A 144,179-nucleotide genomic window follows, 5' to 3' on the forward strand; every position below is an offset into this window, starting at 1 on the left:
TTGAGGGAAACACATTTTAATTTTCACAGGAGAGGATAACATTCGTTGTGTACAATGTTTACATTGCAGATTGCAAATGTTGCTCCACCTGGCAACCATCTACATCAATAACAGTCAGACACTGCACTAGAGACACATTTCACAATTGTTCACAGCACTTTTTGATTGCAGACCATGGAATGTTCAGCTGTCATGACACAGCTCAGGCACTGCTTGAAAATCACACATTGTGTCCAGCAGTCCAGCATTCTCACCCATGGTAACTATAACTTCTTCAACTATTTGTGGCACAATTGGCTACAAGCCTCTCCTAAGAGCAGTTCCTTAATCAGTAGTTAATTAGAACTTCTTGATCATTTTCTTCAGCCCCAGTGCAGAAAGAGAACCTCTTCATATTCCTTTAATGTGTCAGTACTTACAAAGAGCAGCAGCCCTATTGCTGTTGTTTTGATAAAACAGCTTAATGAGTAAAGTCCAGCTCATCATATCCAGACCCATGGCAACTGTCTGCAACTGCAGTTCACATTACTGCTTGTGCTTCAACTCTATGTCACCGTACCAATACCGGCACCTAATGGCAAGTCATGACAATAACACTACTAACAATGCAATCCTGCAGCACACAGTCTGAACAACTTTCCTATAAGTTATGTACCCATATAGTAGATAGTTTCCCATCTACATTGGCTCAAGTAGTGAAAGTTTAATTATAGCAACCCTGTGCTTATTGTGGCACATAACAAGGTTTAATGGGCATGCCAAGTGCAACGTAGTGTGAAGGAATGTTGATTGTCATGATGATCCAACTGGGGTCCACAGTGATAAGAGCATTGTAGAATAATGTACTTCAAGAGGTGTGATATTGGTGTAGAGAATTTCACAATCTTTTAATGTATTTGAGGCATGTAAAAATTATGCATCAATTTATGTAAATTAAAGGGGTAGAGGGGAGAAATGAAAGGAAGGGAAGCAATTAATGATATCAGCTGTATCAGGACTTGGTGGAGAGTTAGCAGCAATGGGTGAAAATGTGTGCCAGACCAGGACTTGAACCTGGGATCTTCTGATTGCTAGGCAGTTGCATTAACCACTGCACCACCTGGACACAGTGTTTATTGTAAATGTACAGACTGCCTCAGCAGACTTCCTAGATGATCCACATTCCCATCTAGTGCTACCTATCTGCAGTTTCTGTCCAGTTTTCATGCCATGTGTGTTTGGCATTTATTGATTGTGAGGCATCTCCAGGGGTCTGGAATATGTACATATTTTTATTTATACTATTTAGTTTACATTTTGAGACAATGTATATATAGGTTATAAATACTTCTGGTGGTTAGCTTTTCTATGAAATAGTAATAATTAAAAATTCTACTTACAGGTTCTGTGAATGTAGTTCTACATTTATTTAAGGCATGTAAAGATTATGCATCAATTTATGTAAATTAAAGGGGTAGAGGGGAGAAATGAAAGGGAAGGGAAGCAATTAATGATATCAGCTGTATCAGGACTTGGTGGAGAGTTAGCAGCAATGGGTGAAAATGTGTGCCAGACCAGGACTTGAACCTGGGATCTTCTGATTGCTAGGCAATTGCATTAACCACTGCACCACCTGGACACAGTGTTTATTGTAAATGTACAGACTGCCTCAGCAGACTTCCTAGCTGATCCACATTCCCATCTAGTGCCACCTATCTGCAGTTTCTGTCCAGTTTTCATGCCATGTGTGTTTTGCATTTATTGATTGTGAGGCTTCTCCAGGGGTCTGGAATATGTACATATTTTTATTTATACTATTTAGTTTACATTTTGAGACAATGTATATATAGGTTATAAATACTTCTGGTGGTTAGCTTTTCTATGAAATAGTAATAATTAAAAATTCTACTTACAGGTTCTGTGAATGTAGTTCTACATTTATTTAAGGCATGTAAAGATTATGCATCAATTTATGTAAATTAAAGGGGTAGAGGGGAGAAATGAAAGGGAAGGGAAGCAATTAATGATATCAGCTGTATCAGGACTTGGTGGAGAGTTAGCAGCAATGGGTGAAAATGTGTGCCAGACCAGGACTTGAACCTGGGATCTTCTGATTGCTAGGCAGTTGCATTAACCACTGCACCACCTGGACACAGTGTTTATTGTAAATGTACAGACTGCCTCAGCAGACTTCCTAGCTGATCCACATTCCCATCTAGTGCCACCTATCTGCAGTTTCTGTCCAGTTTTCATGCCATGTGTGTTTTGCATTTATTGATTGTGAGGCTTCTCCAGGGGTCTGGAATATGTACATATTTTTATTTATACTATTTAGTTTACATTTTGAGACAATGTATATATAGGTTATAAATACTTCTGGTGGTTAGCTTTTCTATGAAATAGTAATAATTAAAAATTCTACTTACAGGTTCTGTGAATGTAGTTCTACATTTATTTAAGGCATGTAAAGATTATGCATCAATTTATGTAAATTAAAGGGGTAGAGGGGAGAAATGAAAGGGAAGGGAAGCAATTAATGATATCAGCTGTATCAGGACTTGGTGGAGAGTTAGCAGCAATGGGTGAAAATGTGTGCCAGACCAGGACTTGAACCTGGGATCTTCTGATTGCTAGGCAGTTGCATTAACCACTGCACCACCTGGACACAGTGTTTATTGTAAATGTACAGACTGCCTCAGCAGACTTCCTAGCTGATCCACATTCCCATCTAGTGCCACCTATCTGCAGTTTCTGTCCAGTTTTCATGCCATGTGTGTTTTGCATTTATTGATTGTGAGGCATCTCCAGGGGTCTGGAATATGTACATATTTTTATTTATACTATTTAGTTTACATTTTGAGACAATGTATATATAGGTTATAAATACTTCTGGTGGTTGGATTTGCTATGAAATAGTAATAATTAAAAATTCTACTTACAGGTTCTGTGAATGTAGTTCTACATTATCAACATGCCATAATATTACACACAACTTAGGATGATAGGTTTACGAAAGTTGAATATGTGATTTGCTGAGGATTTTGTTATTGCTCAGTTGGGATATTGTTCAAGAATATATCACCTTCTCAAATATTTTGGAAAATGACATCAGTAGTGAAAGAGGTTGGTAGTTACTGACATCTCTCCTATCACCTTTCTTAAAGAGAAGTTTGACGGTGGCACATTTCAGTCTCTATGAATCCCTTGAGTTAGTGATGCATAACATATTTAAGATAAGACAGGGCTTATTGTATGGGAACAAACCTTTAATACTCTATTGCAAACACCATTAAAACCAGATGAGCTTATATTTTTGAGAGAATACATATTTTTCTTAATTTCAGAAGAAGTTGGTAATACAATCATGTGATTCAATTTCATGATAGTTGCTTTTCCAACATACTAATATGATTCTTCTCTTGAACTATTTGTTCATCTACTTGCTGCTATACTTAATAAATGGCTATTAAATATATTTCCTACTTGTGCCTCATCATTTACAGCCCTTTCATTTAGTTCAGTAGTGATGTTAATTCTGCAGTTGGTTGTCCTTTCGCTTGTTTCATTATGTTCTGTATAGCCTTAAGTCAGCTTTTAGAATTACATATTTCTGATGTTATGTGTATCTTCCTTGATTTTTAATAACTTTTCTTAGTATTTTCGAATAGCTTTTGTCAGTACCTCTAGTGGTCCATGGTTTTTTACATAGCTGTTTATTGTTCATTCTAATTAGCTTTTACAAAAAGTTATTTTCAAATAATGATATGAATGTATCACAGAATATATTAAATTTTATGTTAGGATTTGGTTTATAATAAATTTCATCCCACATCATCTCTTGTAAGCTATTCTTAAAAATATTTGTCCTGGAGTGATTGATTATTCTAACTGCTTTCCACTGAGTAGTATCTGTACTGGAATTGTTTCCCATTGAGTAGTATCCATAATGTAAGACACTATCTTCTTTATCCTAAATATCTGTGCATCATGATCAGGGAGAGCATTTGTTACTGGGACAAGAGCTATATATATACTTTTAGCTTCACTAAAGAAAACTCCATTAGTTACGATCCTACAGTCTTTATCCACCCATGCTGAAAAGTTAATTACTGAAATCAAATTGTAAGATTTCCAGCTCATTTTTCCTATCAGAATCCTTTAGAGAATCAACATTAAAGTCACCACAGACTGTTAACTGCTTGCTGCTGTCTGACAGGTAGCATAGTAGTCCTAAGGAATCCAGATCCCTCATAAACAGTTCAAAATTTCCCAGTGGCGATCTACATATAGTTACAATTAAAAGTGAACTATTTGTCAGTCTTAATTCACAAGCACACACTTCTATGTGCTGATCACTGCAAAATCTATTTGTCTCAATATTTTGAACTTGTATTTTGTCATAATATATGCAACAACTCCTTCCCCATATTAGTTCTGCATGGATAAGAAGCTAGACTGTAATATTTCATGTGTTAGTTACCTAACCCTGTGTTATGTGATGCTCATATATGTGAGGGAGAAGTTTGGGTTGGTTACACCAAACAACACCCATTTTAGCAGTAGTTCATTTATCCACCTAAACACATGCAAGGCTCACAAAGAACTGAACACGGCAGAACAGCCCAAAGACAATGCTCAGAGTCCAAAGACGATGCTCAGAGGCCAAAGACGAATGCATATCGATGCTGGTGTTGAACTCATGGGCACCACATATGTACAGGAGGCCCCGATAAGGAAGATTGCAGTTTGTGATCTGTGATTAACTATTTTTGGGAGACTGATCAGCCTTTCGGTGATGATGGATGAGAAAAGATGTACATAGTAGAAGAGTGTGTTTTATTTTATTTATTTATTTATTTGGTTTGTGTCATTACGTTACTCTGTTTGTGATGAAATGTGGTACACATACCAGAATGGGAATTAATAAAAAATGTTGTGGCAGCCCTGAAAATTATGCAGCCATTACTTGTCAATAACGTTCTTCTGGACGTTAAGGTGAGTGTCATCACTGGATCAACAACCATGCAATATCTTCTGTGAAAGAGACACAGCTATAGAAGATGCTAGGTGAATGGACACAACATTTGCAACATGTACCTGAAGAGTTCATGACCAATTGCAACACCCACACGAAGTGTCTAGCTGTGATAATCAGTCCATATCATTACATTTTCAGCTGTGATGTCAGGTTTATATGTAGCAAGAAGCACATATTTGTCACAATATAATTGAATCAAAAAAATACCTCATGCACAACAATTAACAAATTCATATTAGTGAGAAAAGGTGAAGATATAAAATACAACTAAAAGAAACTCTGCTGATTACTGAAACAAAAATATAAATAAAATAGTTCACAAACTACTACTTAACTCAGGAAAGACGCTAATGAGTGAATACTTAGCTCAAATAACAAACATTGTCAGGTATTGGTGCATGTTCTATGGTCAGATATCATATGTCTCTAAATGGGAGAGACGTTTACAGATACCTGTTTAGAGAATTAATGCAACAGTGGACATAGCCTACTCCATCATGCACGAAAGAATTCTTAGACTGAGAGATTGTAATTGGTGTAAATGCAGTATTTTGATGCTCTGACTTTTGAAGTGACTTGCCCAGCCATTTATAAAGGAACCTACAATTTAAAGTGGATTTTTCACCACAGATCAACTCGAAATTTTGACATTAGTGACACTGCAAGAGGTGAAATCTCAAACTATTGGATCCATTGTCTGACTCTTTACCACTGAGCTACTGAGCCACAAAGTTTGCACACTTTTTATCAGAAGCGATCTGAAAATGGTAGTCCATTGAACACACAAAATATTTTTTCATGGTGAAAGTGGATCAGTAATATTTTGTATGACAATGAAATTAACAATAAAACTATGTGTTACATTTTCAACTAAATAGGTTCTTTAAAAATATTTGCTAAAAACTTAAAATGAAACTATGGTAGAATTTGCATAGCAAGAGTGAACAGAATTTGCAAAAGTTACATACAGTTGAACAAGATGACTTTACAGCAGCTATGTAACAGTCTTCATGATTATTTTTCAAAAGATCTTCAGTGTTGTAGTCCATGTATCTGAAGCGGCGAGGAGGCGGGTCAGCTGGCGGGTTTGTAATGGCCGCAGCTAGGGGTTTGTGGTCCGTTAAAACATAGAAAGGACGTCCCTCAACGTCAGTTTTATAATGCTTGATCGCTTCGTAGACCGCGAGCAACTCCATGTCAAACGCGGAATATTTCCGTTGTGCATTGGTGAGCTTGCGCGAGAAGAACTGCAGAGGTGAAGTTTGGCCATCGATTGTCTGGCGCCGGCCGCTGGTGGCCGAGCGTTTCTGGCGCTACAGTCTGGAACCGCGCGACCGCTACGGTCGCAGATTCGAATCCTGCCTCGGGCATGGATGTGTGTGTTGTCCTAGGTTAGTTAGGTTTAAGTAGTTCTAAGTTCTAGGGGACTTATGACCTCAGCAGTTGAGTCCCATAGTACTCAGAGCCATTTGAACCATTTGATTGTCTCGCTAAGGACAGCGCCGATGGCAGTATCACTCGCATCTGTGGTGATGAAAAGCTGCGAATTGGGATGAGGATGTGCGATGGAGCAGGCCTTGGAAAGAAGATTTTTGAGGGCAGTGAAAGAGTCAGTCATAGCAGGGGTCCATGGAATGGGTCGAGATCCAGAAGTGTTGGTGCCTGCCTAGGCATCCGTCAGTGGAGCCTGAACCTCTGCAGCCTGAGGTAGATGTTGACGATAATAATTAACCGTCCCCAGAAAGTGATGGAGCTCTTTGAATGACGAAGGTCTGGGTAGGTTTAGTATTGTTTGTACTTTCTCAGGGGGCGGTGAAATGCCGTCGGCAGAGACACGAAAACCAAGAAAAGTGACAGCGGGTTGATGTAGCTGCAATTTGTCCTGGTTGGTCTTGATGCCTGCTGCCGTGAGAGTGTTCATAACAGTTTTCACATGTCGGATGTTGTCCTCGATGGAGGAGCTGAACCCAAGAATGTCATCAAGATATGCAAAGCAGAATTTTAGGTCGAATAACACTTTGTTGACGAAGCGTTGCCAGGTCTGGGTTGCGTTTTTCAGACTGAAGGGCATGAATCGAAACTGAAATAACCCGATTGGGGTGGTGATTGCTGCCTTCTCGATGTCTTCAGGTGCCATGGGGATCTGGTGGTAGACCCGTTTGCAGTCAATGACAGAGATCATGGTCGCACCTGCGAGGGAACTGGTAAAGTCGGCAATGTTGGGTATGGGGTAGGTGTCCATAATTGTTCGTGCGTTTAGTCGACGGTAGTCTCCGCACATGCGCCAGGACCTGTCTTTTTTGGGTGTCATATTTATGGGCGTAGACCAGCTACTGGCAGAGGGTTCAATGACGCTGGAGCTTAGTAGTTCATAAATCTGATTTTTAAGGTCGGAGAGGTGCTCGGGACAAGTTGACGTGGTTTACTGAAGATTGGGGGACCTGGCGTGAGGCGAAACTTGTGAACCGTGCTGTTGGTGACGACGGAAATGTTGCCGGCGGCACAGGAGGCGGTTTGTTTACAATGTGTGGCGGGCGGGGTAGGCGAGGCGTGGTCGTGGTGTTTGGAGCCACTCGGCGGGTCCGACGGAAGCCGAGGCGGCAAAGTGTCACAGGAGTCAACGCGACAATATGGCCGCCGGCCTGAAGCAGTGGCACCGTGGTTAGGTGATCTCGGGTAAGTTCGTTAGTGAGTCCATTGTCCGAGGGCGCGGCCTGTGGCAGCACGGTCGCGGGCGAAACGCTTGGTTCGAGTGCGCTGTTTGTGTTGTTAGTGGCGGTCACACGGCGGCACGCGGGAGCCGAAGTTGCATAGTTTGAGGTGCTGTCCACGAGGGGCGGGGTAGGAGCCGTCAGTTCGGGAACACGTGACGCTCGTTGCGCATGCGCACTTCTGTCTGGCCGAGTGTCAAACGCTGCGGTGTTAGGAAGGTGTGGCCCTGTGGAACTGTAATTACATGTTATGGCACTCTTGATAGCACAGTTGCGAGGGGTAGCAGGAAGTAAACACACGGAGACTTGATTGCTGGGATTGCAAGCAGATTCGGCGCACTTACTGACCTTGCTGTAGTGTCTATAATTCCTTTGCTGCATCGGAGAGCTGGAGCTGTGTTTTGTGGAGCCGGAGGGAGAGCTTGAAGTTGTCCTTGCATAGGCAAGTGACATGTTCAAGCTCGACAAGGCACTTGTGCGTGGTTTCTTGTAATGTCGTCGACAGAGACGAGCATGTACGGTTGAGATGAGACCTGACCGATGTGTCATGGGCGGGGGGGGGGGGGGGGGGGGGGGGTTGCTCGACGGAGCACAGGGGAAGTGAGTCCTGGATGGATGATGAAACATGGTGTTTCGCATTAGGTCCAGTGAAAGATTGTGGTGTCGCAAGAAGTCAATGCCTAGTATAGGTTTGTCAATTTCGCACACTAAAAACGTCCACTCGAGTTTGCAGTTTGCAGAGTGTGAGACGACGTGGGAAGTTGAACCCGAGCATTGTAGTTTAGTTGAATTCGCGGCTTGCAGTGAAGTATGTTGATGGCGGATATTCGACGACGCTAAGGACGTGGGCAGCAGTGAAACATCGGCGCCTGTGTCCACTAGGAAAAGGTATCCCGATGAAATGTCTTTAATGTAAAGTCGTCTGCAATTATCCAGTCGTTAATGGGCAGAATGGAGCACTGGGGGGTGCCTGTGATGTTGTGCGCAGGAGGCGACACCCGAACCTACCTGCGATTGGCATTTGGGAAGTAGCAGGGTGGTCTGCAGTTCTGTGCTGCCTCACCAAACCGTGTGTGGAAATAACAGTACGGGTAGTGCGGTTGCATTTCCTGCGGAAAGTTCGTTGCCAGTGGCGGTGGCTGAGGTGCGGTGGCTGCAGCAGGTTCGGTTGCAGGAGGGGGCGTGACCGTGGGCGTAGCTAGTGGCATACCAGTTGCTTGTTTACTGCTTCCCGGAGTGAGCGGAACGGTCGGCACAGTACGGCCCCGGCCGCGTCCAGCCGCAGGGCGATGAGCCTGAACCTGAGACTTGTCAAGTACGCAGTGGCTGGCGAAATAGAGCAGTGATGCATCGTGTAGCTTGTCAGCAATTGTTATTCTTTGCTCGACAGGTTCAGGAGACCTTTGAGGCAGAGCAAAGCGGATGTGAGGAGATAGTTTATCTGACCAGATGGCGAGGAGAGCTGTGTCAGAGAACAGATCGGCGCTGACCAGGGCACGTAGCCGTCTCCAGAGCTGGGAAGGTTTGTCATTGCCTAGTTGCTCGACGTGGAGCACTTGCCGCATTGCTGCCTCAGTTGACCATGCAAGCTGATGTAGAACTGTCTCTTTGGCTAGAGTGTACCGGGTAGATGAGTCTGGGTCATCGACCAGGTCATCAATCAAGTCCTCCTGGTCGTGCAGGTGGGTGATGAGGCACAGAAATCTGGTTGACTCGTCGAATTTGTAATGGTCAAACACTTCGTCCGCAATTTTGAACCAGGTTGTAGCCCTGTCGGGATTAAACGGTGGCAGCATCGGTAAGCATTGTAGAATGTTCAGAAGAACAGGTTGAGTTGAGTTTGTCGGGGCACTGCCTGAATCGAGCTGTTGTTGCTGTAATATTCCAGGAGAGTGTGCCTCCAGGGGATGTGGCAACAACGGCTGTTTGGGTGCCAGCGTGAAGGTGACACGTTGTGGTTGAGCACGATCTGTTGCGATGCAGAAGGCCGACATGGGTGAGACACCACAATGTGTTGATTGCAGCTGCGGAAGCTCAACACGTTGTGGGTATCTTCGGATTGATGTGTTGCAGACGACTGACACGGATGAGGCACCGAGATGTGCCGAGAATAGTAGCAGAAACTCGACTGGAGCCGGTGTGGGGGCGACAGGTGAGAAAAGGTTCAGAGTTTGAGAATGCGTGTTAGTCTGCAGAAAGTTCAACGTATCATCAGAGCCGGGGCCACCTGTGTTGCAGGGAGGCTGCAGAGGTGTGGGCTGTCCAGAAGCACAGTGTGGGAAATGATGTCGAACGTGGGACGGAATGTGTGAAAGTTCACTGTTCATAGTCACTCTACTCAAAATGGTGTGCAGATAAGGTGAATGTCATGGCACAAAACACTGAAGCGTAGCAGTGGGACGGAGGTGGAGAGGTCAGGCACAGATAACAAGTTATTGTTCCTGTTGCAGGCCGAGGTATCGAAGTAGGAAGGCAAGTGCTGATGCTGAACCGAGGCAGGCGCAGGTGTGGTCGGATGCTGATGAGGTAGATGTGTGAACAAAGCAGTTCCGGCCATGTGGCAGGTATCGGCGTAGTACTGCACTGATTGTGGCATGGTAAATCATTGTCATGGCGGTAGTAGGTTGTCCGACGAAGCATTTTCAGAAATCGGCATTGGTCCCGCACTGCACGGAGATCCGTAAGAGGTAACTGTAAAGTCAATGAGGGAGGGCACATGTGGCGGGAACAAATGCATTTGATAGCCGGAGTCATGTGCACTCCTAACCTCACTTATTGTTGCAGGCTCAAAAACATTCGGCAAATTCGGCGGAATCATCGAGTGAGACTCATCATGTTGCAGTCCTGGCGGGTGTAAATCACCCACAACACGATGCATGTCGGTCACAAAAAAAAGAAAAACAATATTGTATGTGAAGTAACACTCACACACTTGAAAGCCACCTGCAATAGCAGTGTTTTGTCATCCATGTGTGTGCCGCGAAAGAGCAATACTGTGAACTTCCGATAGAGCCCACCGTGGGTGAGGGCCTGTTTAAATCGTGCCACACCATGCTGGTGTTCAGTTATCATGTTGTTACTGATTGCATACATTTGCCTTATCTTTTTGTGTTAAGGTTTTGTTATGGTGATTGGCATACATGCCACAGTCAAATAGAGTTGTACCAATATTCTTGAGTGTGTTGTGTGTCCAAGTTACAATGGATTGTTCTCAGCATGGTTTCCAGTTCTGGTTGGTCCTCTGTTGCGTCTGCGATGTCTGATGATGCTACTGATGAGCCTTTATGCTGGCTGGTCGATCAACAATGGGTGCTTATTGCAGCATCTCAGTCAACAGCAGGAGGCGTTCACCACAGCACAACACAATAAAACCCAGGTATTCCAAATGATTGCCTCTGATTTGGCAGTTTGGGTCCGTATCAGTTTATGTTTCCTGCCACATACCCCTTTGCATCTCCTGTTTTGCCTGTTTTTACCCCGGTCATTTATCCCCCACCATTTGCGAATCTGTTGGAGAAAGGGAAGCCTATGAAAAATAGTTGCAGCAGCATTTTCATGCATTTGGATTGACTGATGTTACCTTATGCTGTGCTTTCTTTTTGTCTTGGTTATTGTCTCGCATGTATCAATTCCTTTGCCACCCCCCCTCCCTCCCCCCCTCCACCCGCCATACCCTGCAGGATCTACCTTCACTCTCTTTTGATAACATGTGCAACCTTCTTTCAAAATACTACTGTAAACAGATGCACTTCAATGCTGCTCGAGTGAGTTCTATCAGGCTCGCAAGAAACCGGAACATGCCTATAAGACTTGGACAGCTGAGCTTCACAGTATAGGCTGTCATTGTCACTTTGTCACCGATGTACATACGGAGTCGTATGTTGACGAAATGGTTCATGATGCTACATTCAGTTGACCCCTAATTGTGAGATTCATGAGTGAGTCCTTCAGTATGAAAACCTCTCCCTCTCTGATGTTGTGACTATTACACAATCATTTGAGGTTTCAAAGACTGCAGATACTCAAATTGTGGTGTGAGGATGCAGAAGTTCAACTCACTTCTCCACCAGTAATCAGACGGTTCACAGGGGAACGATATGGTGGCAGCAGTCCATGCTACAGCAAAACGTCATTTTGGCCAGCCCAACTCACTGTGGCAGCCATGGCCACAGCAGCAGCACAGCAAGCCCAGTAATGAATAACAAGTGCTACACGCTTCTGTCTTATCCTCCATGTTTTGTCACTCATGATCAGCCAGGCTGTGCTAAGCGGTAGGCTGTTTGCCACCAGTACAACAAAGTTGGCCACATTGCTTCTGTTTGTAATGCAAAATTCCAACAGCCTATTCCAGACACTGACATGGATGTCAATTGTGTATCAGCAATCTCCTTTGCACCAAATAAGCTTTTTACTGATGTCAAGGTTTATCAGAAGGTTGTGGTCATGCAAGTGAACACTGGAGCTGTCATGTCATTACTCAACTTGCAAACGTAAATGGATTTGGGTTCTCCCTCTTTAGCACCTGTGTCATGTGCATTAGTCACCTACAATAAACAAAGCAACTGTGCTCATTCACTGACTTTGCTGGTGGTGAACAATGCATGCACCAAAAAATTGTTTAGTTTGGACACATTTAATCTTTTTGGGTTTACTATTTCCAATGAAGTTAATCTCTTCTTTGATCACATGCCTTATACACAACTTGACTCTATATGCTCTGATTTTTCTGCCCCGTTTTCTGTATACTTAGGTTGCGCCAATAATTTCAAAGCCAACCTCACCATGAAACCTTTAACCAGACTCCACTTCTTTCTGGCTCGCCCAGTGCTGATGGTGCTTCATGGCCAAGTCAAGGTGTGGCTCAACCGCCTAATGGCCTCCAGGGTTTCCCAACCAATTGTATCAAGCAAAGGGACTACCCCCTTAGTCATTGTCAAGAGGCCATTGAGATGGTTATGCCTTTCCAGTAATTTCAAGGTTTCTGTCAATGCTCAGTCTATCATTGACACACGTGCCATGCCGCACCCTGACAAACATTTTGCTAAGCTCGCTGGTGGTCAGTATTTTTCCAACATCAACCTCTCTGAGGTGTATTTGCAGCTTTACATTGATGCTGCATCTCAACAGCTCTTGGTCATTACCACGCCTTTCGGCTTGTATCATTACTTGTAGTTACTACTTGACATGGAAAGCAACCTGAAGATTTTTCAACAGTTTCTCGAACAACTCACGAGGTTTTTGTCTGGATGTGTCAAATATCTTGGTGATATTGTGCTCTCCAGCTCCTCCACTGCTGAACATCTAAACAACTCACATACACTCTTTTCATTGTTACAGACTGCTGGGTTAAAATGAAATTTGGAAAAATGCCACTTCTTTCAGCCTTCTTTTGTTTATCTTGGGTCCGAGGTCTCTAGTGCTGGTATCAAACCCCTTTGGTAGAATTTCTCTGCTATTGTGGCTCTTCTGAGTCCTATGTCAGGCAAGGAACTCCAGGTGTTTTACGTAATACTGCATATTACCATCAATTTTCGCTGGGGGCAGTATCAGTTGCTCAACCGTTACATGCCTTGCTGCATAAGGGGATGTCTTTCCACTGGTCGCAGGCATGTGTAATGGCATTTTCCAAACTGAAGTCTATGTTATAATCTGCACTTTAACTCTTAACCTACCAATCAGGTCAACATTTAGTGTTAGCAACAGATGCAGTCCAGCATCGGCTGGGGTTGGTGTTAGCGCATAAATATTCTGATGGCTCCAAGCAGCCTATTGCTGCTTAATTTGGCTCAGATTAGATATTCACAAATCGAGAAACAAGCCCTCCTCATTGTTAATGCCTTAAAGAAGTTTCATGTTTTCCTGTATGGTGTAAAATTCCATCTGATCACAGATCACAAGCCATTAGTTTTGCTGTTTGACCCCTCAGCATCATTGCCAGAGAAAGCACTGCACCGCCTTCAACATTGGGCACTGTTCCTCTCTCAGTACAACTATGAGACTCATTTCCACTCCACAGCTAGACACGCAAATGCTGATGTGCTCTCCCATCTTCTGACCATTCTAGAAAAATTAATCTGTTTCCACATTGATGAATGGCACTCCATCATGGGCATCTGACTCTCTCTGTATCTACTATGTGTTTTGGCATCATTTTTCTGTCATTGATGGTGTTCTACTCCTTGATACAGACTATTCAGTTCCTCTACATTTGAGATCCTACAATTGCTGCATGCTGATCAGTGCGGGGTGTCATACACCAAGATGTTAGCCCACCATCATGTAATTTGGTCTGCTTTGGATGGCAACATCACTCATTTGGTTAGGGCATGTTCTCAATGTGCATCACAGCAAGCTGCCTTGTGGGCAATGTTGTCTCCTTGGTGGAAAGTTTTGCAGGCCTGGGACCATCTCCACATTGATTTTTCCAGCCCTCGCCTTAATGCATACTGACTAATAGTAATTGATGCATTGGCTCAGTTCCCATATGTTGTTTGTTGCCCATCAACTTCAACCTCTGCCACTGTGGCAGCCCTGTCAAAATTTTTTTCCATTGAAGGATTTCTGACAATGTTGGTCTCTGATAATGGCTCTCAGTTTGTATCACAGTAGTTTGCTTCCTTCTGCAATGCCCATGGGATTCACTACATTTCCGACTTGCCCTTCCACCTGCAGTCCAATGGTGAGGCTGAAAGGTTAGTTAGAACATTCAAAGCACAAATGGAAAAGTACATGACTTGGTCCCCACCCAACATTGCCTTGGATCAATTTCTGTCTTCGTATCAATTTACGCCATTTGGTGACAACAGCCCTGCCCAACTGCTCCACAGTTGTCAATCCTGGATGCTCCTCCATCTCCTGTGGCCCATCCAGGGATGCCAACCTGTGCAGCCCTCATCCAGTTTCTGGCCTGGGTTGGTTGTCTGGGTATGTGGGTTTGGTCATCATCCAAAATGGATACCCACCATTATTCCTCAATGCTGTGACTGCCATCTCTGCAATGTCTGTCTGGAGAGGGCCTCTGAGCACTACATTACAACCAGTTGTGCCTGCATGTGGACAACTGGACAACCCCAGCCAGTACACCAGTGTTGCCATACCAATCTGCATTGCTTGACAGATCACCCGATATGGCTGGGTCCCTGCCATGACATACGACGGGTCCTCCATCACCAGTGGACAAATCTGGAGCAGCTTCTCCAATACCGTTACCAGTATTTCTACAGCTGCTGTCTACTCCGGAGCCATCTCCTCCACCTCAGCTGCCAGGTGTGGGGTCACCACCACCACCAGGCCCTGGACCTGATGTGGGTATGGAGCTTATGCCAACATCACCCATCCACCATATCAATTGACACGACAAGGTGGACTGCGATGCTGCCCACGTTTAAAGTGCTTCTGACAATATGCACTACTATCAGCACATCATCTCAGTCAGAGCCTCATGGAGGAAGATGCCATGGACATCTCATGAATCTAAGCTGCTCCTCAAGGGTAGAGGAATGAAGAAATGCTTGCACACTTGAAATCTGCCCACATTAGCAGTCTGTCATCATCCATGAGAGTGCTCAGTGAAAGAATTATACTGTGAACTTCTGATAGGGCCCACCACTGGTGACTTCCTATTTAGCCATGCCCAGTTATGTTATTATTACTTACATACATCTGCCTTTTCTTATTGTGTTCAGTGAAGGTTACGGTATTGGCCTATATGCAACAGTTTAATAAAGGTGTTCTAACATACTTGGTTGTTTGTGTGTCCAGGGAACAACAATATGTAAACACTGTGTTTATATATTACATTAGATATTTGATGTCTTCATGTTTACATGATGTCCATTTCTTTCATTCTGTCTTGCTACTGAACCACTGTAGCTCAAAAATTACAACTGAAAAGATGAATAAACGAATATTAATGATTACAGTCTTTATGTGCTACAAGTAGATTGTCATATTTACTCAATATTTTTGTAAGTGATTAAGAATGTGGCTTTGGAGGAACTCTTTGAGGCTATAGAAACAATGCATTAATATATATATTCTTTTAATACTGCTTTAAATTTTTTGTCAGATCATTTATTACTTTAATTTTTTTGCTGATGTTATTGTAAATAATTTTATGATGTGTTATGTTCCTTTTTGGCTCAAACAGGTCTTTATTTTGAGCATGTGAAATTCAGTTTTCTATTTTGTGTTTTGGTGGTGCAGATCTTCATTTTTGAGGAAGATGATAGAATTTGTTATTGCATTTTACTTAATAAACATTGCACTTTCAAAGATGTAAATACGTGGAAGAGGAAGAATTAAATAGTGATCTGCAGGGCTTGTTCCTTTTTATTCCAGCCATTTATTCATTTATTTATCGTGAATTACATTGATCCCAATAGCAAGGAGTATTATCACAATATGTGCAATACACTAGAGCAAAATATGATTGCTTCATGATAATAGTCATAGCAACTAATGTTACATCGTAATACATCAACAGAAATAATAATTTTTATGCATACACTGTCAGCTATTTATATTATGAATAGTCTACATTTATGCTTGCATTAAAAGGCTCACTCATCTATACAATAGAAGCTGTTTAAATATTTGCACATTTGCACTAAAAATTAGCAATTAAACAGAATGAATTTTGTATCAGGCACTCCTTCAGTTTGCTCTTGAATTTTGGTGTTTCAAATGGAATGAGCCATGATTCTCTGAAGAGTTCTGGGCAGATTGGTGAGTTACCCTAGAAAGTGATCCCATACTTTAGAATGCAATGTATATTAGCATAATAAACAGTCATTAGACAGTCTTTATGACAACAGTTTTCAAGCACTCTCATTAAAAATAGCACATGGTACTTAGTCTGTTAAAAATGGTATCAATGTGAGTATCCCATCTAAGGTTATCTTGAAACCAGATCCCCAGAAATTTTGTATTAGTTACACTTGCAATATCTGTGTCTGGTATCTGAATTTTTGTATCCTCTTCACAGTTTGTCTTGTCATTATGAAAATTTAACACTACTGTTTTACTTTGTTTTCATTATTAGTTAATTTTGGCTGAACCAGTTTACGACACTAGTGTCTCAGATAGTGTTGCCTGTAACATTTCTGCTGTCTTCCCACTGACAAAAATGCTTGTCATCTGTAAACTGGATAGTGCTATGACATTGTTTCATTAATGCTGGATCAGTTACATATATCAAAAATAGGATATGACCCAGTACTGAGCCCTATGGTACATCATACTTTACTTCTCTGTAATCAGAATAGTGTCTGATTGATTTATTATCTTCTTGAAATAGTGTTTCCACTACTTATTTGCAGCCAGTAAGATACAATCTAAGCCAGTTGTTAGGTGTACCTCTGATACCAATGCTATAAAGTTTCTGCAACAATAGGGTAAATGTATGATGTCTAAGGCCTCAGATAGATCAAGGCATATTCCAATTACCTTTTCTACACTATCAGGTTTTTGCAGCACTTCACTCAGAATTTCTAATATTGCTATTTCTGTTGATTGGCCTTTTGGGAAAACATGTTGGGCTGTGGATAATATGTTGCACTTTTCTAGAAAATCTTACAACCTGTTATGAAAACTTTTTCTAGTATTTTCCAAAATACAGATAGCAAAGCAACACATCTTCTTTCTTACCCATTTTGTACAGTGGCGTGAGTTTCATTATCTTTAAGTGGGAAGGAAAGATTCCAGTTGTGGATGAACTGTTCAAAAGTTGGACTGATGGTACTTCAATGAGGTGACCTGCATTTTTAATGTGTAATCTGGAATCTCATCTATACATGCTGAAAATTCAGTTCTTAACAAATTAATGGCTAGTATAATTCCTTCAGTATTGGTTGGGAGAAGAAATCGGGAGTTGGTATATATGTCGTATTGAAGAACTCTCTTATAATTCTTGAAATACACCAGATATTCTTCAGAAACATTTAGTGTTTTTGAAATATCATAGTCTCCTCCTTTCATCACAAGATATTTCAATGCCTGTTGTGAGGTATTATAAGTTTTGCTTGATAAAATTTCTGCCTTATCTTATTATTTCTGGTTCAGTGTTTCTACTGGTGTCAATTGAAAATTCAATAAATTGTTCATAATGATCACAGGAACTTGTATACATAGTTCCTGTTTTGTATCTGTATTTATTAGTACCTGAACATTTCTACTGCTGGATGATTTCATGTCTCTGGTAGAGGATTCAATGGTTGTGTGTATGTTGCAAGTGTTTAATAATGACTCAGGATTTAATCCACCCACTGAGTTCTTGTTGAAGTCACCACACATGATAATTGTTTTACTAAATGCTTTTATACTGTTAGGTGCCTTCTCAAGATTTTTAACAAAAGTAGTTATGTTTCCATCCAAGCTTCAATACTCAATGTTAACAAATTTCTCTTCTTTAGAAACGCTTTCTCTCCAATAACATGATGAAAGGGTAAAGCCCTCTATCCGTGTAAGTGATAACATATTTTCTCTTAACCATTGTTGATTGACCATTGTTGTTGACACTTCTTTTAATTCATCTGATAACAATATTTCCATCTCACCAACTTTATTTGACAGGCACTGCACATTTTGGCAAAGGAGCATAAATTTTGATGATGGCTTCCTTACTTGCTTCACTGTTGCAGTTTTCTTTCCAGAGCAAGAGTTTACAAGATGAACTTACAATTTCTCTGGAATCACTAGCCGTAAAAAAGTTGTGGTTCTTTCCTGTTGTGTGCAGGGGAAGCTGATGTGTAGTGACATGGTGTTTCAGCTGTGATTTTTGAAGTTGTAACTTGAGGCATTGCAACTAAACTTGGTGGAATCCTCTTCTTGCTGCCTTAGCTTTGTCTGTAATTACTAGACTATTTGGTTCTTCAATTGAAACTGATGATTCCATTGGTTTTTAACAGGAGAAAAAATATTGAAATAATGTCAAATTTTTCACATGTGCCTGCACAGTTTTATGTATCATTCCACGTTTCTTTTTCCAGTAAGGGCCTGTGGTGTCCTAAGTTTTGCTTGATAAAATTTGTACCTTTTCTTGTTATTTCTGGTTCAGTATTGCCAGTGGTCTCTATTGGGAAATAATGATCACTGAAACCTGTATTCATATATTCAGTTTTGTATAAATATTTACCTGTGTTTGTTAGTGCCTGATCTTTTGTACTGCTGGATGATTTGGGATCCATATTTAATCTCTCTTCTGAGTTCCTGTTGAAGGCCCCACACATGATAGTTGTTTTACTAAATACTTTTGTACTGTTAAGTGCCTTCTCAAGATTTGCAACGAAATTAGTTATGTTTCCATCTGAGCTTCTATATATATAAATAACAATTATATTTAAATTAGTCACTTTTGTAGCAGAAATTTCGCTGTGATGCTGTTTCCTTTGCTGATCAATGAATTTTAAGCTACAGGGATGTCATTTCCAACATATATGAATGTTCCTCGATGAGTAAGCGTTTCTCTCCAAAAACATGATGAAAGGGTCTATATATAACAAATAACAATTATATTTAAATTAATCAGTTGTGTAGCAGAAATTTCACTGTCATGCTCTTTCCTTTGCTGATCAATGAATTTTAAGCAACAGTGATGTCGTTTCCAACATATATGCATGTTCCTCGATGAGTAAGGGTTTCTCTCCAAAAACATGATTAAAAGTCTATATCTACAAATAACAATTATATTTAAATTATTCAGTTGTGTAGCAGAAATTTCGCTGTCATGTTCTTTCCTTTGCTGATCAATGAATTTTAAGCAACAGTGATGTCATTTCCAACATATATGCATGTTCCTCGATGAGTAAAGGTTGTTGTTGTTGTGGTCTTCAGTCCTGAGACTGGTTTGATGCAGCTCTCCATTCTACTCTATCGCATGCAAGCTTCTTCATCTCCCAGTACCTATTGCAGCCTACATCCGTCTGAATCTGCTTAGTGTATTCATCTCTTGGTCTCCCTCTACGATTTTTACCCTCCACACTGCCCTCCAGTACTAAATTAGTGATCCCTTGATGCCTCAGAACATGTCCTACCAACCGATCCCTTCTTCTTGTCAAGTTGTGCCACAAACTCCTCTTCTCCCCAATCCTATTCAATACCTCCACATTAGTTATGTGATCTACCCATCTAATCTTCAGCATTCTTCTGTAGCACCACATTTCAAAAGCTTCTATTCTCTTCTTGTCTAAACTATTTATCGTCCATGTTTCACTTCCATACATGGCTACACTCCATACAAATAATTTCAGAAACGACTTCCTGACACTTAAATCAATACTCAATGTTAACAAATTTCTCTTCTTCAGAAACGCTTTCTCTCCAATAACATGATGAAAAAGTAAAGCCCTCTATCCGTGTAAGTGATAACATATTTTCTCTTAACCATTGTTGATTGACCACTGTTGTTGACACTTCTTTTAATTCATCTGATAACAATATTTCCATCTCATTAACTTTATTTGATAGGCACTGCACATTATGACAATGGAGCATAAATTTTGATGATGGCTTCCTTACATGCTTCAATGTTACAGTTTTCTTTCCAGAACAACAGTTTACAAGATGATCTTACAATTTCTAGGCATTGCAACTAAACCTGGTGGAATCCTCTTCTTGCTGCCTTAGCTTTGTCTGTAATTACTAGACTATTTGGTTCTTCAATTGAAACTGATGATTCCATTGGTTTTTAACAGGAGAAAAAATATTGAAATAATGTCAAATTTTTTACATGTGCCCGCACAGTTTTATGTATCATTCCACGTTTCTTTTTCCAGTAAGGGCCTGTGGTGTCCTAAGTTTTGCTTGATAAAATTTCTACATTTTCTTGTTATTTCTGGTTCAGTATTGCCAGTGGTCTCTATTGGGGAATCAATAAATTGTGCATAATGATCACTGAAACCTGTATTCATATTTCCAGTTTTGTATAATTATTTACCTTTGTTTATTAGTACCTGATCTTTTGTACTGCTGGATGATTTGGGCTCAGCATTTAATCTCTCTTCTGAGTTCCTGTTGAAGGCCTCACACATGATAATTGTTTTACTAAATACTTTTATACTGTTGGGTGCCTTCTCAAAATTTTCAATGAAAGTAGTTATGTTTCCATCTGAGCTTCTATATATACAGATAACAATTATATTAAAACTAGTCAGTTGTGTAGCAGAAATTTCACTGTGATGCTGTTTCCTTTGCTGATCAATGAACTTGGAGGTTGCACAAAGCCTGACATTTCATAAGCAGATAATCATTTTAAGTTTCATGTGTTTCTAAAACCACTAGATGGATATGAAAAACTGTAATCTGACTGGTGTTAGCATTATTATTCTTCTAATGGAGCCTGAGTCAAATTATTTGCTTTATCAATACAAGCTTTCGCAGCAATATCAATCAGTGTTTCCAAGGCAAAAATCTGTGGTAACAATGCTAGTGTATTTCCACCAGTCATCCAGAAACCACCTTGTAAGGTTTCTGTTGATCACTGTAGCCACTTTGTGAAGACTACTTGCTCCGCCAAATATAATGTGTATTGTATTGGTTCTAGTGCTGACGTAGCTGACCAGGAATATACATTTGTTTGAAATTTTTGTTTCATCAATGCACCATTGCAGGAATTCTTTTAAATCTTCAGGCAACTGCCTCTCTGCCAATGTGTGAGGAATGAGACCCCACAGCCACTCAAGTTCTTTAAAAAGAAAGTACATTTACTATGGATAATCCTTAAATGGTTAAACATCACAAAATACACTTGCTGTAACACTTAGCATTATAAAAGCAGAAAATAGAAAAGCCATGACTATCAGAAAGAATCAAAGGCTCTGATACAAATGAAGATACATTCAATTGCTGAATCACAATATATAATAACCATGAATAGCTTCTTTGAGAACTATCAAGTTTGTGTCTAAAATGTTCAAACAAGTGCAGCCAAGTGATGTTTTCAGCAACTGCTGATATTGTGACAGGTGAACACCCATCATTTTTACTGTACAAATGCGACAAGTGCGTGTTGTATAAGAAATTTATAATTCCTTGCACAGTATTCCCTTGCCTTGTGCTTCAAAGTACACTGTCAACTTCAAGGCACCAATGGAAGAAAGCACTCTGTACAAGGAAATTAAATTCCTTATATAAAACTATCTTGTTTCTGTAGTGCCTTGAAAATAATGAGGTGTTCACCTGCCATAATGTTCATTGTTGATGAAAACGTCACCTGCATCCACTTCCTTAAGTTTTTTGAACAAGTGTAAGTGATATTCTACTAGGATTAGAAGGGACTCGCCATCAGAAACAGTCTACAGAGATTACTTATAGAAGAAAGATGAGATGAGGGAGACAAACAGTGTAGTCTGGTTAACTACTTGAAATTTAAGCAGTGAATAAAGAATTAAAGTAAAAGTACAGTTAATTTCAATAGTCACACGTGTATTACAATGCAAATAAAAAGAAAAACAGAGTTTAATAAAAACAGATAGATATAGCGTTAATTCCAAAGTAGACAACTGCACCAACAGGGAAAAAGAGACAGCAAGCTAAATTTTACATTCCCATTGTAACTTTTGTCATTAGAAATGGATTACTTGCATAACTGGATAAAGTTTTGCAGTCAGAATTAGTTGTATGACTAATTAAGGAACAATTGCATTACTTTCATAAGTGGTTTAGGGAAACATGAATTGAAACAGCTTTTTTTGTTTGTTTGTACCATTCAACAACTTCAATAATATGTGTGGAATGCAAATTTATACTATGTGTATTTTGCCCAGGGTTTTTTGCTATTTTAATCTTCCATTACTGATTTTGAACATGGCTCATTTTCAAGTGGTACCACATACAGGTAGATATAAAATATAAATACACATACACTGACAAGCCAAAACATTATGACCATCTACTTAGTAGCATTTTGGTTCACCTTTTGAATGCAATACAACAGAAATTTTGCATGACATGTATTCTACAAGTTTTTGGTAGATTTTCATAGGTATACAACACCAGAGATCTAGGCAGAGGCCACATAATTCCAGTAAATTATGGCACCTGATAGTGTCCCAAATGTGTTCCCTCAGGTTCAGATCAGGAAATTTGGTGGCCAAGACATAAACATCAGTTCATTGTCATGCTCTTCAAACCACTGTCCCATAATTCTGGCCTTGGGTTATGGACAGTCATCATAGTGAAAGCTGCCATTGCCATCAGGAAAGACATTGAGCATGAGGAGATGCAGATTGTCCATGATAATTTTTACATAGTCCACAGCCATGACAGTACCTTTAATTAGTATCCCACGTTCCATGGACATCCAGGTGAATGTTCCACATAACATAACACTGCCCTAACCAGCCCGATTCTGTCACTCAGTGCACATTTGAGGCAGCACTTCATCTGCACAACAATGTAGTCAGACATTACTATTGACCTCGAAAAATATGATTCATCTGACCAGGCAAAACATTTGCATTAATCAAGAGTCCAATATTGATGATCTCATGCCCATGACAATGTCATCGGGTCAGTACAGAAACTGGTAGGTATCATCTGCCATGGAGCCCCACGTTCAATGACATCATGACAAATTGTGTGCTCCAAAATGCTTGTACCTGCTCAGGCATTGTACTCTGTGATCAAAACTGCCACAGACTGTCACCTATCCAGCTTTACAGAGTGAGAGAGCCTTCCACCTCCAAGTTCTGCAACAAGGTACTGATGTCTGACACCTCATCAGCTACTCCCTGTTTCACTATCCTTCAAACAGTTCATATCAATCATAACAACAGTAGTTCACAAGCAGCCAACCAGCTTCACTATTTGTGTGGTTATCATTTCCAGGCACTTAGCCGTGACAGTCTGCCATTTCTCAGAGCTGCTTATGTCCGTGGATTTCCCCATTTGCAGTCCGTATCATCACTGGAACAATTCCCTGATTGTCTTGCTGCACTTATACACCTTCCTTACCATGTCACATGCCTGATATCTCATGGTGGGCAGTGGGAATAATGTTTCAGCTCATCAGTGCATATATAAACAGTGTCAAAGAAAAGCAACTGAGAAAACTAATAAATTACGGAAAGGACTTGTGGGCCAGTGCTCACCTTCAGGAGGTAAAATGTGTAGTACTGCCAACAGACACACATAAAAATGAAAGTGATTACATTTACTGGCTTTCAGAGCTATTAATTCCTTCTTCAGGGAGGGGAGTGGGATAGAAAGCAGGTGACGCAGACTCCAGTATGAGAGTCATCCATCTACAGTGAGGATAAGGGGTTTGGTGCCTCTGAACCAGGGCTCTGAGTGACCTGCTTTCTATCCCTGTTTCGTGCCTGATGAATGAACTAGTTCTGAAATCTAGGAAAATATTGTCACTTATGTTTGTCTGTCAACAACACTACACATTTTTCATTCTGATGGTAAGAACTGGTCTACAATACTGTTTCACCATATATATAAATATAAAATTATCAGTTCAGTGGACGCTGTTCATTTTCACAAATGAAATATTTAATGTTATTTATGGACTATGAAATTATTTTTCTGTGACATGTTTATGATGTAACTGTGCAACTGCCACACTATTTATCTATTTTTGTGTCAGAGATAAAGCCTGTGATTAAATTTTATTATCTTTTATGAAAGTCAATTTTTATGTAAGACTTTGTTCTAAATTACCTGTGTACTGAAAAGAATTTCGTCAATGTTATACATATATTTTTTTATTCTGAAGTTCGGTTTGTTAATTTAAAATTTACCTGGATTTTCTGTCTAATATGTGCAAATCTCTCTCCCAAACATAATGTCCACATAGGTCCCCTTTTCTCACTCTATGAAGAACTGAAAGATTATTCCTCAAGTCTATTGTTGACTATAATTTTCTCTAAGATTATTATATTAAATTGCAGAGTGGTTGTTTGTATGTTGCTTGTATCTTGTGCTAAATATTTGTCCTACAGCCACTGCATTTAATTGTGTACATTCCTAACTAGTCATAGTTTTTGAGTTTTGTCTATTCTGTGTATTAGGTTTATTGTTTATTTGTAGTTTATTTTCTGTACAAAAATAGTAGTCTGTTAACAAATGTGTAACTTAGTTTTTGAGAAATATTCCCTAGGTATGGGTATATCACTGTTTCTATGAGACTGATCAGTTCATATATTTCTAGTTACCTGACTGTGCCAAATTTTTGTTAGTTTTTTTTTCCTTATGATGTTTCTGGTTTGTGTAATGTAAGCCTAGTCAGAGACTATATCTCTGACATAAAATATATTGACAGTATGACAATTTCACACTTTTGTCATAAATATGACAAAGCTAAACAATATCACCATTCATAAATAACATTAAAGACCCATAACTGCAAATAGGCAATGCCCACACAACATATATCTCTTGACTTTATACAGGTACTACTGGAAAAGAGCCATGCTTGCAGATTAGTAGCAAACACTGAAATAACATAAAAAGAATATATTGCAACTCTCCTGGAAAATACACATAAAACATGCATTTCATAAAATGGAATAGCTAGACAGAGATTTAATTTTTGCTGCTACAGTCACTTAATAATATTTGTTAGCACAGTGCATTTCAGCAGCATGCAGCCATCACCAGCTGCATTACAGTTACATGTGCAGTTGACAAAACAAAACTGTGTTCATGTTCTGGTAAGCTTGATACCTTTGTTTGTATACAGCTCACATCAGAGGTAATGCAGTACGCACTGGATGTGGCAACAGCATCACATGAAACACACTTTTAGAAGTGTATTTTTTCCCTTTTTATTGTAATGATTTTACTTATAGAACATTTTGATTTTCTGTGGTTGTGTGTAATTAGTGTGTGTGTGTGTGTGTGTGTGTGTGTGTTTGTGTGTGTGTGTGTGTGTTCACACACATTATAACACTTTCTTTTATTTATTCAAAATCATCAGATGCTTCTGTCTTGGATAAACAAATAAGAAAAAAATCTGTGTAGTTACATGGTGATTGCAACACATTGTTTGAGACTCTGAAATTTCAATGAAGTAATTATGCTTTGCATACACTCATTAGCATATTTTTTATCTTCTATTGTTTGTTGATGTGTTATAAGTGTAATAGGAATATAGTTGGGATATGTAAAACATGATAACACACTGCATCACAGATGGGTATATGACAGTCATTTACTACCAGGATGCCTCAGCATATGCAGGCCAGGAGAGGTAGCATCCAAAAGCTGTTTTCCAACTTAACATTCTTCAGGAACCCAGGGATAGCATTCTGTGCACTGTGCCCATTTCCCTACATTAGTCTTCAGAAAAATGACCATTGCAGAATATGGATTCAAGGTTTTCTTCTTCAGACAGCACATCTGAATCACTCTACTGAACTAAATCTGTATCACACTGCAAGTGATTTGAAGACTACATTTCCTGTGTTTCTCTATGTTTCATTTTCAAGCAGAAAACTTTCGCTCCTGTATGTTTCGATTCTGCTGCAGCTTTCTTCTCCTTCAATTGTTTCAAATGTTGTCAGTGTAGAGGTAATGTTAGCTTCCTAACAGACTCAGAAGGTGCTGATTTTAGTAGAGGTGGTGGCTCTTGATATGGCTTGCTGATTTTGAGAGTGCACCAGATACCATTTGAACTCACATTTACTCTGTTGTTTACATTTTGTATGTCAGACTCCTGTTATATAACATGTCTGTTACATGGGAAGAGTCCTGTTTTCAAGAGGCTGTTTATTGCATTTTCTGTTGTTACTGGTCTCAAGTAGGTCTCTCCAAATAACCTCCCAATCAAAAATGAGGTTACTACTTGACCTGGGCTATTTGCCCACCAGGATTCTATTTCTTGGAGATAATGTGTTTCAAATGATCCCATGAACTCCACACAAGAGGCTGCATTTTCTGCATGGAATGAAGTGATAAGAAAATTATATGGACATGTATTTCTCTTGCTTTGTCTGTCACAAAAATGTGATATGATGCCCATAAAGAGTTAGCAGAATAGAATCATTGCCAAATGGCTTCACAAAGTTCACAAAAATGTCGAATCACTTAATAAAAATTTGAGTCTGAATCCAGCAATTCGGTGTCAAGCTGGAGCTATCATGATATGGTATAGTGTGTCCTAAAATGCAATAATGCATCATATTAGGATACCCATAGATCACATGTTAAAAATAAGCCATCTTGCACTATAAACCTACGGTTATGCTGCTCAGTTTAAAATGAATGGAAGAGTACTTTGTGAAGAAGTATTCTGTATAGTTACTTGGAGGTTGCAACACAGTGTTTGAGACTCTGAAATTTCAATGAAGTAATAGTAATACTATTGCAACACATACTCAAATTCAGGTATTAAAGCCCTACAAACACATACACACAAAAAAATTGAAGGTCAACACTTTTAAAATCAAGCATTCTTGACCACATCCAACCCTATAGTGGTCTTATTGTAATTGCTCTACACTCTGATGTCGTGAGAAATGATACTTCTCAACAGAGCTGTGCACTTACTTTGGGCAGACTCTAGCTGTCTCACTTTAGTGAATTCTCCCATATTAGGCACCTTACCTTTATTTTCAGAATCATTCTTAGTAATGATGATATCATTTCAGTAAATTAAAAAAAAATGTGAAATCGAAACATAAATAGCCCTTTTCTTAAAATAAATTCTAATTGCAGTAAGACAAAGCATAGTGCATTCCCTCATCTATCATATATAGTTTCATACCCACAGACCATCGAAAATATTGAATTCTGCATTCCTTAAATATCAGGGGGAAATAATCATAACCATAATTTATGTTGGAAAACCATATTCTGTATTTGTCCTATCAGTTGGAAGGTTGTGCAATTTTGTGTCTGCTTATGTCTTTCAGGTCATTATGCACGTCAAACCTGATTTTAATAAATACTCTTTAATAGAATTTAAAGTTCTTATTCAGACTCATATGCTTAATAGTCAAGCCTACTTTTCTCAGCATGTTTGTAATCTTACTTTGATTCCAAAAGTTATGTGATCATTGTTAAACATTTATTCACTCTTAATTAATTACTTAATTTTTATTTGCTCCTGTGACGTCTTGAGTAGGAATAGTGCAAGTCAAAATATTATATAGATATAAAAATTACAAAATTTTCACATAAGGACAATATGGTAATTAACCATGATTTATCATTCAATCTAAGTAATATTTACTACATGTATGATTAATATCGCATAAGTGATTCATGCAGACAATACATATATATGAACACACTTATACATAAAGAAAATGGATATTCACCATATTTCCCTTAGTAAGAAATAGTTCCTTAACCACTACAACCACCTTGTTATGCACTGACAAAGTACTAAATCGGAGGAAATAAAATATGAAGAAAGAACTATGAGGAGAGAGAATAATATGGCAAGGAACAGGAAAAGAGAAAATGTAGAGTAAAAGAGGAATTACTTGGTTACATTTAGTTGGCATAAGATGAATAATATGAAGAAGTATAGTCATGTTTTATTGTTAGTACAGTGGTGTTCATCATAGACAAGGGTAATGTCACGACTGCCCCAAGGAAGTGTGGGAGAACTGCTTTTGTTCTCTCTTTACATAAATGATCTGAATGATAGGGTGAGCGGCAGTCTGCTGCTGTTTGCTGATGATGCTGTAGTGCACAGAAAAGTGTCGTCATTGAGTGACTGTAGGAGAATAGAGGTTGACTTAGAATTTCAGTTTGGTTTAATGAATGGCAGCTTTCTCTAAGTGTGGAAAAATGTAAGTTAATGCAGGTGAGAAGGAAAATCAACCCAGTAATGTTTGAATTCAATGTTAGTGGTGTGCTACTTAATATAGTCACGTTGATTAAATATCTAAGATCAATGTTGCAAAGTTACATGAAATGGAATGAGCACGTAAGATTGGTATTAGAGAAGACACATGTTAGACTTCACTTTATTGGGAGTGTTCCAGGAAAGTGCAGCTCACTTATAAAGGAGACTGTGTATAGAACACTAGTGTGACACAATCTTACAAATTGTTTGAGTGTTTGGGATCCCCACCAGGTCAGATTAAAGAAAAACATCAAAGCAATTCAGAGGCATGCTGCTGAATTTGTTACTGGTATGTGTAATCAACATGTGAGTATTATGGAGACACTTCGTGAACTTAAATAGGATTCCAAAGGGAGATAATGACATTCTTTTTGTGAAACACTTCTGAGAAAAGTTGCAGCTGACATTCGAATGATTTTACTGCCACCAGTGTATATTTTGTGTAAGGACCCTGGAGACAAGATAAGATAACTAAGGGCTCATACAGAGGGGTATAGACAGCAGGTCTTCCCTTACTCCATATGCAAGTGCAACAGGAAATGGAATGACTAGTAGTGGTACAAAGAATCCTTTGCCATGCACTGTGTGGTGTCCAACTGAGTGTGTGTCTAGATGTAGATGTATATTTATTAAGGTTTTATGATTTCCTTGTTTTCATTAATGTATAGCCTGAACAACATTTCTCAAGGTTCTCCTTCCTGACGAGATCTACAGAACAGGATATATAGTGCACAGATATATATATATACACTCCTGGAAATGGAAAAAAGAACACATTGACACCGGTGTGTCAGACCCACCATACTTGCTCCGGACACTGCGAGAGGGCTGTATAAGCAGTGATCACACGCACGGCACAGCGGACACACCAGGAACCACGGTGTTGGCCGTCGAATGGCGCTAGCTGCGCAGCATTTGTGCACCGCCGCCGTCAGTGTCAGCCAGTTTGCCGTGGCATACGGAGCTCCATCGCAGTCTTTAACACTGGTAGCATGCCGCGACAGCGTGGACGTGAACCGTATGTGCAGTTGACGGACTTTGAGCGAGGGCGTATAGTGCGCATGCGGGAGGCCGGGTGGACGTACCGCCGAATTGCTCAACTCGTGGGGCGTGAGGTCTCCACAGTACATCGATGTTGTCGCCAATGGTCGGCGGAAGGTGCACGTGCCCGTCGACTGGGGACCGGACCGCAGCGACGCACGGATGCACGCCAAGACCGTAGGATCCTACGCAGTGCCGTAGGGGACCGCACCACCACTTCCCAGCAAATTAGGGACACTGTTGCTCCTGGGGTATCGGCGAGGACCATTCGCCACCGTCTCCATGAAGCTGGGCTACGGTCCCGCACACCGTTAGGCCGTCTTCCGCTCACGCCCCAACATCGTGCAGCCCGCCTCCAGTGGTGTCGCGACAGGCGTGAATGGAGGGACGAATGGAGACGTGTCGTCTTCAGCGATGAGAGTCGCTTCTGCCTTGGTGCCAATGATGGTCGTATGCGTGTTTGGCACCGTGCAGGTGAGCGCCACAATCAGGACTGCATACGACCGAGGCACACAGGGCCAACACCCGGCATCATGGTGTGGGGAGCGATCTCCTACACTGGCCGTACACCACTGGTGATCGTCGAGGGGACACTGAATAGTGCACGGTACATCCAAACCGTCATCGAACCCATCGTTCTACCATTCCTAGACCGGCAAGGGAACTTGCTGTTCCAACAGGACAATGCACGTCCGCATGTATCCCGTGCCACCCAACGTGCTCTAGAAGGTGTAAGTCAACTACCCTGGCCAGCAAGATCTCCGGATCTGTCCCCCATTGAGCATGTTTGGGACTGGATGAAGCGTCGTCTCACGCGGTCTGCACGTCCAGCACGAACGCTGGTCCAACTGAGGCGCCAGGTGGAAATGGCATGGCAAGCCGTTCCACAGGACTACATCTAGCATCTCTATGATCGTCTCCATGGGAGAATAGCAGCCTGCATTGCTGCGAAAGGTGGATATACACTGTACTAGTGCCGACATTGTGCATGCTCTGTTGCCTGTGTCTATGTGCCTGTGGTTGTGTCAGTGTGATCATGTGATGTATCTGACCCCAGGAATGTGTCAATAAAGTTTCCCCTTCCTGGGACAATGAATTCACGGTGTTCTTATTTCAATTTCCAGGAGTGTGTGTGTATATATATATATATATATATATATATATATATATATATATATATATATGTATATATATATATATATATATATATATATATTGAGTGACTGTAGGAGAATAGAGGTTGACTTAGAATTTCAGTTTGGTTTAATGAATGGCAGCTTTCTCTAAGTGTGGAAAAATGTAAGTTAATGCAGGTGAGAAGGAAAATCAACCCAGTAATCAGAATGAGATTTTCACTCTGCAGCGGAGTGTGCGCTGATATGAAACTTCCTGGCAGATTAAAACTGTGTGCCCGACCGAGACTCGAACTCGGGACCTTTGTCTTTCGCGGGCAAGTGCTCTACCAACTGTGCTACCAAAGCACGACTCACGCCCGGGTAGGAGACGAGGTACTGGCAGAAGTAAAGCTGTGAGTACCGGGCGTGAGTCGTGCTTCGGTAGCTCAGTTGGTAGAGCACTTGCCCGCGAAATGCAAAGGTCCCGAGTTCGAGTCTCGGTCGGGCACACAGTTTTAATCTGCCAGGAAGTTTCAACCCAGTAATGTTTGAATTCAATGTTAGTGGTGTGCTACTTAATATAGTCATGTTGATTAAATATCTAAGATCAATGTTGCAAAGTTACATGAAATGGAATGAGCACATAACATATATATATATATATATATATATATATATATATATATATATATATATATATATATATATATTTTGTCTGCTTGTGTCTGTGTACGTGCATGTCTTTCCCTCTCCTTCCCTCTTTCCTGATGAAGCAACCGTTGGTTGCAAAACTTGAATTGTGTGTGTGTGTGTGTGTGTGTGTGTGTGTGTGTGTGTGTGTGGATACAGTAGATACTTGGAGAATGGTATTTACGTGAGTGTATTGAGGTAGCAGTGACATTTCACAAATTTGAAGTAATCCTTTTGGTTGCACTCAGACCATGAGTTCTGCTAAATAGCAAAATGAAGACAGATATTTATGATACTGTGGTAGCGATTTGGAAACATGTTTTCTGTATTGGCATAATAATGTTCCTGTACACAAGGCAAAGACCATTGCATAAAGTGTATTTTGTGGAGTATGGACACAATTTTTCCTTTACAGTATTACTTTCAAACAAAAAGGACACCCTGAAAATGAAATGCTTTAATAGCAGCCAAAGTGTGTTCTAAATATGGCGGCCGCCATCATGGGGATGAAGAACAATGGTTGTCCATAGGGTTGTGCTCAATTACTGTATGTGGATAATTTGGTAAAGGTGTTCACAGACAAAGATTTGAGTGTAACATCCTCTTGCTGGAAATGAATCAAAGAACTTTTGTGTTCTTAGTCAGTAATATAATTTATGTAAATGTATCATCCTACACAGTTAGTCTAGAATTAAATTGAGGAAAATTCCATGCAGAAGTATTATTATGTTTGCTTACCCTTGACAATTTCAGAATTGTTGTATGTCGATCAGGTTCTATCCATTTTTCCAAACTTCAGCTAGAGTAGAGTTGTAGCTTATACTGTTGAGTGGCAATACAAATTCACCAAGTGCTGAATATAGCAATGCAAAAAGCAGGCAGCGATTTATGTATTTATTTTGCCAGCATGTCCTTCAAAGTAATGTATATCAACATGCCTTCTTTAGATAAACTTTAATTTCTTCTAATATATGGTATCTATCTCAGCATCTATATTAACTAGCTTCCTATGCCTGAAAAAAAAAAAAAAAAAAAAAAAAAAAAAAAAAAAAAAAAAAAAAAAAAAAACAGAAAAAAAAGATTTGTAAAATATCTATCATTAAAATAACATTTGTTAATTAGAACAATCATTTTCTCTGAGCATTATTAAATATTTCTTCATGGTTTACATAATCTCTTCACCAATAATGTAAACTCATTTTCTTTGGTAGTTAGGATACTGGAAAATGAAATATCTGATATCTCATTCTGTCTAACTTCATTATTTAATATAATTCCAATAGTTTTGTGGGGAAGAAACACTGTAATGAACCTATATGCCCAACTGAAATGAAGAATGTAACAATATGCTTCTTGTAATACTAATGCTGATGAAAAGTGAAAGAATTTGGTATTCAACTGAAGGCAAATAATGTAGCCCTAAACTTGTCTTAATCTGCATTTTCACTTCATAATTTTGTTTAGAGTGCTGTCTCTTGAACGAAAAGTAGCTATAACTGTTTTACTTCTGCTTCATACATTTTATTTGATTAAAATTGGTTTCAGAAGCTTTGGCAGCAAAATATACCTTGTAGCTATCAATATAAGTTTTAATTAAGTAAACAGTTTGGCTTCTCAGTTAGTAAACATACATATACTTCTTTTAAATTAAACAATTACATTTAACTGTGAAGTCAACCTGTGAATGGCACACTGATATCTAATAGCAAAATCACTACAAAATGACAAATCTGTGTAAGGAAACACATATGTTGAATAGTTTGTGATTCATAGTGAGTTACAGTATAGTTGGCATGCCATGAAAGGTAACTTTCCTCCCTGCGGGGGGAGGGGGGGGGGGAGAAGAAAAAATAATTGCACTTAGCCGTCACTCTCATAACCCAGAAGATTTGAAGTACATGCGATTCAGGTACATGAACATAAACTCTGACACTGGCATTTAAAGAAGAGCCCCTCTCTGCTTGTATACCACTCCTTACCCAGGAAGCACCACACTCATTGTGTTCTTGGCTTATTCACTGATTTAGCTTGTAGAACTCTTTGCTCATTCACGGAGTCAGTTTGCAGTTCAACTTAATTTCTTCTTGACACTATTCTTCATCTGAGTTTGGCTTGTTATGGATATTTTTCAGTACAATAAGAATGGTATGTGTTATTAAATTAATATATTAGTGCATCTGTAGATTACAGAAGACACTACATGTATATTTGTTCTCATTTTAATTTTTTACTATTTCAAACTGCATCTTAATAGTCAGTATTTGAGTTTTTCTATACAACATAGATTTCAGTGCTGCAGGATGTGAGCCAGTCACATTGTCTTCATTTAGGAGCACTTTGAGTTATATATGGTATCATTTTACTGAACTGGATAAATAAAGAAAAATGCCATTACTCCCAGCTTCTGGCTCCTCGTTAAACATGAAGAGACATTTAAAGTCCAAGCATCAAACAGTAATTCTGAAAGAGTATTGGTCAGGAAACTGGTCAAAATCACAGTCAATTGATGATAATTTACAGATATCCAAGAAATTGTTTCTCACCAACCATTCTCACAGATGTCTGCCTCCCCCTCACGTGAAGTTCTCCTTCCGAGAACTCAAAGTGAGTATTAATCTGTATCTGTGCCATTGTCATTTGGTTCACAACTAGATGTCAATTTATTTTCTTTTGTAACACCCTCATCTCCAATCAATTTTTGTTTCCAACAACTCACAAGCAAATTTGTCAATGTTATAAAGCCAACCATGTTAAATTAAATTATGGCATTTGATATAGCATAAAAATTTGAAAAATGTTATCAAATTCTCTTATTCCCAGTTATTTGATAAAATAGAAAATAATTCGACAGCCGTAGAGGTGGACAACTATAAATAATACTAGTTTTTATGCACTCCCAACACATTTTGTAGATGAGAAGGTTCAAAGTTGTACTTTCTTGAATGCTTCCAGTGTGGAGAAAGACACATTGCAGAAAATATTTCAAATTGGTTAAAGGCTGTTGTCACCTAATATAATATCAAATCTATCTTAATAGTGTACAATGTTTCAAACATGAAATTAGTTGTCATAGTTTTGAACCTTCCACATATCCCACACTTTGTGTAACACCCAGTACAAAAGCCAATACAGAAAACGATTGTGAGGTCAGAAAAGCAGTTATATTTTTCAATAAGAGTCTATTTGCATTAAGCAAATTGCTGAAATACAAGAAAATTAAAAAAAGAACAATCACCAACCAATTACTACTGTAACAGTTGGGAATTTTTCTGTTTGGACGGAATTTACTGGTACAACCGGTCATCTACCAGTAAGGACCTGCAGCAATTGTTGAACTACATATTCATCCGAAGTGTATTTTCCTACAAGTAGTGATCTCTTAGACTTGTGGGAATCCAGATACCTCCTGTACCCAATAACTCATCAATTGGTTTGAGTAAGGTTCTGTATACCAAATACTTTGGTGCCATGTGAGCACATATTTTCGAAAGGAGGAGAGATATCCACTGACATAATAAAATAACTCACTTTGAGGAAAAACTGGTCAAATTTAAAATCATAACAATGGACAGATTGTTCATCTCAGATACATATATTGCAAAGATGATTGTAAACAACAGCTGTAGATGTGGCATCTCAGGTTTTCTTGGTGTAATTCAGTAATGACGTTCTTCCAATGTTATGATGAGTTGTTGATTCAATTTTATGCAGAAAATAGAAACAACCACTCTGCAGGACACTCAGAAACACATGCTTAAACAACTGTATATAATTTCAGGAGGTAGAAAATTAATTTTTATTATATTGTAGTTTCATATTATATTTTGTTTTCAATTAAATTGTGAAAAAGTAACAAGAAGGAGATTTATTTTTATAAATTCCTCCTTGATAAAAATATTCAGAATATTGTTGTGATACTGTAGGTAAAATGTGGGACATTTTGTTAATTTTAAAACTAGAAGGAAAATGATGGAAAATTATTAATCCCCTTTCCATGTTTTTTCAAAACAGGATAAAATAGAAAAAATTCTGGTATGGTGACCATGAACAGAAAAAGCAAGAAGCCTTCCTTTTATTTTAATAAGTGAAAGTTGGGTGGTGAGTCATGAAGATAAGCTACTTCATTCCAATGAGTGAGAGGCTCTGATCTGGCCCCTGAAAAGAATGGTTTTATCCATATCTCTCTCTCTCTCTGTCCATTTGACTATTCCACAACACTGTGAAAATTTTTTTCTCACTAACCTAGAGCACATTACAAGATCGTAAGAGATGGAAAAGAGCCACCGTGGTACAACAACCATGTTAGAAAACTGCTGTGGAAGCAAAGGGAACTTCACAGCAAACATAAACATAGCCAATGCCTTGCAGACAAACTAAAATTATGTAAAGCGAAATGTAATGTGAGGAGGGCCATGCGAGATGCATTCAATGAATTTGAAAGTAAAGTTCTATGTACTGACTTGGCAGAAAAATCCTAAGAAATTTTGGTCTTATGTCAAAGTGGTAGGTGGATCAAAACAAAATGTCCAGACACTCTGTGACCAAAATGTTACTGAAACAGAGGATGACAGACTAAAGGCCAAAATACTAAATGTCTTCTTCCAAAGCTGTTTCACAGAGGAAGACTGCAGTGTAGTTCCTTCTCTAGATTGTCGCACAGATGAAAAAATGGTAGATATCGAAATAGACAACAGAGGGATAGAGAAACAATTAAAATCGCTTAAAAGGGGAAAGTCAGATGGACCTGATGGGATACCAGTTCGATTTTACACAGAGTACGCGAAGGAACTTGCCCCCCTTCTTGCAGCGGTGTACTGTAGGTCTCTAAAAGAGCGCAGCATTCCAAAGGATTGGAAAAGGGCACAGATCATCCCCATTTTCAAGAAGGGACGTCAAACAGATGTGCAGAACTATAGACCTATATCTCTAATGTCGATCAATTGTAGAATTTTGGGACACGTATTATGTTCAAGTATAATGACTTTTCTGGAAACTAGAAATCTACTCTGTAGGAATCAGCATGGGTTTAGAAAATGATGATCGTGTGAAACCGAGCTCGTGCTATTCATCCACGAGACTCAGAGGGTCATAGACATGGGTTCCCAGGTGTTTCTTGACTTCCGCAAGGCATTCGATACAGTTCCCACAGTCATTTAATGAACAAAGTAAGAGCATATGGACTATCAGACCAATTGTGTGATTGGATTGAAAAGTTCCTAGATAACAGAACGCAGCATGTCATTCTCAATGGAGAGAAGTCTTCCAAAGTAAGAGTGATTTCAGGTGTGCCACAGGAGAGTGTCATAGGACCGTTGCTATTCACCTTCACAATGACCTTGTGGACGACATCGGAAGTTCACTGAGGCTTTTTGCAGATGATGCTGTGGTATATCAAGAGGTTGTAACAATGGAAAATTGTACTGAAATGCAGGAGGATCTGCAGCGAATTGACGCACGGTGCAGGGAATGGCAATTGAATCTCAATGTAGACAAGTGTAATGTGCTGCGAATACATAGAAAGAAAGATCATTTATCATTTAGCTACAATGTAGCTGGTCAGCAACTGGAAGCAGTTAATACCATAAATTATCTGGGAGTGCGCATTAGAAGTGATTTAAATTGGAATGATCATATAAAGTTGATCGTCGGTAAAGCAGGTTCCAGACTGAGATTCATTGGAAGAATCCTAAGGAAATGCAATCCAAAAACAAAGGAAGTAGGTTACAGTACGCTTGTTCGCCCACTGCTTGAATACTGCTCAGCAGTGTGGGATCCATTCCAGATAGTGTTGATAGAAGAGATAGAGAAGATCCAACGGAGAGCAGTGCGCTTTGTTACAGGATCATTTAGTAATCGCGAAAGCGTTACGGAGATGATAGATAAACTCCAGTGGAAGACTCTGCAAGAGAGACGCTCAGTAGCTTGGTACGGGCTTTTGTTGAAATTTCGAGAACATACCTTCACCGAGGAGTCAAGCAGTATATTGCTCCCTCCTATGTATATCTCACGAAGAGACCATGAGGATAAAATCAGAAAGATTAGAGCCCACACAGAGGCATACTGACAATCCTTCTTTCCACAAACAATACGAGACTGGATTAGAAGGGAGAACCAATAGAGGTACTCAAGGTACTCTCCATCACACACGGTCAGGTGGCTTGCGGTGTATGGATGTAGATGTAGATAGTACACTAGTACATATGGGCATTAGTAAAAAAATAAAGCAAACAGGACATGGAAATTTCTATAGGACACAATTACATACAAATTAACGTGGGAAATTAACACACTAAAATTATGTAATGATAAAAATGGACACAGTGGGAGGAATTCCCATAGCACATGGTAGCCTCACAAAACTGAAGGTTTAGTGAGTGGCAAGAAATGAATCATAAATGTCAAAAATTATACACAGTTGTACTATACCTAACAAAAACAAAAAAACAAAACTTATGAATAAGCTCGTGATAGACTACTGCAATGAGGCAACATGTGGCACAGGTGTCCATGAACATTATTCAGGTGAACTGTGCAGTACAGATTCACTGATATTGTCTTCTCTGTAGCCGTACATGTCCAGGATACCATAACTGCACCTCATGGCAAGTCCTGTCTTCCCAACAACAGAATATAAAAGATACCCACTATATAACACTAACTTGCACGAGTGATCGTCAGACATTCAGCATCAGCATGGGAAGTGGTCGTCAGGGAGCTCTTTTTGTCACATGGTACTCTCCAGCAAAATCCCAAGGCTGCTGCAAGGCAGTGCATGATGGAGAGAGACTCCACTACCTCAGTCCACTTTCTTGTGATTGATCCACATGGTCTGCTATTTTCATGGCGGGTGGCAAGCACACATGCACTGTAGCATGTCAGCACAACACTATTACTGATATCTAATTTAAAAATTGTTGTATTGAACACACAGTGTTCCTTCATTTGTTCAGTACAGCCAACAAAATGAGATTCTACAGGCATAAGATTAGATTAGATTAGATTAATACTTGTTCCATAGATCATGAATACGACACTTCATAATGATGTGGAACATGTCAGGTTAATAAAAGATGTCTGTACAAGATATTACATTACACAAAATATTGCATGACACTAATGTTAATAAAATGTGGAACGCTTCACGATTTTGCGTGTCATCCTTGCGCAGGGGCCATGCTAATCTTCTCCATATCGTTCCAATTTTAGTATATGTACTGCCGAAGCGAGTACAGTTTGTGTTGGCATTACTAGGCCACCTATAATTTGCAGTCTAGAGCAATGAGCAGAAGCTCTGAAGAAAAAAAAAGAAACTAAATTGAAAGTATTTTGGTTTGAAGTACCATTAATATTGATGAAATGTAAGTAAAAATTTGTCACAAGATATAAATATTTGTGAATTAGGAGTTTTATATGTTTGTACATTGTGTAAAAATTTAGTCACAGTACCGCACTTGAACCAAATCAGACTATGAATAGAATGTATTTGGAGGTTAACAATGTAAGAATGACCTTGATTTTACAGATATATGGTTCTTATTTGGAATGAAACTCTAGTGTCATGTTCTTGAGTAAAGGAGGCAGGAGAGTTGCAAAATACATGCATGGAAAATGCATATTAAGTAAAAGTAAATACTCATAACATTTGTTAGTATTATCAATGTTGAATTTAATTGTTGAGTGCTGTCAAAAGCACCCAGTATAACATCTGGACTTAAGTGATTGGTAAAAGGTAGACATGTGTAAATAAATGTATTTAAATTTGGGGAACTAACTAGTTGGTAACATTTTATGTGATGTTCTCATTTCAGGAGAGATAAAGTGCAATATGGTTGCAGAAAAATAGCTGTCATCAGTGTTGTACTTAAATATAAAGACAAGTGTCATATATTTACTTTTTACAGAGAAAGTGAACTCTGGCATTTAACTTTTTAGGCACACTATTCATTTGCCAGAAGCAATAGGTGCATCTGAGACCTTATTAGCATCTATATTTAATGTTTATTAATGATGGTATGATTAGAAGTGAAACACAAACTTGAACTATACAATAATGGAATTGGAAAACAGCTGTAACCTTTTCAAAATATTACTCACAAGATTCAGTTAGGTTGTACACTCCAACACAGAGTCAGTTCAGCATTTTTTTGTTAGACATAAAGTATCATTGTAAGATTTATCTTTTCCTGTGTATATTGGATGAAGTGCATATCATCAAAAAAGTCAGCACTTTCGTTATTATGTAACTATTTTAATCAATGTGATTCGATAGGGCAAAGAGAATTTAAAACACTAGGATTGATACATCTTCCTAACAATAACTTTGAAAATTACCACAAAAGACTGCACACCAGTGGCAGAAGAGGGGTTCTCACCACTTGACCCATCATTAGCTGCATGCCTGAGCTGCAAGTTGGGCTTGTAAATTGCAGACTGCACTCACATGCATTTGGAAGCGATGATTTAACAGTATGAGAGTTTCTCACAAGTGTGACACTCACATGTTGCAGAGGACAGAGAAGAAAACTTTAATGGAAGTTCATGACACCTCACCATATTAATGAGTTTCACAAACCTTGATTATGGAGCAGTTCTGAATTATTGTCACCCCCATGACCCTCTCCACAGAATCTGAATTCAAAGATGTCAGCACCCAACTGTAAACCGTCACTTAGAGTGACCAATAATTTAACCCTTAACTGCTCTAGTGGGGTCCTGGAGGACCCCAGGCAATGTGAACAGAACAACAGATGGTGCCTGTGTTCTTGGTAGGCCTCAGTGAAGTGATGCCATTTAACGTGGAATGTTGGATGTGGTGTTTCTGGTAATATTTTGTGAGATAAAGAGAAAGAGGTTTCAGAATACCCCACCAGAGTCTTAATGTAAGTATTTTTTCATTATCTAAATTAGTGTTTTACATGACTGAAGTCTTAGAGTAATCCAAAATGAGGAAAATTTCAATGATAACATCAATTTTAAGGTTATGTGTGTGTGCATTATTTTTCAGAATGGCATCATCAAAGTCATTAATAGATGTCGAGTTGGAAAGAATAGTGACTGAAACAGCATTTTTGCAATCTGAAGAGGAGGGCACAGCAGATGAGGATGAATTTATACTAAGTGATCATGATTCCACCTCTGAATTCACGCCAGAAAGTAGTTGTGAAGAATCAGATGAAAAGTGTGTGTTAGGCCTTCTGCTGACAAATATTTTTTTGGAAGAAAGCAGTGCAACCAGTGGTCAAAAGAAGCTCCTCCTACATCTCGTACCCATTCTCACAATATAGTTAGTTGCCTTCCAGGCACTAGACTTGAAGCAAAAATGCTTGATTCCACTGACATATTATCTGCTTCGGAATTGTTCATTACTGAAGATCGAGTGTCACCGTAACTGCCATCTGCTTCATGTCTGCCGTGCAGCAAGCTTCGTTAATTTAAGTATTAACTGTATTTTTCTTACTTGTCACTTCTTCTTCTGTGTGTTTTTGCTTTTAGGAAGCTTTAATTGTCAAGTGCTAGTAATAGTGTTCCATAGATTTCGTGTTTGTTTTGAATACAGTCAGAGAGAGTCCCTTTAGTCAGCCATAGTCCCAGTAGTGCTAGTGTTTGTTTTCAATACAGTCCAGAGACAGGTAGTGCTATTTTCATTGTTTTCTACAAGAAGTGTCTAGCAACCACAGTTTAGTCAACAATCAGCCGCCTTTAGAGAATTAGCAGTCTAGTTAAAAGTTGATTAACTCTCTACAGTAAATTGACTTTTTAGGATGGATAGGATGTGTGACTGCTGTGTACGGATGCAGGAAGAGCTGGCCACTGTTCGCGAACAGCTGAACATGTTGATGGCCGCGGTCAGCCGTCTTCAGGCTGCTGCCTCAGAGTGTGGCGGCAGTGGGGAGTCTGGTGCATCGCATGGTACACCCCAGGTGTTACATGCTTCACCCACTGTCCCTGCTGTCGAGACATTTTCGTGGGTACCAGGTGCGGTTGGGCCACCCTCTCCCCAAGGGGAGTGGTGGGTACAGCGACGGTCGCGGCGCACGAGGCGGAGGGTCAATGTGGAGGCTGGCCATGTGGCATCGCCCGCTCTGCCTGTGAGTGGACATGTGGCCGCTCCTTCAGCAAGGTCCGAGCAGGCACACGGAGGGAGGGGTTTATTAGTTATTGGGAGCTCCAACGTTAGGCGGGTGATGGAGCCCCTTAGGGAAATAGCGGAAAGGTCGGGAAGAAGGCCAGTGTTCACTCTGTCTGCTTGCTGGGGGGCCTCATCCGAAATGTGGGGGAGGCCCTGCCGGTGGCGATAGAGAGCACTGGGTGCACCCGACTGCAAATTGTTGCTCATGTCAGCACCAATGACTCCTGCTGTCTGGGTTCAGAGGTCATCCTCAGTTCGTACAGGCGGTTGGCAGAATTGGTGAAGGCGGAAAGCCTCGCTCGTGGGGTGGAATCTGAGCTAACTATTTGTAGTATCGTTCCCAGAACCGATCGTGGTCCTCTGGTTTGGAGCTGAGTAGAAGGCTTAAACCAGAGGCTCAGACGATTCTGCGGAGATCTGGGGTGCAAATTTCTCGACCTCTGCTATCAGGTGGAGAAATGTAGGGTCCCCCTGAATAGTTCAGGCGTGCACTACGCGCCGGAAGCGGCTACAAGGGTAGCGGAGTACGTGTGGAGTGCACACATGAGTTTCTTAGGTTAGAGAATTCCCTCCGTAGGCCCGACAAGACACCTCCTGAGCCGCAGCAAGGTAGGAGTAGCCAAAATGCAACAGGGAATAACAATATTAATGTGCTAATAGTAAACTGCAGTAGCGTCTATAGAAAGGTCCCAGAACTGCTCTCATTAATAAACGGTCACAATGCCCATATAGTACTAGGGACAGAAAGTTGGCTGAAACCAGATGTAAACAGTAATGAAATCCTAAACTCAGATTGGAATGTATACCACAGAGACAGGCTGGACAGTGAAGGGGGAGGCGTGTTTATAGCGATGAGAAGTGCTATAGTATCGAAGGAAATTGACGGAGATCTGAAATGTGAAATAATTTGGGTGATGGTCACGGTTAAAGCAGGCTCAGACATGGTAATTGGATGTCTCTATAGGCCCCCTGGCTCAGCAGCTGTTGTGGCTGAGCACCTGAAGGATAATTTGGAAAAAAATTTCGAGTAGATTTCCCCACCATGTTATAGTTCTGGGTGGAGATTTTAATTTGCTGGATATAGACTGGGAGACTCAAACATTCATAACGGGTGGCAGGGACAAAGAATGCAGTGAAATTTTTTAACGTGCTTTGTCTGAAAACTACTTTGAGCAGTTAAACAGAGAACCGACTCATGGTGATAACATATTAGACCTTCTGGTGACAAACAGACCCGAACTATTTGAAACAGTTAATGCAGAACAGGGAATCAGCGATCATAAAGCGGTTACTGCATAAATGATTTCAGCCATAAATAGAAATATTAAAAAAGGTAGGAAGATTTTTCTGTTTAGCAAAAGTGACAAAAAGCAGATTACAGAGTACCTGACGGCTCAACACAAAAGTTTTATCTCAAGTGCAGATAGTGTTGAGGATCAGTGGACACAGTTCAAAACCATTGTACAATATGCATTAGATGAGTATGTGCCAAGCAAGATAGTAAGAGATGGAAAAGAGCCACCGTGGTACAACAACCAAGTTAGAAAATTGCTGCGGAAGCAAAGGGAACTTCACAGCAAACATAAACATAGCCAAAGCCTTGCAGACAAACAAAAATTATGCGAAGCGAAATGTGTGAGGAGGGCTATGCGAGAGGCATTCAATGAATTCGAAAGTAAAGTTCTATGCACTGACTTTGCAGAAAATCCTAAGAAATTTTGATCTTATGTCAAAGCGGTAAGTGGATCAAAACAAAATGTCCAGACACTCTGTGACCAAAATGTTACTGAAACAGAGGATGACAGACTAAAGGCCAAAATACTAAATGTCTTTTCCAAAGCTGTTTCACAGAGGAAGGAAGACTGCATTGCAGTTCCTTCTCTAGATTGCCGCACAGATGGCAAAATGGTAGATATCGAAATAGACGACAAAGGGATAGAGAACCAATTAAAATCGCTCAAAAGAGGAAAGGTCGCTGGACCTGATGGGATACCAGTTCGATTTTACACAGAGTATGCGAAGGAACTTGCCCCGCTTCTTGCAGTGGTGTACCGTAGGTCTCTAGAAAAGCGTTGCATTCCAAAGGATTGGAAGAGAGCACAGATCATCCCCATTTTCATGAAGGGACGTCGAACAGATGTGCAAAACTTTAGACCTATATCTCTAACGTCGATCAATTGTAGAATTTTGGAACACATATTATGTTCGAGTATAATGACTTTTCTGGAGACTAGAAATCTACTCTGTAGGAATCATCATGGTTTTCGAAAAATACGGTCGTGTGAAACCCAGCTCGTGCTATTCGTGCACGAGACTCAGAGGGCATTAGACACGAGTTCCCAGGTAGATGCCGTGTTTCTTGTCTTCCGCAAGACATTTGTTACAGTTCCCCACAGTCATTTAATGAACAAAGTAAGAGCATATGGACTATCAGATCAATTGTGTGATTGGATTGAAGAGTTCCTAGATAACAGAATGCAGCATGTCATTCTCAATGGAGAGAAGTCCGCTGAAGTAAGAGTGATTTCAGGTGCGCCGCAGGGGAGTGTCATGGGACCGTTGCTATTCACAATATACATAAATGGTCTTGTGGATGACATCGGAAGTTCACTGAGGCTTTTTGCAGATGATGCTGTGGTGTATCAAGAGGTTGTAACAATGGAAAATTGTACTGAAATGCAGGAGGATCTCCAGCGAATTGATGCATGGTGTAGGGAATGGCAATTGAATCTCAATGTAGACAAGTGTAATGTGCTGCGAATACATAGAAAGAAAGATCCTTTATCATTTAGCTACAATATAGCAGGTCAGCATCTGGAAGCAGTTAATTCCATAAATTATCTGGGAGTAGGCATTAGGAGTGATTTAAAATGGAATGATCATATAAAGTTGATCGTCGGTAAAGCAGATGCCAGACTGAGATTCATTGGAAGAATTCTAAGAAAAATGCAATCTGAAAACAAAGGAAGTAGGTTACAGTACACTTGTTCACCCACTGCTTGAATACTGCTCAGCAGTGTGGGATCTGTACCAGATAGGGTTGATAGAAGAGATAGAGAAGCTCCAACAGAGAGCAGTGCACTTTGTTACAGGATCATTTAGTAATCGCGGATGCGTTACGGAGATGATAGATAAACTCCAGTGGAAGACTCTGCAGGAGAGACGCTCAGTAGCTTGGTACAGGCTTTTGTTAAAGTTTCAAGAACATACCTTCACCGAAGAGTCAAGCAGTATATTCCTCCCTCCGAAGTATATCTCGCGAAGAGACCATGAGGATAAAATCAGAGAGATTAGAGCCCACACAGAAGCATACCGACAATCCTTCTTTCCATGTACAATACGAAACTGGAATAGAAGGGAGAACCGATAGAGGTACTCAAGGTAACCTCCGCCACACACCGTCAGGTGGCTTGCAGAGTATGGATGTAGATGTAGATGGAGATGTAGATTTATTATGGTACAACTTATACTAACCAATATATAACATAAGAAGTGGATATACAATTAATATGCCACAACTGTTACAAATATCTTGGTCCTGTCTACTTCAACAAATTAACTGAAAATGCCTACACAGTTCCAGTAAATAAATTTAAAACTAGTGTTTCAAGGTTGACGAAAAGTGAAGTAATTTACTCTGCTCAAGATTTCCTTGAGTACGTGACAGATGACTCACTTTCCTTATGAGAATGAATAATAAGTTAAATGCAAACTATACATATGCCACATTGTGCAACTATTTCATTACTGTTCCATGTACTTATTGTTAATTATCTGTTTGATTATTTATTTGTCATTCACTGAACTATGTAATTCATTTATCTTGTAACTGATATGTTAGGAAACTTTTTGTTGTTATTGACATTTGCATAAACATGTGTTGTATCCATCTTGGATTGTTACATTGTAGTTAATGACATTTGTCCAAGTTTATAGTATTACTATTGTTATTATTGTGTTAACACTGATGAAACCAATAGCATATAAATATGCCCAAAGGTGGAATAAAACATTTGTAATTATTTGTATTTACCCTCACTTGTTTTGGTAGAGGTTTTAATCAATTTCATATTAATTACTTTTTTCTGCTTTCCCAATCTGCCTGCTAGTTCTGTTGACATTATTATGCATACAGACAAAACTTTCCCTGCAGCATTTTAATTTGGACCTAACTGTTTTTGAAATTGAGAGTGATTGTGCACTTAAATTTGAGTGCGTAATTTGAAAAGAAATATATCTTTACGAGTATCTTTCATGCCAAAGAACTGAATAATTATTGAATCAGTTACTCTCTCTTACATTTGAAATGCAATTTTCGTAAAACAAAAAATTTTGCTAAAAGTTTGATTGATTTAAAATCACTTACTACTCAGAGTAATAAAATTCTTTTACTCCTATAAATAGCTTGGATGAATTTTGCTTGAAATTTTGTGAGTTTTGTGATACACTTCTTGTTAGCTAATACTACAATAGTTTTCTTAAGGACTAGAAATAATATTCTCCAATGTTATAGTCCTCAAAATAAAGAGAAGCTGCCACAGAAAGGCAATTGGCACCTATCACAAAAGGGACATAAAAATATTGACCAGATGGAAGAAGAACTGAACTCTTTTTCAGCAAGTGATGGCCAGGCATTTTGACTATGAACTACATGCAAAGTGATGCTAACACCTTAAGACTGAATATAACACTTCTGGCCAAATCACCACATATTCTGCACTCACTGTTAAATTCTAAATTCTATTATTTAATTTCCAGTGCTATCTATAACACATATCACTGGTATGATGATACATTGCCACTATAACCTAACATGGGCATTAACAGGGAGAAAGTGCAGCCACAATTTGTGAGGAGGCTGTACATGCTGAGAATGCCTCATGTGGGACTTAGCAATTTTCCATGCAAACAGTTTTCTTTTTGTTGACTGTACAGTAATCTGAAGTGTGGTGAGGATTATTTGCTGGGTGTGCCACTGAGGATGTGTACCCAAATTTAACCCTGAACAGAATGATGTTTTTTAGTGTATAACTTAAATGAGTGGTGCAATTCAGCCATTTCATGCATGTATTTACTTACATTTCTGCAGGCAATTTATATGGGTGGTACACGGAGCCCTGTAATAAACACACAATCATCACTTAGAAATTTCTCATTCAGATGTTTACAATCAAAGACTCATAAATGGTAACACAGACATTATTTAAACTGCTAAGGTACTACAACAATGATAATACAATATTTTTACATAAAAATATTTGTCTCATGGCACATACTGAATAATATGACTGTCTGATGCTTCACGGTCATCCAATAATATTAAGAGACTAAATTTTTTCACTTACTGGTAATTCTTTATATTAATAAAACAAACATTCAGAATGAGAAATGTCAAAGAAATTTTGTTATTACTTTCCAGATTATCATTTAGCAGCCTGTTACTATGTACTATGCCATAAATGAAACTTTCTAGTAGTGAATGCAAGTCCATTTTATATCCCTTGTCCATTTTAGGTAATACATGAAGATCATTCAAAAGATTGTGAAATGACTGCTCAGTGTCCTTAATGTGGGTAATTATTGCTAATTGTTTCTGTGCCAGCACTTTTGTGTTCATCGATTTTTTAGTGTTAACCAATTTGGCCTACATGGAGGCTTTGCACATATTACCCACTGTTTGTAAATGCCTACTTGTATGTATTTATCTGTCTATGAGGTTTTGTCTTACATGTGTGTTGCAGTTTGTCATATGTTGCGAAAGTAATGCCAGTTTTTTTTTTTTTTTTTTTTTTGAAAATATTTGCTATTATGTAGGAAAGTTTGCTTGTAAATGGCATGCAAGCAATGTTTCTTTTTCATTTTCTTTATAGCTGTTGGTTTATTAGTTGTTTTTTTCTGTGTGAGATTGCCAGTAACTATGTCATCACAACCATTTACTGAAGCTGTTTGCTTGATCGTACTGAGTGCATTGTGATATGCATATTTATACAGTAGTATATTACTGGTTGTGTTAACTAGATTGCTGTGTATGACGGTGTGTGTTGTTGCTGTTTTTCTGTGGGCTCTTGTGTTCTTTGTTGATTTACAGGTGTCTGTTTTTTATTCAACAGTAGATTTTACAGTTCTGTTCTGTCTACTAAGTGTATTGAGTATATTGTTAGTAACTTAAATCATCTACCAAGAGTAATGTATCATCATAACATAATAGGGGGAAAAAAGGACAGGTATACACTCGTACACACACACACACACACACACACACACACACACACACATATATCCCAATGTTAGTGATGTGCTACTTGATATAGTCGTGTTGATTAAGTATCTAAGCTGAATGTTGCAAAGCTACATGCAAAGGAATGAGCACGTAAGATTGGTATTAGAGAAGGCACATGTTAGACTTCACTTTATTGGGAGAGTTCTAGGAAAGTTCAGCTCACTTATAAAGGAAATTGTGTATAGAACTCTAGTGTGACACAATCTTATGAGTTGTTTGAGTGTTTGGGATCCCCACAAGATCAGATTATAGAAAGACATCAAAGCAATTCAGAGGCATGCTGCCAAATTTGTTACTGGTATGTGTAATCAACATGTGAGTATTATGGAGACACCTTGTGAACTCAAATAGGAATCCCAGGGGAGATAATGACATTCTTTTTGTGAAACATTTCTGAGAAAAGTTAGAGAACCACCCTTTGCAGCTGACATCTGAATGATTCTACTACCATTGATGTACATTTTATGAAAGAACCATAAGGACTCACAAAGCGGTGTATAGACAGCAGGTTTTCCTTCACTCCATATTCAAGTGTAACAGGAAATGGAATGACTAGTAGTTGTACAAAATACCCTTTTCCATGCACTGTGTGGTGTCCTCCTGAGTGTATGTGTCTAGATGTAGATGTATATTTATTATTTATGATTTCCATGTTTTCATTGATGTATAACCTGACCCATTCCACATTTCTCAAGGTTCTTCTTCCTGATGAGATCTACGGAACAGGGTGAATGAATGAATGGGTGGATATGGGGAGCAGGGATGGCAGAAAGTTTAGTGAAAGATTATGTAAAGTCTGTTGATAGAATCTATTATGTGCAGTGACGTAAATAACAGAACAATACATGATGTATATATGTGGTATCACCAAATATCTTCATACACTGGTGTGTGTGTGTGTGTGTGTGTGTGTGTGTGTGTGTGTGTGTGTGTGTGTGTGTGTGTGTGTGTGTGTGTGAGTGAGTGAGTGCGTGCGCGCCTGTGTGTATGTGTGTATGTGTGTGTGTGTGTGTGTGTGTGTGTGTGTGTGTGTGTGTGTGTAGAGAATGGTATTTACCTGAGTGTTTTAAGGTGGCAGTGATATTTTGTTGCACTCAGACTATGAATTCTGCTGCATAGCAAAATGAAGACAGATATTTATGATGCTGTGGTATCAATTTAGGAATATGTTTTCTATATTTGTATAATAATGTTCCTGCATCAAGTGTATTTTGTGGACTATGGACACAAATTTTCCTTTACAGTATTACTTCCAAAGAAAAAGTACACCGTGAAAATTAAATGCTTTAATATTGGCCAAAGGATGTTCCATTCAAAATTACTTATATACTTGATCATCATGGGGATGAAGAAAAATGGATGTCCATAGGGCTTTACTCAATTACTGTATGTAAATAATTTGGTGAAGGTATTTATAAACAAAGATTTGAGTATAGTGTCCTGTTAGTGTAGATGAGTCAAAGAAGTTTTGTGTTCTTTTTCGGTATTATAATTTATGTAATTGTATCATGCTGTACAGTTAAATATTATGGACAATTCCACCCAGAAGAAGTAATAATGTTTTCTTACCCTCGATAGTCTCAGGATTGTTGTATGTCACAATCAATTTCACTCCAGTTTTCCAAACTTCAGCTAGAGTTGAATTGTAGCTTACGCCGTTGATTGGCGATATAATGTGGCCAAATACTGAATATACCATTGAAAGAAGCAGGCAGCGATTGCCAGCCGGCCCTTCAAAGTCATGTATATCAAGGACAATTATCTCAGAATGTGCCTTCTTCAGATAAGCTTTAATTTCTTCTAATATATCTCTCACAGCATCAACATTAACTATTTGCCTATATCTGAAAAACAAATATAGGTGTTTTACTGAAGACAAGATTTGTAAAATATCTACCTTTACAGAAAAATTTGTTGGCTAGTACAACTATTCTCGAAGTACAGTATTTCTTCATGGTTTTTGTGACCTCCCCACCAAATAATGTAAACTTATTTTCAGTGGTAGTTTGAACATAGGGAAATGAAATATCTGCTATCTCATTCTGTCTAACTTCATTATTTAATAGAGTTCCAGTATGTTTGTGGGGAAGAAACACTGCAATGAGCCTATACTCCCAACTGAAATGAAGAGTGTGACAATCTGCTTGTTGTAATACTAATGTTGATGAAAAGTGAAAGAATTTATTGGTATTTGACTGGAGGCAAATAATGTAGCCCTAAACTTGTTTTACTCTGCACTTCCACTTTATAACTTTGCTTAGAGTGATGTCTATTGAATGAAAAGTAGTTATAATTGTTTTACTTCTGCTTCATATATTTGTATTTGCTTATAATTGGTTTCAGAAATTTGGGCAGCAAAATATACCTTGCAGTCATCAATATAAGATTTAATTAAATAAGCAGTTTGGCTCCTCAGTTAGTAAACATACATATATTTCTTTTAAATCAAACAATTATATTTAACTGTGAAGTGAACCTGTGAATGATACACTGATAGCTAATAGCAAAATCACTACAAAGCAACAAATGCAGAATAATAAATCAATGTAAGAAAACACAGACGTTGAACAGTTTGCCATTCACTGTGAGTTACAGTATCGTTGGCATGCCATGAAAGGTCCCTTTCCTCCATGCTGTAAAAAAAATGTACTTAGCCATCAATCACATGATCCAGATGATTTGAAATACAAATGATTCAGGTACATGACATAACTCTGGCACTAGCATTTAAAGAAAAATTGGCCATGATAAAACTATTGCACACCAGCACTCATGAAATAGGTTTTAGTTGTCACCAGTCTAGTTTAGACCCATGAGAAAATGTTAAACAACTTGCTGATGATAATACGATTGGTCTCAGATTATCTCCTGGATTGGAAGGAATACAGAGTTTACAGTTACTACTTTATGTTGGAACTGTTCCCTGAAATAGACTCAAAAGCACAGGAAAACCTTTGATCATGAATTCAAAAGTGTGAGAGTAAAATAGACATGCAAAATCAAACACTTCAGTTTCCTGTGTCATAGTGTGATTTATTTGAACAAACATTGCCAAGTGTGTTTCTTCAAACAGCATCAGACTATCAGCTTCACTATCTAGTGCAAGTCTGCAACTGAAAAGCCATAGTTTTATACATTAGATTAAAATAATTATGTATCAAAATCTGAAAAGCTAATAAAGCTCTGTGCTTGTAAAAGAAGACATAATTGCATTTTCATAGTAATATTCTGCAGATAATAAATAATTCTGCTGATCACTATGGATAACAATACTTGTTGAACTCTACCACTGGTAAACACCAAAAATATCACCACCATTCTGTATTTCTGAGGTTGTTAGAAAATCCTGCCTGTTTCAGAAGAGGGTCTACAACTGGCCCAATATCACCCTGTGAAAATGTTCAGCATTTAGACAATAAGAAGTGTGACTATGAACTGATATTTCCTTAGCCTCAGTCAAGTGGAATTTCCACTCATTCCAGCCCTCTACCACTAATAGAACTTTTCTAAAATTGCAGCACTTTTGCAAGATATTTTGTGTTATGTTTCTGATCTAATCTTCAAAGAAAATGGAAAACATTCTGTCATTTATCCCAGTCAGTTTCAGGAACATAATGCAGTGTGCTTTGTGAAGGTTAGGGTAGGTAAAATCTAGAAGGCTGAGCCTCCCACCATTCACAGGCACTGATCACACCCAGTACAAAAGTTCACATTTTGCATATCCTTATGCCAATGACATCTAAGAACATGTCTCAAGGTGCAATGATCTCTCACACAAAACTTAATGTACATTAGACAACATCTGAAATTAAATTTCAGTTAGGGCAATTTACTGCTGTCAAAACCTGAAACAGTAGGATCACAGACCAATAGCAGCAAATTTAAAACTTGTCAGGGAAAATATTGGTGTTGTTTGCCCACTCATTCATAAAGACTGCTGCAATATGGTTATTCAGTTTCAGGGACTAGAGATGAGAGATTTGCTTATGAACTGATAGAAAGAGTTAGATTCTTCTATGGAGTGAGTGATCAGTGAATCAAAAAAAGCGGCAGTAGCTCTTCAGACCCCAAATGTCTCTCCAACAACATAAGTGAGCTGAACAAAGATTGCAGGGCAGGCCACTGCAACTGTTTCTCAGGCAATATGCTGAATTAATCACCGTGGTGTAGACATAGATCATTATAGTAAGAAAGTCTCTCAAACTGCAGAAAAATACACTTTACATGATGTGTATTTTTTTCGTTTGCATACCTTATTGTTGTGAACAGCTTTCACCAACCACAAAAACAATAGAAAGTGAAGAACCCTCAGTTCTTCAGAATGTTATGTTAACACAGCAAAAACATTGTTATTTCTTTTTATTTATATTCCTTTTATTTCTGCTCTTGATCAGATAAACATCTTACAAGAAGCACTGTGCAGCTCACCTGGGTGTGAGAAAGCAACAAGCAACTGACTCACAAGAACTAATGATCTCCATTCGCCATGCCTCAGCTGCTCTTGACTCCGCACCAATGGGGTGAGGGAGTGAGCTAGCCCCCTGTCAGCCCCTCTCTGCTTGTCTGTCACTCCTGACTCCACACAGAGCAGATTCCAAGGTGACTCGGGAAGCATCCCACTCATTGTGCTCTTAGCTCTTTCACTGATTCAGTTTGCAGTCCAACCTAATTTCTTCTTTGCACTATTCTTCACCTGAGGTTGGCTTGTTATGGATATTTTTTATTACAGTAAGAATGATATGTATTATTAAATTAATATATTAGTGCATCTATAGATTACTGAATACACTACATGTATATTTGTTCTCATTTTAATTTTTCACTGTTTCAAACTGCATCTTAATAGCCACTATTTTAGTTTTTCGATACGACATAAATTTCAATGCTGCAGGATGTAAGCCAATCACAATGAACTATTACAAATCAGTTACTTCAAGCTGCTGTGTGGTATGGGATCCTTACCAGATATGATTGATGGAGGACATCCAAAATGTCCATGGGAGGGCATCTCATTTTGTATTATCATGAAATAGTGGGGAAAGTGTCATGATGTGATACCCAAGTCGGGGTGGAAATTGCAAAAACAAAGGCGTTTTTTGTTGTGGCCAGAAATTTTCATACAATTTCTGTCACTAACTTTCTTCTATGAATGCAAAAGTATTTTGATATCACCATACACAGAAAAAATTATCACCATAATAAAACAACAGAAATCAGAGCTCATATGGAATGATTTAAATGTTCATATTTCTCATTTGCTGCTCGAAAGTCAAATGGTAAAGAAATAATCTGAAAGTGGTTAAATAAACCCTCTGCCAGATGCTTAAGTGTGAATTGCAGAGTATCTATGTAAATGTAGATGAAATAGCCAAAACATACAGTTTTGAAGTCACAAAAAGTAAAACCAAATTTACAGCCAGGAACTATCACTAAAATGATACTTGGAATGTTTTCAAAAGTTTATCCTAGTAGGCATTCATTTGTTGCTAGATTTCCTCAGTGCTGGTAAATTAAAGAAATTTGTAATATACTCCTGCATTGACTGACCAAGTGCAACAAGTGTGGAACTCCATCCCACAAACTGGCATCCTGCACTTGTACAAAACAATGCATGCACATTTGCATGCTTACATTTAGCATTATGGCAGTTACACTGATTATTAGCATACCAGCATTTCACTTCTGCAATGGCTTTCCTCACACTTACATCAACCTGTAATTTTGCAATGTTAATCACTTAAATCACTTATATATGTTTCCTAGATAAATGTACTCCTGAAATTCTATTACTCTACATTAATTATTTATTGGTGTTGTGATTTCCCCCCCATCAACATACAAGGGTGAGAAAAGCCATTGAAAATATTAAATGCTGATACATTGATAACTGACATAACCACCAGAATGTGCACGCATTTTAGTGCACAGGTGTCGAAAGTCAGATTGTGCAATGGAGTTATATGTCTGTGGCACTTAGTTGGCCAACATGGGATAGTTAGTGTTAGTTATGGATGGTACTGAAGTTTTCATCCGATGGTTTCCTATACGTGCTCAATTGGAGACAGGTCATGTGATTGAACCAGCCAAGACAACATGTTGATACACTGTAGAGCATGTTGCCCTACAATAGTGTTATGTGAGTGAGCATTATGGTATTGGAAAATTGGACTGTAAAGAGTAAGTTAAGATATCAAGATAATATTTGCTACTGTGTATTAACTTCCCACAACTATAAGTAACACATTTAGCATATAAAATCGTGCCACATATATATTATGGAGTGACTCACAGTCACAGAAGGTTGGTCTACTGTGACAGATGGGTATAGGACTTAAAATGTGCTGGACAGTTTTTATAAAGAATGAGAAAGGGAAAAAAATCAGTCTTCAAGAAAAGAAATAATCAATTGCAGACTACTACAGAGGCATGAGCTTGTTGAATGCTAGGTACAAAATTCTTTCAAAGATCACAATTACAATTACTTAGAAAATACTATATACGTATATTTATGGCATCTGTTGTGTTGGACATGTGCGACATAACAGACACCACATTATTGGTTGATACAGTGGTTGTAAATATCAAATTTTGAAGGAAAGACCAACATCAGCTGCAATCAGGAATCACAATAATTCGATGATGAAAGTGGAAAATTTGTACCAGACTGGGAGTTAAACCAAAATGTCCCATTTCTTGCTACAAGCAAATAGGTGACTGGATGTTAGATGCTACTAGCATGTGACAATATGAGAATTTGAGTTGGACAGAAAGCATGTCCCGATGGCTGAAATGGTTAAGGCAACTGTTTGCATTAAGTGGGAGATCTAAGTTCAAGTCCCAGTCCAGTACAAATTTTCAACTTTCACCACTGAATTATTTCAATGTTGATTGCGGCTGGTGTCAGTCTTTCTTATGAAATGTAGGCAGGAACACTATATCTTTGAAAAGGAGAAAATGATTTATGTAAAAGTTTGATGTATGAATGCGTTCATTACAGCACAAAATCTGAAAAAGAAAACATAAATTAAATCTTAATTAAATAAGTTGTGGACAAATAACAGTTTTATAGATTACCTCATGCAAAATTAAGATTGAAGGAAACAAATAACAGAGTTATTGAATGAATTTGTTAAAAATGTAACAAAGTATGAGGTCAATGAAGCAAGCAATCAGAACAAAGTAAATGACTTCACCCTTGATTAGAGTTCTGAGCATGTTATGAAATTTCCAGAAGTTCAAAGAAGGATGAGAAAATGCAGTTTTACCATTAAAAGCAAAATCTCTGTAGATAGGCATGTAAAACTCACTAATGTTATTAAAGTAGCATACGACATAGCTGCATGCCTACTAGCTCATTTACATAAACAATATTCTGAAGAGAGCTGTTGACCAGAGGTATTGAAATATGGCAAAGTTAAACCACCTTTCAACAAGGGGTCAAGAAAGGTAATGTGAAATTATCATTCTGTGCAAGTTCTCCCATTAATATGAAAACAGACTGTTTCCCAGCCACAAAAATAACCTCAGAATGGGGGAACATAATACCTGGAGCCCCACAGATCAGTACTCAGTCAACTGTCATTTATACTCTACATAAATAGTCTTCGCATGAGTTTAAAGGACAGTTTTAGAACTGTAAAGTTTGCTGGTTGCAAACTTCTGCAGGCACAGATCAGGTGGTAGTTGAGAAGTGCTACTAGTGGTTCACCGCTAACAGCTTAATCTTACAAAGACTCATATTATCCAATTTCATATAAGCAATAAAGAGCTTTCATCACCAGAAGTAATAATGGTCATACACTGAATGAAGCACAGTGTATCAAATTCCTTGGGGTTCAGCTGGATAACAAATTAAAACAGCATCAACACATGGAAAAACTAATCAACAAGCTCAGTTCAGTGTGTTATGTCCATAGAAATATTTTCCATTGTGCTGACCTAGAGTCAAGAGTGTTGGCTTATTTGGCATATTTTCAATCCCTGTCTCATGGAATTATGTTCTATGGCAGTACATTTAGTATAAATGAAGTGTTTGTTCGGCAGAAGTAAACTGCAAGAATATTGTGTACAGTAGATAATCATACATCTTGTAGAAGCCTTTTTAAGGATCTTGGAATTCTTACACTTAGTTCCCAATACATTTTCTCCTTAATGGTTTTTGTTGCTGATAATGGAAAACCATTTTCAACTGAACTGTGACGTACACAGCCACAATACAAGACGCAAAAACTATTTACATGTAGACTTACCTACTTCTACAGGTTTCATAATGGAATTATGTACTCTGGTGGTAAGATGTTCAACAACTCCTGCTTAACATTAAGAAAGAAACAGGAAATCCCTACCACATCAAAAGACTCTTTAAAGAAATACCTCTGACACTCTTCTTACAAATTATCTGAATGTTCAGACTGAAAATTTCTGTTAACTATGTGGGATGTAGCTGTGTTTGTTATTAAGATGTATGACAAGTAATAGTGCAATACGCAGAAGTGCCGTAGAACCTGATATAGACAAGCATATTCAAATACACAGATATGCAAACAGGCAGAACATGGCACTACGGCCGGCAACACCTATATAAGACAAAAATGTCTGAGGCGATTGTTAGATCAGTTACTGCTTCTATGATGGCAGGTTATAAAGATTTAAGTGAGTTTGAACATGGTTTTATAGTTGGAGCATGAGAGACGGGGCACAGCATCTCCGAAGTAGCAATGAAGTGGGAATTTTCCTGTACAACAATTTCACAAGTGTACTGTAACTATCAGGAATCTGATAAAACATCAAATCTCTGACACTGCTGTGGTTGGAAAAATATCCTGCAAGAATGGGACCAACGACAACCGAAGAGAATCATTCAATGTGACAGAAGTGCAACCCTTCCACAAATTGCTGCAGATTTCAATGCTGCACCATCAATAAGTGTCAGTGTGGGAACCATTCAACAAAACATCATTGATATAGGCTTTTGGAGCTGAAGGCCCACTCGTGTACTCTTGATGACTGTATGACACAAGGCTTTACATCTAGCCTGGGTCTGTCAACACTGACTTTGGACTGTTGATGACTAGAAACGTGTTGCCTGGTTGGATGAGTCTTGTTTCAAATTGTATTGAGCAGATGGATGTGTACAAGTATGGAGACAACCTCATGAATTCATGGACCCTGCATGTTAGTGGGGGCATGGTCAAGCTGTTGGAAGTTCTGTAATGGTGTGGGGTGCGTGCAGTTGGAGTGATATGGGACCCCTGATACGTCTAGATATGACTCTGACAGGTGACACATACATAAGCATCCTGTCTGATCACCTGCACCCATTCATGTCCATTGTGCATTCCAATTGACTTGGGCAATTCCAGCAGGACAATGAGACACCCCAAACATCCGGAATTGATAGATAGTAGCTTGAGGAACACTCTTCTTAGCTCAAACATTTCCACTGGCCACCAAACTCTACAGACATGAACATTATTGAGCATATCTGGGATGCCTTGCAGCGTGCTGTTCAGAAGAGATCTCCAACCCCTCGTACTCTTATGGATTTATGGACAGCCCTGTAGGTTTCATGGTGTTAGTTTCATCCAGCACTACTTCAGTCATTACTCAGGTCCATGCCGTATCGTGTTGCGGTGTCTCCGCATGCTCGCAGGGGGCCTACACGATATTAGGCAGGTATACCAGTTTCCTTGGCTCTTCAGTGTATAAATGACTCAGTATTTATTGACATAAAAATCTGTTCCCTGATAAAAACCTTTGTCATCATGTGAATATTAGGATACTAATAGTGCATAAACAGCACCTATATAATAAAACTGAGGAGGGAACAGCTGTTTTCAGAGTAGCAGCTTTTTTACTAATTTACTTGATTATATTTAGATGACAGAGGCATGAATTGCATTAAGCAATGTAACAAGAGCTTATTGTTAATACAGTGTGAAGACTAAGTATCTACAATGTGTTTGTCTCTTATGTGTTTGTCTCAAATTTGTGCATCTTGACTCATTCTGCATCACTATAGGATCTCTTTCTTCATGGGATCTACAGAATATGATGAATGAATAGATGAATGAGGAAGCAGCTCTTGCTGAGATCATAAATTATATTGTAAAATATGTTTTTATCCTAAGCAATCAGTTTGTTTTTGAACAGGACAAAAGCATCACAGATGCAGTATGTAGTTTTGCTGAGAAAATAAACAGATTATTAGAGAACACAATGAGGTTGAAGGACTCTTCTGTGACCTCACAAACACTTCTGATCCTTTCAACTGCGTCTTTTTTGTTTATGGACTTGGCAAACATGGCATAAGGATTTAAACCCTACTTATCGAACAGAAAATGAAGGGTAATTATTTTCAATGGGATAAGCTCAAGATTTACTGGTAACTGTTATTTCCCGGTCAGCTTTGTTTGTGAACATTACTTCTGTGTTAGTTGAAAATCTGGATGCAGAAAAAATTCCTATCCAGTGATCGGTATTCTCAGTAGATTTGAAACTTGATTTGGCTAAATGGGTTGAATCTGAACATATCTAAATCCCCAGTGATGTATGTCAGAACCGAACAGTCAAAGTTCGACCAGAGTAAGATATTTACAGCAACCAATGTAGAGAATTTATTGACTCAGTCATATTCTTAGGATTCAATTTACTCAAACATTTAAGTTTACATACTACTCTGATTACCTAGAAAACAAACTAAGCAGCTTTGTATTTGCAGTGTGAATATTTTCAACTGTAACTGACATGAACACAAGGAAATCTCTTTTGAATCTGTAATTAGATACTGTAATGCTTTTTGAGGAAGATAGGACACTACTGAAGTTGCAGAAAAAAATTGAGTACAGCAGAGTCCCGGTAATCTGAACCCCAGTAATCTGAACTTTCGGTTAATCCGAACATGAAAAATGTTAGTCTAAGTATGGAAAACTGTATGGTAAACTGCTGTACATACACACTACTTTAATTTACACAGTATAGTAAACTTTTATTAGAAAAATTGGCAAGAAAACATTAGTTTAAACAATGCATAACTAATAAAGAAAAGCTGTCAAACTTACTAAAATACAGTGGACATTTTATCCCTACTTTTTAGATGACAAAAACTCAGTCATTGTTTTATGGCATAATGAATATGTTATATGAGGCATGGTTGTGCAATCGTCTCATAAACATCAAATCAGCAGGTGTAGCAGTGGGCTGTTGGTCCAAATAACATAGCGTGAGGTCAAGGGCTTCTGCTGCCTCACTGTGTGGCACCAGCTAACCTTTGTCACTTTCAGGCTCATTGTCACTTCCGTCACAGCAGTCCACTTCTTCCTGGTCTTGAGTCACAGCAGCATCTAAATCAGTGACAGTAAGGTTCTCCACACATACCCCATCTGCTGCCATCCACTCATCTACGTCTCCTTCACTAGCTTCTTCACATCCAGGGATTGCCTGTATCATTTGTAGTAGATTTTCCTCTTCATTTTCAACTAGGTTATTTGCAATTCAAGAGATGTCCACAGTTTTCTCCACGATTTTCTGAAACATTCTGCCATGCCTCAGTGGCACAATAAACAACATACTTCACATTGGTCTTTTTTATTTTGTCCACAAAAGGACTGCTATCACCTTGGATCAGCATTCTAAAAATTGTTTTCTGTAAATAAGTTTTAACGTTTGCAGTGGTCCATTGGCTGTAGAAGTGGTGTAACATTCGCCACAATTTCTCCATCACATATTTCCTTGGTCTTATGTCAAAGCGCTAGGTGGATCAAAACAAAATGTCCAGACACTCTGTGACCAAAATGGTACTGAAACAGAGGATGACAGACTAAAGGCCGAAATACTAAATGTCTTTTTCCAAAGCTGTTTCACAGAGGAAGACTGCACTGTAGTTCCATCTGTAGATTGTCACAAAGATGACAAAATGGTAGATATCGCAATAGATGACAGAGGGATAGAGAACCAATTAAAATCGCTCAAAAGAGGAAAGGCAGCTGGACCTGATTGAATACCAGTTCGATTTTACACAGAGTACGCAAAGGAACTTGCCCCCCTTCTTACAGCAGTGTACTGTAGGTCTCTAGAAGAGCGTAGCGTTCCAAAGGATTGGAAAAGGGCACAGGTCATCCTTGTTTTCAAGAAGGGATGTCAAACAGATGTGCAGAACGATAGACCTATATCTTTAACGTCGATTAATTGTAGAATTTTGGAACACGTATTATGTTCAAGTATAATGACTTTTCTGGAGACTAGAAATATACTCTGTAGGAATCAGCATGGGTTTCAAAAAAGACGGTCGTGTGAAACCCAGCTCGCGCTATTCGTCCACGAGACTCAGAGGGCCATAGACACAGGTTCCCAGGTAGATGCCATGTTTCTTGACTTCTGCAAGGCATTCGATACAGTTCCCCACAGTCATTTAATGAAAAAAGTAAGAGCATATGGACTATCAGACCAATTGTGTGATTGGATTGAAGAGTTCCTAGATAACAGAACGCAGCATGTCATTCTTAATGGAGAGAAGTCTTCCGAAGTAAGAGTCATTTCAGGTGTGCCGCAGCGGAGTGTCGTAGGACCGTTGCTATTCAAAATATACATAAATGACCTTGTGGATAACATCGGAAGTTCACTGAGGCTCTTTGCCGATGATACTGTGGTATATCGAGAGTTTGTAACAATGGAAAATTGTACTGAAATGCAGGAGGATCTGCAACGAATTGACACATGGTGCAGGGAATGGCAACTGAATCTCAATGTAGACAAGTGTAATGTGCTGCAAATACGTAGAAAGAAAGATCCTTTATTATTTAGATACAATGTAGCTGGTCAGCAACTGGAAGCAGTTAATTCCATAAATTATCTGGGAGTAGGCATTAGGAGTGATTTAAAATGGAATGATCATATAAAGTTGATTGTCGGTAAAGCAGATGCCAGACAGATTCATTGGAAGAATTCTAAGGAAATGCAATCCGAAAACAAAGGAAGTAGGTTACAGTACACTTGTCGCCCACTGCTTGAATATTGCTCACCAGTGTGGGATCCGTACCAGATAGGGTTGATAGAAGATCCATTGGAGAGCAGCACGCTTCGTTACAGGATCATTTAGTAATTGCGAAAGCATTACGGAGATGATAGATAAACTTCAGTGGAAGACTTTGCAGGAGAGACGCTCAGTTCCACAGTGTATGAGAAGGATGATTAATAATTAATTAGAAGAGAATGTTTTAATGCACATGAAGTTACGCCCACTGAAAATAAAGTTACACGAGGCACCGATGCAGGAATTTTAATACTCAGTGAATGAACTCACATAAGATGAACTGACAATTTAAACTAGATAAATCTTGTTAATTATCTAAGGATATATAGGTCTACATGATTATTCACAGAAATCTCATTTTTGTGTCATATTATTATTTATTATTACAAATATAACATAAATTTGTGATATTGTTCATTTACATGAACCAAATGGTTTTCAAGTGTACATCATGAAATGAATAAATCCTAATCCACAAAAGAATGTAAAATTTATTACTCAAACAAGTCTTATTTCATGACATATGCTTTTTCAAAGTCCTTTACTACAGGCATCTGAAATGCATTTAATTAATCAAGCTAATTAATTAGTTTGTTTATATTACTGTACATACCCATCATCATCTTGTGTTGCAGGAGCATAGGTAGTTGTCTTGTTGCCAGGGTGGTCACGAACATCAATGTCTATGTATCGAATTCCATGCACCAACTGTCCCCAAACATCAGTATCTTGTGTGAGAACATAGCAGCCATGTCTTTCACTTGTATTTTCCATAACTGATCCATTGTAAGTGTCTGAACCGTTTGTCGCAGGGATGAACAAATCAGCAACGGTCAAGTTTTCCAACTCTTCTCTGTTTAAAACAAAATATACAGAATCTAGAATTTCAGTATTTATTCAGGTAAGAGGATATAAATTATGAAGAAGATAGTATGCTTTTTTTATTTGGTGAAACTGTCAATTTTTTACATTTATATAACAACACTTGCACATTAAATGTGGCTATAACTAGTGGCAACACCATCCTTCCACAGAATTTGAAGTTTGTTGAAATACATTGTACTGATAAGACAGCCTTGTGACACTGATAAGACAGCTCACTGACAGATCATTTAAGACCTGCAGAACATAGCACATTATGTAAAACAATATACAATATATTCCCTTTTGGGTAGAGTGGTTTTGTTGGTGCAAAGCAGTTCAGTTACCTGTGGAAATACAATACCATTCACTGCATCCATGATTAAATGGTATGTGTGAAAATGTCAACTGGGAATAGGTAGCATTAGTTTGAAGTAAGCATGTAAGAAATGAATCATATGTAAAGAATAGCTATGCTGCAGATAAATGCACAGAAAAGCAATTAGGTGCTACAAGGATAGAAACCCAATCAAAATACTTTTGTATCATTTCTTGTAGGTAAAACAGGAAAAAGAATGAAAATGAGACAGAGACGCCGAAGTGGCGTCACCATAAAAGACTTGCACCAAGCGATCGGGTCTACCTGCCAGCACGTCCTTGCCACACGACATTTTATTGTCATCGTCGCTGATGATCACTTTGTTGCGACGGCGGTGTTAGTTTATTTTTGTCTCTTGGAGGCTTTCGGATTACTAACTGCCAGCAATATTCTAAGCTATCCTGGCGTTCTAATTTGAAGTCCCGCGTGACAAAGTGCATAAATCATATGTCACATAGTGTAGCAGAGCTATGGCAGCTTAGACTTTAGCTTCTGACGCGAGTAACTTTTTCATTTATATCGGTAGTGTCGTCTCGAGAGGAAGGACTTACGGTCGCTTGATCTCCGAGAATCTTGATAAAAGCAATTTGTAACTTGGTAACGACGAAGTTGGAGGACACTGCGCCTCAACAATATACTAATATTTTACCAGCTTTGTCTGCTATTCATTTACGGGAGTACTAATCTCTCCCAAAATGTTGTTACCTTAGAAGCATACAGTATCAGAGTCCAAATGGGGGGGGGGGGGGGGGGGGGGCGTAGCGTACTGGCAGCTCTGCTGCAGGTAAGATCAGTTAAGGTTAAGAAGTCGAGGATGTGCGGCTGGACATCGAACACGCGGAACCAGCAGGTAGGTCTACAGTTCAATAGTCACGCATCATTGGTAGGGTAACAGTTCGTTTGTGGTACATTGCTGATTAGGTTTTGGAAATCAGTTTTTTTTTCTCTCCTTGTCAACCGATGTGTTTTCTTTGAATCGACCGTGAAAAGTCCCAATGGACATTAACGTAAAGTAAGAGAGGAAATAGCGGGGAATGCTACAAAATTCTATTGCAGAGCTGAGTGAAGAAGAAACTCTTGAAATGTTCCCAAGTTACAACACTCTCCACTAATAAGAACAAAGTATTTAAATCAGTGAATAGTTCATTTTTGCATCATACTGATAACATCAAAAAATAACCTTTCAAAATCTTACCGGTACATTAAAAAATATGAGGGACACATGTATCGCATAATTCATTCAAGAAGTTAATAGAAACAAACACCTGAAACTTCATCATTTACTCAATATAAAATCGAAATATGCATATACTACTATTAGTACTTCACGAAGCACTAAGATTGTAAACACTGGTCTGCAAGCCATGGCTACATGAATAGTAGTAAAGTGTCTTCCGTTTTGTCTGCCTGTCGACCCTTACTCAGCTTCCTGTGGTTTGCTGAGTCTAACTGTGAAGTGACGAACTGCCAGATTTATTGCAAAAATGGTTCAAATGGCTCTGAGCACTATGCGACTTAACTTCTGAGGTCATCAGTCGCCTAGAACTTAGAACTAATTAAACCTAACTAACCTAAGGACATGACACACATCCACGCCCGAGGCAGGATTCGAACCTGCGACCGTAGCGTTCGCTCGGCTCCAGACTGCAGCGCCTAGAACCGCACGGCCACTCCATTTATTGCAAACATTGGGTACGTCAACTGGTGCTAATCAGCTTTACCTGGCTGGAAAGTTACCGATGAGGCCGCAAACCTATCCGCGTGAGCAGGCCTTCAAACCGAAAGAATCCTGGGTAGAATGTAAATTCTAGAATTCCTTGCCATTCTCGAGACTCTTAATTTTAATGCTACTTTGTTCTCCTGAAGTTAGTTATGAAATTTCTAATATGCACCGTATGCAAAAATACACAGTCCAGTCACATTAATGTGACCACTACCTATGTTCGACATCAGCTTTCAATAACCACTCACAGACGGCAGGTGACACAAGCAGTAGTGGAGTTCACAGAAAGTATGTCGCGAGGACACGGAAAACGGTGCAGTCGTAATTTGGGTACAGAGTGCTTTATTTGACGTCCAAAGGGGCATGATCATTGGCTTGCGGAACAATGGTGGAAGCAATTTCGAAACGGCTAAGTTTTTAAACCGGTCGCATGCCGCCGTGGCTGAAGTATTCCGTGCATGGCAAAACGGCGCCATCCAAAACTGGCGCCGATGTGTATGAGCGAATAGACGTGCAACTGTTAAGCAACAGACCGTCCAGATGAACTAATGGGATACCAACAGCGTCTCCTCAACGACAGTTAAGCGAACGTTGCTGCATATCGGCCTCTGCAGCAGGTGTCTGATTCATGCATCCACGGTGAGTGCTGTTCATCATCGATGGAGGCTGGAGTAAAGCCGCCTATAGCGAAACTGGAGGTCCACTGAGTGACGACAGGCGGTCTTTCCAGATGAGTCAGGTTTTATGCTCCATCAGCCAGATGGTTGTTAGCATATACGGTGTGTAACATCCGAAAGCAAACATCCTGCAACAATCGCCGCATCCAGGCTGGAGGGCATTCCCTAGGTGCTCTCGTCATTCTGCAAGACACAATGGATGAACACAAGTGCGTACACATCCCTGGGGGCCATGCCCACCGCTACAATCTGTTTGTTTTCCCTCAGCAACATGGCATCTACCAGCAGGACAGTTCAACTTGTTACGCAGCTCGCATTGTATGTGCGTGGTTCAGAGAGAACCATCCTGAGTTTAGTATTTTATCCGACTTTTTAAGTAATAGAACCCAGTACGTTGTCCTAGATGGTGAGTGTTCATCGGAGGTGAGGGTATCATCTGGAGTGCCCCAGGGAAGTGTGGTAGGTCCGCTGTTGTTTTCTATCTACATAAATGATCTTTTGGATAGGGTGGATAGCATTGTGCGGCTGTTTGCTGATGATGCTGTGGTGTACGGGAAGGTGTCGTCGTTGAGTGACTGTAGGAGGATACAAGATGACTTGGACAGGATTTGTGATTGGTGTAAAGAATGGCAGCTAACTCTAAATATAGATAAATGTAAATTAATGCAGATGAATAGGAAAAAGAAGCCCATAATGTTTGAATACTCCATTAGTAGTGTAGCGCTTGACACAGTCACGTCAATTAAATATTTGGGCGTAACATTGCAGAGCGACATGAAGTGGGACAAGCATGTAATGGCAGTTGTGGGGAAGGCGGATAGTCGTCTTCGGTTCATTGGTAGAATTTTGGGAAGATGTGGTTCATCTGTAAAGGAGACCGCTTATAAAACACTAAAACGACCTATTCTTGAGTACTGCTCGAGCGTTTGGGATCCCTATCAGGTCGGATTGAGGGAGGAGATAGAAGCAATTCAGAGGCGGGCTGCTAGATTTGTTGCTGGTAGGTTTGATCATCACGCGAGTGTTACGGAAATGCTTCAGGAACTCGGGCGGGCGTCTCTAGAGGAAAGGAGGCGTTCTTTTCGTGAATCGCTACTGAGGAAATTTAGAGAACCAGCATTTGAGGCTAACTGCAGTACAATTTTACTGCCGCAACTTACATTTCGCGGAAAGATCACAAAGATAAGATAAGAGAGATTAGGGCTCGTACAGAGGCATATAGGCAGTCATTTTTCCCTCGTTCTGTTTGGGAGTGGAACAGGGAGAGAAGATGCTAGTTGTCGTACGAGGTAGCCTCCGCCACGCACCGTATGGTGGATTGCGGAGTATGTATGTAGATGTAGATGTAGATGTCCTCAGCAAATGTAGTCTTATATAACGAAATAATGTAAGCATCTAAGAGTTCTTAAAGTATTAATGGATTCAGTATTATATTACTCACTGCTCCTGTATATTTTTTAGGACCATGGCATTTTGCTGTATGCATCTTATTGTTGACACTCCCAAAGAATGTGGTAGGTATAACCTTCTGAAGAAGGGCACTATGTGCCCGAAACCAGTAAAGAAATTAAACTTCTTTTATGCAACTGGTTGTTTATTATTTCGTTTTATTCCAGGATTACTTTACTGTGCTCTGCTAGACACCATACTCTCCCGATTTAAACCTAATGGAGAATCTGTGGGACCACCTCGATCGCGCTATTCGCGCCACGGATCCTCAAGCGAGAAACGTAGCGCAGCTGGCCACGGCGGAATGGCGCCACATCCCTGTCAGTGTCTTCCAGAACCTCAGTGACTCTTCCTGCATGTCGGTCTGTGCTGCAAAAGGTGGTTATTCAGGCTTTTGACGAGTGGTCACATTAATGTAACTGGACAATGTACAAACGCTTCTAGTAAGTTTTTTTGTGTGGGAGGGGGTCAATAACTCCATAATCGACCACATCATGGATCCGCACGTGACTCCACTGCTCCTGAACTGTGCAAGAATAGACTGATTTGAGGAGAACCCCATGGGGAAACCATGAAAAATATAAATCATGATAGCTTCAAGGGTATCTGAATCCTTAACTCCAGAGTGTGGGTCCACTGTCTTGACCAGTGCACCATTCTCATGGTGCTGGTTTGGAAGATATGATCGTGCTGTGATGCAATTGTGCTTAAACCACTGATGAACTCTTCTCGGGTTATCAGCCGAGTGGTGGCGTCGTCTTGTTGCAACGTTTCAATGAGTTTCGTACCCATCATCTTCTGGCGAAGTGAATACGCCGAGAAAGACTGCAGTCGCATATGTGCTTAAACCAATTATGTGATTTTTCAAATTCATTATAGGTTACAGTATCGAATTCAATAATTTCTGACTCTTTTCACTTCAGTGTGTAGAGATGTAAGATGCAGTGAAATGGATAGGGAACAGATGGAAAAAAGTTAGCGAACTATTTATTATTTAAAAAATAATCGCCGTAACTATTAACACATTTATCCCACTGTTAGACAAGATGTCCCGTGCCTTCATGGAAAAATGTTTACGGTTGCCTACGGAACCAGGCATGTACCTCTCTCTCCGAAGCAAACTGATAGCCACGAATATCTTTTTTTAGGGCTCCAAAGCGAAACTTGTGTAGTAGAAACACCCTTGGCAACATGTGGGTGGCATTATGCTGCAACAGAATGATGCCGTCCGTCAAAATTCCTGGACGTTTGGACTTGGTGACGCACTTCAATTTTTGCAAAGTGTGTTTGTTGTCCTCCCACATGTTACCAAAGATGTTTCGACTACGCTCTAGAAGTTCCGCTGGGAAGCCCTTACACATCCCCCACACGGTCCCGATCTCTTCCCATTTAACTTCCACATTTTTGGAGCCCTGAAGAAACACATTCGTGGCCTTCCATTTGCTTCGGACGAAGAGGTGCACTCCTGGATACAATTGTGGTTTCGTAGGCCACCGAAAATTTTTTTCCATGAAGGCTTTGGCCGTCCTGTTTCACAGTGGGATAAATGTATTAACAGCTATGGCGATTACTTTTGAAATGAGAAACAGGTTACTTACTATTGCCATCTGTCTCATTTTGATTTGACTACCCCTTATACAATGGCAGCGTACCTTGTTTCAGTTCTTAGGTTCATCTTTACTTATAGATACCCATTACCGTTCCATTGTTTGAACGTCGCCAACAATCACAAATGAATCATTCTGAAATACGAGGTATCTTCACAAAATTCCAGAATATTCACAATAATTTCGCGCCAGTGGTGTGTTGGAGAGAGATGCGGTTGGCATCTCTGCACACGGCTGTGTTTAGTGTGTATTTGCCGAAAGTTTCATTGTTATATATCTGTTAGTTATTGATCAGTCTTGTACTGAGTAGAACGTTGTGTCACACAGTTTGCGAATTTCGAGATGGCATAGTTAGAGGAGCAACGCGTCTGCATTAAATTTTGCGTGAAACTCAAGAATATCTTTACAGAGCCACGCCAAATGATGCGGGAAGCCTAAGGTGATGAGTGCTTAAGCTGTACTCGGTGTTACGAATGGTTCACACGGTTTAAAAGTGGCCGGACGGAAGTTGAAGATAACCCTCGTTCAGAACGCCCTTCGACGTCTACCGACGACGCTCATGTCAGGAGCCAGTGGAAGACTGACTCTTCGAGAGATTGCAGAAGATTGTAACATTTCCGTTGGATCACGTCATGAAATCCTGACACAGCATCTTGGAACGCATCGTGCTTCCGAGAAGTTCGTCCTACGGCTCATGAGTCAAGAGCAGAAAGACTTTCGCCTAGCAGTCTGTGCAGAGTATTTGGATCGCACAAATGAGAAAGACATGTTGCGCCCTCGCCACACTTGGCCCCTGCGGACTTTTTTTAAATTCCAAAGTTGAAAACCCCATCGAAAGGACGAAGATTTACAACGATAGACGAGATAAAAGAAAATTCACAGAAATTGCATCCAGAGACAGGCGTATCAAGACTGCTTCCGGAAGCGGAAACTTGGTTGGGAGCGGTGTATCCATTGTGGAGGAGAGTATTTTGAAGGGTACCATGAACAATAAGACAAAAGTAAGCGTCGAAAAAAAATTTGTGGACAAAGTTCTGGAATTCGATAATCTTTCACGCAGCGAATAGTCCGTGTGACGGAAAGAGCATAGGTCACACTCCAGAATGAGGTTTTCACTCTGCAGCGGAGTGTGGGCTGATACGAAACTTCCTGGCAGATTAAAACTGTGTGCCGGACCGAAACTCGAACTCGGGACTTTTGCCTTTCGAGGGCAAGTGCTCTACCAACTGAGCTACCCAAGCGCGACTCACGTCCCTTCCTCACAGCTTTACTTCTGCCAGTACCTCGTCTCCTACCTTCCAAAGTTTACAGAAGCTGTCCTGCGAAAGCTGTGAGGACGGGGCGTGAGTCGTGCTTGGGTAGCTCAGTTGAAGGCACTTGCCCGCGAAAGGCAAAAGTCCCGAGTTCGAGTCCCGGTCCGGCACACAGTTTTAATCTGCCAGAAGTTTCGTATCAGCGCACACTCCGCTGCAGAGTGGAAATCTCGTTCTGGAAACATCCCCGAGGCTGTGGCTAAGCTAGTTCTGCAGGGTTCGCAGGAGAGCTTCTGTAGTTTGGACGGTAGGAGACGAGTTACTGGCAGAAGTAAAGCTGTGAGGACGGGGCGTGAGTCGTGCTTGGGTAGCTTAGTTGGTAGAGCACTTGCCCGCGAAAGGCGAAAGTCCCGAGTTCGAATCTCGGTCCGGCACACAGTTTTAATCTGCCAGGAAGTTTCATAGGTCACACTTGTTTATAAGAATGAAAGGACGCATGCACTTAATTGCAGACTAATATTCGTGAGGCCGATCTGTAGGATTCTTAAGGATATTCCAAGTTCTAAATACTGAAATTACTTAAGGAAAAAAAATTCTCTTAAACGACTATCACTGTAGTAAACATGATTCATTTGGAACCTAGCCTGCTTTTTTCAAACAAAATGCCTTGGAAATGTTCAACGCAAGTGAACTGCTAGTGTTTGTCTCCCTACAGTTCGGAAAATCGATGGAAACTGTTTCACATTGTCAATTAATAACGAAGATACTACTTATATGGCGTATCTCCTCAGATAATTCAGTTTTATGTTCTGTAGATAACAGTGCTCTAAACAAACTTGTAACTTGTAGTCTTCACACAGCGTAAAAAGAAATGCAATAGAATGTGTCCGTTACATATGGCTTGGCGAGCGTTTCATTTCGGAGTGCACTGTGGATCTAGTTTTGAATTTTTTGCTAGCTGACTGCTGGTGTTAGCTGGCGACATGGCTCGTGCTCACATGCTGTGTGAAACAGCGGGCAGACTTACACCACCACATATATTTGGTTTCAGACAACTAGGATCTATGTTAAAGCGTCTCAAAACTTACACTAAGGCTGTGGACCCTGTCCTCTTCAAAATTCGGAATACCTTAACAGCTACACAAATACATGGAAATTCCCTCTATAAAATACTGGAGGAGCACATGAAATACCTGACTTGTGTTGATGCATTTTTCACTAGCAGATCTCAGTACATCATACTGGACAGCGAACGTTCAACACAGATATAAGTAACATTGTGTGTGCCGCGTGCCGCTCGTATTTTCAATGTCGATAAACGATTCATAGTATTAACAACATTCTCAGAGTATTTGCTGACGAAGCTGTCACATGCAAAAAGGCATTTTCGTTGGTCTCTCGCGAGATGACGCTGAACTACTACGGCCGTCGCTTCGGGTAATGTGGAAGTGGCGCAGTATTTCAACGAGACAGTTGCTCGGAATCTTCACGTGCTTACTGACGTGTTGCTGCAGTGGCTTGCCGGTAAATATAAGGAGGAACGTTGTTATCAAACATTTAGAGACCTACTTGACCGATTTACTTCAAAATTCTTGGCCGATTGACCTCAAACCTCTGCATTCACGTGAAACAATGAAGAAAATTATTGAAAACTTGAATGCCTGACAAACGAAATACACCGTGGTAAACTAATTTCTATCGCGATAATAAATTACAGAGGCTGTACCCGTCTTGAAAATAGTACTATCAGACGTCACTACATCCTGGGACGAGTGAAAGCTCGAGAATTTGTCAGAAACATGATCCCAAATCTTCTTTATTTATTAGTTGCCGTTGTTACATGTGTAACGGAACAAGGCTCGCCGTGCAGTGTTGGCGCCCAGTTTAAGTATGCGGACTCCGATTCGTTCGTCTGCAGGCGACGATGCTTAGTACCGCCAATGCTGGTTCCCATGCCTTGGTGAGATGAAATTCCGTGTCTCTATTAATCACGTTGTTACTTATACGTATTTCGACTGCTTGTTTAATGATGAAGTCACAGTACGTGGAAGCGGACGAAAGAATCTTTGTCTCTCCGTAGTTCATGCTATGTGCCGTGTCAAGACAGTGATCAGTAACAGGAGGCTCTTCTGGTTAACCCAATCTGGTGTGAAGTGTATGTTCAGAGCACTTATCAGTGGGACTCGTCTGGTCAGTGTATGATTTCCCACACTGGCACGGTATTTTATATATCTCTGGTCTCCTTAGACCTAGGTTTTCATTAACAGAACGCAGCATCGTTAGCACTCGCACTGGAGGGCGGAAGACACGTTATATTTTATGTGTCTTGAAGAGCCTGCCTATCTTAAAGGACACGTCAGCAACATAGGGTACAAAAACCGTCCTCGTGGAGTTCTCCGTTTCTCCTTGCTAGTCTTGCGGGTCAGTGCGTCCAGGTTGAAATGCATTACGAATCTGTTTATCAGCGTACCCGTTTTGTACAAACCAGAGCGAAGATGGCTAAGCTCTGCTGATAAGCTCCGTACATCTGAGATAACTCTAGCCCTCTGAACGAGAGTCCATAATACGCCACTGCGTTGAGATGGGTGATGGCAGCTCGTAGCTCGTAGATATAGCTCAGTGTGAGTTGGTTTACGAAACACATTGTGACCCAAGGAACCGTCTTCTTTTCTGCGGACCAAGACATCTAAGAACTGGAGGTCTGCATTTTTCTCCACTTCCATGGTGAGGCAAACGCTCGGATGGAGGGACTCAAAGTGTTCCAGGAAGGCAGGAAGCGTTCCTACTCCATGTGACCATACTACAAAGGTGTCGTCCATATATCTCCAGAAACATTTAGGTTTCAACACCGCCGACTGAAGTGTTCTTTCCTCGAATTCTTCCATAAAAAGTCTACTATGGGAGACAAAGGGCTACCCATAGCAACACCGTCAGTTTGCTCAAAATTTGTTCGCTAAGTAAAAAGTAAGTTGAGATAAGCGCGTGTCTGAATAGATATAAAATATCCTCCTCCAACTTAGCTTCTATAAGCTGTAATGAATCCACCAGAGGTACTTGTGTGAACAAAAAGGTCACATCAAATCTCACTAATACATCAGCTGGTTCGAGACGCAAAGTCTTCAGTCGTTGTATAATATCTTATGAGTTTCTAATGTGATGTTCACATTTTCCTACCAAAGAACTCAGAAGAGAAGCCAGATGTTTTGCTAGGTAACATGTTGGGGCTCCCATATTGCTCACAATGGGGCGAAGTGGAACCCCTTCCTTATGGATCTTAGGCAGCCCATAATGTCGTGGTGAAATTGGCGTTTGTACTCTTAAGCACTTTTTAAGCTATTCAGGAAACTGGCTGTGTTTAAGAAGGGCGGGTGACTTCCGTTATACGTTGTACAACGTCAGTTAGACAGTACTTGCACTTGGTGTAGTGTAAAACAGCACCCTTACTATACTGGCAGAGAAAGGAAAATACTGAGAGTACTCTACTAAAACACTTAACTTCTGGGTCATATTCCAAATTATTCTATGCAACGATATTTAATGAACCGAAGTCATGAAATAGCTAAGGCGAATTCAAACCAGATTTTTTGGCAGAGTTCTGCTTAAGTACGGTATACCTGTAGGCGAATTCAAACCAGATTTTTTGGCAGAGTTCTGCTTAAGTACGGTATACATGTAAAAGACACTCTTGTATAAGGCGCAAGTGCAGTCTGTTAGAGAAGACAGACCCAGTACTTTGCGTGATCCTATGGAGTTGTCAGAAGTTTTCGCACGAATCTACAGACGAGCTACTAGGACTGTAAAGGACCGGTATATCTCAAACGAAAGTGTAAGGGATATGGTGAGAAAACTTCATGAAAACCACGCTGGAAAAATGTAGAGAACTAGTTCTACAGGTAGACTGTGAAATAGTTTTCTGCTTTCACCCTACATCTGGAGCAGGGCTCATGAGTATTAGATACGAGAATGGGACAGGACAGGGAATAGCTAGAAAGTCGTATCCCGTACAGTGGCATGATGAATGGTATCGCAACGCTCCCATGCAATGCGAAATTGACCATTAGATGCCACAAGATGAGGACACGCCAGTATAAAGGAGGAAAGAAGTATTGTGTTGTCAGTTGTTGTTTGTCGTTGTGGTCTTCAGTCCAGAGACTGGTTTGATGCAGCTGTCCATGATACTCTATCCTGTGCAAGCGTCTTCATCTCCCAGTACCTATTGCAACCTACATCCTTCTGAATCTGTTTAGTGTATTCATCTCTTGGTGTCCCTCTACGACTTTTACCCTCCACGCTGTCCTCCAATACTAAATTGGTGATCCCTTGATGCCTCAGAATATGTCATACCAACCGATCCCTTCTTCTAGTCAAGTTGTGCCACAAATTTCTCTTCTCCCCAGTTCTAAACAATACATCCTCGTTAGTTATGTGATCTACCCATCTAATCTTCAGTATTCTTCTGTAGCACCACATTTCGAAAGCTTCCATTCTCTTCTTGTCTAAACTATTTATCGTCCACGTTTCACTTCCATACATGGCTACACTCCATACAAATACTTTCAGAAACGACTTTCTGATTCTTAAATCTATACTTGATGTTAACAAATTTCTCTTCTTCAGAAACGCTTTCCTTTCCATTGCCGTCCGCAGCTCGTGGTCGTGCGGTAGCGTTCTCGCTTCCCGCGCCCGGGTTCCCGCGTTCGATTCCCGGCGGGGTCAGGGATTTTCTCTGCCTCGTGATGACTGGGTGTTGTGTGATGTCCTTAGGTTAGTTAGGTTTAAGTAGTTCTAAATTCTAGGGGAACTGATGACCATAGATGTTAAGTCCAATAGTGCTCAGAGCCATTTGAACCTTTCCATTGCCAGACTACATTTTATATCCTCTCTACTTCGAACATCATCAGTTATTTTGCTCCCCAAATAGCAAAACTCATTTACTACTTTAAGCGTCCCATTTCCTAATCTAATTCCCTCAGCATCACCCGATTTAGTTCGACTACATTCCATTATCTTCGTTTTGCTTTTTTTGATGTTAATGTTATATCCTTATTTCAAGACACTGTCCATTTCGATCAGCTGCTCTTCCAGGTCCTTTACTGTCTCTGACAAAGTTACAATGTCGTCGGCGAACCGCAAAGTTTTTATTTCTTCTCCATGGATTTTAATTCCTACTCCGAATTTTTCTTTTGTTTTCTTTACTGCTTGCTCAATATACAGATTGAATAACATCGGGGATAGGCTACAACCCTGTCTCACTCCCTTCCCAACCACTGCTTCCCTTTCATGCCCCTCGATTCTTATAACTGCCATCTGGTTTCTGTACAAATTGTAAATAGCCTTTCGCTCCCTGTATTTGACCCCTGCCACCTTCAGTATTCGAAAGAGAGTATTCCAGTCAACATTGTCAACATTGTCAAAAGCTTTCTCTAAGTCTACAAATGCTAGAAACGTTGGTTTGCCTATCTTATAAGATAAGTCGTAGGGTGAGTATTGCCTCACGTGTTCCAACATTTCTACGGAATCCAAACTGATCTTCCCCGAGGTCTGCTTCTACCAATTTTTAAATTTGTCTGTAAACAATTCGTGTTAGTATTTTGCAGCCATGATTTATTAAACTGATAGTTCGGTAATTTTCACATTTGTCAGCATCTGCTTTCTTTGGGATTGCAATTATTATATTCTTCTTGAAGTCTGAGGGTATTTCGCCTGTCTCATAGATATTGCTCGCCACATGGTAGAGTTTTTGTCAGGGCTGAACTACTGAGATCCATCTCCCAAGGCTATCAGTAGTTCTAATGGAATGTTGTCTACTCCCTGGGCCTTGTTTCGACTTAGGTCTTTCAGTGCTCTGTCAAACTCTTTACGCAGTGTCATATCTCCCATTTCATCTTCATCTACATCCTCTTCCATTTCCATAATATTGTCCTCAAGAACATCGCCCTTGTTTAGACTCTCTATATACTCATTCCACCTTTCTGCTTTCCGTTCTTTATTTGAACTTGGTTTCTATCTGAGCTCTTGATATTCATGCAAATGGTTCTCTTTTCTCCAATGGTCTCTTTAATTTGCCTGTAGGCAGTATCTATCTTTCCCCTAGTAATATACGCCTCTACATCCTTACATTTGTCCTCTAGCCATCCCTGCTTGGCCATTTTGCACTTCCTGTCGATCTCATTTTTGAGACGTTTGTATTACTTTTTGCCTGCTTCATTTACTGCATTTTTGTATTTTCTCCTTTTATCAATTAAATTCAATATATATTCTGTTACCCAAGGATTTCTATTAGCCCTCGTCTGTTTACCTACTTGATCCTCTGTTGCCTTCACTATTTCATCTCTCAAAGCTACCCATTCTTCTCCTACTGTATTTCTTTCCCCCATTCTTGTCAATCGTTCCCTAATGCTGTCCCTGAAACTCTCTACAACCTCTGGTTCTTTCAGTTTATCCAGGTCCCATCTCCTTAAATTCCCACCTTTTTGCAGTTTCTTCAGTTTTAATCTACAGTTCTAACCACTAGATTGTGGTCAAAGCCCACATCTGCTCCTGGAAATGTCTTACAATTTTAAACCAGGTTCCTAAATCTCCGCCGGCCGGTGTGGCCGTGCGGTTCTAGGCGCTTCAGTCTGGAACCACGTGACCACTACGGTCGCAGGTTCGAATCCTGCCTCGGGCACGGATGTGTGTGATGTCCTTAGGTTAGTTAGGTTTAATTAGTTCTAAGTTCTAGGGGAACTGATGACCACAGATGTTAAGTCCCATAGTGCGCAGAGCCATTTGAACCATTTTTTTCCCTAAATCTCTGTCTTACCATTATATAATCAATCTGGATCCTTCCAGTATCTCTAGGCTTCCTCCATGCATACAACCTTCTTTCATGATTCTTGAACCAAGTTCTTCGTATAAAACAATGCATTTCATCCACGGCTTCATTGTCCTGCAGTCACTCAACCATACGTAATGTCTTCTGTGGCACGCCGTCATATACAGATACCCAGACCAACATCCCTGTACCAGCAGGTACTTTGTCATGCGTAATTATCATTAATGTATGTGTACACAGTTCAGTTGCTGACACCTTAGCAATGAGTGAGAAGTGCATTGCGTCATACGTAAGGAGGCAGAACGCAGAGTTTCAATGTGTTTTTGCGAGGAATTCCTGGGGAGTTTTCCGTGAAGAATGCGAATGGAAAATCCAGAGGATTCGACTACAGCATTTGCAAGAAATAGATATTGCTACACGAGTATACAATGATAAGCGAATTTATGCTTCTAAAAAGAATTTTTATCGTTGGGGGAAGAAAGGGCATTTGAAAAAAAAATGGCTCTGAGCACTATGGGACTTAACATCTGAGGTCATCAGTCCCCTAGAACTTAGAACTACTTAAACCTAACTAACCTAAGGACATCACACACATCCATGCCCGAGGCAGGATTAGAACCTGCGACCGTAGAGGTCGCGCGGTGCCAGACTGAAGCGCCTAGAACCGCTCAGCCACAACGGCCAGCAAAGGGCATTTGAAAGCGCTATGGTACAGATATGGATGTTTTGATCACAAGGCAAACGAGTGTGGGACTAGGAAGCAGGGTAACGGAAACAAGCAATGGAAAACGTTAGACATAAACGGGGGTGTTTCGTTAATCGGAAAACATTCCCTCAGAGTACTGCAGACACTAATGTAGAGAGGGACTGTTGTTTGATGGGCTTTGTAAATGTTGTTGTTGTTGTTGTGGTCTTCAGTCCTGAGACTGGTTTGATGCAGCTCTCCGTGCTACTCTATCCTGTGCAAGCTTCTTCATCTCCCAGTACCTACTGCAACCTACATCCTTCTGAATCTACTTAGTGTATTCATCTCTTGGACTCCCTCTACGATTTTTACCCTCCACGCTGCCCTCCAATACTAAATTGGTGATCCATCGATGTCTCAGAACATGTCCTACCAACCGATCCCTTCTTCTAGTCAAGTTGTGCCACAAGCTCCTCTTCTCCCCAATTCTATTCAATACCTCATTAGTTACCTGATCTACCCATCTAATCTTCAGCATTCTTCTGTAGCACCATATTTCAAAAGCTTCTATTCTCTTCATGTTTAAACTATTTATCGTCCAAGTTTCACTTCCATGTAAAAGTTAAGGAATGTAAATTTTTAGTCAATACCCGTGCACATGTATATGTGATTAGTCTAGACCTCGTGCGTAGGAGAAGACGAGGGAATCCAAGGGATAGATTACGTGGAGTGGGAAGTAATGATTTGGTATCTTGGGGACAACACAGTTCGTTTTTAGGATTGGAGCTACAGAATTGTACGAAAATTTAATAGTCATGGGAGACTGGAAATCGATAGTAGTAAAAGGAAGAGAAGGAAAATTTGCAGGTGAATATGGAAAGTGGGGAAGTAATGAAAGAGGAAGCCGCCTGGTAGAATTTTGCGCAGAGCGTAACTTAATGATAACTAACACTTGGTTTAAGAATCATGAAACAAGGTTGTCTTCGTGAAAGAGGCCTGGAGACACTGGAAGGTTTCAGATAGATTATATAATGGTAAGACAGAGATTTAGGAACGAGGTTTTAAATTGAAAGGCATTTCCAGGAGCAGATGTTAACTCTGACCACAATTTATTGGTTATGAACTGTAGATCAAAACTGAAGAACCTGAAAAAGGTTGGAATTTAAAGAGATTGGATCTGGATAAACTGAAAGAACCAGAGGTTGTAGAGAGTTTCAGAGAGAGCATTAGGGAACGATTGACAAGAATGGGGGAAAGAAATACAGTAGAAGAAGGATGGGTAGCTTTGAGAGATGAAATAGTGAAGGCAGCAGAATATCAAGTAGGTAAAAAGGCGAGCGCTAGTAGAAACCCTTGTGTAACAGATGAGATACTAAGTTTAATTGATGGAAGGAGAAAATATAAAAATGCGGTAAACGAAGCAGGCGAAAAGGAATACAAACGTCTCAAAAATGAGATCGAAAGGAAGTGCAAAGTGTCTAAGTAGGGCAGGCTAGAGGACAAATGTAAGGATGTAGAGGCATATATAACTAGGGGTAAGATAGATAACGCCTACAGGAAAATTAAAGAGACCTTTGGGGTAAAGAAACCACTTATATGAATATCAAGAGCTCAGATGGAAAACCTGTTCTAAGCAAAGAAGGGAAAACGGAATTGTGGAAGGCGTATATAGAGGGTCTATACAAGGGCGATGTACTTGAGGGCAGTATTATGGAAATGGAAGAAGGTGTAGATGAAAATGAAATGGAATATACGATACTGCGTGAAGAATTTGACAGAGCACTGAAAGATCTAAGTCGAAACAGGGCCCCAGGAGTAGATAACATTTCATTAGAACTACTGATAGCCTTGGGAGAGCCTGCCATGACAAAAATTTACCATCTGATTAGTAAGATGTATGAGACAGGCGGAATACCCTCAGACGTCAAGAAGAATATAGTAATTGCAATTCCAAAGAAAGCAGGTGCTGACACGTGAGAAAATTACCGAACTATCAGTTTAATAAGTCACGGCTGCAAAATACTAACACGAATTCTTTATTGACAAATGGAAAAACTGTTAGAAACCGACCTCGGGGAAGATCAGTTTGGATTCCTTAGAAATGTTGGAACATGTGAGGCGATACTGACCCTACGACTTATCTTAGAAGAAAGATTAAGGAAAGGCAAACGCAAGGTCGTAGACCTAGCGAAATTATAGTTACTGACCCTACGACTTATCTTAGAAGATAGGCAAACCAACGTTTCTAGCACGTGTAGACTTAGAGAAAGCTTTCGACACTGTTGACTGGAATACTCTCTTCCAAATTCTGAAGGTGCAGGGGTAAAATACGGAGAGCGAAAGGCTATTTACAATTTGTATAGAAACAAGATGGCAGTTATAAGAGTCGAGGGGTATGAAAGGGAAACTGTGGTTGGAAAGGAAGTGAGACAGGGCTGTAGTCTGTCCCCGATATTATTCAATCTGTATTTTGAGCAAGGAGTAAAGGAAACAACAGAAAAATTTGGAATTGGAATTAATATCCGTGGAGAAGAAATAAAATCGTTGAGGTTTGCCGATGACATTGTAATTCTGTCAGAAACGGCAATGGACTTGGGAGATTAGCTGAACGGAATGGACAGTGTCTTGAAAGGAAGATATAAGATGAACACGAACAAAAGCACAACAGGGATAAAGGAACGTAGTCGAATTAAATCGGGTGATGCTCAGGGAAATGAGCCACTTAAAGTAGTACCTGAATTTTGCTATTTGGTGAGCAAAGTAACTGATGATGGTCGAAGTAGAGAGGATATAAAATGTAGACTGGCAATGGAAAAGAATGCGTTTCTGAAGAAGAGAAATTTGTTAACATCGAATATAGAGTTAAGTGTCAGGAAGTCTTTTCTGAAAGTATTTGTATGGAGTGTAGCCATGTATAGCAGTGAAACATGGACGATAAATAGTTTGGGCAAGAAGAGAATAGAAGCTTTCGAAATGTGGTGCTACAGAAGAATGCTGAAAATTAGATGGGTAGATCAGGTAACTAATGAGGAGGTTCTTAATAGAATTGGGGAGAAGAGGAATTTTTGGCACAACTTGAGCAAAAGAAGGGATCGGTTGGTAGGACATGTTCTGAGGCATCAAGGGATCATCAGTTTAGTATTGGAGGGAAGCGCGGAGGGTAAAGATCGTAGAGGGAGACCAAGGCATGAGTGCATTAAGGAGATTCAGAAGGTAGGTTGCAGTAGGTACTGGGAGATGAAGAATCTTGCGCAGGATAGGGTAGCATGGAGAGCTGGATCAAACCAGTCTCTGGACTGAAGACCACAACAACAACAACATATTCAAGAATCTACCAGTTTAGGTTTCTGAGCGTTTTCGTGACTCTATCGCGTGGGTGAGGATCTAAACTTATTTTCATATGACAACAATCACAAAATCATTTCAAAATGCAGTAACCGGCTGCGACCAGGTAGTCATCATCAGACTGTCTAAACTCTTAAAGCGCACGCTGCAAGCGGTGTCGTAACGTCGCCCGTTGCATTATCAGCATAGATATATATAATACGTGACAGCGAATAGTATGTCAGACTGCACGGGAACTTTAGAGCCACCGCAAGGAAGATCGCCATATTGCGTACCGTACAATCCCTTCACATCTGCATCTGCAATCAGGTAACAAGTAATGAACTCCCTGCATGGGACACATCCCGCACCATTGGTCGGAGACTAGCGGCAGCTGGACTAGGAATTACTGTTCCACGTGTAGGCTTGAATTAACCCACAACATAAACGGAATCGTGTCATGACTTGGAAGAGTGGATTACGGATCAATGGTCGGCATTACGTTCACCAGTGAATCACAGTTCTGCACTATTCCGTATGACCGTCGTCGACGAGTATGGTGGCTACCTGGGGATAGGATTCATTCTTCTAGTGTTTTCCAGAGGCTCAGAGTTGCTACTCATGGCTTCATGGTTGGGGGAGCCACCGGATATGACTTCAGGTCACGACCGGTAGTGACTGAAGGAAATTTTAAGACATAACGTTACTCCGTTAACATTCTAGATCCTCATGTGTTACCTCCCATGCGACAGTATCGTGATTCCATTTTTCAACGGACAATGCTCTTCACACATGACACATGTCTCTATGAACTTTCTGCGTGATGCTGAGGTACTCTTGTGGCCAGCAAGATACCCAAATCTTTCCCTGACAGCACATTTGTTGGACCACCTCGGACGTCAGCTCCGTCCCAGAGTCACTCTCCAGGATATTAAGGACTAGTTGCGACAATTGTGGGTCAGTTTTCGGGGTGCTATGTCTTACTTATAAATGGGCTCATACTGCCGGGTTCTTTGTAAATCTGGCTCGATTTTGTAATCGCTGCAGTAATGTCACATTTTCTCTCAATCCGCATGGTTTCGGTTCGTTTTCTCCTCCTCTTTTGAGAGCTACAATTTTTTTTTGTCGCACATTGCGGTGGGAGTGTTACGTCGCTGAATGCAGCATGTGCCTTTATACAGCCCGATGATGACCACTGGCTCGTCAAAACTAGTCACTCTATTTTGAAATACTTTTGTGGTTGTCGTCGTAAGAAAATACAAGAAGATAATCAGTCACTCACATAATCCCCATTGAAAATATACCTAATTTTTTTCCAAACCTGTTACCATCAGGGCTGCCTTCTTTGTTTATGTTCAGTATCTCTGTTAGTACTCTCACACATTGGTCTCAAAAACGTGAGCAATATTCTAGAATGTGTGCACGGTTTTCTTATAAGTAATTACCTTTGAAAACTGATTGTATTGTCCCAGTATCCTATCAGTGAAACCATGTCTATCACCTGCTTCACCTGCGTGTGGACCAACTTGAGAATTGTTTTTCTGACTGCTGTTACGGCACAGATTAGCAAAGAGTCGGAACTGGAAAAATTTTAATAAAACTGATTCACACTGTCATAGACGAATTGAACTCAGAGGCGGAAGCAGCTAGCAAACCAGTGTGTAACAAATTGGTCAGGTCGATAACACATTACAACACCGTCTGCTGAGTGAGAATACGAACCGTGCCTTGCGTCATAGCCTCACGCTAGCTCCATTTAAATACTCCAGTTCTCCAGCTCCCGTCATGAGTTGGTCACTGGGATCGATGTCATTCAGAGCATGAAGTGAATCTACGTCCTAGATGCTGCAGCACTGTCTATGAACTAGTCGAAGATGTACTCAAGATGATGGCCTTCCCCTGATGAACTTCATGCTGTTCGCCAACTTCCATCTACTGCTAGAGAAACTGACTGTATTCCGACAACACCACATTGCAGAATGCTGACAGTACTAGCTGACACTACTGCACTTCAACATGGCAGCCAGCAACAGGGCCTCTTGTGGTCCACGTTCCTGTTCAACACTCAGGAGCCTTTGGGTCTGAAACGTGCCAGGGGTAGTGGGGAGATTAATCGACCACACATATGCTGACGCTAGGTACCTCCCGAATGGGTCATCAAGGGTTATTGCAGAATTAGGAATGGGATCAAGTACACTCCAGTAGCCAGTGGATGTTTTTACAGTTGCTGACAGTAGTCCAAGGAGCACGCATGCCCGTAATAATCGTTACGAGACCAGTTAAAAAATTGAAGCAGGCCTGAAGATGACGTATCATTGAAACTGGCAGCCTAAAATAAAACCTAAATAACGGCGACTAGTATTGTTTTATTGGTCTTCTCCTGGACGTGCAAATTCCGAGCTGACTCGACGGACGTCAGCTAGAATCCAACATGCAGTCGAATGAGTGACAGCCGAGGCTGGTGCGAAAGACCGACAACTTGCAGACAATGTGAATAAATAACTGAAGTCTAATAACGTTTTACTGGCGTTGGGAACGCTTTACAGGTTCCCAACAGACGTCCTAACTTCAGCAGAGGTGTTCCCGCTCAGTCCTCTTAAAACTGGTGCCAGAAGCGTGCGCTCCGTCGCCATCATTAGGGGATTTGGCATCGGAGGAGTTCGACTCCAATGCCTGGGATTCGGGGGGAATGGTCTGCACCTACGACCTTCACACATCGCAGCAGTAAATGCAATGCGGTAGGCACAAAAGACATTTTTCTCTTTATTTAGTTGCGATATGACAGAGTTAAGGCGTATTGATGGGCTTGCTATGTCCAAAGTATATTTTGTGAAACTTAGAGATCTGATGATCAGACAGAATTCAGAGGAAATTGCAAAGGGACGTATTTGGTACCGGTGAGATGTACTGTTTGTAATTTAGCGGGTTATAGAGAACCATGTACTAAGTTTGTATCAGTAACTTGTTTTAGTTGTAGACGGTATGGTCATGCAGCACAAGAGTGGTGGAAAATCGTAGCAGTGATGTAGAACGATATATAAGAAGCTGCGTCCAGAGTATACAAGAGCAGACTGGAGTCGTCATAAAATTCAGTTACAAACACTACCAGAAGCTGACAAATCACCTTATATGCTAGTATGGGATGTGTCAGGACCTTTTAATAGAACATAAGCTGGTAGTAAATATGTCCTTACGATGTTAGATCATTTTTCGCGATATTTATTTATGGTTGCCATTCCAAATCAGAAGGCGAGTACGGTAGCACAAGCCATGGTAAACAACTGATTACTGAAATTTGGCATACCAGGAGCCATTATTACAGGCCAGCCTACTGAATTTCTATCCGAGCTAATGAAAGAGTTATGTCGCTTAATGAAAATTAAGAAGTTACGTACCAGTGAGTTCACGGTACTTTATCTAAGTTGTTAAGCCATTATGTAAATTCGCAGCATTCATACTGGGACGTATATTTTAAGTTTTGCCAACAGCGTATATTACTCATAAATTCGTACTGGAACTGGCCTCTCGCCATGCTAGGTGGTATATGGGTTTGATGTAGTTTAACCTAAGCTGGGCCCCCAGGGCGAACCAGTGAAAAATTTTGTGAAGAAATTGAGAGTAATTTGGCAAAGAGTGAAGTGTGCCAACACAAAAGCTTTCGAGAAACAAGAGCGTCTTGAGCAATGGAGGAGTAAACTGTCACAGTACAGGATTGGACTGTAGGTATTACTAGCTAAACCCTATACCTCAAAGGGCAAAACCAAAATATCATGGGCCTTAACAAGTTATTGAAATGACTTCGCTAGTCAACGTAAAATTACACTTGCCAACTACAGCTTCTATAGGACATATAAGTAAAGTCAGACAGTTTAGAGGTGAGATTGATCCATTGCCACAGATTCCTTCAACTGTCGTGGAAAAAAAGTACCAAGGAAAAAGGAACATCAGAGAAACGTACCTTGTGCACTTAGGTCTAGGAAATATCGTAAATTTCATGTAGACGCAACTATAGTATTTGTTAATTGCTTAGGTTAGTCTTAATTTTCTTTACTTATCATGTTCTGTGTTTATATACTTGTATAAAGGAGGGAGATGCATTATCATAGGCATTTGGTACGCAAGCATAGGTTCTGAGGATAGCAGTAACCAAGAAATCTGTGAAGAAAACAGACTGTGTGAAAATTAAGTTGGTTACCCAATCGCACAGACTGTTAAGAACATAGGCAGGCTGCACATGGTCAAACAACCGAATGTTACTGGATTTGTCCGCAGTACAACATGACAACACGGGCTGGGAGCGGGTAACACTACACCTCATAGGACAACGCAATATCACCACGCACATGGGTCGCACAGTCCGTTACTTACTTTAAGTGCTCGCCGATGCCTATGAATAACAAGCGAATTCTGATATACCTATTCTTTGTTAGAGGAAGGTTAGAGAGACTGTACTTCCAAAACGTCGCTAACACTCCACGGTTAGTGTACAGCGAAGGTTTTACTGTATCAAATGAGAAGCATGTTACACTTCGATAATTTTCAACTTCCGTGCACCTTGCAGTTTAGCTATCGCAATTGAACGACTAATTGTTCAACATTAAACAAAATAATTTCTGACTAACAGTAAACATACTTCATCCAACTGTATCCTGCGATCAATTACTTAATTATAACTATTTGTCGTTGACACAAGGATAGAATTTACTTAAATCCTCCGTACAGTGTCACCCAAAGTAAATGTGGCATGGAAACATTGCTACTGGGAAAGACAGTTACTCATGCATACTCGGAGAAATTATGTACATTACCTGTGATCAGCCATCCAGGTAGGACGAATTTTAATGCAGTCAGAGTGTAGTAATTCATCATTTTTGTCGTAGATGGCAAGCCAGAAGGACATGCAAGCGTCTCCCTCAACAGGCTCCTCTTCGGACCCCTTGTTCCAACCATTAGGATACTCCTGGCGAGGGAGACCAATCTTTGTGCGGAAGCATCCACCTGGATGTTCCGAAGCGGACCAGCGGACAAGCGGTGCTGCGTCTGAAATTGCATCGTTAACAAAAGTGGAAGTTAGTCACTGTCTGTTTCATATTTCTCGTGTTATGAGACTTGAAACAAAAATTCATTGTGTATGTTTGTTTTCTTCTGGACTCCCTCCACTCCTATGCCGATATCGAAAATATAACATTTGTAAACAGCTTACTTGTAATGCGAATATGAAACAGATTATTCCACGATACCTGTTAGAATTGTTAATAAGAAGAGTAAAAACATGATACTGCGCTTAATTTGTGGTTTTTGCTGACACTGACAGTCAATCAGGGAAAATGGTGAGAGTTCTCAACACGTAAATAGCAGTAATATTCGCACAATTAAAATCTGAAACAAAATGAACGCACCCGTTTCTGCGACGCTATGTTTTTACTTCTTCACCTTAATATTTATCCACTGTGTAACAGCCACAGAACAAAATAAAATACTCAACCTTCTGGGGTTTATCTATTCGTTGCTTTCTGAAAGCAAGCCATCTTATGTGTCTAAAGTAAGTCGTAGCTACAATACATTCAATATTTTAAGTGTGCTATATGCGATTTATTCTTTTTATTTTTTCTTAATTCTTAATCCAACCTGGGGTTACTTCCGTAGTGCCATCGAACTTAAATTTCTATTTACGTAAATTTAAGGGTTCGTTATGGATGTTCGCTTAAATATAATAGAGTTATTATTGCATAAAATACTTTCAGGCACCAGAATACGGGTTTCAAATGTCGTTATTTAGATAGGTGGGTGTGGTATATAGTTGCCTGTCCAAATATGCCATGTGCGATGGGCAAACTTCTTCACTCAATTCGTCTACGATTAAGAATTTAACGAATGAACTGGTACTCAAAAGTGTACGTCTGAACTTCGAAGGAAAAGTAAATGGCGTAACAACTACAAACGGCATTTGAATCGTTAAATGTTTCGATTGCTAGACCAATAAGCAATTTACCGCTTCCCTTATTTGTCATTTATCTGACACAGTTGTTGTAGTGATGGAAGGTTTTCGCTTGTTTGCTAGCTCCGTGTAGTGTGTTCCGCAGGCTCACTGCAAGGTCTCATCTGCGGAACTGATTTTCATTGTGAGTACTTAGCATTACTTATACATACAAATTAATTTCCAGCCTATCCTAACGAAATTTAAAATATTTTTACTGTATAACTTTGACTGTCGAGACGAAACACTATTATTTTAATTCTACAATATTTTTTATCAACACCTGTCAGTTGAAAGACGTCTTCTGTGACTACACTGCATTGTACTAGCAGCTATGATGCGATCGATAACATGTGGACTACTTCTTTAACTTAGAAATCGTAAAACATACGTTCGACTGTGATTCCTTACACTGACATGAATACAGATGTATATTTGAAAATTCTTCGTTTTAGATTTATTAATGAAAGAAAACTACACAAGCATGAATGCATGGTTTCGCGGCCATATGAATTAATAAAATTCTCAAACCAGAAATTCACAACAATATGTAATATCCTCCAATTACCCACTCAGTATTTATGGTCAGATGAAAATCTTCATGGGACGGTTTAGGCTAAACATCAGCAGCAATTTTAAGATTAATGTGTGCACTGGAATTGCAGGTGATTGCCTGACAGACCTCCCAGCCAGTCTTGTAAGTACAATCTACAAGGAATTTTTTCAAAATATTCTTCAAGTGCACTCCTGCAAATATGAGGAAGCATATCGTTTATGCATGTTGGGGCTCCAGCAAATTTCAGTCGCATTGTTCCAAATTGTCTGGACGATATCTACCTCGACGGACAGATAATGACAGTTTCATGACCTGCACGTTCGTCCAACTTCAGTCCTTTGCGTTATTATCTATCAAGCCACATAAAACTGGTCTATGCAGCAGATGTACCTAATGTTCAAATGTTTCACCAGTTTATCGTAGGAGCCTGCGAAACCATTCAGTACCGTCTGCGGTCGTTTGAAAGGATGAGACAGTCCATGACGCGAGGAGTGCTTGAGTGCACAGCAGCAAATTGATATTTTGAGCATGTGTTGTGAGTTTCCCATCTGAGAATTTTGGAAAATATCCTTTCGCTAACAACTCAGAAAGAAAGTCGTTCCAGACATATGTTTATATTGACTTTCTTCTAGTTTGATGTAAATATCCGCACCCATTGTTTATTAGCATATTTCTGTTACATTGCGCTTGCTTCACTCTGTAGTGCAGTGTGCGATGTAACGGACCTTCATGACTGATGAAAACTGCGTGGTGGAGCTGACGAGGATACGAATTTTCGTCAATTGCTGTCTACGGTCTACCTTTATAGGCATCCAAATACTCCCCATGGATCTACGCCGATCTTCAGAATGTCAGTACATCCTTCCTTCCATTCTCCCAGATGCGCTAATGTTCTCTCTGCGGACATTCGAAATAGTTCAACAGATTCTGATTTTCCTAAATTTGCATTAGTGCGGAAAATTTAGTTTCTCACCATTTCCGAGATTAAATGGTTTACGCGTTAACATTGTCATCACCGCCATGTTTCTAGAGACGTTAGAGATTCATCCAGGAAACTTTTGTTTTTTACATACGCCTCCGTTCAAACAAAGACTAGTCGCAATGGAGATAACCGAGTGTAGACGTTGCACACGGAAGTTTCATTAAAAAATGAAGCGGATAAATATAGTAGAAAGACTTTTCTTATTTTTTGAGAAACAACTTCTGGTAACACTGGCATGTTACTTATCGCTTTAAATTATCCCTTATTCTTTTGAACTCCGAACTGTTTGAACAATAATGGGCACATTAAGTTTACAGTAGTCGTCAAAAAGCCAGTTTGCGTAGTTACACATAGGTACAGTGGCACTTTCAACGCAAGACTCATTGCAGGGGATCTGGAGAAAGGTTATGTCTATGAAATAATAATTTTTAAAATACAGAACAGTACCACGTTGAGAGACAGTCGTCAACCAGGACTCAGACATATCTTTTCCCGTCAATCACACAGTTTCGTTGTGGTACTGTAATGTTAAGAGAATGAATTTAGGCGATTTGTGATACAAAAGCAAATCATTTTCTCATTCCATTCTTCTACGAGAGAATGAATAATGTTAACGAGCTGGTACTCCGTAGCATTCATTACGCTACGACAATGAGAAGAGAAACTCGAGGTCGCTCCTGACACGTGTAGTTGCTGACACTGTACCACGTATCTGCTACGTTTACACGCGACACATCCTCCAAAAGACGAAAACCGAATTTCGCAGACAGTTTTTCGCTGTCGTGTTTACATATTAAGGCCTGAAGCGGATTTGCTAGCCCAGTTAAGTATGAGGCTTGGAAAACAGCTATTTTAGTTTCTGATTTAGTCACCACGATCGCAGTATCTCTTAACTTAAAAATTAGGATACACAGCTTTATGCACAGACTAATATTTCTGCTTCTCCCTTATTGCACAATAAGTCACTCCGTCCACGTTAGACGAATATTTTGAAAATAGGACGTAACCTGACAGCGCAAGCCCGTTTCAGAAACGGTTGTGCGATTATACGGGAATAAAATCGATTGTGGAAGGGCAAAACAGGCAGCTAGAAACGGATTTCTAGAATCGATTTTGGAGTGTTTACATGACCACCCAGAAGCGGTACTGGGAAATTGCTTTAAGAAATCCGGTTTCGAGAGCCCTATGTAAACGGTGCGTGCGTGCGTGCGTGCGTGTGTGTGTGTGTCAGCTAGTAGTAGTAGTAGTAGTAGTAGTAGTAGTAGTGTGGTACCTTGGGCCTTCTGTGGGGGAGAGACGTTGAAGAGTCCCAACCACTCAGCGTCCGGCACTGACTGCCAAGCCATCTCCATCTGGCGCTGAATGACGTCCGGGCCCTCCCCATCCAGCGCTCTCTTCAGTGATGATACGGGCATCGTCACATTAGGGAAAGCGTAGCCAGCTGAAAAGATGATGAACATTTAAACTTTCTTTCGAATTATCAAGTCAGTATAAAATGCTGCGAGAGAGAAGAACGAGGGTGTTAAAATTTGTTCAAGGATTCCAAGAAAGTGTACTATATAAAATTATGAAGGGGGTTTATAGCTTAACGGCTAAAGATCACTAGCTTAGGAGCACAATATTATTTGGGCAAGGATGTAGCACAAACTTGGCAACTACTACGTTTCCTGTACTAAAAATAGTGGCCAAAGAAGAGGTTGTTTGATAGGGCTCATTTTGATACAGCGAGGAATAGCCAATTAGCTGATGGAGAGAAGTTTGGGGGGAGGGGGTTAAAATTGGAGAGGGAAACTGGACAAGAATACTGGAAACTGGACAAGAATACTGGAAACTGGTTCAAATAGATATAGGTTTCAGTAGTTATGCAGAGATGAAGACTCTTGCACAGAACACTCTAGCGTGGAGATCCGCATCAAAGCAGTCTTTGGACTGAAGGCCACTACAGCAACGAAAATAATTGGGTATTAATGGCGAAATAAAGACGTTTCCTTAATGACTGCAGATATTTAGGTCAATATCCTCAGCTCATAATCTCCTCGAAGGGGAAGGAGGGCCTTGGAGCGATAGTGATAGGGATGTTTTCACACTGAAAGGTCTCGGCCAGAACCAAAATCTAGTTGTCTATGTAGCTAGCAGAGTTACTTTATTCATAAATCGTCGGATGATAAGAAGATACAGTCTTCAACTGAAGTATGCCAACTTGGATGTTCAAACCAACCTTTCAGCAAATGCTGCTGTATTTAAATTTGAAAATATGGGTGAATATCAGAGATCGTTCGTGTTTGGTAAGGGTAAGATGAAGATCGTTACTTGGAATCAGAACAGTAATGGTTTTTGGGGTTGCAAGGACGGTAACAATATTTTGCGTAACATAGTACCGAGACTTGTGATTAACATGCTTACAAGGGAACCTCCCCATCGCACCCCCCTCAGATTTAGTTATAAGTTGGCACAGTGGATAGGCCTTGAAAAACTGAACACAGATCAATCGAAAAAACAGGAAGAAGTTGTGTGGAACTATGAAAAAAAAAAGCAAAATATACAAACTGAGCAGTCCATGCGCAAGATAGGCAACATCAAGGAGAGTGTGAGCTCAGGAGCGCCGTGGTCCCGTGGTTAGCGTGAGCAGCTGCGCAACGAGAGGGCGTTGGTTCAAGTCTTCCTTCCAGTGAATAGTTTACTCTCTTTATTTTCGCAAAGTTATGATCTATCCGTTCGTTCGTTCACGTCTCTGTTCACTGTAATAAGTTTAGTGTCTGTGTTTTGCGACTGCACCGCAAAACCGTGTGATTAGTAGACGAAACTCGCGAGCTATATTTGCTGGATTCATATTGCCCACGGAATACATCTCACGTATTTAATGCACTCTCGTCCAAAGTAGCGAACAGTCAACTGCCAGACAGGGATCCTCGTTAGCAGGAATACTCTCTCTTCCGTGCGCTGTAGTTGACTGACGTCGTGTGTTTCGATGTTTGTTTAAGTGTAGCGTCCCCATACTATTTTTTAAAATCTCATTTTGTTCGCTTTTGTTCGTTGTATCTGCTCGGGACGGACGTCGTAAGACAACCGTCTAAGTTCGTTATTGATCGATTAACTCAGTTTTTTTTTTTTTATTGCAGAGGGCACGTAACCCTCTGACCGAACACGCTGAGCTACCGTGCCGGCAGCATACTACGGCGCGTTACCTCGCATCGGACGGACGGAAGGACAGATAATAATTGTCTGAAAATAAAGAATTAAACTATTCACTCGAAGGAAGACTTGAACCAAGGCCCTCTCGTTCCGCAGCTGCTCACGCTAACCACGGGACCACGGCGCTCCTGAGCTCACACACTCCTTGATGTTGCCTATCTTGCGCATGGACTACTCAGTTTGTAAATTTTGCTTTTTTTTCATAGTTCCACACACCTTCTTCCTGTTTTCTCGATTGATCTGTGTTCAGTTTTTCAAGGCCTATCCACTGTGCCAACTTATAACTAAATCTGAGGGGGGTGCGATGGGGAGGTTCCCTTGTTAGTACAGGATCCCAAGAGTCTGTTTAGCAGCTAATTAGACGAGAGTGCAGATCAACAAATACAGGTTGTCTCCAAATCTTTGAATCAGATGTCAACGAGTGACAGATCACGTTACGAGAAATGTTTGCTGAGGCTTTCCGGCGACATTAGACGTGTTTTTATTGAATTCACCGGGCCTAGGACTACAAGATCGCACCGAACTAGCAGTGTCTACATACCATTTGTCTGCATCTGCATAATTCCTGCTCCTGTAATTTGATAGAATGAGTTTGAACGCGGAAGCCTTAACAGTGAGCGTCTTTAAGCAGAGAAAGGTATTTTAGAAGCGAATCAGTAACTATAATTTCGCTCGGTCTACGACCTTGCGTTTGCCTTTCCTTAATCTTTCTTCTAAGATAAGTCGTAGGGTCAGTATCGCCTCACATGTTCCAACATTTCTACGGAATCCAAACTGATCTTCCCCGAGGTCGGCTTCTACCAGTTTTTCCATTCGTCTGTAAGGAATTCGCGTTAGTATTTTGCAGCTGTGACTTATTAAACTGATAGTTCGATAATTTTCTCATCTGTCAACACCTGCTTTCTTTGGGATTGGAATTATTATATTCTTCTTGAAGTCTGAGGGTATTTCGCCTGTCTCATATATCTTTCTCACCAGATGGTAGAGTTTTGTCAGGACTGGCTCTCCCAAGCCCGTCAGTAGTTCTAATGGAGTGTTGTCTACTCCTGGGGCCTTGTTTCGAATCAGGTCTTTCAGTGCTCTGTCAAAATCTTCACGCAGTATCATATCTCCCATTTCATCTTCATCTCCATCCTCTTCCATTTCCATAATATTGTCCTCAAGTACATCGCCCTTGTATAGACCCTCTATATACTCCTTCCACCTTTCTGCTTTCCCTTCTTTGCTTAGAACTGGGTTTCCGTCTGAGCTCTTGATATTCATACAAGTGGTTCTCTTTTCTGCAAAGGTCTCTTTAATTTTCCTGTAGGCAGTATCTATCTTACCCCTAGTGAGATAAGCCTCTACATTCTTACATTTGTCATCTAGCCATCCCTGCTTAGCCATTTTGCACTTCTTGTCGATATCATTTTTGAGACGTTTGTATTCCTTTTTGCCTGCTTCATTTACTGCATTTTTATATTTTCTCCTTTCATAAATAAAATTCAATATTTCTTCTGTTACCCAAGGATTTCTACTAGCCCTCGTCTGTTTACCTACTTGATCCTCTGCTGCCTTAACTACTTCATCCCTCAGAGCTCCCCATTCTTCTTCTTCTTTATTTCTTTCCCCCGTTCCTGTCAGTTGTTCCCTAATGCTCTCTCTGAAACTCTCTACAACCTCTGGTTCTTTCAGTTTATCCAGATCCCATCTCTTTGTTCCAAGATTTTCAGTTTATTCAGTTTTGACCTACAGTTCATAACCAATAAATTGTGTTCAGAGTCCACATCGGTTCCTGAAAATGTCTTACAATTTAAAACCTCGTTCCCAAATCTCTGTCTTACCACACCTTCCAGTGTCGCCAGGACTCTTCCACGAATACAACCTTCTTTCATGATTCTTAAACCAAGTGTTAGTTATGATTAAGTTATGCTCTGGCAAAATTCTACCAGGCGGCTTCATCTTTCATTCCTTTCCCCCATTCCATATTCACCTACAAATTTTCCTTCTCTTCCTTCTACTACTATCGAATTCCAGTCTCCCATGATTATTAAATTTTCTTTCTCCTTTACTACCTGAATAATTTCTTTTATCTCATTATACATTTCATCAATTTCTTCATCATCTGTAGAGCTAGTTTCCATATAAACTTGTACTACTGTAGTAGGCGTGGGCTTCGTGTCTATCTTGGCCACAATAATGCGTTCACTATGCTGTTTGTAGTAGCTTACTTACCCGCACTCCTATTTTTTTTATTCATTATTAAACCTACTCCTGCATTGATTTTGTATTTATAACGCTGTCTTTTATTCACCTTCCACACAAAATATTTTACATGTTCCCAGAATGAGATTTTCACTCTGCAGCGGAGTGTGCGCTGATATGAAACTTCCTGGCAGATTAAAACTGTGTGCCCGACCTAGACTCGAACTCGGGACCTTTGCCTTTCGCGGGCAAGTGCTCTACCAACTGAGCTACCGAAGCACGACTCACGCCCGGTACTCACAGCTTTACTTCTGCCAGTATCTAGTCTCCTACCTTCCAAACTTTACAGAAGCTCCCCTGCGAACCTTGCAGAACTAGCACTCCTGAAAGAAAGGATATAGCGGAGACATGGCTTAGCCACAGCCTGGGGGATGTTTCCAGAATGAGATTTTCACTCTGCAGCGGAGTGTGCGCTGATATGAAACTTCCTGGCAGATTAAAACTGTGTGCCCGACCGAGACTCGAACTCGGGACCTTTGCCTTTCGCGGGCAAGTGCTCTACCAACTGAGCTACCGAAGCACGACTCACGCCCGGTACTCACAGCTTTACTTCTGCCAGTATCTAGTCTCCTACCTTCCAAACTTTACAGAAGCTCACCTGAGAACCTTGCAGAACTAGCACTCCTGAAAGAAAGGATATAGCGGAGACATGGCTTAGCCACAGCCTGGGGGCTGTTTCCAGAATGAGATTTTCACTCTGCAGCGGAGTGTGCGCTGATATGAAACTTCCTGGCAGATTAAAACTGTGTGCCCGACCGAGACTCGAACTCGGGACCTTTGCCTTTCGCCGGCAAGTGCTCTACCAACTGAGCTACCGAAGCACGACTCACGCCCGGTACTCACAGCTTTACTTCTGCCAGTATCTAGTCTCCTACCTTCCAAACTTTACAGAAGCTCTCCTGCAGGAGAGCTTCTGTAAAGTTTGGAAGGTAGGAGACTAGATACTGGCAGAAGTAAAGCTGTGAGTACCGGGCGTGAGTCGTGCTTCGGTAGCTCAGTTGGTAGAGCACTTGCCCGCGAAAGGCAAAGGTCCCGAGTTCGAGTCTCGGTCGGGCACACAGTTTTAATCTGCCAGGAAGTTTCATTTTACATGTTCGTCCCATTTCACTTCGTTTCATAGTATTAACCCTACCTATTTAAGCGCTGTGACGTACCCATGATGTTTACCATTAATCTAGCAATCGGATACTATCGGGTTATTTACGTTTATTATGGGTGTACTCTTACATTTATCCATCAGACCCGATAGTGCTGACCCGGGATCGAATTCGCCGGCTGGATCAACGACGATGGTCGGTTTGCCGACCAGCTCGGATGTAGCTTTTAGTCGGTTTTCCACAACCCACTAGGTGAATATCGGGGTGGTACTCAAGTCAAGCATCAGTTACACCATTCACTAACATTTAAGAAGTTTTCATTGACTATCCCACGAATAACACTGCTCGCAGGCAGTTGGGATACTATTCCGTCCGGGGGTTAACGTGGAGGCGACAGGTAGGTCATCCGGCCACGCCTTACACTAAACCTAGCCAAATCCGCTAATAACCATGCCGTTCCTTCGGCGATGTGAGACAAAGGCACAAAAGAAGAAGAAGCAGAGGTAGAATCTCTTTCCAAGTCTGCCCACGACACCGAAAGAGATGGCGCAGTGGTTAGGCCGTTGGACTCGCGTTGAGGGGGACGACGGTTCAAGTCCGTTTCCGGTCATCCAGACTTAGGTTTCCCTTGATTTACCTAAATTGCTCCAGGTAAATGCCAGTATGGTTTCTTGTAAAAGGCACGTTTATATACACTGAGACCATTAGCGGCCAATTATGCTTACTGGGACACGTGCGATGTTTCTTTCGTTTCTGTTGAACATACGCAGCCCAGTGTAACGTACTGGTCTGTATTAGTCGAAACTTCATCGAGCGAAACACATACATGTGAAGAGACTCTATATGATCTAATCTTACTTCTTACTTGACAGTGTGGTACAGTGTGGAACGTCTTTAGAAAACCTAGGGAAAAAAAGGAATATACTGTTGCAAATGTCTCTACTGTTTGCAAGACGTCGTGCGTGACTGAATCAACATAGGTGTTTTCTCTAGGGGGGTTACAGTTCATACCACTCTAAATAAGGAGAAGAGAAATGAATATCTGCGAAGGTGTCATTGGAAACAGAGTACAAACTCCAGTTGGCCGATAATATGGCAGGGAATTCCTACTTTTACGAGACTTCAGTAAAAGATACTGCTAATAGATTCCATATTTCCCAAATCCTTGTAAATATTTAAAGTCAAGTCGTAGAGAGGAATTTTGAAGAGCATTAATAACTATTTAAGGAGAAACGCTTCTGTGTATACGTGATTGACAACATCATCGCTGGTTGACTGTGTTAGACAAAGACGTGTTAAGGCAGGCTGTCGCTTCACTTTACGTCTAAAAGGCGGTGCTAGCGTGTGATTAATGGTTGGTTGGTTGGTTGTTTGGGGGAAGAGACCAAACAGCGAGGTTATCGGTCTCATAGGGTTAGGGAAGGATGGGGAAGGAAGTCGGCCGTGCCCTTTCAAAGGAACCATCCCGGCATTTGCCTGGAGCGATTTAGGGAAATCACGGAAAACCTAAATCAGGATGGCCGGACGCGGGATTGAGCCGTCGTCCTTCCGAATGCGAGTCCAGTGTGCTAACCACTGCGCCACCTCGCTCGGTTGTGATTAATGGTCGAAATGGCACGATACTCCTAAATGAAAGTTAATTTATGTGTTGACGGCACCAGAGATAATAACAGGGAGACTATAATCGATTAAAAACAACTTGTATTGTTTATCAAAAAAATTCACAATTGGAATCCACGAGTTTTATCAATCACTTTAAGTGCAGGACTTTTCCTTGTTGCTTTTGGTTCGTTAAAAGTAACTGCAGCCCACTAATTTGAGGAAGATATGATTATAAAGTGGAGGAGCATTGCTTGTTTGCACTGAAAGCGCGGATTTCGGTGTCATACGACCACTTGTGGCTGGGAACAACGTGGCATTAACATTAACAAGTTAAGGAATCATTACACGTCCTTATCCATCAGGCAAATTTGTCACAAGCAGGAACGAACAGGAGACTGTATTTGGAAGGGTGAACACGTTCTTGTTTCGACCGTTACTAGAGGACAGCACAGAGGTAGTAAGGGAGAAATTCTGGAGTGCGTGGATGACGTGGGGGAACCTGGGTGGCGAGTGGTATCTCGCATCCCCAGTCAGATTACTTTTTACAGGCGAAGTTTTATAGCAGTTACATAAGGGGGAGGGGATGGAGGGGCGGCTGCTAGTCCCGACCGCAAGTACATCTGGGGAGACAGTCGTCTCTCCGCCAGCCGACTGCAGTTCCGAGCCTCCGATTGCAGTGTAGCCGATGGTGAATACACTACTGCCCATTAAAATTGCTACACCACGAAGATGACGTGCTACAGATGCTAAATTTAACCGACAGGAAGAAGATGCTGTGATATGCAAATGATTACCTTTTCAGAGCATTCACACAAGGTTGGCGCCGGTGGCGACACCTACAACGTGCTGACATGAGGAAAGTTTCCATCCGATTTCTGTTACACAAACAGCAGTTGACCGGCGTTGCCTGGTGAAACGTCGTTGTGATGCCTCGTGTAAGGAGGAGAAATGCGTACCATCACGTTTCCAACTTTGATAAAGGTCGGATTGTAGCCTATCGCGATTGCGGTTTATAGTATCGCGACATTGCTGCTCGCGTTGGTCAAGATCCAATGACTGTTGGCAGAACATGGAATCGATGGGCTCAGGAGGGTAATACGGAACGCCGTGCTGGATCGCAACGGCCTCATATCACTAGCAGTCCAGATGACAGGCACCTTATCCGCATGGCTGTAACGGATCGTGCAGCCACGTCTCGATCCCTGAGTCAACAGATGGGGAATTTTGCAAGACAACAACCATCTGCACGAACAGTTCGACGGCGTTTGCAGCAGCATGGACTATCAGCTCGGAGACCATGGCTGTGGTTAACCTTGAGGCTGCATTACAGACAGGAGCGCCTGCGATGGTGTACTCGACGACGAACCTGGGTGCACGAATGGCAAAACGTAATTTTTTCGGATGAATCCAGGTTCTGTTTACAGCATCATGATGGTCGCATCCTTGTTTGGCGACATCGCGGTGAACGCACATTGGAAGCGTGTATTCGTCATCACCTGGCGTGATGGTATGGGGTGCCATTGGTTACACGTCTCGGTCACCTCTTGTTCACATTGACGGCACTTTGAACAGTGGACGTTACATTTCAGATGTATTACGACCCGTGGCTCTACCCTTCATTCGATCCCTGCGAAACCCTACATTTCAGCAGGATAATGCACGACCGCATGTTGCAGGTCCTATATGGGCCTTTCTGGATACAGAAAATGTTCAACTGTTGCCCTGGCCAGCACATTCTCCAAATCTCTCACCAATTGAAAACGTCTGGTCAATGGTGGCCGAGCATCTGGCTCGTCACAATACACCAGTCACTACTCTTGATGAACTGTGGTATCGTGTTGAAGCTGCATGGGCAGCTGTAACTGTACACGCCATCCAAGCTCTGTTTGACTCAATGCCCAGGCGTATCAAGGCCGTTATTACGGCCAGAGGTGGTTGTTCTGGGTACTGATTTCTCAGGATCTATGCACCCAAATTGCGTGAAAATGTAATCACATGTCAGTTCTAGTACAATATATGTGTCCAATGAATACCCGTTCATCATCTGCATTTCTTCTTCGTGTAGCAATTTTAACGACCAGCAGTGTAGATGTGCAGGGGCTAGGGGCGAGCCACCGTCGCGGTCTGCGTCTGCGAGTCTGCAAGAAATAAAGTGACTTACCGATGAGTCATTTTCAAAACGGCGGCAGTGGTCTGATACATGGAAGTGCGAGTTTGTCGTGGAAACATCGACGAGTTAATAGTGTGTTGTTTTGAATGTAGTATTGCTGTATCTATTTAGCAGATAATTAACTGTCTTAAGAATAGGTAGGATAGTCATTTAAAATGAGATATAATTCAGACGTTTAAAGAACTGAGAGAGCAATTAGCAGCAGATCTCAAGGAACAATTAGATAAGACAAGTGGAGTGTTAAGGAAAGATTATAGAGATGTAAAGAGTTTGGTAATAGCTAAAAAGGAAGGTAACTAATATTAAAAATGAAAATCAGGAAATTACGGAGCTGATAACTCTTATGGGGGAGCAACTCGAGACTCGTATCCGAGAACGAAGAGCGGAAAAAGAAGGCATCCATCAGGATATTTAAACTCCGACGGATGATGCAACTAACTTTAAAAATACATTGTTTACTTATCTAGACAGTAAGACTATGAATATTCAGACCAAGGTACGTGAAAATTCTGATACTGCTAAAAAAGAATTCACAGAGTCAATCAAGTAGGTGAAATTAGAACCGAAATATAAACAGGAGGAAAGCTTAACAAGCCTAAAAAGGGAAGTACGGGATGAACATAAGGAAATCGAAAAATGATGGTAGCAAGTCGAACAAGACAAACAACAGATCGCGGAACTACAGCATAACGTTGTCTGTGATGAATTGCGAGGCACTTCCAGTTCAAGTGCATTAGCACAGGCTGTCCCATAAAGAAGGGACAATAGCGACTATCAACTGATCGAGGTAGGAGGCACTGGGGAAAATTCTAATGGTCCGGTAGCACCTCAAATACATACCGAGGTATCCTTTCAGTGCCCTACTTTGCTTCTAAATGGTAAGGTTAATAGTAGTGACAAGACGTTAAATAACAGATCGAATACCAGGGAAAAGGCTGAAGGGAATTATTGTGTAGATAACACAGAGGAACAATCTACAAGAGATTGGTGGGAAGAATTCCGTATAGAAAATGGACGACATCTCGCAAATAGATTTCCGGTATTTAAGCCGGAGTGAGACATGCACCTTATAATTTCCTAGAGAGATTTTGAAAATGCATTGTACACCTCATGGGATTATAACAAGATAATCAAATTTGCAGTTGGTCACTTAGAGAAAGAGGCATCAGAGTGGGGTATACTCCATGCTAATCAGTTTTATAGTTGGGAAGATTTTTGTAGACAATTGAAAGACAAGTACTGGTCGGAAGGACAACAACAAAAGTTAACTTTAGAATTATTAGACCCTGGCCCTGATAACCGCAGTTGGGGCGGATTTCACAAATATTTTCAGTGGCATCTTAACAGAGAGAAATTCTTGGATAAGTCTATAAGTGAAAGTTACGCAGCCAAGCTTTTAACTAGCCGCAAGCCGTCATACGTAAGAGAGAAGATAATCGGTAGAGAGTGGGGTACGGTAAATGCGATTTTAAGTTTCCTAGGACAGTTGGGTATTTTGAACAAGACACGCGAAGAAGAACTTTCTAGATCTAACAGGGATGATTTCAGAAAGAATATGGGAGGTTCTTGTACGGAAGGGGAAGTACGTAGTAACCAGTATTTCCAGGTAAAGCGCTCTGTTAATAACATTTATCAAAAGGAACGACGAAACTATGGGGAACTACGTAGGGTACAAGGGGGAAGGAAATCTGAAGAAAGAGGTTTTCATATAGGAACGGTAACTATTGAACAGGAGGAAAATGGAGAAGGTCTCCCTGGAAGGGCCTTACCAGGGACCAGTAATCAATAATGAAAGGTACAAAGTCATAGATGCTATTGATACAGAGGGAGAACGAACGCTACGAGAATAATTACTAAGTACGATATGGCACTTGGTAAGACATATTATTCGAGGAATGGTGAAAGGAGAGAAGGTTAACATCGTTATAAACTCTAGGAGTGAAATCTCAGTAACAACTCAGTCGTATTTTGATATTGTTCAGGACAGAGGGCAGTTTTCTGTACTATCAGTATTGGGAGCACAGATTGTTGGTATTACAGGCAATAGAGGGAAGAAGGTCAAACAGGAAGTATTGTTAACCTTTAAGTTAAGTAAACTTATCTTTAGTCACCGTTTCCGTTGGTGGTGCCAAAAATAAATACTCCCCTACTAGTAGGTCTGGATTGGTGTACTAAATATGAAGTGGTAATAAATTTTAAAACAAAGAAACTATCATGTAATATCCAGAGGGAATATTTAAACATATCTGTTATCTCTACAGAATTATATCTAATGATGACTTAGTGCTGTGGAGAACTGCGCAGAAAGATCCGAAGGAAACTTGTAGAAATGTAAATGACAGCTAGGTTGAGAAGACAAGCGTAGCACAAATCGAGGGTGAAGCTTATGAGAGCGGTTACCTTGCCTTAGAGGAACGTAAAGGTTTTATGAAGTTGTTAATTGATTAGAAAGATGTATTCTCTGATCGGTCTGGTCATATTGGGGCTATGAATGAAAAATGAAAATTAAAATAGTTAAAATGTTTTTTCTAAAGGGCTTACACAATACCTTTTCCTTCAAAACGTACAGTTAACATAGAGATACAGAAAACAGAGCAAGGAGTCACTGAAGGATCACAGAGTGTTTAAAACAATCTCTTGTTAGTGGTGAAGAAACCCCAGGGTGGGGTACGCTTAGTGTTAGACGTGCAAACTTTAAATCAGATTATAGAGATGGAGAGAGATCGTCCCCTACCCATGGAAGAAGTGTTACCTAAACTCAATGAAGCGATATATATTAGCAGTATGGTTTGATCTCCAGAAATTGGGCCGGCCGGAGTGGCCGTGCGGTTAAAGGCGCTGCAGCCTGGAACCGCGAGTCCGCTACGGTCGCAGGTTCGAATCCTGCCTCGGGCATGGGTGTTTGTGATGTCATTAGGTTAGTTAGGTTTAACTAGTTCTAAGTTCTAGGGGACTAATGACCTCAGCAGTTGAGTCCCATAGTGCTCAGAACCATTTGAACCATCCAGAAAATGGCAGGTCAGTCTCCATCCTGATTCGCTTAAGTATACTGCATTCTTGCTCGAAGGTAGATCATTTCAGTTTTGCGTGCTACCATTCGGGCTTAATGTGTCTTTGTCTGTATTTATGAGAGCCTTAGATGTGGCCTTAGGTGAAGAACTGTAAAAAAAGATGTCACTTTATGTAGATGACATGTTTATTGTATACAAGCATTCGACAGATCATCTGTAACTACTGAAGGAAATATTTGTTAAGATTAGACAGAAAAACACTAAGGTAGAGTTATTAAAGTTGGAAATTTGGTGAGAAGGTAGTTAAGGTTTTGAGTCATATTGTCGATCCCACATGAGTACGATACCGACAGTGAGTGAGTGCAACAGCGGAATGTCCTTATCCAAAAAACGAGAGGCAGCTTAAGTCATTTTAAGTATGGTCAATTTCTTATGAAATATCTGGGGGAAATTCAAATGTAGATGATCCTGGTATTACGTAGTTATTAAAACAAAAGTCAGCCTGGAGATGTGGCGACAGAAAATGTGCAGCTTTTGATATAATAAAAAAAGATTTAATAAACGTCAAATTAGTATACCATCAATACATTAAGGTAGTGTTTAAGTTATCCACGAAATATGGAATTATCTATGAAGTGTTACAGGGAGATTTACCTGGCGAATTGGGTAAATCACCACAGTTTAGCTGCCGGCCAGAGTGGCCGAGCGGTTCTAGGCGCTACAGTGTGGAACCGCGCGACCACTGCGGTCGCAGGTTCGAATCCTGCTTCGGGCATGGATGTGTGTGATGTCCTTAGGTTAGTTAGGTTTAAGTAGTTCTAAGTTCTAGGGGACTGATGACCTCAGAAGTTATGTCCCATAGTGCTCAGAGCCATTTGAACAGTTTAGCTTTTGCTCGTAGGGTATTGAATAAACATGAAAGGAATGATACGGTAGTGGAGAAGAAGCATCAATGGTTATGTGGAGCTTCAAGAGATTTAGATACATACTCGCTGGTAATAAAACTATAGTATACACGGATCATCAAGTATCGACATTTCTTATAAATGACAAACTGTCACATCATAGACATATGAGATGGGACTTATTCCTTCAGGAGTTCGACATAAATGTCAAGAATATCCAAAGAATTAAGAATATTGTTCCCTATGCATTATCCAGTTTACTTTTAGGCTATGATAATATATAGTCAGCCCTAAATTCGGGAACTAGATTTATGATTTATTTCTGGAAAATAAGAGAACATAGTCCACGCAGCTGCGATAAGCACTATGTCCGGATGGCGCAATGGTTAACGCCACTGCCTAGAAAGCAGAAGATCCCATGTCTGAATCCCTGTTCAGCACACGTTTTCACTCATCGCCGCTGATTCAGCATAAAGTCCCTACGCTCAATAGTTCCTTAGCTTTCCTTTCTTTTCCTTTCCTTTCTTCCCCCTCCACCTTGAATTTAAATAACATTTTGTAAATGTTGGTATACTTAAGAGAATGTTAAGAGGTAATGGAAGTCAATTCATTAGTAAAGATTTTAAAGAATTAATGGCTAAATATAACATTAAGCAGATACTAGCATCCAGATAGTACCCACAAAGTAGCCTTACAGAATGGGTTATGCGGGAAATGGAGAAGCTTTGTAGCTCATACTGTGCTGAACGAGACGCCAGATGGGTAGATTTGGTACCCGAATTTGAGTTATTGTTAAACGAAATGTCTCAAGCGAGTACTGGTGTGGTGTCTATGGAGGTGATTGGGAAAGATTCGGAGAACGCTTTTTAAATTTACTGAAAAGGCCTGTACAGCATCAGTTTAAATGAGGTGTATCGTCAGACTTGGTAGAAGCTAGACAGACCCAGAGTGCAAACAACAGACTCCAGAAATATGAGATGGCTGCGAGGCCATGTTTTCAATTAAACGATATAGATTCATTTCTTAAGTTCTAAAGGTCGACAGGAAGTGGGAATGTTTTTCCAATTATTTCAAGGACCATGGGAGGTGGTAGTCACTCCACATTCTAAAGCAACTCAGGAACCGACATCCAAGGTTATTAAAGCTCTGTACAGTGTGTCAAAGATAAGAAAGTATCTTGCGCAGTAGAGGTACCTATGCAATACTGAGTAGATGTTGAGAGTAACTAATTCTTTTTTCATTAGTTAAGTAAGTGAACTAAGGAGCCAAGCAGTATCATATATCTAAGTAAATTAAATACAATGTAATAACTGATATGCATAAGTTGTAAGGAGAAGGAACATAATTCCATAAAGTATAAGTGTGAATTAGGCAGATGTTTCTTTTTGGAGTATATGTGTGAATATACGTGAGATGAACTATGTGGGAAGGTCAGTTGTAAATGAATACGATATTTGTTGCATCCTTTGGGTGGATTAGAATTGCTTCTTGAAGAGGATGTGTTCTTTAATGTGGGTACTTAGTACCTGGGGCTGTTTGGAGACATAAACCTTGTATTGACCCATGCACAAAGTAGAGAGGTCAGTCGAGCAGTCTGCTCCTCTGCTGGTAGTGATACGTTTTGGCACAGACAGCATGATATGAGAAGGGTTTAGACTGGAGAATTTTCTAGTAGGTAAAACTGAACAAGTATTAGGAGGTAAAACCAGGGGTAAAAAGCTATACAAGAAAACGTCTTGTAAAAGACCGAATCAGAAAATGTTATACGAGAAATAAGATTTAAGGTTAATAATATTTTCAGTTACACATATATCGAGAAAGTAATTTATGCCAAAGATCTTAAAGAAATGATGAAGGGACATATACAGAAGGATTAAGTCGCAAAAAAATCCGTTCATTCACAACAACGGACTGGTAGACGATGTTTGCATATTTGCTAAGGAAAAGATATTAAGTATTCTCTCCTGTATTGGGAAATAATTTGACAGGCTTCATTTCGCCTTCCTTGAATTTATTGTTTAATGTACAGGTTACGAACCAAACCGGGAGAAGTATATAATATTATTATCGTATGTATATTGGTAACAAGAAGAAGAGGACCAGGAACTGTTTGTAAGAGAGCAGCAACCTGATGGAGCATCATAATCTCTGGAAATGCCTGTCATACGGTATCCACGATAATCTACTCACGACGCAGCAATTATAATTCTCGTTAAAAGCAACTGTGTAGCTTAAGTCCAGATAATTAAGTACTGACTGTATAATTTCTGTGTATGTCTAAAGAATATGATAGTGGATGATGAGGCAAGCAGTTAACGACATCTTGAATTTATTCTCGATCAAGTCAGGAACGTGAAGTTATGTATAGCGAATATAAGGGAAAGTGTTTCCGAATACGTATACTATATTATATCCAAAAATGTATCATAAGAACCATTTCCAAGGGGCCTTAGGACTTTTAGTATGAAATTTTGAAAGTCAAATAGGTTTTTATTGTCTACATAACTTGTAACACAATACACGATATAAATCGTAAAATAGGCACAGCCAAACCAAAATGATTATGAATGGTAGCAAAGAGCCATTTTCTTGAAATCGTGTAAAAATGTAAATATGTATGTATATTTAATTTCGTAAAGTTGACAATGAGAAAGTAAAACTATAATGAGTACCATTAATAGAATAAACATCGTATTGGTCATTCAAGTTGTACGAAAGAGAGTCCGGAAAGTTCATAGTGCTAAAAGACAGATAGCTTTGCTGACTGGTCACAAAAGGTTATTCCTTCAGTTGTAATAAGAGTCTAGTAAGTAACTGAAATCAATTCCAGCCTCACTCAGGTTGCCGTAGGTGAATGTAATGTTTACAAATGAAACATTCATGAGATATTAAGTATAACATTTCCGCTGAGCGACGCCAGCTATGTATTGATATGTTTGTGTAATTACACTGTTAATGTTATTGCAATTTTTGTATTGATTTTGTGTATGTGCTTTATCTGGTTCACATCCATCATGAGTGACAAAAAGGTGTTCCAGCAGGCTATGGGCGTGGCTGCGTCAGAGGTAGTTGGGCGATACTGCAGTCCGATTAAAAAAAAAAAAAAATCCTCGTACTGACTGAAGATGGACGTTAGAAGCATTGAGCAGACATAATTGTTGTTTAGTTTCGAGGGACTTCGAGAGTTAATTTTCACAAGGCGAATGGGCAGTCTGAAGTTTTAAAAGAAGATTCTCATACTGACATCTCACAGGAAATACGAACATTCTCAGGCGCGAGTTATTACGAGCGCGAAATGTAAAACAGTACCTCTGACTTTACCGAATTTTCCTACCGTGGAACGTATGTAGCTCGTTACGTGGTTTTGATGTGTCCGGTCAATAAAGGTTTCGGAGACGTGTTAGGGGAATAATGATTCTACGCCAGTGACTATATGAGAGAATTTCATATGTGTTGTGAAGTAATAACATACATAACTACGAAATCGCTGCTCGAAGCTCTAGTGTTTCTGCTTTGAAGAGACTTCGGAGAAAGATACTGCTAGCAGACATCGATTTCCTAGATCCTAATAAACTTTCATAGCCAAATTGTACATTCGCGAATTCTTTACTCTTACCGTCATCGCTGGTTGATTGTGTTATACAAATACATTTTGAAAGTGACTTTGAGGAATGTTAAGGCAGGCGTATGCTTCACTTTACGTCTAAAAGCCAGAGTTATTGCGTGACTAATGATTGAACTGGCACGATGCCGATGTGAAAGTTAATTTACTAGTTGACTGGACCACAGAGATTAACAGCGAGACTTTACAATGACAATCGACGAGTTTCAACACATTTTACGTCCAGGAGTTATTCTTCTTGATTATGGTTCGCAGAAAAGAACTTTGTCCACTAATTTTGGGAAGATATGATTATAAGGCGGGAGAGGATAGCATGTTTGCACTGTAAGCATGGATTCCGGTGTCATGCGACAAATTGCGGCTGGTGACAGATAAGTATTAACATTATCAAATTAAGGAATCATTACAGGTCCTTATCCATTAGGCAAATTTGTCGCATGTAGGAACGAGCCGGACACTATATCTGGAAGGGTGAACACGGCACACTTCCAAGGAAAAAAAGCAATACAACAGGATCTTCCAAAAATAGGAAGTATTTTATAAGCGCCTTTATTAGTAACAAGGCTCTAATCGTTCCATAGTTCACACTGTAGCTTGAATGGAATAGGTTCAGTTAATTTTTGTGATTCAGTTGATCTGATTGTGCGCAGTAGATCTTTATCGTCGTGGAGATTGCCTCATTTCCTTTTGTTGAACATCCAGTAGACAAGTAATTGAATTCTTAGTTGCCTAAACAAAGAATTCTGGTGCCTAATCTCTCCTAGGCTTATGCAGTTTGCTAGTCAACACTATGTACTGTTCTTCATATTTACCTATTATTCTTCAAGTACCCAAGGATTTTCTACAGAACGCAGCCAACTCTAGCATTCCTGTTGGCAAAAGTTATATAGGAATATTATTGGTATTATGTGATGTGGTCATCATGAGAAACCACAGAACATTACAAAATCGGAGGACTTACAGTCTTTAAAAAGTTGATAGGTACGAACCTGCGATCCTTTCCACTATAGACAACTCTCCTAAGCGAACAGACACATCTGAGCTGACCGAACCATTCTCCGTCGGCTCATGATCTGCTAAAAGCCTTTCTAGTTGAAGGCATTTATGCCAGTTGTCTTTAAGTGTAGCTGTTTTTGGAAGGGATACTGTGTTAGCTGACCCTGGACTAAAGTGTCGTATTTAATTTGCTGCTGTTGTTGATGACGATGATAATGCTGAGAAAGGATGCTAGCATATAGCCCGCTAACTTAACACTTCCGGTGCGGCATCGGTGCAGGCGCGCAACTCTCCAGTGGGGCCAGGTAACGTGCGAGTGCGGGCCGTGAACACTCTTGAAACTGCAGGTACCGCTCGGAGCCGACGCTCCTAAGCACACCTCAGCTACAGGCTGACGTCAAGACCTTGCAAGATCTGTAGGATCATGTTTTATACTGACTTAATGATGACACTGATGTGTCGACAGAAGTGCCGACACAGTGTGATTTGAGGGGACCGCAATGCACGCTATAAACACACGAAGGATGGCGTGAGGTCTGAAACAGGATACGTAATGAATGCTATAAAGAAAAGTACGTAGCTTTTGGAATACTTAACTTTAATCCATCCTTGTTGTATACATCGTTCTTGATGAGACATGCTTTATACGATAAGTATCAATTGCTATGTAAGGCTAATGGCGCCTTGCTAGGTCGTAGCCATGGACTTAGCTGAAGGCTATTCTAACTATCTGCTCGGCAAAGGAGCGCGGCTTCGTCAGTGTAGTCGCTAGCAAAGTCGTCCGTACAACTGGGGCGAGTGCAAGTCCGTCTCTCGAGACCTGCCGTGTGGTGGCGCTCGGTGTGCGATCACTGACAGTGGCGACACGCGGATCCGACATGTACTAATGGACCGCGGCCGATTTAAAGCTACCACCTAGCAAGTGTGGTGTCTGGCGGTGACACCACAGACACCTTAGACGCATTACTTCAAATAAGCTTCGGCTGTATTGTGGTCATGTTTTAAAGTCTGTTTGCTGTCTGACACCTATAGGGGTCACAGGCGTCATTCAAGTGTTCGTGATTTGTTGATAATGTAACAAAAATACAATTCAAACAAGCAACAAATCCACTGCATTCAGAAAAAATTGGATTGAAAAATGGTTCAAATGGCTCTGAGCACTATGGGACTCAACATCTTAGGTCATAAGTCCCCCAGAACTTAGAACTACTTAAACCTAACTAACCTAAGGACATCACACACACCCATGCCCGAGGCAGGATTCGAACCTGCGACCGTAGCGGTCCCGCGGTTCCGGACTGCAGCGCCAGAACCGCACGGCCACCGCGGCCGGCTAATTGGATTCCAAAAAGCAAATTCTTAAGAAGGAAAAAGGATACTTGATTCATTTGAAATTATATTTACCTAAAATGCGCATTTTTAAGATTGACTCTGATAGAGGTCGTCAATTTAGTAGGATGTTTGCTCCTGGTATGAGAGAATTAGCCGTCTACATTTATCACCGAAGCCCAGGGGACACCCGGATGTGTAGAAATTTGTAAGCGAAACACACTCTACGTGGATGCTTCTCTCGTGTCCCCCATCACTTCAATTGCGGTGCTATTAAAACAAATTTAGCACAACAAATTCTTTCGCAAAAAACTGAAGTGAACGCTTTACAACGCAATAAGAAATAAGTCGACTTAACACAAAAGAAAACCTCATTTTCTGAGTACTCGCGAAAAAAGTTCTTACCTTTCACGTCATAAAAAGAAACCATGCAATGTCAAAAGAAATAAAAGAAGTTGTCTTTGATAGCCGGAATTTCCCCGATATTATCGCGTTTTTGCTACTTATGGGAAATTATACAGCAGTTCAAGCAGGATCCAGGTTTGTCTGGGCAGGTTGTACACTCCTATGGTGTATCAGTGCGCTTGCCTTGTTCCGCGCACTTCTTACACCGTTTCGTCATAATTTGCTTCTTCCCTGCAGTAGCTTCCAGCTTTTGCACAACGTGCGTTTGTTTGTGATGTTTTTTGCTCACATTTCGTAGAACGTCCATTGGTGGAAGGAAACCCTTTATAATGTTCATTCTGTAATCGTACAACGTCATTTTATTTCCTGAGTATTTGTTGTACAGATATAGAGAATTGAAAACTAGCATGTCAATGACATGAAAGAATAGTTTTATCGGCCAGCGGATAGTCTTTCATTCACATAAATAATACGATAACATCTGATCTTGTTTTCAGTCCCAGACATACAAGCATTGTACCTAATAATAAGCAAAGGTTTCGTGACTATTTGATGGTGCGCATTCGTCACACGCTCCATAACATTTAGATGTTCTGTGGAAATGTGGGAAACCTCTCGTCCTTCCTTCCATTTTCCAATCATAACTCCATTAGAATACCGCGCAATTGTCTCTCCTCTCCCAAGTTTTGCCTATACAACATCTTCGGGGGTATATTTCCTGTTTAATTTCAGAGTACCTGTGGAAAGTATTTTTAGGTTCAACAGAGCTGTAGCTAAATGAAAACTGTTATAATAATTGTCCAAGTAAATGTGATGACCAACATGCAGCTTTTCTGCCATCAAATGTAAAACGACCTTTTCAGCGTGACCTTTTCTCCCCCATATGTCCCCTACTTCCTATGTACACAGCGCACTTATTGATGAAACCGTCTGGATTGTTGAGCATGTACATCTTAATGCCATATTTATTACGTACGTTTTTTATGTATTGTCTAAATGACAATCTTCCCCTCCAAAGAATCATTGATTCATCTAATGATAAATCTCTTCCCGGGTAATACACTTGAGACATTCTCGTGTTAAAATAATCCAATATAGGTCGTATCTTATATAAACGATCGTCTGGTTTCGGTTTTCCTGGAAGTGGATTTCTTGCAAAATGCAGAGAGCGTAATATGATCAAATACCGGTCTCTTCTTATACTCATCGCTATTCCTCTGTTCTCAAACAGCGGTTCTTTCTTCCAGTAGTCTTGTAATCGCGGATATTTAACGTTACCCTTATGTAACGAAACACCCAGGAAAACTAGAAATTCGCCTATACTTAGTGGTTTCCATTTATAGATCCTAGATCCCTCTTTTGTATTTTTGCTCAGCAATACGATGACTGCGTTATCGTTCGTTTCGTCAACTACATGTTGCAATAATTCGTCTGTTACCAATAATCTGAAGATATCCGTAGCAGAATTGCCAGCAGGATGTATTTGCAAAATTTCTTCCTTCGTAAGTGGGTGACACTTCATATTATATGGTTCGTTATGCCAGGACTCACCTGGATTATCTCTGTGTGACAGGTCGGGCTCTTTTTCGTCGTCGAATTCCACACAATCGTCGTGATCCGTATTGTCAGATTCGGAACTGTCACGAAACAGTTTAGAAAGCTGTGCTTCCACGCTATCAGCACACTGCAATTCTTCTGCAACCTCTAAATGACAATCTCCGTGGTATGCCTCGTCCTCACAACGCAGAAGATCGCTGTCGTCTAGTACACTAAGTAACTGTTCCTCTGTCAATTTAACACTTTTCCTGCTCCTTTTCACATTGTAAAGTTCAGGTGTCGGTTCATTAGCCGCCAATACGAACAATATACGTTCGATAACTGCCCACAAAAAAGTTTACACGCTTTGATGCTAGCTTAGACGCTGCAACTAGACTGAGTAATCCGACAGTGAGCGCCGACGCTTATAAGCGTCAGCCGCAGCGAAAATGTTAAGGAATCAAATGGTTCAAATGGCTCTGAGCACTATGGGACTCAACTGCTGTGGTCATAAGTCCCCTAGAACGTAGAACTACGTAAACCTAACGACAGCACACAACACCCAGCCATCACGAGGCAGAGAAAATCCCTGACCCCGCCGGGAATCGAACCCGGGAACCCGGGCGTGGGAAGCGAGAACGCTACCGCACGACCACGAGATGCGGGCTAAGGAATCATTACAGGTCCTTATCCAGTAGGCAAATTTGTCGCATGTAGGAACGAACCAGACAGTATATCTGGAAGGGTGAACACAGCACACTTCCAAGGAAAAAAGGCAATACAACAGGATCTTCCAAAAATAGAAGTATTTTATAAGAGCCTTTATTAGTAACAAGGCTCTAATCGTTCCATAGTTCACACTGTAGCTTGTACTGAATAGGTTCAGATCAATTTTTGTGATTCAGTTAATCTGATTGTGCCCAGTAGATCTTTATCGTCGTGGCGATTCCCTCATTTCCGTTTGTTGAACATCCAGTAGACAAGTAATTGATTTCTTAGTTGCCTAAACAAAGAATTCTGGTGCCTAATCTCTCCTAGGCTTATGCAGTCTGCAAGTCAACACTTTATGTACTGTTCTTCATATTTACCTATTATTCTTCAAGTACCCAAGGATTTTCTACAGAACGCAGCCAACTCTAGCAGTCCTGTTGGCACAAGTTATATAGGAATATTATCTGTATTATGTGATGTGGTCATCATGAGAAACCACAGAACATTACAAAATCGAAGGACTTACAGTCTTTAAAAAGTTGATAGGTACGGACCTGCGATCCTTTCCATTGTAGACAACTCTCCTAAGAGAGCAGAGACATGTGAGCTGGCCGATACCATTCTCCGTCGGCTCATGATCTGCTAAAAGCCTTTCTAGTTGAAGGCGTTTATGCCAGTTGTCTTTAAGTGTAGCTGTTTTTGGAAGGGGTACTGTGTCAGCTGACTCTGGACTAAAGTGTCGTATATAATTTGCTGCTGTTGTTGATGACGATAATAATGAGAAAGAATGCTAGCATATAGCCCGCTAACTTGAAGTGTCACCTTTGCGGTCTCGGACCTCAACGTTACATCAGATTACCATCAACAGTATAGTGTCTCCGTGAAACACTGTGCAGAAGTTTGTAAATTTACCCCTGTGAGCAGGAACTGTACCCAATTTCTTCCTCCAACAGTTTCTCAAATGTCTGCCTTAGAATCGAGAGGCAGCGCACAAGCGGCTGCTTGATAATGCATGAAAATCTGTTAATATAAACTCTCTACGGTACTGCTACTATCCAGACACTTGCGACCATCGAAGTGTATTCCTTATTCTGCTGCGGAACAGTAGCTTACTCGTTTTGGCAGCCAATATTTGAATACGAAAGAGGAAATTATGTTCTGCCACTGCTAAACTTAACTTACAGGAATAATGTTAACAGAGTATAGAACTATAGCTGGTATTAGTTCTACAACTTACTGCAGAGACTTCTTCATTAAACTTGTTATTCTGACAACTGTTTCACAATATGTGTAATTATTAATATTCTTCGTCGTTGTCAATATTTCTCCTTCCAGAATGAGATTTTCACTCTGTAGCGGAGTGTGCGCTGATATGAAACTTCCTGGCAGATTAAAACTGTGTGCCCGACCGAGACTCGAACTCGGGACCTTTGCCTTTCGCGGGAAAGTGCTCTACCAACTGAGCTACCGAAGCACGACTCACGCCCGGTACTCACAGCTTTACTTCTGCCAGTATCTCGTCTCCTACCTTCCAAACTTTACAGAAGCTCTCCTGCGAAACTTGCAGAACTAGCACTCCTGAAAGAAAGGATATAGCGGAGACATGGCTTAGCCACAGCCTGGGAGATGTTTCCAGAATGAGATTTTCACTCTGCAGCGGAGTGTGCGCTGATATGAAACTTCCTGGCAGATTAAAACTGTGTGCCCGACCGAGACTCGAACTCGGGACCTTTGCCTATCCCGAGTTCGAGTCTCGGTCGGGCACACAGTTTTAACCTGCCAGGAAGTTTCATATCAGCGCACACTCCGCTGCAGAGTGAAAATCTCATTCTGGAAACATCTCCCAGGCTGTGGCTAAGCCATGTCTCCGCTATATCCTTTCTTTCAGGAGTGCTAGTTCTGCAAGTTTCGCAGGAGAGCTTCTGTAAAGTTTGGAAGGTAGGTGACGAGATACTGGCAGAAGTAAAGCTGTGAGTACCGGGCGTGAGTCGTGCTTCGGTAGCTCAGTTAGTAGAGCACTTGCCCGCGGAAGGCAAAGGTCCCGAGTTCGAGTCTCGGTCGGGCACACAGTTTTAATCTGCCAGGAAGTTTAATATTTCTCCTTTCTTGAAAACATAGTTGAAATTGTGAAAGCACAAAAATCATTTTTCGAAAGTTTTCAAAGGTTTACATTTATATAGAACGGTGTCAGGTATGTGGGTACAGCCTGACTGAGTGCATGAAAAGTCTTTCGAGAAATGTGCTCGAGTTTAACACTGAAGTAGTGAATTTACTGTTGGGCAGCGTCTTCCAGTCCATTGAAGAGTATCTTCACATAACCTTTTAAAAGCTAGTGTTTCAGGTTATAATACAATTAACAGTAGCACTATAATACTATATTTGTTCATAAAGTTATTTACTGCATTACATTTGAATTGAATGTACACCTTTGACTTCTTTCTGCATGTCAGAGACCTCTCTCAGCGGGACGCACAAAATGCGACATACGTAATATAAACGTCTATTTTCATATGTTATAGGATGGTTCGGCCACTTGCTTCAGTTCTCCATGTAACATGTATTGAAACAGAGGTAACTATATTTTAACCGGAAACATTTGAGATTTATAAATGGAAACACAAGACACGAATGTTCCAAAGATTTTATTGTTATTTTTACCCAGATTTCGATCAATAACGTAGTTTTGAATCTTGAAATTTTCATGGAAGTTACGTTTCGGTAGTGTAGTCGTTATTCGTTTACTGATACGCACGATATTTTATCTGGAAATCTGTCAGACAGCTTCAGATGAGCCCTTCCAAGACGGACATGACACTTACCTGAAGATATTTGGCTGCATACCCAAAACATCATTGAGTGACGAACGCTATTATCAGATAACTGGCTGTCATAATTAAAGACGACAACATGTTTATGAACAAGTTTAGCAAAGATATTTTAACTGTAATACGTGGTAGAAATTCGCATTGAATAAGTTAGTTCTTATAGCTTAGCCGTAACTAAAGGAAAAAACGTCAAAACTGAACAATGAATTGTTGTGGTTGTTGTATAAGTGGGAGAAATTGAATTTTACTTAGAAATTGTGCCACAATTAAATTAAGACTGAGTAGAGTTGTAAAAGTATCGTAGATTGCCGTAAACTGTTACAAGTAAGCGCGAACTACAGTAGTTTTCCTAGTAGCTTTGGTCACTTAAGGTGGTACCCATGATATCTGTGCGTTAGGTGTGTTGCATTCCTGTCTGGTGTTACCTAATTTCGAGCACTTTGTTTACGTATACGATCACTGCCTTACTAGATTCACCTACAAACCCGAAGAGGTAGACCGCCTAGAAACTGAGTGAGGATATATAAAAGGCTGAATAACCTACGGAATGTTTGTGTTCCACATAGTTATCCTGCTGTCTGTTACTTAAAAATAAGCAGTATTTATAGCAAAATGGAAACTGTTAATACTTAATTTAGGTTTTAATCGAAAATTGTTGACTTGTAACGTGCAACAGAGGGACGTAGTAGTAAAAATAAAAAAAAAATACATTTATTATGTAGCGCTAGAGAACGCAGTTTCTCAAAAGCGGTAAAATTTGTTTTAAAAATCCGCAAAGGACCTTATGTTAAACATGATTCTGTTTTTCATAAACAACATAACAGGAAACTCTTGCTTTTGATCATGATGAAGAAAGTTCTATCGAATATAAAAAAAACAACGATAACAATACAGATACTTTTTAAAACAAGTTTTGATGTTGCTGAGAAACAGACATACAATAATTTTTAAATGGACACACCGCCATTCGTCAGATGTCGATGTGTTTATTTAAGAAAAAAAGATATTTTTTGTTTGTGCATGTAAACTGTATTTGCGTCAAAAGTAATAGCTTTGGTTACATAAAAGCGCAGAAGGTACACTATAAAATAATTTTTATTATTTATAAAAAAACAATTTATATTTCAAATGACAGAATACGCAACTGACTAACACTGAACAATAGGCGGTTCTCAGTATGTGCATTCTTTCTCTACCAATGCTACCATCACTACAGGTAATTCTAACGTCATTTATGCAATGTATCAAAACGTAGTTTTGGTAGAGCATAACTACAAAACTAAAATTAAGGAGGTATCTACTCACCTTCTTATATTGCACAGTTTTACTTAGAATTAGTTACAGATATTAGTATTTTTGACGATGTGTAGTGGTAATGTGTGTGCCTGTCAATAGCGTCCAACTTCAGGAAAGATAAATGGAACGAATAACTGTTACAAATCATGTAGAAGTGAGCTAGATACAGTAAGAATTGTAGGCACTAGACTTAGCATTTTTAAGTTGATGGCTCATGTTTTTGTAACGCGCAGCGGGTGAATTCCTAATGCCATACCGCTTAACGTGGAAAGATATGTCAGAGAGATATATCATCCTAAAAAGTAAGATGCGATCCTAGTGCCACATCGCTTAACGTGGAAACATATGTCAGACAGATATATCATCCTAAAAAGTAAGATGCGATCCTAATGCCATATAACTTAACGTGGAAACATATGTCAGACAGATATATCATCCTAAAAAGTAAGATGCGAGTAGAACGCGACACTTACTGTGCACGAGGACCGCGCAGAGCTGGAGGAGCACGAGCATCGTGGCTGCAACTCGCCCCATGGTGAACAGCGAAGTGCCGGCGGAGCCTCCCGCGCTGCATATATACCGACTCGGGCCCGTGGATCTTCAATTGAATAATGACGCAGACTGCACTTCCTGTCTGCACCCTCCAGCTGGCGATAGGATAATGCCTCAGTCACGCGCTCTCGACTCTAGCTGGCAGAATTATCACACCGCACCTCCAGCCTCCCTCGCCATTTTCTTTTTGTCGGCGGCCGACGTCCACTCGACACTGAGGTCATTTTCATCGTCCTCGAGAAGGGTTGGCCGAGAATTAGGATGCCCTCTTGCGCAAGGGGCCCTGCTGGGAGTCCAGTGTCGTATCACGCTACCTCTCTCGGTAGGGAAATTTATAATAGCGCCATCCTAGTTTCTTTACGGCATTATCGTAGGCGTCTCGTCACCTGTCGTAATAACCAGCTGGTGACTGTTTCTGTCAGAATTTTCGTGGTCATGCAAACAAAAATACCGTCGTTGTGAACCGTCTGTTCTCTCTAATTTTCGTGTTAGCCCTTCCTTCGAAATCAATAACTATTGAGGGTCTCCCGCAAGACTCTTAATTGTGAACGATCTTAAGATCTGAAATGAATACGGGTATCCTCCTACAAGCAACTGATTCCGATGTTTCTGAGTCCTCTAAACTTAGTAGAATTTACGAGTAATATTTGTTCGTGTCGTCTTTCGCGCTTCAGAAACGAATCACTGCGAGAATCTCACATATATCAGTTTCTTAATTTATTTTTTAATATTTTTTATTCTTTGAATATGTCTAATAAAAAGTCGGAATCCCAGTTACATCACCTTTTATGTTGCATGTTACACCGTTTCCATGATTTAATAAGCTTCTTTCAACTCCTAAACACTCTTGGCTGTAATTTATGTCGACGTTCTTCAGACGTGTACATACGTAGAGCATTGCTGACTGCGTGATCTGATGCACATGTTGGCTCGTAAGTGCTAGAAATGGAGGTGGTGGTGGTTAGTGTTTAACGTCCCGTCGACAACGAGGTCATTAGTGACGGAGCGCAAGCTCGGGTTAGGGAAGGATTGGGAAGGAAATCGGCCGTGATCTCTCAAAGGAACCATCCCGGCATTTGCCTGAAACGATTTAGGGAAATCACGGAAAACCTAAATCAGGATGGCTGGAGACGGGATTGAACCGTCGTCCTCCCGAATGCGAGTCCAGTGTGCTAACCACTGCGCCACTTTTTTTTTTTTTTTTTTTAAATCTCATTTTTGTTCGCTTTCGGTCGTTGCATTGGCTCGGGGCGGACGCCGTAAGACATCCATTTCAGTTCGTTGTTGATCGGTGCACCCAGTTTTTTTATTACAGAGGGCATCTAACCCTCTGACCGAACACGCTGAGCTACCGTGCCGGCGTCACCTCGCTCGGTACTAGAAATGGAGTGCTATACTCTGTTCGTCGTAGGAATAAACCTGATGTAAACATTACGCCATGTATTTTTCCGCGTTTGCTTGAATATCATTGGATTTTGTTTCACGTGGATCGGAAGCCAAGTTGTGACCAGTACAATCAAGTACGATCATAAGGATAAGTTTTATGCTGTGTTACAAGCACACAGACTGAGCGATAATGCGGGACAACAGCTTTACCGGCGTTTTAAACTTGGATAGCACTGGCAAGCCAGCGGCCCAGCTACCTTGCAAAGATGTGAGCAGTTGCAGTTCAGACGTGAAAAGAGACGAGCAAAGAAACAATATAGCTTCGAATCTCATTTAATTTTTAAAGAGAATGAAATAATATTCGTAAAAACTACAGCGCTACCGCGTGCATCTTAGATGGCCAGACGGAAAGCATAAAATGCAGTCGTTCTCACCTGACATAGTATTCTAATTACAATCAAGAGTGATGAAAATTTGTAACTTAAACACAGAGTAATTTTTCTGAGAGAGTTGTGTGTAATGCAAAAGCATACTGCAGGGATTTCACCGTACTGTTGAATTCTGAAGCCACTGAAGCTATTAATTACAGTCAGTCGCCTGGTAATCTCTTGGCTCCTTCCTTATCCGAATCCGAGAAATACATTTCAATTCTGGAAGTGTCACCTGCTACGTTGATAACGAGCCTTTCAACAACAGAATCCACGAAGCCAACCAGGCACCGCATTTTCTCTTCTTTTATGATGAGCCGTTCTATATCCCACCAGCGTTCGGCAGTGACGTGTGAAAAACCTGTGTTAGTTCCTGTACGTCTGGCAGCTGAACAGTCTTGTTACTTCTGGGGCCAAATCCCGCAACTTGGCTCCAGATCAGTTCTGTTGGGTTCATATTGTAATGGTACAGTAGCAAATGCAAAAATGCAGCATTTGTATGATGAAACAAAATTAAAAAAATGAAATGATCGTATGGCATTGTTGGCCGTCGTATTGCAAGTCCTTTTTAGTTGTCGCCACTTGCGAGTCAATGATGATGAAGAACACACACAACACCCAGTCATCACGAAGCAGAGACCCCGCCGGGAATCGCGCCCGGGACCCCTTGTGCCGGGAGCGAGAACGCTACCGCAAGACCACGAGCTGCGGACATTTGTATGATGTACTCAATACTGTGAAAATGATTGTTTTTCATGTTTCGACGCTACTTATCTACCTCTGTGCTATAAAACATAGTCCAAATGAAGAGAATTTGGTTTTTCATTTTTGCCTTAAAAATTCAATAGTTATGTTTTCTTAATTTAAGCAACTTTTATGAACAGTCTTTCATAAAACATCGATAATTAAGAATTTGTGTTTGAAATGAAAACAGGAATTTCGCGTCCAATATGTAGTTAGAAACAAGAAAACGTGCATTATTCGTAAAAAAATGATGATGAGTTTTATAATTACGAGAAGTTGGTATTTGAAATTGAAGGAAAAAAAATGACGCTGGGGATATTCGAACAAATGAACCATAATTCGTACTTGGATATCATTCCATTTCATTACCTACTGCGCTACACATTCAACGAAAATTGATGTACAACTGTTTTACATACAGTGGGTGGGAAAATTTCAAATCTCCGTAAATTTACGAAAAACATTAAGAACAGCATATTTCTCGGCACTTTTTAACCGTATTCGACACGCGTGTTTCGCTACGGAGCGGAAAGCAACCTCAGCCATTTTCATACTGCGTATTAACAGCACGGCAATCAGAGCACAACACTGCAGAGACTGTGACTGTACACGATTTTTGAAATAAAAACTGCGTTGGTAATGCGTGATTAAGAAAAACGTTGACGGACATTTGAATATCTTGAAGTTTCATTTAACATAGCTTAGTAATAATATATCTAATACATAAGTAGGGCCTACTTCCAAGAGTGTAACAACACCAGTGTACGTGTGCTACGGCTTCCGACCAATCATAGAGTTTGTGTTTGTTTACATCAGGTTTATTCTTATGACGAATTGATTATAGTATTAATTCTCCTGCAGACAGGATTCTTAAATCCAGAAACCACACAGTAAAAAATACACGCGTTACAAATATTCTTTCGTTCATCTTCCTTTTCCGTTTATTTTCCGGTATTGTTCCTACGAATACGACTTGACATATTTCCTTCCAGATCCTTGACCACTCAGAGCTTGTTCTTCGTCTCTAATGACCTCGTCATGGACGGGATGTTAAACTCTATCCTTCCTTTCCTTTCGCACATTATTTTTACAAAATCTTATTACTTGCAGAGGCAGTCAACAATAGCGGGAAAGGGAGATCACGTCCCAGCAACGTATCATCTACGTTTTACAGGACTAGGCGTTTGAAATAATGTGTTCCACACTCCAATGCCTACTGGTTGATGGAACATAATTTTAGTGACTCTGATAAATTTTGCTTTTGTATCCAAGTAGTTTCTATGGTAACAGTGACCAAAAATAACTGCTGTTGCGGCTGTATAACGGGGTCAGGAGGAGGAGGAGGAGATCGGTGTTTAACGTACCGTCGACAACGAGGCCATTAGAGACGGAGCACAGGCTCGGATTAGGGAAGGATAGTGATCTAGGGAAATCACGGGAAACTTAAATCAGGATGGCCGGACGCGGGATTGAACCGTCGTCCTCCCGAATGCGAATCCAGTGTGCTAACCACTGCGCCACCTCGCTCGGTACCAACGGGATCAGGTCCATCACTGGACGAAAAGACACTCGATATGTCACGCCTCCCAAGAATGTCGTAAATCTCTTGTGTACCTTTGCACTACGCATTGTAATCGCATTAGCAACTTGCTTACAAACATTATAGTTCTCAGAATCACAGTGAATTCTGTTTCACGCAGTAGACTGGGGAAGTGATAACCTTAATGTAGATTTTCCCAGCGTATACGGCTGACGAAATCTTCTCGGGCTTCCATCCAGGTGGCTGCCGTTGAAATTCCTCAAACGTTTCGATGAGTGTCTCTCTCGTCATCTTTCATCACTCCTTTGCTCGTTCTGGCTCTGAGCACTATGCGACTTAACTTCTAAGGTCATCAGTCGCCTAGAACTTAGAACTAATTAAACCTAACTAACCTAAGGACATCACACACATCCATGCCTGAGACAGGATTCGAACCTGCGACCGTAGCGGTCGCACGGTTCCAGACTGAAGCGCCTAGAACCGCTCGGCCACACCGGCCGGCTTTGCTCGTTCTGTTTGGTAACGTTTGAATGACATGTCGTAGCCATTGCAATCTTTTGACTATAAATATCGCTACTACAGGGGGTTCATCTACATCTACATGGATACTCTGCAAATCACATTAAGTGCCTGGCAGAGGCTTCATCGAACCACCTTCACAATTCTCTATTATTCCAATCTCGTTTAGCGCGTGGAAAGAATGAACACCTATGTCTTTCCGTACGAGCTCTGATTTCCCTTATTTTATCGTGGTGATCGTTCCTCCCTATGTAAGTCGATGTCAACAAAATATTTTCGCATTCGGAGGAGAAAGTTGATGATTGGAATTTCGTGAGCAGATTCCGTCGCAACGAAAAACGCCTTTCTTTTAATAATGTCCATCCCAAATTCTGCATCATTTCTGTGACACACTCTAACATATTTGGCGATAGTACAAAACGTGCTGCCATTCTTTGAACTTTTTCGATGCACTCCGTCAGTCCTATCTGGTAAGGATCTCACACCCCGCAGCAGTATTCCAAAAGAGGACGGACAAGTGTAGTGTAGGCAGTCTCCTTAGTAGGTCTGTTACATTTTCTAAGTGTCCTGCCAATAAAACGCAGTCTTTGGTTAGCCTCCCCCACAACATTTTCTATGTGTTCCTTCCAATTTAAGTTATTCGTAATTGTAATACCTAGGTATTTAGTTGAATTTACGGCTTTTAGATTAGACTGATTTATCGTGTAACCGAAGTTTAACGAGTTCCTTTTAACACTCATGTGGATGGCCTCACACTTTTCGTTATTTAAGGTCAACTGCCACTTTTCGCACCATTCAGATATTTCTTCTAAATCGTTTTGCAGTTTCTTTTGATTTTCTGATGACTTTATTAGTCGATAAACGACAGCGTCATCCGCAAAAAACCGAAGACGGCTGCTCAGATTGTCTCCCAAATCGTTTATATAGATAAGGAACAGCAAAGGGCCTACAACACTACCTTGGGGAACGCCAGAAATCACTTCTGTTTTACTCTATGACTTTCCGTCAATTACTACGAACTGTGACCTGTTAAAAGCCTTCCGGAAATCCAGAAATACGGAATCGATCTGAAATCCCTTGTCAATAGCATTCAGCACTTCATGTGAAAAAAGAGCTACTTGTGTTTCATAAGAACGATGTTTTCTAAACCCATGTTGACTGTGCGTCAAATGGTTCAAATGGCTCTGAGCACTATGGGACTTAACATCTGAGGTCATCAGTCCCATAGAACTTAGAACTACTTAAGCGTAACTAACCTAAGGACATCACACACATCCATGTCCGAGGTAGGATTCGAAACTGCGACCGCAGCAGTCGCGCGGTTCCGGACTGAAGAGTCTAGAACCGCTCGGTCACCGCGGCCGGCGGACGTAGGATTAGAAAAAGGATGTTCACAAATTACCTTCCTTACAAAATCGAACACAAAGCAACTGCAGAGTGATTAAATGAAATCCGGTGGTTAATAGTGCTGAATGGCACCGCAAGTGTAGCTAAATAACATGACACGGACTCTGTGTGTACTATATAGCTCTTTGCTGAAGAGGTAAAGTCAGTTTTCTAAACAGAGGAACAAACTCCTTCGTAAAGCTCCTCAGTCGTCTTCACGAGACAAAGTGCAACCCATTCTGGTCATTCCAAAAAGGAAAATTCCTTTTTAATACTGATAACGAACCCGTGTCCTCAGCGGCGCAGTACAACATGTAGACTGCGTAGCAACAGCCGGGTATCGCATAACTTAATATAGCGCTTTTCTCTAGACGTGTAACGTAAGAACAGGAAAAGCGTAGGCCGCTATTTTTGTAAGTTTCGGAGGTGGAATCCTCTACGTGAGTTTGCTATTTTATTGTGCATAATACTGCGACTGCAAACATTTATCTTACAAGTGTTTTACGTCACCATTTAAACTGGCATTTTCTTTTTATCTAATTTAACTTTGTCAAGAAAAACTCTCGTACTTGTCCATGACAATATTTTCTTTGATCGATTTTGTTCATACTCCGAAATCAGTCACAGCCGTAGCTGTACTCTTTCATGTTTCGTTATTGCATCCTCTTTCGCGCGTCTTTTCCGGGTATTACTGATTATTATTCGGATAGTTCGGCTGACTACCCTGCAGTGATTCTCACGATCAGTCGATTGCGAAATTCTTAAATCACTTTATACAATATTGTGGAGTAAACGCGGGTGCGTGAGAGATAACTGGAACGCCACAGGTAACGTCACCTGGGTGAAATTATGAGGAACTCTAGTCAAGGAACAAAACTGCAAACAAACAGAAAATCTCGTAATGTAGAAATAAGAATGCGTTGGTGCTGGAAGACTGATCCAGCAACTGTGAGAACATCCCTACCAAATATGGCAGAGCGCTACAGGCAGTGGCCATCTAGCTCAGAGAGTCAATATTGGCTGCAACGTACAAAAGTGACACTCTTAGACGAAGACACGGCGCTGTACAAAAGTGTGTCAGACAAACTGTCACATTCTCCCGACCTCGCGACAACACCGACGAGCTGAACTAGTTACAGCAGAGGAAAGACGAAATATTCTATTCGAAGCAAGCTATTCACCAAACTAAGAAGTACATCGATCGAATAAATAGCGTGAACACTAGCTGTTCAAACAATATCACTCTGCAATTTAAGGAGAGGCTAAAACGTGGGAGATACCGAAAAGACGCCTCAACTGTGTACTTTAATAAATATACGACACTAAATTTCCTTAATAAGTATATGTATAGGAGACAGTAACAGTATACGTTAGCAACCCACAGAACTTGGTTGTGTCATCGTTAAGTCTGGGTTGTCGTTTGTTTCCTTGAGCAGGTCTACTATGAGTATTGTTTATGCGATTTCTCTGATCTTGCCCTGTAAATTATTCTCACGGAGCATTACAGTGTTGGATATCACATCATCAGTGAGTGAGCTAGTGTGTGAGTGTGTGTGTGTGTGTGTGTGTGCGTGTGCGTATGAGTGAGAGAGCACCCGGGCGCCTACCTTCGGTCATAGTAATTCTGCGCTGTTGATTGTAAGGGTGGTTCCGACGGCGATCATATCCGGAACCCGAACCGTCTGCCTCTGGCAAGGCGCAGTAGCCCCCCCCCCCCCCCCCCCACACACACACTGTAATATTATTGGATTTCAGATACTTTGCATATGAGATATTTGTCATAAAAGAAAAGGACAGCCAACGAGCTGTAGTTCGTAAATATGCTAAGCATCACAGCGCGAGAGTAAAGAGACGAAATATTTTTTTTTTAAATTTGCGCCTATACCAAGACGCGCGTCCAGCGTTTAAATACTCTCAATAAACACTATAACCCGCTGGGCGTAGATATTTAAAGTCGTTGCGCAGCGCTTGATAGCAAGAAGTTGCGAAACAGAAGAAAGAACAATCTATCATTTGTTAAGAAAGGTTCTAGAGACTTCATTAACCGTTGTACTTTTGGTCGCCGCATGTTAAGACGTACTACATAGCATTGCTACAAGTTGTATTTTTATTTTGTGTAAAACTATGTGAAACGACGAATAAACGTTTCGGTAACTCGGGAGAAGATATAATGTACTTTCGCACACGCAAGGACATTTAATTTTAGGAAGGAACGGACTGACAAAGCAGCGATTATTGGACTGCGCCATGTACAGAAGAAATATCAGATGTAAGTCATGTATTCATTGTATATTTGTCAATATCTAGAAGTTTAAAGCCAATGTGTTCAAAATATATTAATATTTTATGATGCAGTAATTTTCTTCTTATTCCTTTCTTTCACTAACCAGAAATGATGTTGAAATTGTATATGAGCTTTGTTACGGGTTCGCTCTTTATCGCGGTGTCTGGACTGTATTTGGGAGACCACTAATGTGTTAAACTTCCGATCTGTTAATCTTTCTCTTACGAAATTCCACTAATTTGCTTTCATTTCGATTTTTATATTCGAATAGGCCCCTTAGGTATTTTCATCGAAGATTTTGATTGAGTGAAGGGTATCCGGGTCAAAAGGTCAATTAAGAAAACACCTTCGCGTAATCAGTCCGTACATCTCCTGAACACAATCGAGAACCGACGCACCGGTGATCAATTAATAATCTCTCTCTCTTTTCAAGTCATACTGAAAAACGGCCACACAGGACAGTCGTAAGTACGCAATCTAGTGTTAGGTTGCATTTTGCCAGTAAATATTATCAACCAACAGTGACAGCATCATTATTATTATTTACTACTATTTCTTATACAGAATATGCAAATCCTAACGCCAGATTTGGCACCTGAACAGGGACCCGACTAAAAACTAATCTATTCTTTTTATTTTTCATGCTACCATCTAGAGGAAATTTGGAAGCACACAGCAGAAAACCCAGTAAAACAGGACGTATGTGCAGAAAACCGCAGTACGAATCCACAACAGCAGTAAATAGCAGCGCGCAAGACAGCTAAAGTGAGTACGACTTTTCATTACGCTTGAAGCTTTGCGTACCGAACATTCAATCGGCTAGTCAACATTCACTCTCTATGCTTCTTTCCTTTTCCTCATGCTATTTAATTTACAAATTTATGCTACATTTTGCTGTTAGATCCGCCTCTTTCACATCATTTCGCTTAAAATAGTTAGAAATAGTTAGTCAAAATTTCCATTGTTGTAAATTTTGGTGGGTAAAAAGGCCACCATTTGCACCACTTTCAGTGCTGTATAAGTGTTTTTTATTTATTTTATCTCTCCAGTTTCCATATTGGCATCTTCGTGTGCTAGAATTTCAATTGTTCATAACGCGCAAGCAATATCTGAGAAATCCGGACGCGAAATCATTGGCGCGCCTGACAAGTGAAAACCATAATTATAAATGAACTATTCTGACTCATGTGGTGTAACTACGCTAAATTTAAGATGACAGATAAGCAACCCAGACAACTTAGAAAGGTGTAAGTAAACTTTAATCTCGTAGTGAAGGAACAACAGACGATGAAGCGACACGCGAGGTGTCGGCCGCGCAGTTCGCGTCGCAACCGCGTGAATGCTCGTTATCAGATGCACTAAAATTGTTTGCTGATATGAAAACCAGTTTTGAAAGAAACATGGGACAGTTAACAAAAAAGTGACTACATTGAAGTTCACATGGATAATCTTAGAAGCCAAATAGCGGAAATCGATGCCAGATTACAGGAACGGAACAGAACTGTAGACAGCAGGTTCAGCAGTTTAGAATTGAGGATAGAGGACACTCAAGTGCGAATGACCAATATAAATTCTGTTATCACCGACATCTAATCAATTCAGAAGTTCGAATGACACCATGGAGGAAAAAATTAAAGCCATTACCACTGCTTACGCAAGCGAGCTAAACGCAAGCGCACATGCAAAAATAGACTGTTCTTTCCATGGTGCAATCCGCCGATACCAACATTGATAGAAAGTTTACAGATTTGCAGACCCAAGTCGATGTGTATAAATCAACAGCGAGTGACTCTTTGAAACATTACAATGATGTTTCAAAGAGAGTAGGCCAATTGACAGAAGGTGTCAGCCACATTGGAGAGAGAGTAGAAAACCTTGCTCAGCGAATATCCGATGTCAATATTGACAAAAGGATCGAAGATGTCACCACAGGAATAAGCACTACACTTAATAGGGAATTTGAAGAGTGGATAGAATCCCAGGAACAGTACACTGAAAGTAAGGCACACTCTAATCTAAAAGATGCAGTTAAATCCGCCACGGTGGAAATCCTAACCGCTCCCGGTACTTCTGGTGACACTTTAACCAGTGAATTAGGCGAAATCATGTGTGTGATGTCCTTAGGTTAGTTAGGTTTAAGTAGTTCTAAGTTCTAGGGGACTGGTGACCTCAGATGTTAAGTCCCATAGTGCCCAGAGCCATTTGAACCATTTTTTATAACAGTAAGATAAACATATGAAAACATCGTTATGAAAATGTAGATAGGACTGAATGACAACTTGTAGAAAGCAATATTGACGTGGAATACAGCCAAGAAACATTTGATTATTACAAAACATAGGACTAACTTAGAAGGAAAAGAACATTTCGGCAACCTGCACAAGGAGACCCGAAGTCAGATATCGAGTAACGGCTTTATGCCGTTGAAAAAATTTTGTTACGTAGCTGTAGCTGTTCGTCAAGGATGAGGCTATCCTTTCGAGCAAAATGCTTGAAAATCTCTAATTCTTCTACCATATCTAGTCTACGCCATTTCTTTTCGGTGTGCAAAATATTGCTATCACAGATGGCTTTAGGTGAATGACCTGTAATTAGAAGATGGTATGCGATAGCAATATTTTGAACACCGAAAAGAAAGGGCGTAGACTAGATATTCGAGAAGAATTAGAGATTTTCAAGCATTTTGCTCGAAAGGATAGCCTCATCCTTAACGAACAGCTACAGCTACGTAACAAAAATATTTTCAACGGTGTAAAGCCGTTACTCGATATCTGACTTCGGGTCTCCTTGTGCAGGTTGCCGAAATGTTCCTTTCCTTCTAAGATAGTCCTATGTTTTGTAATTATCAAATGTTTCTTGGCTGTATTCCACGTCAATATTGCTTTCTACAAGTTTTCATTCAGTCCTATCTACATTTTCATAACGATGTTTTCATGTTTTATCTTACTGTTATAAGCTTTGATGTAGACAAAATGTTATGTTGTCTGTTACTATCAGACAAACATTGCTTTCCATTATCTACTAAAGACTGTTTATTTATAATTATTTCTGTATACATTTGCTTGTGAAGTAGCCTAATTGTATCTGCGGCTACTAGATGGCGCGCTCGTTGCAGTGCAATGTTCACCTGGCCGCATTTGTTAACGCGGGCACCTCAGTCCGTTTTGCAACCTGCACCATGCAAGCAACGAGCAGCCCTTAGTGGCCCGCCATCACAGTTTTCTTTATCTTAAATATCTTTGTGACTAATACCCTTTTGGCATATTTATTATTTTATAAATGACATATACGTACTGCCAGACTTTCACGATGATTCAGTACTTATACTCTGTATCATACGTTTTTAGTCATAATTCTGTGACCATGTTATAGACCATTCTTTGATTTAAATTCTGAGGCAGACACTCCTAACAGTGTTGAAACCCGGTTAATTCGTTAAAAATAGTGACTGAGGGCTGTTTTCTTTCAATTGTAACTATTCACGGTTTCTGAACGTGCAGCCATGTACAAAATTTTGCGATTCTTGCCTGCCCAAGCATCCAAGGCTGCCACCAAACATAAAGTTTTAAAAAAGAAAATACTAAATACAAGTATGGCTATTAATTTTAATAAACAATGTGAAATAAAGGGATTAGTCCTTACCTACGCGAAAGCTTATATTAACTTTGCTGTTTGTAAGAAAAATCCTAAATCCTTCAGACCTTTCATGAAAGATCTCATTTCTGATAGAATTAAAAGGCTATATGCCAAAAAAGATCTTCTTAAAGAAAAAGCTTGATACCTGTACTTAGAACTGACAAATATTTTTCATATTAATTACAGTTTTAATGTTGACGATCTCTGGACGATAATTAATGAACATTTAGAAACTTGTAAACTACACATAATACAGAAGCATGAAAAGAAACTCAGCAAGCTTTCCTGTCTGTTTCCTAGTGAATAGTGTCCTCAGAGTGCGTTTAAAAAAAGCAGTCACACTTTTTACAAAAGAATTCTGAAGAAAACTAACATTATTTTTACACAAAATGAAACTGTACTGCTGGAACAAGGGCTGAAGTATAATGTCTCGCCCAACTTGTCAGATAGAAATGTGATTGAAAAAGTGCTTGTAGATCTTAAAGTTGATCTCGATAGTTAAAAAATAGATAATGCTTGTCAAATTCGTATTGCTTATGACGTAGCTAAAATTTTCATGAAAAATACGGCCCCTATTTATAACGTTACGCATAATGATAGAAAATTGGTCGTTTCCATTAATAATAAACTTAAAGAAGCAGAAGCCCTAATTACTAAGTCAAAGGGTGCTCTTTAGTTATTGCTCCTAACTCAGAATATATTTCCAAAACCTTAGATTTCTTTAACGAAAATATTTCGGAACTGCATGAGGATCCGACTCCAGTTTTAGACAAAAAGAGGTCAGGACAGCCATCAACAGCGCAAATTTCCTACTCAAACCGTTTCAGAAGAAAATGCTCATTAACATGAACCCTCAGCTCCCAAAACTTCGCCTGCCGGGGTGGCCGAGCAGTTCTATGCGCTGCAGTCTGGAACCGCGCGACCGCTACTGTCGCAGGTTCGAATCTTGCCTCGGGCATGGATGTGTGTGATGTCCTTAGGTTAGTTAGGTTTAAGTAGTTCTAAGTTCTAGGGGACTGATGACCTTAGAAATTGAGTCCCATGGTGCTCAGAGCCGTTTTGAACCCAAAACTTCGGTCTCAATTTAAAATCCACAAACCTAATCATCCGATACACCCGATATCTAATAGTATGAATAGTGCATACCATGATGTGGCCAAATTTCTACATGAAACTCTGAGAAAGTCATTCGTTTTTGTGAACAATTTTTCTACCCAAATAGTCACACCTCAGTCCAAAAAATAAAAGATTTAAAATGCAGTTCAGACACCAAGTTAGTTTCTTTCGATATCAAAAATCTTTATACTAACGTCCCCGAACAGGAAACGCTTACAATTGTAGAAAAAAAATTTACGTCGGTTCAAAAAAGATATTTCAGATGAACAAATCACAGGCTTCATGAATCTCATCTCAGTCGTAGTCAAGTACAACTATTTCGATTTTAATGGACATTTGTACCAGCAATCCGACGGTCTCGCTATGGGAAATCCGTTAGCTGGTATCCTTGCTGATATTTTCATCAACTCCCTAGAAGAAAAAATTTTTAATAGTTTTCCAGCTGTGTCACTAGGCATTCTTTCTTATTCCAGATACGTTGATGATATTCTAATCATCTACACAGAACCCGCTGACGGTGTTGATCATATCTTTAACCTATTCTATGATCTTCATGAGAAAATTTCGAAATGGCTCTGAGCACTATGGGACTCAACTGCTGTGGTTATCAGTCCCCTAGAACTTAGAACTACTTAAACCTAACTAACCTAAGGACATCACACACATCCATGCCCGAGGCAGGATTCGAACCTGCGACCGTAGCAGTCCCACGGTACCGGACTGCGCGCCTAGAACCGCGAGACCACCGCGGCCGGCTGGAAAATTTCGTTCACTATCGAATTTGAAAATGAGACCCGTCAATTAAACTTCCTTGCCTTGACGCTTACTATAGAAACAAACAAAATTTCTTTCAATATTTTTCGTAAAGTAACAATACCGACCAGATCGTTCCTGCAACCTCTACTCATCCACCCACAATCGCATAAAAAAGCCTCTTCCATTCTGCTGTTCACCGAGCCGTTTACATTCTACTTTCTAAAGAAAAGTTGAACGACGAAATCAATTTACTTAAATCAATAGCAGTCAACAACTTGTATAAACCTAACATAGTAGATGACGTCCTTAAAAAGAAAACTGCTAAAAGAATTACTACGCTTCTGTTATCTAGTCTAACTCAAAAAAATATTTCTCTATTCCTTTCGTGGGACCTATCTCTTATCAGATACAACGCATTCTTCGAAAGAAATACGATTGCAACGTTGCTTTTTCTACTAATAACAATTTGAAAAAAAAAACTTCATTCATAATTTACATTCTATGCGTTCCCCTTTAGAAAATTGTGGTGTCTACTAAACTGTCTGCGATACTTGCTCCTCTTGCTATATAGGACAAACAGGACGTGCTTTCACTGCCAGATATAAAGAACACTTGCTAAGAAAAAATGGCACTAGCCCCCAAAATTCGTCTTTTGCCGACCATCTTTTAATTACAGGTCATTCACCTAAAGCCATCTGCGATACCAATATTTTGCACACCGAAAAGTAATGGCGTAGACTAGATATGGTAGAGAAATTAGAGATTTTCAAGCATTTTGCTCGAAAGGATAGCCTCATCCTTAACGAACAGCTGCAGCTACGTAACAAAAATATTTTCAACGGTATAAAGCCGTTACTCGATATCTGACTTCGGGTCTCCTTGTGCAGGTTGCCGAAATGTTCCTTTCCTTCTAAGGTAGTCCTATGTTTTTCAATTATCAAATGTTTCTTGGCTGTATGTATTGCTTCCTACAAGTTGACATTCAGTCCTATCTACATTTTCATAATGATGTTTTCATGTTTTATCTTACTGTTATAAGCTTTGATGTAGACAAAATATTATGTTGTATGCTACTATCAAATAAACATTGCTTTCCATTATGCACCAAATACTGTTTATTTATAATTAGTTCTGCCTATATTTCAATGTGAAGTAGCCTAATTGTATGTACGGCTACTAGATGGCGCGCTCGTTGCAGTGCCATGTTCACCTGGCTGCATTTGTTAACGCGGGCACCTCAGTCCGTTTTGCAACCTGCACCATGCAAGCAACGAGCAGTCCTTAGTGGCTCGCCATCACAGTTTTCTATATCTTAAATATCTTTGTGACTAATACCCTTTTGGCATATTTATTATTTTATAAATGACATATACATACTGCCAGACTTTCACGATGATTCCGTTCTTATACTCTGTATCATCCGTTTTTAGTCATAATTCTGTGACCATGTTATAGACCATTGTTTGACTTAAATTCTAAGAAAGACACTCGTAGCAGTGTTGAAACCCGGTTAATTCTTTAAAAATATTGCCCGAGGGCTGTTTCCTTTCAATTGTAATTATTCACGGTCTCTGAACGTGCAGCCATGTACAAAATTTCCCGAGTATCAGGTACAATTCTCACCAACTGTAAATAATACGCGTGACAAAGCTTCAACGTCACGTAGTCATAGTCGGCCGGAGTGGCAGAGAGGTTCTAGGCGCTACAGTCTGGAAGCGCGCGACCGCTACGGTCGCAGGTTCGAATCCTGCCTCGGGCATGGATGTGTGTGATGTCCTTAGGCTAGTTAGGTTTACGTAGTTCTAAGTTCTAGGGGATTGATGACCACAGAAGTTAAGTCCCATAGTGCTCAGAGCCATTTGAATTTGAACGTAGTCATACCGATCAACTGGCACTATTTGAACTAATGCGAGCTGCGTGTGTGCTGAAACACAGAGTTTTCCAGCCTTTTATACCTGAAAAACAAAATCTACATCCAATGGTATTTCTAAAATCATTCACAGGTGCTTTTCCAGAATCACGGAACGACAGACAGCGAATACAGTTCATATTAGGATATGTATACTGCGAAGGGTCAATTTGGGGTACTGAAATACTAGACAAATGTCACACCTATGTAGATTTAGAAAGGCATTTTTTGAATAAATTTTGGAGTTCTGGTATACAACAAAGACTCCGATAGGAGATCTATCACGCCGAACCTTTCAGCACCAAGGTAGGGTATCACCATAACACGGGACAACCAAACGCTCAGCCTTACAGCAATCATAATAATTTCAACCGCCGCAATGGAAAACCATATAGTAAATATCCAAACCAGAGTAGATATAACCCGATTTATCTAAACACAAAGCGACAGTGCGGTAATTCACCAATAAATCACAATGGTAATTCCCAGCATCCGAACAACAGGAAATATAATGAAAGTCGTCACAAGGGGAAAAATGGAAAAAATATAACGGGCCGCAACAGTACAGTCAGATAAGTCGTTTCACTCCCTCTCACCAAATGAATTCTTTACAGCCTCAAAATGCGACTCAACCAACGAAATTAGAATTATATATTAATACCTTCAGCTGCTGACGGGCGTTGATATATATCGACGGGGATAGGTGAAAATGCGTGTTCCGACCGGCACTCGAACACGGGATCTCCTGCTTACATGGCACACGTTCTATCCATCTGAACCACCGAAGGCACAGAGGATAACGCGACTGCAGGGACTATCTCGCGCACGCCTCCCGCGAGACCCACATTCTTACCTTATATGTCCACACACTACATTCGTAGTGTCCCTACTTTAACACACTCATTACTCGTGGAAGAAATTCTTACCAAGTCCCGTAAGAGTTCGGGTAATATGTGTGCTTCCGCACAGAAGAAGAAGGTCATGGCCGGTATTTCCAGAACTATATACGAGTACTTATATGGATATGGTTTCTGTTCTTTTGGATATGTCCGAAAGAACAGACACCATTGATGGCCTGCAGCTCTCTAGAACGAAATTAGAATTACATATTAATATCTTCAACTGCTGACGGGTGTTGATATATATCAACGGGGATCTCCTGCTTACATGGCAGACGCTCTATCCATCTGGGTACGTACTCTACGAATGTAGTGTGTGGGCATATAAGGTGAGAATGTGGGTCTCGCGGGAGGCGTGCGCGATATACTCCCTGCAGTCGTGCTATTAACTGTGCCCTCGGTGGCTCAGATGGATTGTGAGCAGCTGCGGAACGAGAGATCCTCGGTTCAAGTCTTCCCTCGATTGAAAAGTTTAATTCTCGAACGACTTTGTGCGATCGTCAAGAACCCTAAATATAGGCAATATTTTTCTAATTTTCTTTGGAACGTATTCCATAATCCGCCTCGCAGCTGGATTATCGATGACATGAGAAGATAACCATAGCACCTCTTCCCAGTTCCTTTTTTTATGAGATTGAACAAACAACGGAAACAACACAGCAACGAGACGACAGTCATCGAAAAATTTGCAGCGGGCTATAGTATGGAGCATCGTTTGTCGTAACGGGACGACTTCCTATTATTCTGTTTATGTAGCCGAAGAGGAACGGCCTTCCTTTTATCCATTTGTATAAAAAAAAAGAAAATAAAAATAAAAAAATCAGAAACAAACCTTCCAAAACCCTTTTTCCTTTTTTTCATTTTTGTTAAAAAAAAGTGGCTAGGATAGCTGGATTAAAAAAAAAAGATGGATAGAGCGTCTGCCATGTAAGCAGGAGAGCACGGGTTCGAGTCCCGGTCGGGGCACACATTTTCACCTGTCCCCGTTGATATATATCAACGCCCGTCAGCAGCTGAAGTTATTAATAGATAATTATAATTTCGTTCTATACAGCTGCAGGTCATCAATGGTGTCTGTTCTTTCGGACATGTATATAACTCAACCAACAGTTCCGGAACAATAATCAGGACTATCCGTCGCATGCTTTTCGTAACACCGCCTGTTATAATATCCAAGGAAACCCGACCATTTTTTACACGCAAGCGAAGCAAGCATCAAACACGATGTCAAATGACACGCAATTAAGTGATGCACAGTTCGTATAGGATACGAACGCAAGTTTTCATCCTGGTAAGACACGAAATACTAATCAAGTAAAAATAACTGACATTTCAGCTCCACCCAAATAGGAAAACCATTAGCAGCTTGTTTATGCCACCACGGGGAATCTGCGGAACAAAATTACAACACCCTGAAGTAGCATTAGACAACAAGTTAAGACAAGCTCTCATATCTTTAACTACACATGCCAACCTAAGAATAAAGGCGCATGGCAAGCACATTAGCAAAGTTTTATAGTATCGTATAAATGAACGAGTGCTATTAAAGACCCACTTCAAACCATCTTTGATTCATCATAAGAATCGCAAGTGGTAGCACTTGGATGAAGGACAATTTATTATACTGAGAAAGACGCACATTGGTTGTTATCTTTTAGCTGACCCTGTATCTGGACGAATAAAAGGATTGTTTCATCACGCCGACTTAAAGAAATACCGAGTTAACCATTGAAGATATCTGCTACGTTAAGCTGCTAATATATATATATATATATATATATATATATATATATATATATATATATATATATATATATATCACCCTGTCGACCTGCCTCCACAAGAGAAGTAATTTATGTGAGCACCTGAAATAAAATACATTTATTGTAGGAGAGCAAGATTTGCCTTAGATGTAAGTTAGTTTTAAGTAAATTCAGCCATGAACGGCCACAGCCAAAGAGCTGACAAATAAATAACATAGTAGGGACGTGCCAAGTGCCACCTGCTACCGTTTTAAGTATAGCAAAGCTCTCTCCTCTTGAATGAAATAAATTCAAATGATCATTCGGACCAGAATGATTGCTCGTAAATAAAAGCGCTCATAAGATTTTTACGGCACAGTGCAGCTGAAATACTTACAAAGATCATTTATAAGTAAACTTAGTTACTACCAGAAGTATCTATTTCAGGTCCTCGAGATACGACGACTGTTTTTTTCTGGGAAAATCAATTTTACGGTACCCAGAACAGAAGATAGCTAACAGACTCTCTTCCATGCTAATGCATGGTAAAAGTAATTTTATATATGCATAGAGAAATGCTTGGAGAGCTGGATCAGACGATTGTGAGACTACTGTATCGATTTAATTACGCTAACTGCTTGTCATATAAAAACTATGGTGATAATGCACAATTTATGTTAGGCTCGTCATTTCATGCGGCATAAACATTGTATCTTCAAATCTCTTCACTCCATAAAAGTCTATCGTGTTTTCCTCTAATCAGTATCCTTACGTTCCTATCCTACCCAGTAGAGAAGTGAATTTTATAGACTGATTGCATGCTTGATACTTACATACTGTACGTATGAATGGTCGTGACACATTGCTTGTCGACAGGCTATGCCTATTCTCCGCGAACCGCGAATTCAATTAAGGTTTGTTATGTACAATTGCACGACAGAGACCAAAAAAATGGTTCAAATGGCTCTGAGCACTATGGGACTTAACATCTGAGGTCATCAGTCCCCTAGAACTTAGAACTACTTAAACCTAACGACATCACACACATCCATGCCCGAGGCAGGATTCGAACCTGCGACCGTAGCGGTCGCGCGGTTCCAGACTGAAGCGCCTAGAACCGCTCGGCCACTCCGGCCGGCACGACAGAGACCACCAAGCTTCCCAGTTTCCCTAATGGAAACTTGAACATGAACTGTTCATCACGTAAACGAAGCCACATTCACTATGTCTTTAAACTAACGACGTAATTAACAGAGAAAATAAAAGAGCTAAACTTGAGAAAAGAGTAATTATTGTAAAAAGAAAAGAATAAGATTTCGAACTAGGTGTAAACCTAAAGTGCCTTGGAAGCACAAACTGTGAATAAGAGACACGTTTTTTCGTCTGGCCTTGTAGTCACAGAGACTAATTTTTCTTCGTAAATAATTTTTAGACATAATACGCATACCGAATGTTAGCTGTAATTAGTAGTTATAATGCAGTCATGAATTAATGGACACGTATATGCTGCTGCGTGTGAACCGAATATAGACAAGAAATAAACGGACACGTATAAAAGTGGTGCGTGTGAACTTTACCATGACGACCAAATACATGAGGACACGAAATAATAATAAAGTGTGAACTGTAAAGGTGATAACTCTATGGACACGTGTGAAATTCCGCGTGTGAAGTAATGTTATAAGTACTTGTACCACGAAACCACGATGTAGAAAGCCGAACGGTGCAAGTGAATAAGTGTTGTACTTAACCGCAACCGGTACTGTACGCCTTTCCACGGACACATTCTACGACATAGCTGCGGGACTCCCCGAGTCTGGCTGCTTTCGTAATTCCGAGGCGATGAAAAACCCTAAAAACTCACAACACGGCTAGTAGATACCAAACGTTCCGCCTCTCGCAGAACACTGCTGCTAGCGTTGTGAAGCCATCAAGTTATTATAACGTGACTATGACAAACGGACCTAACACTGCGTACGCTGCGCGCTCAACAATCCACCTTCCCTTGCACAATGAGCGCGGGCGCCAAATGTGTTTGAAATACTATCAGGATAAACTACGATAAAACAATGAGTTAAACACTCATATACGTTATGAAATTATAGACATTAATCAGAGAGATCTTAAGCTCGACTTTGACAGTTGTTACCAAATTCATAGACCAGGCCAAGTAATGACGAAACGTGTCAACAAAAAATAAAACAAGAAAGTTGAATCAACACGAAAGCTAAGCACTCATAAAAAATGAGACTTTATGTACATAAAAAATTGTTATCCTTACCTAATACAATTTCCTTTTAGACTAAGTTATTAGTAAGTAAGCTCATTCTAATACAGATTTTCTCTGTGTTTTTCATGTACTGGAACATGAATGGAAGCTCGAACATGTGTCAAGTGAAATAGAGGCCGCCACCAAACGGCTCAACACGTTGCAGAACCACTCTTCACAGATTCTGATCCACGACGCATTTCCAACGCACCATCACATCCAGACAACCACGACAACCTCCACAGTGAAAGTGATGCCCTACTTTTCTTCCACTGTGAAAGTGCAATCAATTTCCTTCACTCAGGTGCAGTGTTACCATTTTTACCCGAAATTCTACTAGTCCCAGTGCAAGTTATACCTACCCAAGTGTAGTGATTTTTTTTTTTTTTTTTGAATAGGTCATGAAAGCCGTAAGTCAGTAAAGTGCTGCGTCTTTACAGCAAGAAATCATCGTCAAGACCACGACAAAAATATTCCTGTAAATGTCACTGTAGAACAAGAATGTCATATCTTTGTTATATATTTTTTTCAAGAGTGCACAATACGCCAAGACTTCCTGTGAAGTCAAATAATTTATTTCTTTATTATTTGTTATGCCATGTATAATGTATCTATGTATGTGTATCTTTATCCTAATTTCATTGTCTCTTACCGAGAAATGAACATTTATTATCTTTGCATAATACATTAGAAAGAGTACGGCTCAATTGTCATGTAATTACCCTATGAACATGTTACCATCAATTTCAGTCGTACGAATATATTTACCTGTTATTCTTTATGACAACCACTTTGTGTAATGTCATATATGAAACCTATTGTAAAGAATTTTAGCAAGTAATACTAACTTGACACGAAAGCAATAACATTACGACTACGCGTGAGTCGCGATGATCCTCGCGGAGTCATCGCTCCTCACGCGGGAAGTAATGTAATATTATTGGATTTCAGATACTTTACATATGAGATATTTGTCATAAAAGAAAAGGACAGCCAACGAGCTGTAGTTTGTAAATATGCTAAGCATTACAGCGCGAGAATAAAGAGATGAATTTTTTTTTTAATTTGCGCCTTTACCAAAACGCGCGTCCAGCGTTTAAATACTCCAAATAAACACTATGACCCGCTGGGCGTAGATATTTAAAATCATTGCCGCAGCGCTTGATAGCAAGAAGCCGCGAAACAGAAAAAAGAACACTATATCATTTGTTAAGCAATGTTCTAGAGACTTCATTAACCGTTGTACTTTTGGTCGCCGACATGTTAAGACGTACTACATAGCATTGCTACAAGTTGTATTTTTATTTTGTGTAAAACTTCGTGAAAAGACGAACAAACGTTTCGGTAACTCGGGTGAAGATACAATGTACTTCCGCACACGCAAGGACAGTTAATTTTAGGAAGGAACGGACTTACAAAGCACCCACGCCCGGGTTCCCGGGTTCGATTCCCGGCGGGGTCAGGGATTTTCTCTGGCTCGTGATGACTGGGTGTTGTGTGATGTCCTTAGGTTAGTTAGGTTTAAGTAGTTCCAAGTTCTAGGGGACTGATGGCCATAGATGTTAAGTCCCATAGTGCTCAGAGCCATTTTTGGACTTACAAAGCCGCGATTATTCGACTGCGCCATGTACAAAAGAAATGTATTCATTGTATATTTGTCAATATCTAGAAGTTTAAAGCCAATTTGTTCAAAATATATTAATATTTTATGATGCAGTAATTTTCTTCTTATTCTTTTCTTTCACTAACCAGAAATGATGTTGAAATTGTATATGAGCTTTGTTACAGGTTCGCTCTTTATCGCGGTGTCTCGACTGTATTTGGGAGACCACTAATGTGTTAAACTTCCGATCTGTTAATCTTTCTCTTACGAAATTCCACTAATTTGCTTTCATTTCCATTTTTATATTGAAATAGGTCCCTTAGGTATTTTCATCGAAGATTCTGATTGCGTGAAGGCAATCCATGTCAAAACGTCAATTAAGAAAACCCCTTCACGTAATCAATCAGTACGTCTCCTGAACACAATCGAGAACTGACGCATCGGTGATCAATTAATAATCTCTCTATCTTTTCAAGTCGTACTGAAAAACAGCCACACAGGACAGCCGTAAATACGCAATCTAGTGTCAGGTTGCACTTTGCCAGTAAATATTACCAACCAACAGTGACAGCATCACTAATATTATTTACTACTATTTCTTATAGAGAATATGCAAATCCTAACACCAGAACTCCGACTCACCTACGATGAGCTAATCAACACTGTAATGCTGTGTGAGAATAATTTACAAAGCAAGAATAGAAAAAAACGCATAACAAATACAGATAGAAGAGCTGACGCAAGGGAACTAACCAACAATCCAAACTTAGATGCCAGTGGGATTAGGAATATCGTGTTTTCGATTAGGAAGAAGGAAAGCGGGAGAGGGGAAGGAGAGAAGTGTGTAAAAAAATGTTCAAATATGTGTGAAATCTTATGGGACTTAATTGCTAAGGTCATCAGTCCCTAGGCTTACACACTACTTAACCTAAATTATACTAAGGACAAACACAAACACCCATGCCCAAGGGAGGACACGAACCTCCGCCAGAACTAGCCGCACAGTCCATGACTGCAGCGCCCTAGACCGCTGGGCTAATCTCGCGCGACAGAAGTGTGTAACCTTGACCCTGATTCTCATGACACAAACGTAGATAGAAACCTGTTGTCCGATCTGCAGTTCCCGTTGCTCCACTACTTGGTGTGTTATTGGGTATATTATATCGCACAGCCATTAAGTGGGACATGAGCCGTTACGCTTCTGACACCTTAAGGCACTTGGATCCGCTGGATCTTCGTGGTACCTGTGACGTTATCTTTCAACAAGATAACATATTGCCCATGCTGTCCTGACCTACCTCGATACAGATGGTGGAGTATTATTCTAGTCTGACTGCTCTCAAGATCTCTGACCCAGTGAAAATATTTATCCATAGGCAGTTGGAGATGGATGGCCGTACTTGTATACTCTACGGAAAATTATGATAATAAAAAAACGACGCACCACTTATGAATTATCCGAATGGCACAGAAATTGATAGATTTAATGTACATGTAAAGACAAACAAATGATTACAACTTCAGGAAAACTGAATGATTTATTCAGGTGAAAGAACTTCGATAACTGAGCAAGTGAATAATGCGGTGGCCCACCTCTGGCTTTTACGCAAGCAGTTATTCTGCTTGGCATTGATTGACAGAGTTCTTGAATATCATCCTGAGGGATATCGTGCCAAAATCTGTCCAACTGGAGCGTCAGATCGTCAAAATATCTAATTAGTTAGAGGGGCCTGTCCATAATGATCCAAACGTTCTCAGTTTGGCAGAGATCCGGCGACCCTGCTGGCCAAGGGAGGGCTTAGCAAGCCCAGGATGGCTTGCCATGAAGGTCAACAAAACAGGGCGTAGAAATCGGCGTCGTGCCGCTTTGGTGTAAGGACGACGAGGATGAAAACCAAAGGAATCCTGCTATAAAAGTAACTGGAACCCCAGATAACCACTTCAAGCTGTTAGGCTGTATGCTGGGCGACAGTTAGATTGGCGTCCCACCGCTGTCCTGGTCATCTCCAGAGACATCTTTGCTGGTCCTCAGGGCTCAGTTCGAAGTGGGAGTCTTCACTAAAAACAGTTGTACTATAGTCAATGTGATTGCAGTTCGAAGAAGTGTTTTGAGACGCCCTGGACAGTGGTGGGATACCATCTCGACTGTCGCCTGCATACGGCTCGACAACCATGTGTGATGGTCTGTGGTGCCATTTTTTTCATAGGTGAACCCTTTTGTTTGTCATCCGTGGCACCTTACAGCACAGCGGTACATTGACGATCTTCTATGCCATGTTTTGTTGCCCTTGATGGTAAGCCTCCTGGGCTTACTTTTCAGCAAGATAATGCCCGCCCACACACGGCGTGAGTTTCTACCGGTTGTGTTCGTACTTGCCAAACCCTTCATTGGCCAGCAACGTCTCCAGATCTCTCCTCAGCTGAGAATGTTTCACGAATTATAAGCAGGGCCCTCCAACCAGCTCGGTATTTTGATGACTTAGCAGGCCAACCGGACAGAATTCCTCACGATATCCTTCAGGACGAGATCCAACAACTCCGTCAATCAATTCCAAACCGAATAACTGCTTCCGTAAGGGCGAGCTGTGGACCACTGCGTAAGTGTCTTGCTCACTTTGTGAAGCTCTTTCTGTTGAATGTATCATCCAATTTTTCTGAAAGTGAAATAATTTGTTTGTCTGTACATTTACATCACATCTACCAATTCCCGTCTCATTTGGATAATTCCTTTGTGAAGCGTCGTGTTTTTGTCTTAGTGTGTACCTGTTTGCACTATTCATATCATATTTCAAAACAGGGAATTTCAGTGATTATTCCTAAAAATGAGAAACAATTAACGGAGGTTCTTAGTCGTTATGGGAAGATTAATTGGCTTTCAGTACATCATTTGTAGTTTAATTTATAAAAAATCTGTTTATACTACTTTAATCATAAAAGACTATGTATAGATTAACGTCCTCGGACTAGGCAAATTCGGAAATGTAACAGACCTCAGAATCCACAAAAACGGAGGTTGTATTTACCAATTTTGTATTTTTTGTATAGTCAGTGTCCATTTCAACGTCTATTAGTTTGTTGAGTAGTTCCATCTATCCCATCTTTTCTTTTGTTCAGCTTTCTGGCTCCCCAATTGTTTTACTATTAAGTCACCACAGCTTGAATATTCGTCTAGTTTTCATATACACTTTACATAAATTTGTAGATTCCTTCTTCTCTTTTTTCTGCTCCAAGACTTATCTTACTTATTCTTCACAGTAATATGAACACAGATTTTTTATCGGGCATCACATCTCAAATTTTTGCTCAAATAATCTCAAGAAATGGCGTTTCCTATGACTTTACTTCGCCTGTAATCATCTATAAGTTTCAGCACGCTTTTTTTGGAGTCAACAGACATTACTGCAAATGAATTACGTTAAGCATTACCTCAACATACAACACAACAAAATACACATTAGCCCAAGTAGCCTGCTGAACAACACAAGAGATTCTCACCCAACCCGGGAAGCAATGTACAAGTACCCACGGCCTCCATTTCGATATAGTTATGTAATTACACATACACAAATACGCATGCGTAGTTGCTCTATTGGAAATGTATGCACATGTCCAAAGTTCAACAAAACACAATTAGCATATCAAATACCACGATGCCTGAAAGTGGTAAGTAAAATACACACAATTTAGCCAATGTCATAAATTACACCGACAGATTGCGTGAGGGCTATTGACAGTTAATAGGTGAATGTCATGAAAGGTACATGTAACATAAGATCCCCAAAGAGTCTGATATCAATGAGTAAAACACACGTAGATACGCAAAGGTGCATTCACACGATGCCTTTTTCTGCTGAACTTTGGGCATGCACTTACATTTACAATAGTGCAACTATGCATGCGTATTTGTGTATGTGTAATTACATAGTTATATCGAAATGAAGGCCGTGCTACAGACGCGAAATTTAACCGACAGGAAGAACATGCTGTGATATGCAAATGATTAGCTTTTCAGAGTATTCACACAAGGCTGGAGCCGGTGGCGACACCTACAACGTGCAGACATGAGGAAAGTTTCCAACCGATTTCTCATACACAAACAGCAGTTGACCGGCGTTGCCTGGTGAAACGTAAAGAGGAGAAATACGTACCATCACGTTTCCGACTTTGATAAAGGTCGGATTGTAGCCTATCGCGATTGCGGTTTATCGTATCGCGACATTACTGTTAGCAGGATATGGAATCGGTGGGTTCAAGAGGGTAATACGGAACGCCGTGCTGGATCCCAACGGCCTCGTATCATTAGCAGTCGAGATGACAGACATCTTATCCGCATGGCAGTAACGGATCGTGCAGCCACGTCTCGATGCCTGCGTTAACAGATGGGGACGTTTGCAAGACAACAACCATCTGCACGAACAGTTCGATGACGTTTGCAGCAGCAAGGACTATCAGCTCGGAGACCATGGCTGCGGTTACCCTTGATGCTGTATCAACGAGGAACCTGGGTGCACGAATGGCAAAACGTCATTTTTTCGGATGAATCCAGGTTCTGTTTACAGCATCATGATGGTCACATCCGTGTATGGCGACATCACGATGAACGCACATTGGAAGCGTGTATTCGTCATCGTCATACTGGCGTATCACCTGGCGTGATTGCATGGGTGCCATTGCTTACACGTCTCGGTCACCTCTTGTTCGCATTGACGGCACTTTGACCAGTGTACGTTACCTTTCAAATGTGTTACGACCCGTGGCTCTACCCTTCATTGCCGGCCGGGGTGGCCGAGCGGCTCTAGGCGCTACAGTCTGGGACCGCGCGACCGCTACGGTCGCAGGTTCGAATCCTGCCTCGGGCATGGATGTTTGTGATGTCCTTAGGTTAGTTAGGTTTAAGTAGTTCTAAGTGACTGATGACCTCAGAAGTTAAGTCCCATGGTGCTCAGAGCCATGTGAACCATTTTCTACCCTTCATTCGATTCCTGCGAAACCCGACATTTCAGCAGGATAATGCACGACCGCATGTTGCAGGTCCTGTACGGGCCTTTCTGGATACAGAAAATGTTCGACTGCTGCCCTGGCCAGCACATTCTCCAAATCTCTCACCAATTGAAAACGTCTGGTCAATAGTGGCGGAGCAACTGGCTCGTCACAATACGCCAGTCACTACTCTTGATGAACTGTGGTATCATGTTGAAGCTGCATGGGTAGCTGTACCTGTACACGCCATCCAAGCTCTGTTTGACTCAATGCTCAGGCGTATCAAGGCCGTTATTACGGCCAGAGGTGGTTGTTCTGGGTACTGATTTCTCAGGATCTATGCACCCAAATTTCGTGTAAATGTAATCACATGTCAGTTCTAGTATAATTTATTTATCATCTGCATTGCTTCTTGGTGTAGCAATTTTAATGGCCAGTAGTGTAAAAGTGGAAAAAGGCAAAATAGCACTGATAACGAAGAGGAAGAACCGATTGTATTCTGTTAAAAGGTTAGTGATAAGCTTCTAGAGCCTGATATATCATTTAAATATCTCGTGGTAGTTTATGAAGTGATATGAATTGGGATGAACAAGTAAACTGAGCTGTAGGGAAGGCATACGGAAGACTTTTTTGAAAATATTATAGGAAATTGCTGTGCATCTGTAAGGGATCTCTATAAAAGATGCTAATATGAAAAATTATAGAGCTCTTCTCCATCATCTGAAATGCTTATCAAGCAGGAATGATGTAGAAAATTTTTCCCTGTCAATAGTGTAGCTATGCAGATTCGAGTGCAACTTGTATCGTTTTCAGATTCCCTCCTTCCCCTCCTTCTCTCTCGTCTCCACCCCTTAAGACATCCTCGATGATCTTACGTAGTGTTGCCAGATTCACATACCCTCTGACTCTCTGCTATAACTCTCAAATTGTGGAAAGTTAAGGAAATGTTGGAATTTCAAAATAGCAAAATTTTCTCCAAGTTTTCGCCTACTCATATGTGGAAGCAGGGTAGTTGTTGTAACTGTAAAATGGCGAAAATTAAGAAAATCCAAGATGGGGTCTGTCCTGTTGATGTGAATTAAAGAACGCAAGATGGCAGCTCTGTGGAATACGAGTACTGCTTATGATATCAGAATCCAAGATGGCGATCTGAGGATATGAGTGCAGCCCTATGATCTCAGAATATATGATGGCGGACCTAGGAATACGAGTATAGCCTTATCATGTCAGAATCTAAAATGGCGGTACAAGATGGCGGACATAGGAATACACCATAATCTAATGCGGATATAGGTGCAGCCTGCCACGTTTGCTGGGAAACCTCTGCTAAGTGTCGAATCTGCCCATAAGTTTAAAATGGTGTGAAACTCTATACTCACTGGTTTTTCCCACCCTTCTGATGTCACAGTTTAAACAATCATCACCCTTGGTTTAAGACTATTTGTGCAATGTTTAAAACCCTGCTACCAATGCTGGAATAGGGCAGGAACAACTGTGTCTTTATTATTTAAAGAAATACGTCACATGGGAGAGCCTCCCTTCCATGGTTTCCTATTTCACCTCTTGAGAAGACTGTGCAACCTTTTGTCCCGTGGCTGCAATGCTGGGGTCACAGTCGTCGCCGCCTCTGTGCCATGCTCGGCTGGAACGGGTATGACACCACAGCAGAATGTCTGGCGTTAATTTTGAACAGTGCTTGGCGGTTATATTTTATCCTAACATAAATGCATCTCTTCTTGTAGGACATGTTCACTATAGATGTAACTGTCAACTGTAAAACAGAACACTTTTAATGGTGCCAATGCACTCATTCTCATAGAAAAAGACGCGTGAAATGCACATTAAACTGCAAGTTGTAAATAGTTTACTATATTATGCTGATGTTGAGTAAAGGGTTAAGGAGACTACAAAGCAAAGATCATCAGTCTCCTATTCAACCATCGAGGACAGACGCAGTGTACCTAATATGCCTGTGTACGGAATAAATTCTGTGTGAAAGTGTGGGAAAGTGTTCTAAATATTTGTGAAGCGCGTACCTGAGTCGAAACATGGGAAACAGCACAGTATTCACAAAGTAAGCTGTGGGAAACCACACTAATGGAAATAAGTCGCTCACAATGCAGGAGTTGTGCGAAATTAACGAAAGTAGGTAGGCGTGTTTGTACATTTGAAAGACGATGTCTGTTCAAATTTCGCGCCAGTCACATGAAAGTGGCGCTCGTTGCACAACTATGCGGCCGCAAACCCAGTATGTTTTACACTAAAGCGACAAAGAAACTGATGTAGGCATACATATTCAAATTGTGCGGCTGATCCCGGCTGAGGTTCGAGTCCTTCCTGGGGATGGATGAGTGTGTTTGTCCTTAGGATAATTTAGGTTAAGTAG

The 144,179-nt window shown here is 40.4% G+C and overlaps 1 protein-coding gene and 1 non-coding gene across 2 annotated transcripts; both read right to left on the bottom strand.

Moving 5' to 3' along the window:
* Positions 1-16,063: 16,063 nt before the first annotated feature.
* LOC126248997 (uncharacterized) lies at positions 16,064-114,672 on the bottom strand. Its single transcript, XM_049950575.1, has 8 exons — positions 114,518-114,672; positions 88,377-88,544; positions 84,397-84,628; positions 61,427-61,666; positions 49,353-49,627; positions 46,583-46,620; positions 32,113-32,387; positions 16,064-16,465 (listed from the first exon to the last, which is right to left on the bottom strand). Exons 1-6 carry the CDS (start codon positions 114,576-114,578, stop codon positions 46,598-46,600), a joined length of 999 nt encoding a protein of 332 aa, XP_049806532.1. The 5' UTR covers positions 114,579-114,672; the 3' UTR covers positions 16,064-16,465; positions 32,113-32,387; positions 46,583-46,597.
* LOC126250455 (U6 spliceosomal RNA) lies at positions 38,498-38,604 on the bottom strand. Its single transcript, XR_007545691.1, has one exon. It is a non-coding gene; the product is annotated as a U6 spliceosomal RNA (small nuclear RNA).
* Positions 114,673-144,179: the final 29,507 nt, after the last annotated feature.

Source organism: Schistocerca nitens, chromosome 3 (assembly GCF_023898315.1).
Source record: "Schistocerca nitens isolate TAMUIC-IGC-003100 chromosome 3, iqSchNite1.1, whole genome shotgun sequence".
Taxonomy (NCBI): Eukaryota; Metazoa; Arthropoda; class Insecta; order Orthoptera; family Acrididae; genus Schistocerca; species Schistocerca nitens.

What these genes read in the sequence shown, in the direction of transcription:
- LOC126248997 (XM_049950575.1), bottom strand. Translation starts at nt 114,578, where the DNA reads ATGGGGCGAGTTGCAGCCACGATGCTCGTGCTCCTCCAGCTCTGCGCG. An exon ending in CTGCGCGGTCCTCGTGCACA is followed by an intron (nt 88,545 to 114,517) that starts GTAAGTGTCGCG and finishes TCATCTTTTCAG; the next exon opens with CTGGCTACGCTTTCCCTAAT. An exon ending in CAATCCTGAGACTATCGAGG is followed by an intron (nt 46,621 to 49,352) that starts GTAAGAAAACAT and finishes TGTTTATTACAG; the next exon opens with GGCTCCGTGTACCACCCATA.